The sequence below is a fragment of the Chiloscyllium plagiosum genome, unplaced genomic scaffold (genome assembly GCF_037043375.1).
Source record: "Chiloscyllium plagiosum isolate Xiang-an unplaced genomic scaffold, Cpla_swu_hap1 HiC_scaffold_21, whole genome shotgun sequence".
Lineage (NCBI taxonomy): Eukaryota > Metazoa > Chordata > Chondrichthyes > Orectolobiformes > Hemiscylliidae > Chiloscyllium > Chiloscyllium plagiosum.
This window is the reverse complement of record NW_028270159.1, coordinates 6,216,058-6,334,571: the sequence shown is the minus strand read 5'-3', so window position 1 is coordinate 6,334,571 and position 118,514 is coordinate 6,216,058. Positions and strand designations below refer to the sequence as shown.

At 45.9% G+C, this 118,514-nt stretch overlaps 2 protein-coding genes across 3 annotated transcripts; one reads left to right on the top strand and one right to left on the bottom strand.

Moving 5' to 3' along the window:
• Positions 1-6,044: 6,044 nt before the first annotated feature.
• dolpp1 (dolichyldiphosphatase 1) lies at positions 6,045-50,972 on the top strand. Its single transcript, XM_043720625.2, has 8 exons — positions 6,045-6,159; positions 25,517-25,617; positions 27,499-27,583; positions 36,221-36,320; positions 39,690-39,788; positions 40,927-41,055; positions 41,709-41,798; positions 43,174-50,972. The coding sequence occupies exons 1-8, from the start codon at positions 6,075-6,077 to the stop codon at positions 43,208-43,210; spliced, it is 726 nt and encodes a 241-aa protein (XP_043576560.1). The 5' UTR covers positions 6,045-6,074; the 3' UTR covers positions 43,211-50,972.
• Positions 50,973-51,585: 613 nt separating this feature from the next.
• Positions 51,586-107,515, bottom strand: crata (carnitine O-acetyltransferase a). 2 transcript variants are annotated; one of them, XM_043720627.2, is made up of 15 exons: positions 107,458-107,509; positions 100,146-100,326; positions 96,334-96,612; positions 93,949-94,067; positions 87,219-87,272; positions 85,950-86,112; positions 84,902-85,076; positions 81,804-81,982; positions 76,715-76,815; positions 70,367-70,486; positions 67,152-67,274; positions 56,735-56,870; positions 56,112-56,174; positions 55,615-55,752; positions 51,586-53,743 (listed from the first exon to the last, which is right to left on the bottom strand). In XM_043720627.2, the coding sequence occupies exons 2-15, from the start codon at positions 100,170-100,172 to the stop codon at positions 53,528-53,530; spliced, it is 1,893 nt and encodes a 630-aa protein (XP_043576562.2). In that variant the 5' UTR covers positions 100,173-100,326; positions 107,458-107,509; the 3' UTR covers positions 51,586-53,527. The 2 variants fall into 2 exon arrangements, with proteins under 2 accessions (XP_043576562.2, XP_043576561.2); XM_043720626.2 differs by lacking the exon at positions 100,146-100,326 and having other exon boundaries at positions 107,458-107,515.
• Between the last annotated feature and the right edge of the window lie 10,999 nt (positions 107,516-118,514).

Genomic DNA, 118,514 nt, shown 5'->3' with positions numbered 1-118,514 from the left:
AGTCGAAGTGGCAATCTGATGATGTGGATGCATTGGGCCCAATTTCTAATTTTCTGTACACACGTCCGGTTTCCCTCCAATCAAATCGCTATTTTAATTCTTGTAAAATATGTCACCAGTTGAGTACTGCAAGGTGCTGAAGGCATAAGTAAATGCTTTGACTTGTACATTGTTTGAAGATGCAGCTGAAACAGCAACAGCAACTAAACTGGACTGAACTCACTGGACAAGTAACTGATAGCAAAGCAAGTGCTGTAGTATAGACTAAAACAATTACCATACCAATACTAGGTCTTTCTTTACTAGTAGTCAAGCCCAAGGCCTATCTTGGCTGACTGCATACTTGCCCTCTGAAAAGTGTCATGTCTCAACCACTATAGGCTGATCCAGATATCAGTAGATGCTATACCTTCCTGCCACCATTTCCTGGATTGACTATGAATTTTATAGTTTCTCATCTTTGAGGTTTCTGGTTAGTTTTGTTAAAGATTTAAGGCAAAATTGTTGTATTGTATGAAATTGAATTAAGTTTGTCTTGTATTGAGACTTAGACTGGTTCCATTTCAGTCTGAGTTGTGGATTCAGTCTTTTGTCGCTGCTATTAAAATTTTACAAAAAAGTTGAGGTCTGTAGTAAGTTGGGAGCTAAGAGGAGAAAGAAAAACATCTGAAGTGGTCATTCTTTAATTATATAAATGTGTGTCTCTTTCTATTTGTTTGTGTGAATTATTGCTTTTGATGTAAAACTTCTCACCTTAAGAATTGTTTTTTTTTATTTTTAAAGTAATTGCTGCTGTCCTGTATCCATCAATACATTTCAATAAAAAAAAAAGCAAAGAACAAATATTCTGTAAGTGGATTTGCTTATTAGGCAAGGGTACTGAGTGGTATAGAACCAAGGCAGGTAGATGGAGTTAAAATACAGTTCTGCCATGAACTAATTAATAGACAGTGTTTTGCATAGCTTCTTTAATAAAAGTTCCAGTGGGTGGCACAGTGACTCAGTAGTTAGCACTGCTGCCTCACAGCACCAGGGTCTCAGGTTCGATTCCAGCCTCTGGCGATTGTCTTGTGGGGTTTGTCAATTCTCCCCGTGTCTGCGTGGATTTCCTCTGTGTGGTCCGGTTTCCTCCCACAGTCCAAAGATGTGCAGGTCAGGTGAATTGTCCATGCTAAAGGATACTGATTAAGGATGATCAGCCATGATCATATTGAATGGTGATGCAGGCTCGAAGGGCAGAATGGCCTACTCCTGCACCTATGTGTATTGTCTAAATTGCCCATAGTGTTAGGTGCATTAGTCAGAGGGAAAATGGGACTGGGTGGGTTACTGTTCGGAGGGTCGCTGTGGAATTGTTGGGCTGAAGGGCCTGTTTCCACACTGTAGGTAATCTAATCTAATCAAAGATTATTAACAGGACAAAAAATTACTGGCCCAAATATGGAGATAGTGAAATCTTGCTGAGAGGTATATATTTTATTCATTCTTGGGATGAGGGCATCACTGGTTAGGCAACATTTATTGCCCATCTCTGTGCAGAGGGGAGTTAAGTGTCAGCCACATTGCTGTGGGTCTGGAGTCACATGTAGGCCAGACCAGGTAAGGATAGCAATTTCCTTCCTTAAAGGATGTTATTCAGCCATATGGGTTCACAGTTGACAAATCTTGTCCCAGATTTTTTTAAAAATTCAAATTCCATCATTTACTATGGTGGGATTTAAACTTGGGTCCCCAGAACGTTACATGGGTTTCCAGATTAACAGACATGCAATAAAACACTGGGGAGTCTCCTCCCCTCATTTTTAAGGAGCCTCTTTATAAAGCAAAAAGGGGAGACAGACAGTGAAATTCAGGAGGGATTTCTAAAGTGCAGGAATTCAGCAACCAACTGAAAGCATGGTCATGAATGACAGTTCAAGCCATCCTAAGAGTAGCACCAGTAATCTTGGCTATAGTGTGTTTATAGATATCCAAAATATATTAAACTTACGTAGATGCAAGTTCTTTCTATTTCTAATCGGAAAAAGGCGCTACATTTAAAGCAATATGTTGGCTGGTTTAAACATATGAAGGTTGGACAAAGTAAGAAGAAAATATTTGTATTTAAAGCTGAATTCACAACTTCAGGATTCCCCAAAACACTTTTCAACCAATAATGTACTTCTTAGTCAGTGTTGTAATGTAGGAAATGTGATGGCCATGTTTTGTTGTGCACAAATTGGTTGTTTTGTGAGGTGGGTTGAGCGATAACTTCCCATCCAAAGGGCATATTGGTATAGCTCTCCCTCTTTATGGCCCCTGTGCCAGTGCAGCACTCTTTCACTACTCGGAAGGCCTTATGGGGAGATGGTACCACAGTGGTAATGTAATTGGTAATCCTAAGGTCCAAGATAATCCTCTGTGGCCGTGCAGTCAAATTGAATCATAGTAGCTTATTGAATTTAGTTAATAAATTCAAGAATTAAAAGCTGGCCTCAGTAATAGGGACCTTGAAACTGTCCTAGGTTGCCCTTTTGGGAGCAAACTCTGCTATCCTTATTTGGTCTGGCCTATGTGTGATTTCGGGCTATTTCTGAAATGGCCCACAAAGCCATCCTATTTGAGGGAAACTGGGGATGGGCCATTGACTGGAAGCAGAGTGACTGAGCCCATCAAATGCTATCTATATATGCCTGGACTCTCATTTCTCTTGCATGTGGTGGGGAAGAGATTGTTGCAAAATGTGCCTTTGCAAAGATGGACTGAAGAGAGAAGCTGTAGTCTTTGTCAAGGTTCATTTTGAACTGGGTGGGTGGAAGTGATGGCATTATGGTAATGTCACTAAACAACGTAAAATTAGTCTGTGGTTCTAGATTTTGAGGATTAGGGTTTGAATTCCACCATGTCAGAAGATGAAATTTGAATAATTATAAAACACTAGTTGGCAATATGTAAACACAATTGTGGATGGGAAATAAATACTGGCTGAGCCAGAAATAGCCATTTCCCATCAAAACAATTTTTAAGAAGCGTGGCTGTGTGGCAGCAATTTGCTTTACAGATGGTTACCGGATAGACACACCAAGATAAACATCAAATGAGGCTGGAGGACCATCAACAAAGTGAGATGTACTTTGGTCTGCTTGAAACCTGCTGGTCTTCCAGTGCAAATGGTTGTTCTCACTGAGTATTGCAGACTGCCACATTTCATTGTTCAGGACTATGTGCTAAGAAACTGCTGCTGTAGGGCCTCATTGGAGCAAAGTTACTATCTAAAGCCTTTTGGCCATAGTGCAGTGAGGGCCTGAAAACAGATTGAATCCTTGGAATCCTGTATCCCTGACAAATTGTGTATATTGTAAATAGCAAAAGTACTGAAATTATATTGAGGCTTTGCGCAATGGAACATCGTTTTTTAGATGAAACTTGTGTTCTATTGCACTTTCTATAATTTTCCTTGTGAAACATTTCCCTGTATGCCTGACATGGACTGTATACTTCAAGTGTATTATGATTCTACTGGGGCACCCAAGAATGGAACATGGTTATGGGGACTAGTTAAATTTTATTGCACTTTCTGTAATTTTCAGGTACAAATATTCTGAATACAGTATGTTTCTTCAAAAGTAAAAATGGGATGGATGACCAATACTAGCCTTGCTCAGGATGTCCATATCCCAGGTATAAATGTATTAAAAAAAAAATATGTCCACAGCCTCTGACTCCAGATTACCATAAGTGTACAAGGCTACTGGCCGAATGCTGAAATATGGGAGTAGAATAGATGGATGCTTGATGGTTGGCATTGACATAATGGGCCAAAGAGCCTCTTTCCATGCATTAAAAATTCCATAACTACTCCTCTCTGAGCTAGTGGTAGTGTCCCTATCTCTGAGTCGGTCAAGTTCAAGTCCCACTTGCTCCAGGGATGTGTAATGATACACAAAAACAGAACGTATTAGAGAAACTCAGCAAGTGCAGATTAAAAAAAAACGTTAATGCCTGAAAGGGTTGTAGAAATTTGGAACTCTCATCAACTGCCATTTGTAGAAGTTAGATCAGTTAATTTTAAAACTGAAATTTTTGTTAAGCGAATGTCTTAAGTGATATGTGCCAAAGGTAGATAATGTAGTTAATGATGGATCAGCCATAATGTCATTGAATGGCCTACTATGTTGCGAGGCCAGTGACCCTCCCACCTTGAGAACTCAAATTGTTAACTCTGATTCTCTATCCAAAGGTTCTACCAGACCTGAGTTTCTGCAGCACTTAATTAAAAACCGAATGAAAGAACTGTAGTTGCTGTAAATCAGAAACATACAGAAATTGCTGGAAATGTTCAGCATGTCTGGCAGCATCTGCGAAGAGAAATCAGATTTAACATTTTGGGTCAGGTGACAGTTCCTCAGAACTGATAGCTAGGAAAATGTTGGTTTATATGCAGAAGATAGGGTGGGGGGAGGGGGTAAGGAGTAAATGATAGGTAATTGGGGGTAGACGGAAACTGAGAGAAGAACAGTTGGACAGACAGAAGTGGATAACAACCTCTCGGAGAGTGAATAGCTGTTCATGGAGACTGTCGGTGGTTAACAGTGGGTTGTGTGTAATAGACTGTGATCACAGTCCCAACAGTTTGTTGGGACAGCTAGGACATAGTAGAGTTCAGTGAGTTTTGAGAAGATTTGTAGCTCAGGTTGAAGTCCTGAATGTAGGTTTGCTCGCTGAGTTGGAAGGTTCATTTTCAGACATTTCGTCATCATACAAGGTGACAGCTTCAGTGGTTTTCCAGGCAAAACATTGCTGATACGTCCTGCTTTCTATTTATATGGAAACCCAAACGTATGAATAGGGAGCAGGAATCATCAGCAATGCTTCGTCTGAAGGCTCACTGAAGATGTTACCTAGTGTGGTGACGAAACATCCAGATAGTAGAGTTCAAGCCCGAAACTTATTGAACTTGGTACTGAATCCAGGAGGCTGCAGGATCCCCAAACAGAAAATGAATGTTGTTCTCCCAGCTTACACTGGGTGACCCAGTCGTCACAGAAACCTATGTTCTCCCTGCAAAAATTACCCTGAGCTTCCAGTTGCCTGCCAGTTTAATACACCACTCTGTTCCATGGCTAAAATCTGTCTCAGGTTTGTGGTAGTGCTCCAGCGAAGCACTGGGATGATGTGTGTGGATTGAGCTGCCAGAGAAAGTGGTGGAGGCTGGTACAATTACAACTTTTAAAAGACATCTGGATGAATAGGAATGGGCTGGAGGGATATGGGTCAAGTGCTGGCATATGGGACTAGTTTAGATTAGGATATCTGGTTAGCATGGACTGAGTTGGACTGAAGGCTCTGTTTCCATGCTGTATATCTGTGACGTTAAAAATCACAACACCAGGTTATAGTCCAACAGGTTTAATTGGAAGCACATTAGCTTTCGGAGCGACGCTTCTTCATCAGGTGATAGTGTTGGGCTCGATCGTAACACAGAATTTATAGCAAAAATTTACAGTGTGATGTGACTGACATTATACATTGAAAAATTGATTGTTAAGCCTTTCATGTGTTAGAATACAGTGAAGTGAAACTAACAGATGAAAGGCTTAACAGTCAAGTTTTCAGTCACATCACACTGTAAATGTTTGCTATAAACTGTGTTACGATCGAGCCCAACACTATCACCTGATGAAGGAGCGTCGCTCTGAAAGCTCGTGCTTCCAGTTAAACCTGTTGGACTATAACCTGGTGTTGTGTGATTGTGTGTTGTGTCCACCCTAGGCCAACACCGGCACCTCCACATCATATCTCTGCTGCTGCTGTGACCTGGATGCTGCCCGACCTGCTGAGCTTTACCGCTGGCTCTATTGTGTTACACTGGCGAGGAGGGATGGCAAGTTGCCAGGCCCGTGATTGGACGAGCGGCCGCTCCTCTCGGATTGGCTGGCTGTGCGGTCCAATTGGCGGCGGCCGCCGTCCTGGGGGGGGGGTATTCCTGCTCTGCGCCGTGATTGGCCGAGCACGCCGCCGAGACAGGCCTGCCATTGGCCGGGGGCTGCGGCGGCCGTGATTGGCTGCAACCGGGCGGCCGTGATGCGGTGAAGATGGCGGCGGTGGCACAGTGCTCGGTCGCTGTGGAGAAGGAGCGCTGGCAGCCGCTGTCCTTCACGTACGTCGAGTATCCCCCAGGTACGGCCGCTTCTCCTGCTCGGGTACCGTGGCTAGGATGCTTCCTCAGCCTCCCTCGAGAGTTTGCATTTTTTAAAAAAAAACATATACTTTTATTATTACGAGCGGGGCAAGATTGACTAGCGAGTGGTCGGCTGTAAGGAGAATGCGGTGAGCCTGGCTCGGCAGGCCTTGCGGGGCTAAGAGGTGGCGGCGCCTGGTTGCTGCCAAATAATGCGCCGTTAGATTGCATGCGTCCCCCTTTCAAGTGCGCATGCGGGATGTTGCTGGATGATAGTGCCCTGATCTCCGATCTCTGCGCATGCCTGGCCGGCTCCCGATGCGCAAGCGCGACTTGTGGGTCAGGGTGGGAGAGCTTTTACTGCGCGTGCGTATTGCGCCCACCTTGCACAGTACTGTCATGGTGAAAATATTTATAGCAGTGGCTAATCAGAGATTATACTGAAAGCACTAGTACAGAGTTATTTATTGACTTTAATTCATATGATCCTTTTAAAATTGAAAGGGCAGTATGATTTGCAAGAATTGAAACTAAGATCTTGTTGAAATTTTCTTTTTTCTGTAAGGGCATTTGAGAAAATGCAATTCAGGGGCTTTCTAGAATTTTAAAGGTAAAGTCGCCATAGTCCTACCCTGCCAAAGGGCTACTTTGTCATTACACGTTGTTTAGTCTAAGGGAGACCATGCCTCAGGTCAGGGGAGAGGTTGAAAAGGACAGTGTTTCGAGGTAACCTCAGCCAGGAACTGAACCCATGCTGTTAGCATCACAAACTGCCTATCCAGCCAAATGAGCTAACTGACTCCCAGTAGAATTATAGGGACTGGAGTAAGCCATTCAGCCCCTGTTGTGCCATTCAGTGAGATCATGGCTGATCTTTGTCCTAACTCCATAAAATTGCCTTTGGCCCCTGTCCCTTCTACCCAGTTTGATTTAGCCATGGTAGGTCAATGGAGAATCCCATCACTTGCAGAGCAAATTGGCATAGAAACCAATCAATCATTGAGAAAAGAATGTCGTATTTATCTACCGCTATTTGCAGGATATCTCAAAGCAGTTTACTGCTGACTAAGTATTTTTGACATAAAAATAGTGCTGGAAACACTCAACGAGTCTGTCGGCATTTGTGGAGAGAAAGCTTTTAAGTCAAGTACTATATCTTCAGAACTGTAGGCACTCTTGCATAATAGGAAATGTGGTGGCCAATTCATATAGCCCAAGCTCCAACAAACGGATAACCTGTTTTAGTGATATTGGTTAGGGGACAGATACTGAGCTGGGCACTAGGGGAAGTGTCTATATTGTTATCCAACATTACAGAAAATCACAGAGGAGAGGAGGAGGCTGTTTGGAGAGCTGGTGCAAATACAATGTGCCAATTGAGCAATTTTTTTAGTGTAGATAGGATAGTGAAGAAGGCGTTTGATATGCTTTCCTTTATTAGTCAGAGTATTGAATACAGGAGTTGGGAGGTCATGTTGCGGCTGTACAGGACATTGGTTAAGCCACTGTTGGAATATTGCGTGCAATTCTGGTCTCCTTCCTATTGGAAAGATGTTGTGAAAGTTGAACAGAAAAGATACACAAGGATGTTGCCAGGGTTGGAGGATTTGAGCTATTGGGAGAGGCTGAACAGGTTGGGGCTGTTTTCCCTGGAGTGTCGGAGGCTGAGCGGTGACCTTATAGAGGTTTACAAAATTATGAGGGGCATAGATAGGGTAAATAGGCAAAGTCTTTTCCCTGGGGTGGGGAGTCCAGAACTAGAGGGTATAGGTTTAAAGTGAGAGGGGAAAGATATAAAAGAGACCTAAGGGGCAACTATTTCTCGCAGAGGGTGGTATGTGTGTGGAATGAGCTGCTAGAGAAAGTGGTGGAGGCTGGTACAATTGCGCATTTAAGAGGCATTTGGATGGGTATTTGAATAGGAAAGGTTTGGAGGGATATGGGCTGGGTGCTGGCAGGTGGGTTGGACTGAAGGGTCTGTTTCCGTGCTGTACATCTCTATGACTCTTCTCCTTGCGATCTGCACATGCTTCTTTTTAGATGCAAGGCTAATCCCTTTTTTGAATATTTCAATTGAATCTGCCTCCTCTGCAATCTCGGTCCAAACCTTACAACTAACTGCTTTAAAAACCACTTCATATCTCTCTTGTTGCTTTTGCCAATTATTTTGAATATGTGCTGTCTCATTCTTGATCCTTTCACGGTCAGGAACATTTTTTTTCCTCTCAACTCTGTCCCGACCCCTCGTGACTATGACCATCTCCATTAAATCTCCTCTTAGTTTCTCTTCAAGGTAAACAGCCCTAACGTGTCCAATTTGACTTCATAAACAAAAACAAATTGTTGGAAAAGTTCAGTAGGTCTGGCAGCATCTATGAAGAGAAATCAAAGTTAGCATTTCGGGTCCGGTGATCCTTCCTCACTCTGACCTCCTTACTGAAATTCATTGTCCCTGGAACTATTCTTGTGAATCTTTTCCACACTTTCTCTAATCCTTCACGTTTTTCCTGAACAGGATGCAGTATTCCAGCTGAGGCTAAACTAGTGTCTTGTACTTATTGTTGCTTTTGCTCTCTATATGATAAATCCCAGGAGACAGTATGCTTCAATAACAACAGCTCTCAACTAATCCTGTCTTTCTCAATGAATTATGCATATATACCCCTGATCCTGCACCCCCTTTTAGAGTTATACCCTTTATATTGTCTGTTTGTGTTCTTCCTACCAAAATGAATGATCTCACATTTGTCTGTATTGAACTTCACCTATAATCCGTCCACTCATTTCACCAATTTGTCTGTATTCTGTTGAGGTTGTGCATTACCCCCCTCAGTTTCTACTGCTTCCAAGTATTGTATCATCTGCAAACTTTGAAATTGTAACCTGTACACCAAAGTCTATGCCGTTAATATATACAAAAGCAAGGGTCCCAACATTGGTCCCCTGGGAACTCCATTGCAAATCTTCCACAAGCATTAACCACTCACCTCTCTCTTTTTCTGTCACTTTGCTAATGCAGTGTCCATGTTCTTGCTGTCCTTTTGTTCTGTGAGCTATAACTTTGCCACAGTTCTGTTGTGTGACATTATATCTAATCCATTCTGGAAGTCCGTATCCACTTCGCCAACAGCATTGTCCTGATCAACCCTCTCCAGAAAACTCCAGTAATTTAGTTAAGGCACAGTTTTCCCTTAAATGATTGTCTGTAGAAGTTTCTATACCTCTGAATTTAAATTGGTTTACCTTTATGACAATTTTTGAACATTTGCAATTCTGTAGTTCCAAAACTAGATGGCATAGGTTTAAGGTGAGGGGGGAAAGATTTGAAAGGGACCTAAGGTTCAACTTTTTCATATTGAGGGTGGTGGGTGGTGCATGTATGGAATGAGCTGCCAGAGGAAGTGATGGAGGTTGGTGCAATTGCAACATTTAAAAGACATCTGGATGGATATATGAATAGGAAGGGATGAGAAGGATATGGGCCAAATGCTGGCAAATGGGACTAGATTTATTTAGGATCTCTGGTCAGCATGGATGAGTTGGACCGAAGGGCCTGTTTCCATGCTGTACAGCTCTCTGACTCTGAGTCTACAATCTGAGTCTAAAGAAGTCTGAAAAACAATGACCAGTATGTCTCCAATTTCAACTCTGTGCCTTGGACGGCTCATCCAATCCTGGTGCCTTTATCTACTTTGAAATACAGTCTATCAAATACCACCTCCTTACTGATTTTTCAACCCACTAATTACCTCATCTTTCACCATGACCTGTACAGCAACATCTTCCTGGATCAAGTCAGATGCAAAGTTCAGGTTGTTCTGCTATAATGCAACAATTGTGTTCTTCTGCAACCTCACGCCATAGAAAATTGCAGTATGGAAAACTGCGATAGAAAATCACTCTAGAAGATCGCTAATAGAATATCATTATACCTGTTGGTAGAAAGTTAGCGTTATTCAAACAATGTCCACAATTTGTCAATCACGTTATCGCCAATTTGCGCTGATGAAACACGTGCTTAGCAAACCAACCTGTATTCATTTCGTATTTCACCCGAAGCAGTTCTACAACAGACATATCTGCTCTAAGCCCTAAAGTTCTGCCACATCCAGTCATGAGTGGCGGTGGACAATTAAACAAAGGAGTAGCAAATGGATTTTAATTTAGATAAATGTGAGGTGTTGCATTTGGTAAGGCAAATCAGAGCAGAACTTATAAAGTTAATGGTAGGGTCCTGGGGAGTGTTGCCAAAAAAAGAGATCTACGGGTGTAGGTTCATAGTTCCTTGAAAGTGGAGTTGAGATAGACAGGGTGTTGAAGAAGGCGTTTAGCATGCTTGCCTTTATTGGTCAGTACATTGAGTATAACCATTGGGAGGTCATATTGTGGCTGGATGGCATGTTGGTTAGGCCACTTTTAGAAAACCTATCTTCAATTCTGGTCACCTTGTGATAGGAAGGATGTTGTTAAACTTGAAAAGGGTCAGAAAAAATTTACAAGGAGTTTGCTGGGATTGGAGAGTTTGAGCTATCTGAAGACACTGAAAAGGCTGAGGCTTTTTTTTCTTTAGAATGTCGGAGGCTGAGGGGTGATCTTATAGAAGTTTATAAAGTCATGAGGGGATGGATAGTGTAAATAGCCATGGTCTTTTTCTTTTTCTGAGGGTAGGGGAGTCCAAAACTAGAGGACATTGGTTTAAGGTGAGAGGGGAAAGATTTGCAAGCGACCTAAAGGGTAACATTTTCCACACGGTGCATGTATGAAAAGAGGAGGAAGTGGTGGAGATTGATACAATTACAACATTTAAAAGGCATCTGGATGAGTATATGAATAGTAGGCGTTTAGAGGGATATGGGCCAAATGCTGGCCAACGGGACTAGCTTAATTTAGGATATTTTGTTGGCACTGATGGATTGGACTGAAAGGTCTGCTTCCTTGCTGTATAACTCTATGACTCTAACTCACTGCAGGAGCAGGCCCTTCAGATGTTGCCATTCCTCAACACTGAGGATGAGAACACATCTGCGTAAAAGATAAGGCTGAAGTATTTTTTAAAAAGGTTTCAACCAGAAATGCTGAGGGGATGGTCCATTTCAGCCTTCTCTGGAGGATGCTAGCATCACAGATGCCAGTCTTCAGCCAATTTAATGCACTCCAAATGCTATCAAGAAACCGCTGAAGGCACTGGATGCTGCAGGTGCTCTAACAACATTCCAGTAAAATACTGAAGATGTGTGGTTCAGAACTTGCTGTGTCCCTATTCAATTTGTTCCAGTGCAGCTACGCACTGACATCTGCCTGACAATGTGGATAATTGTTCAAGTATGTCCTGTACACACAAAACAGGACAAATCCAACCTGGCCAGTTATCACCCCATCAGTGTACATTTGGTCATCAGTGAAGTGATTGAAATGGTCATAAACAGTGCAACACTTGCTTAGCAATAACTTGGCCACTGATGCTCAGTATGAGTTCCCTAAACCATCGAGTTAAGCAGAATTAAGCCATCCAGTCTGCTGTGCCATTCAGACATGACTGATATGTTTTTCAACCCGATTCCCCTGCCTTCTCCCCATGATCTTTGATTCCCTTACCAATCAAGAACCTGTCTCTCTGTCTTAAAGACCCTCAATGACTTGGCTTCCATGGTCTTCTGTGGCAATGAGATCCACAGATTCGCCACGCTTTGGCTGAAAAGACTCCTCATCTCCATTCCAAATGGTCATCTCTTCACTCTGAGGCTGTGCCCTTGAGTCCTGGTTTCTTGGACTGGTGGAAACAATGTCTCTCCATCCACTCTATTCAGGGATGTCAGTATTTTATAAGTTTCAGTAAGGGTACTCCCTCTTCCTTCTAAACTCCATCGAGTACAAATCCAGAGCCCTCAACCACTTCTCATATGACACACCTTAGAATCAGAGAGTCATTCAGATGTACAGCATGGAAACAGACCCTTCGGTCCAACCCGACCATGCCGACCAGATATCCCAACCCAATCTAGTCCCACCTGCCAGCACCCGGCCCATATCCATGGTTTAAATGTTGCAATTGTACTAGTCTCCACCACTTCCTCTTGCAGCTTATTTCACACACATACCACCGTCTGTGTGAAAACATTGCCCCTTAGGTCCCTTTTATATCTTTCCCCTCTCCACCCTAAACCTATGCCCTTTAGTTCTGGACTCCCCGACCCCAGAGAAAAGACTTTGTCTATTTACCCTATCTATGCCCCTCATGATTTTATAAACCTCTGAGGTCACTCTTCAGCCTCTGACGACCTAGAGAAAACAGCCCTACTCTGTTCAGCCTCTCCCTGTAGCTCAAATCCTCCAACCCTGGCAATATCCTTGTAAATATTTTCTGAACCCTTTCAAGTTTCGCAACATCTTTCCGATAGGAAGGAAACCAAAATTGCACGTAATATTCCAACAGTGGCCTAACCTAAACTGTTTAAGAAAGGTAGTAAGGACAAGTCAGGGAACTATAGACCAGTGAGCCTGACGTCGGTGGTGGGCAAGTTGTTGGAGGGAATCCTGAGGGACAGGATGTACATGTATTTGGAAAGGCAAGGACTGATTAGGGATAGTCAACATGGCTTTGTCTGTGGGAAATCATGTCTCTCAAACTTGATTGAGTTTTATTTTGAAGAAGTAACAACAAAGAGTATTGATATGGGCAGAGCGGTAGATGTGATCTATATGGACTTCAGTAAAACGTTCGGCAAGGTTCCCCATGGGAGACTGGTTAGCAAGGTTAGATCTCACGGAATACAGGGAGAAGTAGCCATTTGGATACAGAACTGGCTCAAAGGTAGAAGGTTGTTTTTCAGACTGGAGGCCTGTGACCAGTGGAGTGCTACAAGGATCAGTGCTGGGCCCTCTACCTTTTCTCATTTACATAAATGATTTGGATGTGAGCATAAAAGGTACAGTTAGTAAATTTACAGATAACACCAAAATTGGAGGTGTAGTGGACAGTGAAGGTTACCTCCGAGTACAACAGGATCTGGACCAGATGGGCTAATGGGCTGAGAACTGGTGGATGGAGTTTAATTCAGATAAATGCAAGGTGGTACGTTTTGGGAAAGCAAATCTTAGCAGGACTTGCGCGTTTAATGGTAAGGTCCAGGGAGTGTTGCTAAACAAAGAGACCTCGGAGTGCAGGTTCATAGTTCCTTGTAAGTAGAGTCACAGGTAGATAGGATAGTGAAGAAGGCGTTTGGTATACTTTCCTTTATTGGTCAGAGTATTGAATATAGGAGTTGGGAGGTCATGTTGCGGCTGTACAGGACATTGGTTAGGCCCTTTTTTCCATGATCATTCTTGTAGACCTCCTCTGGACCCCCTCCAACGCCAACACATCCACCCTTAGATACGGGGCCTGAAACTGCTCACTGTATTCCAAAAGCGGTCTGACCAGAGCCTTATACAGCCTCAGCAGAACATAGAACAGTACAGCACAGTACAGCCCTTGGTGTTGTGTTGGCCTTTTATCCTACTCTAAGATCAGAGTAAACTACTCAACGTCAGTGTACTGTCTTCCATTTGCCTATCCAAGAGTTGCTTAAATGTCCTGAATGTATCAGACTCTACTGTTGTGTCCTAGCCCTCTTGAAATGAATGCTAACATTACATTTGCACTGCCAAATGAACCTGCATGTTCACCATAAGAATATCCTGTACTAGGTTTTCCAAATTCCTTTGTGCTTCAGATTTCTTTGTCCTCTTGGTATGTTTCTTCCTCCTTGGGAAGAATTTCTGCTGTCAAAAAGGAGAGGATCAGGAGAGTTGACGTTCCTGATGAAGAGCTTATGCTCAAAACGTCAACTCTCCTGCTCCTTGGTTGCTGCCTGACCGGCTGTGCTTTTCCAGCACCACACTCTGATCTCCAGCATCTGCAGTCCTCACTTTCTCCTAGTTGAATTTCTGCTGTGCCTTCTGAATTACTCTCAGAAACTCCTGCCATTGCTGCTCCCCCATCTTCCCTGCTGTCCTCACCTTCCAATCAACTCTGGCCAGCTCCTCCCTCATGACTTTGTAGTTACCTTTACTCAATTGTAATATCATTACATCTGATCCTAGCTTCTCCCTCTCGCACTGCAGGTGAATTCTATCATATTTTGGTCACTGCCCCCTCAGGGTTCCTTCACCTGAAACTCCCTAATGCAGTCTGCCTCATTACAGATCAGCAAATCCAGAATTGACTGTTCCCTAGTGTGCTATATCACAAGTTGATCCAAAAATCCATCTTGTAGACATTCCAAAATTTCCTTTTCTTGAGGTCTGCCATCAGTCTGATTTTCCTAGTCCACCTGTACATTGAAGACCCTAGTTATTATTGCAGTAATGACTTTCTTGCACGCCTTTTTAATCTGTTGATTTACTTGCTTTCCCACATCCTGACTTACCTTGCTAGTAGTAGTGCCTTACTTAATAAAACAATATGCTCATCTGCTGCACATTTATTGTTTATTCTTAATACTTCTATCATTTTAATCTGCCATTTGTTTATATTCAGCCCTGAGCAATGTTAATCACCAGCCAATCAACTAGCAACTCTTGTGTTCGCCATATCTTGATTTTAACTGTCCACAGCCAGCGAATAACACTGAAGCCCTGTCCCAAACTCTGCCCAGTGACCCATCCTAAAACTTGTCCCACCATCAGTGTTGTGGAATCTTTTAATCCCACTTGAGAGAACAGAGGGGGCCTTTGCTGGATTTTTCACCTGAATGATGGCACCTCAAACAGTGCCTTGCTCCCTTGATACTGTGGTGGAGTATTGACCTGAATTTTTGTGCTGTGGCCTGGAATGGGATAAAACTCAGAATCTTCAGACTCCAAGGCAAGGAAGATAGCAACTAAGCTGTTGCTGACACTTGAGCATAATTGTGGGGAAATGTATATTTATAGAGCAACTTCTACGGCCTCAGGAAATCCTAACACACTTTACAGTTGCTTTACCACTTTGGAGATGTGAATTAGTAATGATATAATTAGGAATACCCACAGCTAATTTTCACACGGGTGGCAGCGTAATCATGACAAGCTAATCTGTCCTGGTGGTGCTGGCTGAAGGAATAAATGTTGGCCAGACAGTTCGGGGTTGAGATTCCCTGCTCTTCCCCTTCAGAGGCCATGTAGGATCTTGCAAAAGATGACACCACTGATTCAAACTTCGAATCCTGAGCTGAGTTTAAAGCCTGTGAGCCCAGATATAGACACCTTAGCAATCTAGGTGGAATTGTATTTTGCCAGTGGATCTGAAATATTGGCAGAATCATAGAATCTCTACAGTGTGGAAGCAGGTGATTTGGCCCATCAAGTCCCTACAAATAACACCCCACCCAAACCCATCCCCCACCTACCTGTGACTCTGCATTTCACATGGCTAACCCACCTAGTCTGCACATTTCTGGACACTGTGGGCAATTTAGCACGGCTAGTCCACCTAACCTTCACGTGTTTGGACAGTGGGAGGAAACTGGAGCACCCATAGGAAACCCATGTAGACATGGGGAGAATGTGCAAACTCCACACAGCCAGTTGCCTGAGGCTGTAATCGAACGTTGGTCCCTGGCATTGAGAGGCAGCAGTATTGTCCCGGTCAGAAGTCTGACCAACTATGACACTTGAAGCACAAGCATGAAATGTTAATTTTTGCTGATAAGTTAGTGATTTAGTTGTTGGCCCTTTGTGCTGAAAGTGAGAGTAGTTTTAGTACATTTGAAAGTTGCCCTTTAGTTTTTTTCAGAACAATGGGGCTGTATTATATGCATGAAACTTTATTGCTGGAACAGCACAGCAGGTCAGGCAGCATCTAGGGAACAGAAGATTCGACGTTTCGGGCACATGCCCTTCTTCAGGAATGAGCAGAGAGTGTTCAGCAGGAGAAGATAAAAGGTAGGGAGGAGGGGCGTTGGAAATGTGATAGGTGGAAAGAGGTCAAGGTGAGGGTGATAGGTCGGAGTAGGGTGGAGGCGGAGAGGTCAAGAAGAAGACTGCAGGTCAGGAAGGCGGTGCCGGGCTGGAGGGATTCGGCTGAGACAAGGTGGGGGGAGGGGGGATGAAGAAACTGGTGAAGTCCAAGTTCATCCCCTGTGGTTGGAGGGTTCCCAGTCGGAAGATAAGACGCTCCTCCTCTGACCGTCGCGTTGTTGTGGTTTGGCGGTGGATGAGTCCAATGACCTGCATATCCTCGGTGGAGTGGGAGGGGGAGTTGAAATGCTGTGCTACAGGGTGATTGGGTTGGTTCGTCCGGGTGGCCCAGAGGTGCTCTCTGAATCGCTCCGCAAGTAGGCGGCCTGTCTCCCCAATATAGAGGAGGCCACACCGGCTGCAGCGGATGCAGTAGATGATGTGGGTGGAGGTGCAGGTGAATCTGTGGCGGATATGGAAGTTTCCTTTGGGGCCTTGGAGAGAAGTGAGGGGGGAGGTGTGGGCGCAAGTGTTGCACCTCCTGCGGTTGCAAGGGAAGGTGCCGGGAGTGGAGGTTGGGTTGGTGGGGGGTATGGATCTGACAAGGGAGTCGCGGAGGGAGTGGTCTCTACGGAAAGCTGATAGAGGAGGGGAGGGAAATATATCCTTGGTGGTGGGGTCCGTTTGGAGGTGGCGGAAGTGACGGCGGATGATGCGCTGTACATGGAGATTGGTGGGGTGGTAGGTGAGGACCAGTGGGGTTCTGTCCTGGTGGCGGTTGGAGGGGCGGGGCTCAAGGTTGGAGGAGCGGGAAGTGGAGGAGATGCGGTGGAGGGCATCGTCGATCATGTCGGGGGGGAAATTGCGGTCCTTGAAGAAGGAGGCCGTCTGTGTTGTGCGTATTTTGAACTGGTCCTCCTGGGAGCAGATGCGGCGGAGACGAAGGAATTGGGAGAATGGGATGGCGTTTTTACAGGGGGCGGGGTGGGAGGAGGTGTAGTCCAGGTAGCTGTGGGAGTCGGTCGGTTTGTAGTAGATGTGCTGTGGGAGTCGGTCGGTTTGTAGTAGATGTGCATTACAACTGGGTTTGAAAGGTTTCATCGGTGTATACGTTTGGACCGTTAAGCAGCCATGAGAGGTTAGCTGAAGACATTGGTTGTTACTAAGCATTTTGAGTTTGTGCAATACTTTGAAGAGGGTAGGGGATAGATGCCAAGTGAAAATTAATGTGCAGAGGAGCAGTCTTTTGGGATGAGGCTCTTTTCACAGCTGTGAGTTGGTGCAGAGTATAACGGGTCTGAAAGAGGCAATTAAACAAAATAAAGCATGCTGCAAAAGGCTTATTCAGAGCCTTTAATAATCAATTGAACTGAACTGATCAGGCAGTTATATCCTGGCTGTACATAGTCACAACACCTTGCCATTGTCAGTCTGCTAATCAAATCCAGGTTTCAGGCTTGACTTCGGAATTCTCACTTCCAAGTTGGAAAAGTATGATTTTCACTGAATTGCAGAAACAGACCCTTGGTCAAACTCGCCCATGCCAATCAGACATCCCATCGCAATCTAGTCCCACCTGCCAGCACCCGGCCCATATCCCTCCAAACCCTTCCTATTCATATACCCATCTAGATGCCTTTTAAATGTTGCATTTGTACTAGCCTCCACCACTTCCTCTGGCAGCTCATTCCACACATGCACCATCCTCTGCGTGAAAAGGTTGCCCCTTAGGTCTCTTTTATATCTTTCTCCTCTCATCCTAAACCTATGCCCTCTACTGCAGGACTCCCCCAGCCCAGGGAAAAGACCTTGTTTATTTATTCTATCCATGCATCTCAGACTTTATAAATCTCAATAAGGTCACACCTCAGCCTCCTACGCTCCAGGAAAAACAGCCCCAGCCTATTCAACCTCTCCCTATAGCTCAAAGCCTCCAACCCTGGCAACACCCTTGTAAATCTTTTCTGAACCCTTTCAAGCTTCACAACGTCGTTCTGATAGGAAGGAGACCAGAATTGCACACAGTATTCCAAAAGTGGCCTAACCAATGTCCTGTACAGCCGCAACATGACCTCACAATTCCTGTACTCAGTACTCTGACCAATAAAGACAAGCGTACCAAACACTTTCCTCACTGTCCTATCTACCTGCGACTCCACTTTCAAGGAGCTATGAACCTGCACTCCAAGGTCTCTTTGTTCAGCAACACTTCCTGGACCTTACCATGAAGTGTATAAGTTCTGCCCTGATGTGCTTTCCCAAAATGCAGCACCTCACATTTATCTAAATTAAACTCCATCTGCTACTCCTCAGCCCATTGGCCCATATGAGCAAGATCCCGATGTAATCTGAGGTAACCTTCTTTACTGTCCATTACACCCCTAATTTTGGTGTCATCTGCAAACTTACTAACTATACCTCTACTGCGCACCTCCAAATCATTTATATAAATGATGAAAAGTAATGGACCCAGCACCGATCCTTGTGGCACTCCACTGGTCACAGGCCTCCAGTCTGAAAAACAACCCTCCATCACCACCCTCTGTCTTCTACCTTTGAGCCAGTTCTGTGTCCAAATGGCTATTTGTGTCCAAATGGCTACTTCTCTCTGTATTTCATAAGATCTAACCTTGCTAATCAGTCTCCATGGGGACCCTTGTCGAACACCTTACTGAAGTCCATATAGATCAGGTCTACCACTCTGCCCTCATCAATCCTCTTTGTTACTTCAAAAAACTCAATCAAGTTTATGAGACATGATTTCCCACGTACAAAGCTATGTTGACTATCCCTAATCAGTCCTTGCCTTTCCAAATACATGTGCATCCTGTTCCTCAGGATTCCCTCCAACAACTTGTCCACCACCAACGTCAGGCTCACTGGTCTATATTTCCCTGGTTTGTCCTTACCACTTTTCTTAAACAGTGGCACCACGTTTGCCAACCTCCAGTCATCCAGCACCTCACCTGTGATTATCAATGATACAAATATCTCAGCAAGAGGCCCAGCAATCACCTCCCTAGCTTCCCACAGAGGTCTAGGGTACACCTGATCAGGTCCTGGGGATTTATCCACTTTTATGCGTTTCAAGACATTCAGCACCACCACCTCTGTAATATGGACATTTTTCAAGATGTCGCCATCAATTTCCATACATTCTATATCTTCCATGTCCTTTTCCACAGTAAACACAGATCCAAAATACTTGTTTAGTATCTTCCCCCATCTCCTGCAGCTCCACACAAAGGCCACATGACTGATCTTTGAGGGGCCCTATTCGCTCCCTATTACCCTTTTATCCTTAATATATTTGTAAAAACCCTCTGGATTCTCCTTAATTCTATTTGCCAAAAGCTATCTCATGTCCCCTTTTTGCCTCCTGATTTCCCTCTTAAGTATATTCCTACTGCCTTTATACTCTTATAAGGATTCACTCGATCTATCTTGTCTATACCTGACATATGCTTCCTTCTTTTTCTGAACCAAACCTTCAATTTCTTTAGTCATCCAGCATTCTCTATACCTACCACCCTTCCCTTTCACCCTGACAGGAATATACTTTCTCTGGATTCTTGTCACCTCATTTCTGAAGGCTTCCCAGTTTCCAGCCGTCCCTTTACCTGCGAACATCTGCCCCCAATCAGCTTTTGAAAGTTCTTGCCTAATGCTGCCAAAGTTGGCCTTTCTCCAATTTAGAACTTCAACTGTTAGATCTGGTTTATCCATTTCCATCACTATTTTAAATCTAATAGAATTATAGTTGCTGGCCCCCAAGTGCTCCCCCACTGACACCTCAGTCACCTGCCCTGCCTTATTCCCCAAGAGTAGGTCAAGTTTTGCATCTTCTCTAGTAGCTACATCCACATACTGAATCAGAAAACTCTTCTGTACATGTTTAACAAATTCCATTCCATCTAAACCCTGATCACTATGGCAGTCCCAGTCTATGTTTGGAAAGTTAAAATCCCCTACCATAACCACCCTATTTTTCTTACAGATAACTGAGATCTCCTTACAAGTTTGTTTCTCAATTTCCCATTGAATACTTGGGGCGGGGGGGGGGGGGTTGCGGTGTGGGTCTATAATACAATCCCAATAAGGTGATCATCCCATTTCTATTTCTCAGTTCCATCCAGATAAGTTCCCTGGATGTATTTCGAGGAATATCCTCCCTCAGTACAGCTATAATGCTATCCCTGATCAAAAATGCCACTCCCCCTCCTCTCTTGCCTCCCTTTCTGTCCTTCCTGTAGCATTTGTATCCTGGAACAGTAAGCTGCCAGTCCTGTCCATCTCTGAGTCATGTTTCTGTTATTGCTATGATATCCCAGTCCCATGTTCCTAACCATGCCCTGAGTTCATCTGTCTTCCCTGTTAGGCCTTTTGCATTGAAATAAATGCAGATATTCAAGGCAGGAGGTGTTTCCCTATCTGAGACCCTGTTTTCTTTCTTAAGTCCGTGGCAAAGATTGTATAGAAACATCGAGTTATACAGCATGGGGACATGCATTATTTTCTGCACTGAGTGACTACCCTTCAAAAATGACTTGTTATTTTACATGAGGCATGAGTGTCATTGCTGGGCCAGTATTTATCATCCATTTCAGACTGTCCTTCAGAAGGTAATGTGAGCTGTTGCCTTGAACTTCCATAATCCAGGAGTTTTGGGGATCTACACAGTGTTGTTGGGATGTGGGTTCCAGGATTGTGATCAAGCAATCCTGAAGAAACAGCTGATTTTGTTCCAAGTCAGGATGGTGAGTGAATTGGAGAGGAACTTGAAGATGGTATTCTCATGTATCTGCTGCCCTTGTCTTTCTAGATGGTAACAGTTCATAGAGTCATAGAGATGTATAGCATGGAAACAGACCCTTTGGTCCAACCCGTCCATGCCGACCAGATATCCCAACCCAATCTACTCCCACCTGCCAGCACCCGGCCCATATCCCTCCAAACCCTTCCTATTCATATACCCATCCAAATGCCTTTAAATGTTGTAATTGTACCAGCCTCCACCACTTCCTCTAGCGGCTCAATCCATACACGTACCACCCTCTGTGTGAAAAAGTTGCCCCTTAGATCTCTTTTATATCTTTCTCCTCTCACCCTAAACCTATGCCCTTTTGTTCTGGACTCCCCCACTCCAGGGAAAAGACTTTGTCAATTTACCCAATTCATGCCCCTCATAATTTTGTGAACCTCCAACGCTCCAGGGAAAACGGCCCCAGCCTGTTCATCCTCTCCCTGTAGCTCAAATCCTCCAACCCTGGCAACATCCTCGTAAATCTTTTCTGAACCCTTTCAAGTTTTACAACATAGAAACTATATTTCATTTGCTGTAAAGTGCTTTGGGACGTATGTGTAACATAATGCATATCCTTTGTTTTCCTGACATAGTTCAGTCTTTAGCCTCCTGTTAGGCTGATTCCATTAACTCCCTGGTGTACTGGTACTCAACTTTATAGCGTGCATCCTATTAGCCAGTCACAATCCTCTGGCTGGAACTTGCGTTTTTGGATGCAGGTTACTTTTATCATGACTTCATTGTTTACTCTGCCTTCCCAGCTGATGCCTAACTTGTTGTTTATACAACGTGTTCCAAATGCTTCCAACTTCTGCAATTATCAGTTGATAATAAACAATTCCCATCAGTTGGTTTATCTGATCATCTCATTCCTATATTCATTTGGGATAAATATTTCCAGGTATACAAATTCATCCACAGTTTCTGAGGCCCCACTATTGAAGTCCAGTCACTTATTCAGGTTTTTTTTTTCAATTCATTCATGAGATCTGGGCATCATTGACCAGACCAGTATTTATTACCCATCTCTAATTGCCCAGAGGGCAATTAAGTGTCAACCACTTTGTTATAGGTCTGGACTTACCATGTAGACTAGACCAGGTAAGGGCAGCAGACTCCTTCCCTAAAGGCGGTGAGGAAAGCAAATGGACTGCTGTTCTTTATTTAAAAGGGAATGAAGTGTAAAAGTGGGAGGTTTTGCTAAGTTATATGAGGCATCAGTCTGGTCACAGTCGGAACACTGAACAGTTTTGAGCCCTGATCTGGGGATGGCAATGGAACAGTCCAGAGAAGATTCACTAACTGATACTAGTTCAGAGTCATAGAGATGTATGGCACTGAAACAGACCCTTTGGTCCAACCCGTCCATTCCAACCAGTTATCACAAATTAATCTAGATCCATTTGCTAGCATTTGGTCCATATCCCTCCAAACCCTTCTTATTCATGTACCCATTCAGATTCCTTTTAAATGTTGTAATTGTACCAGCCTCCAGCACTTCCTCTGGCAGCTTGTTCCATACACGTACCACCCTCTGTGTGAAAAAGTTGCCATTTGGGTCCCTTTTAAATCTTTCTCTTCTCACCATAAACATATGCCTGTAGATTTGGAATCCTCTACCTGGGGGAAAAAGACCTTGTCTCTTTACTCTATCCATGCCCCTCATGATTTTATAAACCTCTATAAGGTCACCCCTCAGTCTTCAATGCTCCAGGGACAATAGCCCCAGTCTATTCAGCCTCCCCCTATAGCTCAAACTCTCCAACCCTGGCAACATCCTTGTAAATCTTTTCTGAACCCTTTCAAATTTCACAACATCCTTCCTATAGGAGGGAGACCAGAATTGCACACAATATTCCAACAGTGGTCTAAGTATGAAAGAACTTAATCAGAAAATGGCTTAGTTTGAAAAAAAGGCAAGTCTTCCTTTCGGTGAATTTCCATCAAAGAAAATTGCACTGACTTGCGATCATTTGACTTGTAGCCTTTTGTCTCGGAACAGATCAAACCTGGGTCCTTCTTTGGCTACACCTTTCACCCTTGGCTACAAATTTACCAAATGTGTCATGTTCCCTTTTTTTATGTTCAATATAATTGCACTGTTGAAAATATTGATGTCTTTGAGATTCACAATTGTGTAATTAACATAATGTAATAAACATGAGTAGGAGTAAGACACCGGGTCCTTTAAAATGATTCTACCATTTGGTAAAATAGTAGTTAATGTCCTCCCTCAGCACCACCTCTTGTATGTTTCCATTTTCCTTGATTCTGTTAGTATCCAAAAATTAATTAGTTCCATCCTTTAGCATATCAACGACTGAACGTCCACCAGCTCTCATACTGTAGTGTTAGGTGTTAGAGCCATTGAATCATGTAGTACAGGAGGAGACCATTTTATTTGTCAAGTCCATGTTAACACACTCTCTCTAGAATAGTCTAGTTCCATCCCTGTGCTCTACGTTTAGTTGACTGTAGAAATAAAGAATTCCAAAGATTTGGAACCCTGTGAGTGAAGAAAATTTCCTCATCTCACTCCTAAGTGCACATATATAGTGCACCAGAGTGGAAAGATGAATACTTGATGAACCTCTTTTCCCCCATCCATTCATTTACTTATAGCTGAGTTCCTAATCTCAGTTGTGCTGGTGTATGAAAGGATTGTAAGAGTGCATAATCTGTTTGGGATTGTGATAGAAGGGTTATGGGGTGCAGATAGGAAAGTAGAGTGGAGCTCTCGGGAGAGGCCGAATAGGGCTGGGGCTGTTTTCTCTGGAGCATTGAAGACCTTATAGAGGTTTGTAAAATCATGAGGGACATGGATAGGATAAATAGACAAGGTCTTTTCCCTGAGGTTGGGTAGTCCAGAACTAGAGGGCGTCCGTTTAGGGTGAGCGGGGAAAGATATAAAAGGGACCTAAGGGGCCACTGCACGCAGTGGGTGGTGTGTGTATGGAATGAGTTGTCAAGAGGATATAATGGAGGCTAGTACAATTACAGCATTTAACAGGCATCTAGATGGGTATGTGAATAGGAAGGGTTTAGAGGGGAATGAACCAACTGCTGGGAATGGAACTAGGTCGGATTGGGATGCCTGGTCAGCGTGGATGAGTTGGACCGAAGGGTCTGTTTCTGTGCTGTACATCTCTGTGACTCTAGAGCAAGGCCATAACCAGATCAGCCATGATCTTATTGAATGGCAGAGCAGGCTCAATGAACTGAATGGCTTACTAACCCTCAAGTGTTATGTTCCCATGGAAAAGGCAAAACTCGCATGAACTTAGGGCATTCCAAATGCTTTGCAGCCAATTAAATACTTTAAGTCTAGTTACTGTTTTAATGTAGGAAATGTGACAGTTAATTTGCACTCATCAAACTCCTACAAACAGCTTGTTTTTATGATCACACAAATCTTTGATGTGATGTTTCGGGATAAATATTAGGGTTGGTTATGGGCGAGGGCTTTCTTGGTCTCAGTAAATTGTACTGTTTGATGTTCTGTTTGCACCTGAGAGCAGACAGAGCTCCAGTTTGATGTCTTCTTAGAAAATTGGCTCCTCGGACATCGCAGTGCTCCTTTGGTGCTATACTTGGGAGTGTTGGCCATGCACTCAATCTCACAACCTTCTGACTGACATGAGATGGTTTCCCACTGAGTCACAGCTTGATTGTAGAGAAGCAAGCAACCAAAGTGTTTGTTTCATCAACAATAACTTGCATTTATGAAGTGCATTTAACAAAGTACAATCTCTTAAGGGACTTTGCAGTAGTGAATCAAATGAATTTTGAAACTGAGCGACAAGATATTTAGAGAGATGACTAAATTTTTAATCATAGAGACCATTATATTCAAAAGACAAATAGAGGTGGAGAAGTTTAGGGAAGGAAATAAAGTGAGTTAACTAAAGATCTGGCCTTCAACAGTGGGTGATTAAACTAAAACATAGACAAGAGGCCAGATTGGACGAGTGCAGGAATCTACAGTTGTGTGACTTGTGAAGATCACAGAGAAACGGATAAAACAGTCCATGGGTGAACTGAAATTGAGAATTTTAACACAGATATGTTGGCGCCTGGTTTAGCACTTTTGGCCAGTGAGAAAGGGGAGGGTGATGGGTGAGTAGGATAGGGGGCAAATTGTGAAATGAAAATCAGTGTTTTGGATTAATTCAAGTTTGGGTGAGAGGCTGACTTGGAGTGCATTGAAATAGTTAAGTCTAGAAATAAAAGAAGTTTGGGTGAGGAGTTTGGCAGCAGATGCGCTGAGCTTGGAGAAGTGGGGGTGACAATGTTATCAAGGTGTAAGAGTCTAGTTTTGGTGCTGGAATTTGGCTGGTTATTCGTTCTGGGTCCGATTCGATGCAGAGCTTGAGAATTATCTGGTTTGGCCTCTGTCAGTTACTTGGGAGAGGGATAAAGTTAGTGGCTAGGAAGTACATTTTATAGTGGGGACTAAAAGTGCATTGGCGCTTCCTCCATTTAGTTTCATGTCTAGAGTACTGACTCAGAGATGATCATCTATTCTCTTCATCATGAGACATCTTAGGAACATTAAGGAGGAAATGGCGAGATCAGCTTTTTCTTAAAAATATGTTGCACAAGCCTAAACATTGTCTCCTTTCTCTTGTCTCCAGGTGATCTCACAGGAAAAGTTCTTGCATATTTAAGTCTTGTCCCAGTATTTATCCTATTTGGTTTCATCACACTCATTGTGTTCAAGAGGGAGTTGCACTCTGTAAGTTACGTGTCTATTTCTCACATTGATTCATGAGAATAGTTGTTCTGATCGTTTGTTTCTATGGAATGGTCTCGGTTCTGCTATATTCCCTATCAGAAGTCACCATCTCTTCTCTGGGGAAGATGGAAGTCTGAAGACTGGGCAGGGTGGTTTCTCTACCTGACACTGTAAGACAGGGGAAAAAGACTTGATTGCCATTGTGGATGCACCAAGGTGATGGCATCGTATGTACCTCATTGATGGGTTTCTCAAACGTCCCCACTTAAAAACAATTGAGTTCTGTTTGATTGTGTGCATGAATAATCTCTAATAGAAACTTCGTTATAATTGTTCTGTAATTTAAAAAAAAAAGCACAAAATTAACGTAATTTTCTTCAAACCTGCTTTATTTGGGTGAGGGTAATTATATTGCTGGACTATCCGGAGGCCTGACCAATATCTGGAAATGTGAGTCCACCTTCCACTGTGTGGAATGAAATTCAATTAATGATTTAATTGTAGAATAAAATTCTAGTCTCGGTGACAGTGAACAAAGGAAAAGCTCATTAGAGCAGGTGTTCTGTTGACCTGGCTTAGTCTGGGCCCACAGGTGACTCCAGAACCACAGCAACGTGTTTGATTTCTAACTGGCCTCTGGAATGGTGAGGTAAGTGGCTCCATTGTGTTCAAGAAGGTAGCACACCATCACCTTCTGAAGGTCAGGTACAACTCAACAGTAAACACAGGCCTGGCCAGTGAAACACTCATCCCAAGAATGAATAAATAAAAGGTTGTCCCTGATAGCCCGTCTAGTTGGGCTGTATCTCTGTTGTAAATTCACTTGATTTCTGCATGCAGAGAGTTCCTAAGCTTAAGCACTGGGAGTCGTTTTTGCTTCTGTTTCTAAATGGATGACTCCTCCTTGCACTCGGGGATGGTTTGGTGGCAGGGGGGCCACCTGCACGTATGCTTTAGGTGGAATATATGATGGGACATCCAAAACTGAGAGAAGCGAAAAGTCCATGAATCTCTAATCTGATGTTCAGAGTGAGTGTGACCAGCAGCTGATTCTTTGGCTCAGACAGCTCTTTTGTCCCAAATAAACCCTGTGGAAATTCTTACCAGTCACCTGTTGTAGAACATGTATATGGATTAAGGGTGGCTCTGAAACATTTGTTTGGTGTGCTTTAAATTTGCATGCACTGTACTTTTTCTGGAAAAAAATCATCTTAAGCACAGAAACTTTGAGGTCATTTTCCATTAGAGCACGAAGGGTGTTCCATGCACAAACCACTCGGCAGAACCATTTCACAAAAGAGTGGTTTTATACTTCCTGAAGCTTCTAATACTGTACAGCAGCATTTCCTTTACATTTATTGAGTTGCTACCCAGCATTGTATGAGGAGGTGGGGGGTAGGGAAGTGACTGCATGAGATTGAGGGCAAAGCTTGAAATTCGAAGCTTGTTGAATGAATTTACCGGCCCTGAGATCCACCAACACCACCGTCTTCCTGCAGAGAACAGAGACTGTGAGAACCCACACCATGCACAGAATTAATGTCCACCTTGGAGGAAAAGCATCTTGGTGATTCTTGCATTTGTTATTGCTGGCTTCTGCTTCATGTTTTTTATGTGCAGTGCTGTCATATAAAGCAACTGCTTCAAATGTTAATTTCAGTACCCTGAGTAACCTCTGTATAATATAGTTTGCAAGTTCCCTTGTGAAATATCTTATTCTGTTTTTAGTATTTTGCCTGCAGCAATTGAAGGTCTTTGGTAAGCGTGTCTGTCACATTATGGATTGTGCTGGTGGAGGCTAAGAATTGCAGTGAATCAGTCTGATTTGGTGAATGAAGACTTCCCTAGTTTACAGTTTGCACTCTTTGTTATTTGTTTCAGATTTCATTTCTGTGTGGTTTGGTACTAAATGAAAGCTTCAACTGGGTAATTAAGAATGTTATCAAAGAACCTAGACCTTGCCAAGGTGAGAGTAATTTGCTACACTAAGTGTTTCCATTCTTTCCTTAATAAGGAGTGAGCATGTCTTACTAACAATTCATTGAGAACCAAAATACTGTATTTTATGGTGTACAGGCTGCACCGTCTTGCATATTTAAATGTTCCTTACATATACACGGATTCTGGGTAATTCAAGATGGAGGACGGGAAAAATTTCTAGCTGTAATAGGCTGCTTTTTTGTTTTGAGGTATGTTAAGTGTTAGAGGTGATTTCCTCAAATTCCAGGAGCAGCAATTACTGTTTTATATGCTATTGCATTGTTTTGGAACTTGGGAGAAAAAAAAAGTCAAAATAACGGCACTTTTAAAAGAGACAGGAACAGACAAAGACAGCACATGGTCTGTGCAGGAGAGCATGAGAGAGAGCGAGAGAAACCCACACTGCTAACTCAACAGCAGTGAACCTGCACAGTTATGCCTTTTGCTGTTGAATTCATGTATCACTGGACATTGGAGTGTGTCTGGGAAAATTAACATACAGTGAAATTCACAATTGATGTTGGAGGAACCTGTTTGGGAGAGGTCTCAGCACAGAAACAGATAAAAGAATAGTTTGAAGTGGGACAACACTACTATCATAGGGCAAGCCAGACAGAGAACAGCCAGGGAATTCCTAGAGGCATGGCATTCATCCACAAACTCCATCAACAAACACATCGACCTGGACCCAATATACCAACCACTACAGCGGACAGCTGAAACTGACAACCGGAAGCGGCAGGGACAGACCACTATAAACACCGGAGGAAACATCAAAGAAGCGCTTCGCAGGAGGCTCCCAAGCACTGATGATGTCGCCTAGCCAGGGGACGAAACGTTTGCAACAAAAACTTCCAGCTCGGTGAACAGAACCACAACAACGAGCACCCGAGCTACAAATCTTCGCACAAACTTTTAAAAAGTAGGTTCTTTCTTGATTATATGTTTCATTGAGATATGTCTTGATTAAACTAAAAAAAATAAGCTGTAAGTATTAAATTAGCCTGGAGCAGTGTTTTGTAGAGGAATAAGATGGTGCTGTTTTCTGGGTCTGCAGATTGGAAGAAGCAAAAATAACCCTTAGTAGAGTAGTGTACTCTTGTCGCATGTGGGAGAGTTTACATGTTACTGAGGATTATATCTGCAATAAATGCTATTATTTGCAAATCCTATCAGATCAAATGGATTGGTTGGAGAGACAGAGGCAGTGAGGAATTTACAAGAGCAAGGAGGTGTGATGGAAGGCAGTTATAGGAAGAGAAAAACGTTTCAGATACAGTTACATAGATGGGTTAACTCCAGGAAAGGTAAGAGAGGTAGGCTGCTAGTGCAGGAGTCTTCTGTGTGGCTATCTCCATTTCAAACAGGTATGCTGTTTTGGAAAATGTAGGGGGTGATGGTTTCTCAGGGGATTGTAGCACGAACAGCCAAGTTTCTGGTATCGAGACTGGCTCTAATGTAATGAAGGATACGTCAGGTTCCAAGCGATCGATTGTGTTAGGGGACTGTCTAGTCCTAGGTACAGACAGGCGTTTCTGTGGCCAGCAATGCAAAATCAGAATGATGTGTTGCCTCCGTAGTGCCAGGGTCAAGGATGTCTCCGAGAGGGTGCCAGATGTTCTCAATGGGGAGGGGGGGGGGGGGGGGGCAGCAACGGGGGCCAGCAGGAGGTCATTGTACACATTGGAACCGACGACATTGGAGGGGAAAAGGTTGAGATTCTGAAGGGCGATCACAGAGAGTTAGGCAGGAATTTAAAAGGGAGGTCCTCGAGAAGTAATTTTTGGATTATTCCTGGTGTTATGCGTTAGTGAGGACAGAAATAGGAGGATAGAGCAGATGAATGCATGCCTGAGGAGCTGGTGTATGGGAGAAGAATTCACATTTTTGGATCATTGGAAACTGTTTTGGTGTAGAAGGGACCTGTACAAGAAGGACAGATTGCATCTGAATTGGAAGGGCACTAATATATTGGCAGGGACATCGGCTAGAGCTGCTCGGGAGAATTTAAACTAGTAAGGGGGGGTGGGGGAGAGTGGGCACATTGATCTCTTTCCTCACTCTGAGACTGGTACAGTTGAGAAAAGAAGTGAGTCAAACAATCAGGGCAGGCAGGGACAAAGCAGACAACAACGTAGGACTGATAAATTAAACTGCATTTATTTCAATGCAAGAACAGTGCATTGTTCTTCCCTAACAGGGAAGGCAGATGAACTCAGGGCATGGTTAGGAACATGGGACTGGGATATCATAGCAATTACAGAAACACGATTCGGGGATGGACAGGACTGGCAGCTTAATGTTTCAGGATACAAATGCTACAGGAAGGACAGAAGGGGAGGCAAGAGAGGAGGGGGAGTGGTGTGTTTGATAAGGGATAGCATTACAGCTGTGCTGAGGGAGGATATTCCCAGAAATACATCCAGGGAAATTATTGGGTGGAACTGAGAAATAAGAAAGGGATGATCACCTTATTGGGATTGTGTTATAGACCCCCTAATAGTTGGAAGGAAATTGTGAAACAAATTTGTAAGGAGATCTCGGTTATCTGTAAGAATAATTGGGTGGTTATGGTAGGCAATTTTAACTTTCCAACCGTTGACTGGGACTGCCATAGTGATCAGGGTTTAGATGTAGAGGAATTTGTTAAGCATGTACAGGAAAATTTTCTGATTCAGTATGTGGATGTAGCTACTAGACAAGATGCAAAACTTGACCTACTCTTGGGAAATAAGGCAGGGCAGGTCAGTGGGGGAGCACTTTGGGGCCAATGACCATAATTCTATTCGTTTTAAAATAGTGATGGAAAAGGATAGACCAGATCTAACAGTTGAAGTTCTAAATTGGAGAAAGGCCAACTTTGACAGTATTAGACAAGAACTTTCAAAAGCTGATTGGGGGCAGATGATCACAGGTTCATGGCTGGAAAATGGGAAGCCTTCAGAAATGAGATAACGAGGGTCCAGAGACAGTATATTCAAGTTAGGCAAGTCTGGTAGGGAATGCTGGATGACTAGAGAAATTGAGCGTTTGGTTCAGAAAAAGAAGGAAGCATATGTCAGGTATAGACAGGATAGATTGAATGAATCCTCAGAAGAGTATAAGGGCAGTAGGAGTATACTTAAGAGGGAAATCAGGAGGCAAAAGGAGGACGAGATAGCTTTGGCAAATAGAGTTAAGGAGAATCCAAAGGGATTTTATATACATTCAGGACAAAAGGGTAATGAGGGAGAGAATAGGGCCCATCAAAGATCAGCAAGGTGGCCTTTGTGTGGAGCCACATGAGATTTGGGAGATACTAAAAGTATTTTGCATCAGTGTTTACTGTGGGGAAGGACATGGAAGATATAGAATGTAGGGAAATAGATGGCGACACCTTGAAAAATGTCCATATTACAGAAGAGGAAGTGCTGGATGTCTTGAAATGCATAAAGGTGGATAAATCCCCAGGACTTGACCAGGTTATCCTAGAACTCTGTGATTGCTGGGCCTCTTACTGAGATATTTGTATCATCGATAGTGACAGGTGAGGTGCCGGAAGACTGGAGGTTGGCTAATGTGGTGCCACTGTTTAAGAAAGGTGGTAAGGTCAAGTCAGGGAACTTATAGACCAATGAGCCGGATGTCAGTGGTGGGCAAGTTGTTGGAGGGAATCCTGAGGGACGGGACATGCATGTATTTGGAAAGGCAAGGACTGATTAGGGATAGTCAACATGGCTTTGTGCATGGGAAATCATGTCTCTCAAACTTGATTGAGTTTTTTTGAAGAAGTAACAAAGAGGATTGATGAGGGTAGAGTGGTAGACGTGATCTATATGGACTTCAGTAAGGCGTTTGACAAGGTTCCCCGTGGGAGACTGGTTAGCAAGGTTAGATCTTACAGAATACAGGGAGAAGTAGCCATTTAGATACAGAACTGGTTCAAAGGAAGAAGACAGAGGGTGGTGGTGGAGGGTTGTTTTTCAGGCTGGAGGCCTGCGACCAGTGGAGTGCCACAAGGATTGGTCCTGGGTCCACGACTGTTCATCATTTATACATATGATTTGGATGTGAGCATAAGAGGTATACTTAGTAAGTTTGCATGGCAAAAGTGAGTACTGCAGATGCTGGAGATCAGAATCTAGATTAGATGGTGCTGGAAAAGCACAGCGGGTCAGACAGCATCCGAGGAGCAGCAAAATCGACGTTTTGGGCAAAAGCCCTTCATCAGGCATGAAGGCAGGGAGCCTCCAGAGAGGAGAGATAAATGGGAGGGGAGTGGGGCTGGGGAGAAGGTAGCTGAGAGTGCAATAGGTGGATGGAGGTGGGGATGATAGTGATATGTCAGAGAGGAGGGTGGAGTGGATAGGTGGGAAGGAAGATTGGCAGGAAGCTGCTTAAAAATGTGTTGCTGGAAAAGCGCAGCAGGTCAGGCAGCATCAAAGGAGCAGGAGAATCGATGTTTCGGGCATAAGCCCTTCTTCAGGATTTTAATCTCCAGCATCTGCAGTCCTCACCTTTCTCCTTCCAGATTGGCAGGTAGGACAGGTCATGAGGATGGTTCTGAGCTGGATGGTTGGAACTGGGGTAAGGTGGGGGAGGGGAAATGAGGAAACTGGTGAATTCCACATTGATGCCCTGGGGTTGAAGTGTTCCGAGGCGGAAGGTGAGGTGTTCTTCCTCCAGGCGTTGGGTGGTGAGGGAGCGGTGGTGAAGGAGGCCCAGGACCTCCATGTCCTCGGCAGAGTGGGAAGGGGAGTTGAAATGTTGGGCCACGGGGCAGTGGGGTTGATTGGTGCAGGTGTCTCGGAGATGTTCCCTAAAGTGCTCTGCTAGGAGGCGCCCAGTCTCCCCAATGTAGAGGAGACCGCATCGGGAGCAACGGATACAATAAATGATATTGGTGGATGTGCAGGTAAAACTTTGGATGTGGAAGGCTCCTTTAGGGCCTTGGATGGAGGTGAGGGAGGAGGTGTGGGCGCAGGTTTTGCAATTCCTGCGGTGGCAGGGGAAGGTGCCAGGATGGGAGGGTGGGTTATAGGGGGGGCATGGACCTGACCAGGTAGTCACAGAGGGAACGGTCTTTGTGGAAAGCGGAAAGGATTGGGGAGGGAAATATATTCCTGGTGGTGGGGTCCGTTTGGAGTTGGCGGAAATGGTAGAGGATGTTGTGATGTATATGGAGGTTGGTAGGGTGGAAGGGGTGGTCCAGGGGGGTTCTGTCCTTGTTGCGGTTGGAGGGGTGGGGTTTGAGGGCGGAGGTGTGGGACATGGACGAAATGCATTGGAGGGCATCTTTAACCATGTGGGAAGGGAAATTGCGGTCTTTATAGAAGGAGGCCATCTGGTGTGTTCTGTGGTGGAACTAATCCTCCTGGAAGCAGATACGGTGGAGGCGGAGAAATTGGGAATATGGGATAGCATTTTTGCAGGAGTTAGGATGGGAAGAGGTGTAATTCAGATAGCTTGTAAAAAAAAAAAGTCAGTGTCGAGTCGGTTGTCATTGATGGAGATGGAGAGGTCCAGGAAGGGGAGGGAGGTGTCAGAGATGGTCCAGGTGAATTTAAAGTTGGGGTAGAATGTGTTGGTGAAGCTGATGAACTGCTCAACCTCCTTGCGGAAGCACGAGTGGCGCCGATGCAGTCATCAGTGTAGCGGAGGAAGAAGTGGGGAGTGGTGCCGGTGTAACTACGGAAGATGGACTGTTCTATGTAGCCAACAAAGAGACAGGCACAGCTGGGGTCCATGCTTTAGCCCATGGCTACCCCTTTCATCTGGAAACTTCAGTAAGTTTGCAGATGACACCAAAATTGGAGGTGTAGTGGACAGCAAAGGAGGTTACCTCTGAGTACAACAGGATCTTGATCAGATGGGCCAATGGACTGAGAAGTGGCCGATGGAGTTTAATTTAGATAAATGCGAGGTGCTGCATTTTGGGAAAGCAAATCTTAGCAGGACTTAAACACTTAATGGTAAGGTCCTAGGGAGTGTTGCTGAACAAAGAGACCTTGGAGTGCAGGTTCATAGCTCCTTGAAAGTGGAGTCGCAGGTAGATAGGATAGTGAAGAAGGCGTTTGGTATGCTTTCCTTTATTGGTCAGAGTATTGAGTGCAGGAGTTGGGAGGTCATGTTGTGGCTGTACAGGACATTGGTTAGGCCACTGTTGGAATATTGTGTGCAATTCTGATCTTCCTATCAGAAGGATGTTGTAAAACTTGAAAAGGTTCAGAAAAGATTGACAAGGATGTTGCCGGGGCTGGAGGATTTGAGCTCCAGGGAGAAGCTGCACATGCTGGGGCTGTTTTCCCTGGAGCCTCGGAGGCTGAGGGGTTTACAAAATTATGATGGGCATGGATAGGATAAATAGGCAAAGTCTTTTCCCTGGGGTTGGGGAGTCCAGAACTAGAGGGCATAGGTTTAGGGTGAGATGGGAAAGATATAAAAGAGACCTAAGGGGCAACCTTTTTCACGCAGAGGGTGGTACGTGTATGGAATGAGCTGCCAGAGGAAGAGGTGGAGGCTGGTACAATTGCAACATTTAAGAGGCATTTGGATGGGTATATGAATAGGAAGGGTTTGGAGGGATATGGGCCGGGTGCTGGCAGGTGGGACTAGATTGGGTTGGAATATCTGGGGTCGGCATGGACGGGTTGGACCGAAGGGTCTGTTTCTGTGCTGTACATCTCTATGACTCTTTCCCGATTAAATTGCAGATCAGGATTTATGGTACTTCCAGTTTTCACGTTTTTAATTATGTTTTAAAAACAGCATATATATTGGATCAGAGAACCTCCAGAGATGCAGATGGTATTGGAATAGGATTAATCTGAGACTCATTTCCCTGATAAAGTTTCCCTGTTATCTACTATCTGCTTTAGTTATTCTGTGAACTTTTGCAATCTGTATTTGTTGGTCAAGTAAAAATACATTAGCAAGGTAATGAAACAGGATTTAATCCTCTACTGAGATATTGCCTAATGTCATTTCAGCTTGCAGTAAAGATTTCTTGGTGCTGGTAATTTCCTGGTGGAAGGTGGCTGGCGTGCCTCTTTAGAAGCTGTACTGTTACCATGCTGGCAATAGTGGTAGTATAGCAATGTGATGATGAGATGCTGGATTTCTCTGGGTTTGCTATTACTTCCAGCTGTTGTCAGAGAGACTAGAACTGAAAAATAAAAGGCTAAAGAAACTAAAACAAAAGCCAAGCTGTTTTCTGAACAGAAACCCAATGGAAGTTCAGCACTATTGACAAATGGGCTGTTTCTGTTACAACAGTACATAGAAAATGGAAGATAGGTGCTGGAGTCGGCTAGTACATACACACACCCCCCACACCTACCCGTTTCACCATTTAATATGTTCGTGGCTGATCATCGACTTTAATACCTTAATTGTGCCCTTCCTTGAAAACATACAATGTTTTGGCCTCGACCACATCCTGTGGTAATGAACTGCACAGGCTCACCACTCTGGTGTAGACCTTTCTCCATATCCCAGTTCTGAAAGGTTTACCCCTTATCCTTAAACTATGACACCTTGTGGATTCCCCCACCATTGGGAAAATCCTCCCTGCGTCTAACTTGTGTAGTCCTGCTGGAATTGTATTGATTTCTATGAGATCCCCTCTCATTCTTCTAAACTCCAGTGAATAGAATCCTAACTGACTCAATATCTCCTCAAATGTCAGTTCTGCCATCCCAGGAATCAGTTTGGTAAACTTCAAGCACAGGGAGTTGGCTGCAGTAAATACTTCTTTGATTAATTCTGTAGTACACTTCGGACTTTAGAATGTCTGTCACCTCTTGGAATAATGTATGCAGCTGGAGCTGACTGCCTTCAATCTGACAGCATTCCTGACTCATTGTAAATAGACAATACTGTCAGCAGTCTGCTCCTTGTGGTCAGAATAGCTGTGGTTGGGATTTCATGATGGCGTAATTTCCAATCAAAGTCACTAAACACACTGTGTTCACGTTTAGTAGAGAAAGATAGCTCTATGAATGCCCTGTGTGTTCTCAGGCAGTTGGCAGCTGGGATGTATTTTTTCCGTTATTGCCTGGAATCTGGTGTAGAAGAAGAGGATTCTGTAAAATCAGAATGAAGAGATTGCAGATTGACTTGACCTTTTCATCAAAAGATGATGATTAATCTCTGAAAGATTGCAAATATGAATATACTTCCATCACTCCTCCACAGAAAAGCAAAGTACTGTGAAACTGTAAATAAAACCAAAACTGCTGAAGTACTGACAGAGTCCCCCAGAATTTGTGGAGAGAGAAACTTGGTTAAAGTTTCATGCAGAATTGAAATATTGGGGCCTGAAATGTTATCTTGGGTTTCTCTCTCTCTGCTGCCAAACCTCCTGAGCATTTTCAAGTTCGATCCCTTAAGTACCTCGTTCCCATCAATCACTGTGGAATGGTGGGTTCTTCCCACATTGTCCTGAAGACAAATGGTTGATTTCTCGGAGTGGATGGGAATGAGAGGTTGAAGCAGCAGATCAGCCATGATGATATCGAGTTGCAGATATTGAGTGATTTGTTTGTGTTTCTTATGGATGAACCTGTCTAACCCACGAGGAACTTTCAGCTCATCTGGGAGGTTCTGTTCTCTCAAAATTTGTAAATGTTGCTCTTTCTTGCAGGTGGTCACAGTAACTTGTTTACAGAGTACGGGATGCCCTCAAGCCATTCCCAGTTCATTTGGTTCTTTTCCATCTACTCCCTCCTTTTCCTTTATTTAAGGTATGTATGACTCCTGGGTCTGTTTGTGGTTCACTATTACACTATGTTTGAAGGCTAGAAATACTTGAACTCTTCATTCATGTAAGTTATAAATAGGGGAGATGATCTCCTGCTAGTACTGTTATGGGACTAATAATCCAGAAGCCAGGGCCTTGGGGACATGGTACACAGCCTACCACGTGAGCTGGTGGAATTTAAATACAGCTAATAAAATCTAGATTTGGAAGACTGTCCAGTGAAGGCTACTGGTGACCATGAATCTACCACCGATTGTTGTAAAAAAAAAAAACCCCATCTGGTCCATTACTGATCTTTAGGAAAGGAAATCTGTTGTCCTTAACCAATTGGCCTGCATGTGACTCCAGACTCCCAGCAGTGTGTTTGACCCTTAGCTGCCTCTGAAGTGGTTGAACAAGCCATTCCATTTCAGAACAACATGTGTTGGTCTTGCCAATAATACCCACAACCTAAGAAACAGTGAGTATTAATACAAAGATCCTTTGTATAAAGTGATTCAGAATAGGGGATTGATTAAATAGGGAGAAACTTTCACTGATGGGAGGGTTGGTAACCAGACAACCGAATTGTCAGAGTGCCAGTGGAGCCAGAGGGGAGGTGAGAATTATTTTTCACAAAGTAAGTTAAAGCGACATGGAGTGTACTGCCTGAAGGGAAGGCGGACGTAGACTCGTTAGCAACCTTTACAAGGAAATTGGATAAGTACTTTAGAAAGTAAAAGTGTAAATGTAAAAGGTCATGGTGGAAGAACAGAGAAGTCAAACTAATTAGGTAGCTCTTTGAAAGTGCCAGTGGGGCAGAATGGGCCAAAATGACCTACTGTTCTCTAATATTCAACAAAAATGTAATCCTCTGCTTTGTTTTAACTTAAATCATTGCAGCAGGACATAATAACCCCTGGATGCAAGGGAGTAATTTGTGCTTTGGAATAAGCTCTATGTTGGGGGGTGAAGCCAAAAACTGACAACTCTTGAGGCTATTGGATGGCAAGAGGGGAATAATGGGTCTTAACATTGTGTTTTGGATGCAGCCAGTATTACAAATTCCAATACCGGCTATTATTTGGTCTTGGTGTTGAGAATTTATTGTCCTGCGATGTGTTTTACTTTCAGAGGATTTTATTAAGAGGAAAGAGGCAGATACAGTTACAACACTTAAAAGACGTTTGGGCAAGTACATGCTAGGAATGGTTTAGGGGAATGTGGGCCAAATACAGGCAAATTCAACTAATTTAGTTTGGTGGTTGTGGTTCTGTTCGCCAAGCTGGAAATTGTTGTTGCAAACGTTTCGTCCCCTATCTTGGTGACATCCTCAGTGCTTGGGAGCCTCCTGTGAAGCGCTTCTGTGGTGTTTCCTCTGGCATTTATAGTGGCCTGTCCCTGCCGCTTCCGGTTGTCAGTTTCACCTGTCCGCTGTAGTGGCCGGTATATTGGGTCCAGGTCGATGTGTTTGTTGATGGAGTTTGTGGATGAGTGCCAAGCTTCTAGGAATTCCCTGGCTGTTCTTTGTTTGGCTTGCCCTATAATGGTAGTGTTGTCCCAGTCGAATTCATGTTGCTTGTTGTCTGCGTGTGTGGCTACTAAGGATAGCTGGTCGTGTCGTTTCGTGGCTAGTTGATGTTCGTGGATGCAGATCGTTAGCTGTCTTCCTGTTTGTCCTATATAGTGTTTTGTGCAGTCCTTGCATGGGATTTTGTACACTACATTGGTTTTGTTCATGCTGGGTATCGGGTCCTTCGTTCTGGTACTTCGTACCGGCCACTACAGCGGACAGGTGAAACTGACAACTGGAAGCGGCAGGGACAGGCAACTATAAATGCCGGAGGAAACACCACAGAAGCGCTTCACAGGAGGCTCCCAAGCACTGAGGATGTCACCTAGACAGGGGACGAAACGTCTGCGACACAAATTCCCAGCTCGGCGAACAGATCCACAACAATGAGCACCCGAGCTACAAATCTTCACCCAAACTTTAATTTAGTTTGGGATTATGGTCAGCATGGGTGAGTTGGACCAAAGGGTCTGTTTCCATGGTGTATGACTCTGAGGGAATGCATAAATTTCTAAGGCAAGGAGAGCTAAATGGACTGAATTTCCTCCCTCCTCTGCACTGATATTTATGAACAGTGATACCCTGTGCTTCTATATACAGCAATGGAACTCTTAAGTGTACTTCTCCAATCAGAATGTGCAAGATGTTTGGATCCCTGTGTGCAAACATAATTCAGGTCCCATTTTAAATTTATGCATTCTGTCCTTGGTTTTTAACAGAATACTCTGACAAAACCCGCTGTCGCTTAATGTTGCTTCGAGAGCAGGCATTTTACTTTGCAGTGCAAGCTGGAGTGTTCCTGCATTATTAATGGCGAGAGTGAAGTTACTGCATGATGAGTTTACATGAGCAGTTTCCATTATAAATGTTGGTCTGGCAATTTATAATGGGAAAGTATGACAGGAAGCTCATGCATATGTAGGTTTTTTAATGTAATACTGAATGATTAGTCGTTGCAGTATTTACTAAGTGCCTAATAGGATCATCATTGCCTAGCAGATAAATACTGGTAATGGCATTGATGAGTGATGCACAGAGGTCCTTAACTTTGGTTTCTGGTCTTTGCTGAGTAACTGACCTCATGTTAACATCCCTCAGCTAGGAATGAAGCGATGGTGGGAGTGGGAGCAAACCTGTTGACAGTGAGTGACATCCACTAGATATGGTACTCTACCAATAGGTTTAGAAGGTTATGATTGGGGTAAGCAGTTAGTTTGGTGACATGCCTTACTTTGCCCTCTGTGTGGCATAGGTTCCAGGATGAGATACAGGAGAGTTCCTGGGAATCATGAAGTCAGGGCCAAGTCTCATCTGGTGTGTCAAAAACATGCAGATTGATTGGACAGTGCCTGTGCCCACTGACCTACCTGATCTTCAGAAAATTGTCCTTGTTTTAAAACTTTCTATGACCTCATCTTCACTTATCTCTGGAACTGACCACAGCTCTACAACCCTCCAAAATTTGTGTTCCTCCAATGCTGACCTTTAGAGCATCCCTGATTTTAATGGCTTTACTACTTACAGCTGCCTCAGCCTTGGAATGCTCACCTTAAAACCTCTATCTCACTCTCCTCCATTCAATTCCTCCTCAAAACTCATTTTTTTAATTGAGCCTATGGCCACCAGTCCTAACACATGCTTACGTGACTTGGAGTCAGATTTTCTTAATAGCACTCGCGTGGAGTGATTTGGAATGCTTTCTAACAATGTTGAAGCCACTGTAATACAAGTTGTTTTAAATCTTGGGGCTGAAGAATTTCAACATTTATTTAAAATAAATATGTTTGTTCCTTTTCTCAGAATGCATCAAACGAACAATGCTAGATGTTTAGATCTGTTGTGGAGGCACATTTTATCCATATGTCTGCTGGCTGTGGCCTTCCTTGTCTCATATAGTAGGTAGGTAAATGCTGCTTCTCCTTCAGATTCTTTATGGGGCTGCTCATAATGAGATGGATATTGCACTATTTTCTATGGGGAAAGATTTTAAACCGCATGGTGGTCAATGTATGATTCTGTGGCTATGATGTATTGGCATCTCCTGTAGGCCACAAAGTCTATTGTGAAGTAAGCTCAGCCCTGTGTCGTTCAGAGTTTAATTGCTAACTGAGGGAGCAGGCGAGGAGTTGTGGAGAGTCAGCCTCTCAGTCAGGAGTTCCCAACGTTCTCGCTGTCCTTAGTCTTAAGATTTCTTTTGGCTTAAGTAGCAGAGTGTGCAGTCTGGAGGGTGACAGACCCCACAATGCATTTTAAAATATGCAATTATCAGTAACTTGTGGCTTGCAATCCATGCATTCGGTAGTATCAATATCCCTAGACCAAGGCCCTAGAGGGTTGTTCATGCCTGTGGAATTGTTGATATCTTCAAGATAAAGTTTTGTTATTACCACATGTGACCGTCCTTGATGGCAGAACATTGGCGGGGGGGGGGGGGGGGGTGCAGCGATGAGAGATTTTTGTAAATCATGTCCTCGCCGTCTGAAAAGCTCTGCTTGAAAGGCTGGTGTAAGTAAATTCATTAGGAACTTGCAAAGGACTTGGAGGAATAGTTGATGTGGTAAGATTTGAAGAGGTATGGGGAAAGAGCAAAGCAATGGAACTAATTGTGTAGCTGTTTGAAAGAGACCGTGCAGGTATAATGGGCTGAATGGCCGCCTTTTGTGTTGTGTAAACCTATAAAAGAATAACAGGATGGGACAGGGTAAACACAGGAAAGATATTCCCAATGACCAAGGAATCCAAAAGTAGGTGTCATGGCCGAAGGATACAAGGCAGGCCATTTCAGACTGAGATGAGGAGAGTGGGGAGCCTGTGGAATTCTCTGCCACAGAAAATGGTTGTGGCTAAAACGTTGAATATTTACAAGATAGAGAGATATTCTTAGAGCTGAAGGGATCAAAGGATGTGGGAAAAAGTGGCAATAGGGAACTGAGTTGGGAGAGCTGCCATAATCGTATTGAATAGCAGAGCAGGCTCGAAGGGCCGAATGGCCCACCCCAGCTCCTATATTCTTAATGACGTGTGTTTATTTTTGTAGAGTCTATTTGATGTACCATTCCTGGAGCCAAGTGATATATGGAGTTATAGCAGGTGCCATCATGGGAGCAATCTGGTTTCTCTTTACACAAGAGGTACTAACACCGCTATTCCCCAGGATAGCTTCATGGTGAGTGTCCTACACACCACATTGAAAAGGGGAAATAAACACTTTTAATTTAAGCCATTTGTACTTCATTATAGAGTTGCAGTTCTGAAATCATGATTACATTGGGAAATGTAAACATTTAAAAACATTTTTCAAACATAATCCTTCACTAGCATGTGTTTGTTTAGCTCTTTCTTTGGGAATTTTATAGGGACTGGGTTCAAATTGTTTCTCAATGCTACTGACCTCAAACATTCCACCCCTTCGATTGTGAAACCACTGATCCCATGAAAAATACCTTGATTTTGTTTCAAAAATCTTGGCAGTTTTAGCACCTGAAAGCAAAAGCTGTGTTAGTGTTTTGGGTGCAGGTTTTCATTTGGGACTGACTGCTTCAGTTCTGCTGCACTTTGCACTAATGTTAACCGTGGTGATTTAAGTTAAAAATCACACAACACCACGTTATAGTCCAACAGGTTTACTTGGAAGCACCAGTTTTTGGTGGGCTGCTCCTTCACGTGGTTTCGGAGCAGCACTCTGAAAGCTGGTGCTTCCAGTTAAACCTGTTGGACTATAACCTGGTGGTGTGTGATTTTTTTTTTAACTTTGTACATCCCAGTCTAACATTGGCATCTCCAAGTGGTGATTTAACTACACTTTTTTCATTGATTCAGGCCAGTCTCGGAATTCTTCCTGATACGGGACACAAGTCTGATTCCAAACATCCTGTGGTTTGAGTACACGGTTACAAGGTCAGAAGCACGGTAAGTTGTGTAATTTTAGTTCTGAAATAGAAGCTCCTCCCTTTACTTGCATGTAATTTTTATTTGTTCATGGAGATCACTGACTGGGCCAGCATTTACTCCCTGAAGGGCAGTTAAGAGTAAACCCCATTGCTGTGGGTCTGGAATCACGTGTAGGCCAGACCAGGTAAGATACCCCTCCCTAAAGGGCATTAGAGAACCAGATGGGTTTTTATGACAATCAACAGCAGTTACGTCATCATCTTTAGGCTAACTTTTTTAATTCTAGATTTTAATCAAATTAAAATTTCACCATCCTCCATGGCAAAGAAAGGGTCACTTTTCTTTTGGCTAGCTAGATGTCTAATGGACACTGAAACTGATTGCCACTGTCAGCATTTCTATTTGCCCACCTCAAACTCCACAGGTCTGTTTCGGCAGGATGGTTAAGAATTCTCAACTCTTGAGTCAACCAATTATTATCGAACTCTGTGCTATCCCTGTCCTGGGAGTGTTTGATGGGGATGGTGTAGAGGGAGCTTTACTCTATAACCCTGTGCAGTCCCTACCCTGGGAGTGTTTCATGGGGATAGTGTTTGGGGGGGGCAGGGGGGGGGAGTGCTTTATGTTTGGTATAAAAGTGTCGGGAGAGCTTTGTTTAAAGAGTACATGGAGCTTTTCCTCTTTGTGTTTCATTGTAGTATTGTTGCACCCACTGGGGCTTTGTGCTTCTCCTTGGCTTACCTCACTCACTCGCCTGCCCCACCTCACCGCCACCATTTGAACAGTCTGGGCTCCCAAAACCAATCGTGCATTTCATGTCATGTCTGCTAAATAGGCACATGACTGAACTCTATTCCTTGCTGGGAGTAAAAGGAGAAAGGCTGAATTTGGCTAGTGATTTATCTACAAATTGTGGTAAAACCCAGTTTGTGATACAGCACCTCATTTCCCAGTTTGTGTCACCCCAGCGGTGTCTTCAGCCACTTAGCTTTTGGATGCTGCAATTTGTTCCCTCCTCACTTTCTGATGAAAAATGATCATTGAATCTTGACCAAGATTTTGGTCATCCAACCAAGCACCTAGTGTTGTGGCTTGTTGGTGAAGCCCGTTGTCTTGTTAAACCTCTCTGAAGTGCACTATGTTGAATGTTATTTAAATTCAAGTTATCATTGTTATCCAGTGCTTTTCTACTGGAGTTGGTGGGTGGGGACTGATGGTAAGAAGAATCTATTGTTCCCTTAACGTATTACTTAATTTGCTTGAATTTTTAAGAAAATATAATCTGCTTTATCTCGCTGTCTGAAATCCCCGTCAGTATTGTAACTTTAACAAAATCCGAGTTTCCTCCGCTGGAATGTAAACCTTTCTTTTTGTCCTTTGTCCTTGCCTCCAGAAACAGACAACGGAAGCTGGGGACCAAGATGCAGTGAAGTGAAGTTGGCTGCTTTTACTGGGGGTGGGACAGGACTATGGAGTGAGCCCTGGAAGGAAATGAAACAGAAACCAACAACACGAAGAAACGTTCTTTTTTAAAAAAAAAATAATTGTTATGTTTGCAGACAGTTGAGGCAAGCTGAGGCATACACTGGAAGCCTAGACACCCCCTCCCAACCCCCAAATCCCCCCCCCCCCCACCCCGTGACAGCAGTCAGTGTTGACACATCTTGCTGTTAGCTTTCTACTGCATGTTAGACTTGTGAACGCTGGACTGAACCGGTTTAAACAAAGTCCGTTCACATGGTGCCAGTGAAATGTGATATTATTGCATCTGATTCAGGAATTTGGTTTTCAGTTTAGTAAGAGGTGATAGGAAAGGCAAGGATCAATGGTAGTGGTGTGATATTTTGCAAAAAAAAAAAAGTGGCATTTCTACGCTACTGACTTTTAAACAAATGGTTAGATTGGAGGACAGAGATGTTTGTGAATTGTCAGTCAGGTATCTGACTTGCTAGGATCACATCTGTAGCAGCAAGAGCAAACTATAAGGGATCATGTTGCACTTTAGAAAAAATAAATTAGTTTTTTACATTAAAAAACACTAGTGATGCGAGTGGAAAAACTGGTTTTTATTCTTCTTGTCGGTTACAGTTACAACTAACAACTCGGCTGGTTTAAGAAATCTTTCTAATGAAACAGTTGTTTGATCTATTTGTTTCCGAAAAGAAATAGTTTATTTCATCTTCTGGATCAGTGAGGGTGAGCCATTTTGACATGAGGATTGCCAAACCCTTTTGCGTGTGTGTGCTCTCTCTATTGCTCTGTCAACTTCTTTTTCTGGCCGTTTTTGTTTGAACTTTGTCAAAAAAAACGGCCATTTGTACAAACTGCAAGTCAGGTGATGTGCATTTAGGAAATGGTCCCTTATCTCGAGTCTGGGTGGTTGTTTCGTAAGTCTAGCCAGGTCTTGTGGTAGCAGTGGAGTGTTGGAGACATGTGGGTTCTCTCTGATTCCTCAGTGCTTGATGTTAGATGATCTCACTTCTGCAATTGCCTGAATGGCTGCCTGTGGAAAGGTGGTGGAATTGTTAGAGGTGGGAAAGTTTATTTTGGGCTGGAGGTTGGATGTTTGTATTAGTTCTGAAGTCAGAGTTAAAAACACTGAACTAAAACAAGGTCTTTGGTTGTATATGATGTCCGTTCAGCAGGCTGTACTACCCTGGCATGGAAAGCAGTTGTTCTCCTACCACACAGATGTTGTTAGCTTTTGATCTGAATGCATGTGTGGCCACCTTGAAATAAATCAACCTGGCACCCCTCTTAGCTCCCTCTGTGCTTAGCTATATTCCCAGAATAACAAAGTGACTGACTGTCTTATGTTGTGATATTACAGGAATTAAATTTTTTCTGTGGGTTTAATAAAAGTTTCTGTATTCCATTTAGCCCCTGCGCAACAAAAGCATTGATCACATTGACCAGAATAGCGCGTGATACAAACATGAAACCTGCCTAGATACTCTTGACATTTAAATTGTGAGTTTACCACAAAGCATTATGCTAATCTTAATACCCAAGAGTGACTAATGTAATAATATGTCTGCTCTTGGGTTCTGTTGTGGGAGGCTTGTGTGTGAATGTGTAACATTCACTTGCTAATGCAGTGTGTTAAATTACAGAGAAGAGGAGCTTCTAGTTGTCTCAATGTCTTAATTTTAGTGAGACCTCGAGGGGGATGTCAGGTCCTGCTTTAGTTGTCAGTTTAGTGGAATATTACTGCAGGATACACACCAGGAATAGGATCTGTAAATTGGACCAAATGGCAAGGGCTGCAGTGGGGGAGCTGACCACATTTACAAGATGATTAGGGTTTAGATAGGGTCGACAGTGAGAATCTTTTTCCACGTATGGCGTCAGCTATTACAAGGGGGCATAGCTTTAAATTAAGGGGTGGTAGGTATAGGACAGATGTTAGGGGTAGGTTCTTTACTCAGCGAGTCGTGAGTTCGTGGAATGCCCTGCCAGTAGCAGTGGTGGACTCTCCCTCATTATGGGCATTTAAACGGGCATTGGATAGGCATATGGAGGACAGTGGGCTAGTGTAGGTTAGGTGGGCTTGGATCGGCGCAACATCGAGGGCCGAAGGGCCTGTACTGCGCTGTATTCTTCTATGTTCTATTCCTGTTCCCACCGTATTGTAACACAGTGCTGTGCTTCCCTGAGCCCTTTGCACGTTTGGATTGACTCCGGTTGTGAAGCCCCAGTATTATAGAGGATGCAAATTGTTTTGAGGTGGTTGTACTGAGCATGAGCATTCCGAGAGAATGTTGCAGTGACTGAAATTACAGGGAAATTACCTGATTGTCCTGCTCATTACAAGTGAATGTTCTTTTTTTTAAACCCAAGGCAGGTTATTGATGCTTTATTTGTTGTATTTGGACACAATCACAATTTTTAGTTTTTACATTCCATACATGACTATAAAATGACTCCTGATTTTTGATTTTAGATTTAATTACTTGTAACATTTCTTGTTTTAAATAAATATTTGGAATTGAAGGTGCCTGAAATTGTTTAAAACAGAAACCATGCTATATAACAGGGTGGTTTTGCTTGTGTGGATAGAGCATAGACTTCAGTTCTAGAAAGCTGTGTTTGTTTTTTCTTCAGTTGTATAGGCATAACAGTTGGATTTTGTATGCAAGCCCTTAGTTTTGTGCACTGTTTCATTGGTTGCCAGTGAAGGTGGTGAGCTTAAACTTGCCAAAATTATCACACCACAAGCTAAAGTTTTAGTTTTAAATTTCAAAACAGTTTGAGGTTTTGTTTAGGATTAACAAAGCTCTTCAGATTGGAGAAATGTCTTCCCCTATCTACATGCAGTATTGGCTTCCCGGTTTACTTTACTTTATTGTTTATATATATTGGTGCTTCTCTGCTTGCTAACCAATAAGCTCAAGTACATTAATTTCACACTAAGATCAGAGGAATAAATCTAAACCTAATGTCTAATAGTTTTATTTCATGTGGAAGGTGGGGGAATGATGTTTCTGTACGTAAAACCCCAATGAATCATATGATTGCCTGGTTGTGATGCGACAAACTGGCTTTGTGCTGCAATCATGGACTCAAAACATGGATCTGTGTCTGATGTGAATGCCTGGATGCAGCCTGAGATTGTTGGTCCTGCACAGAGGGTACAGGGAGAGTCCTGGGTCCAGTGCTGAGTTGGTCACTGGGAAATAGGACAATGATTTCTACAGTTCTTGAATTGAGAGTGGGAGGCAGAGATAAGATTTATCAAGGTGCCATTCCTTGGTCAGTGACTGCTTTAGAAAAGAGCATGTGAATGTTGGTTGAGGATTGGGTCCAGCTGTGATGCTCCCAAAGCTGAAAAGCCTGATGGCAATTGGTCTTCAGAGTATGGAGCTGTATCTGTGTAATTGTTCAGAGTATGGCACTGGGCAGCGGTGAAGCTGTGTCTGTAATTGTTCAGGGTTAAGCCCATGACTGGATGTTGGAATGGGGAAATAAGAATGTTTAGTTGTGGAAACTGCCACTCAGTGGAAATGTGTTTTTATGCAATACACATTTTTCAATTTAATTTGTAGTGACATTAAGAGTCAGACTCTCCTGAAATCTGTCACTAGTGCTCCTGCTCTTACATCCAGCATGTATTAATTCAGTATGGCAATATGCTGTTAATATTGATTGCATGTAACTCAAAATCCAATTGAGTGTTGACACATTGGGGAAAATATACCTGTTCTCTTTAGCTTCACCCTCTTGACTGACAGTTGCTTTTCAGCGTTATGTGATGAACGTGGTGTCTGATCATATTCCTGTGTGTAGTTAGTACGTTGAAAGTTTAAGTACTAGTCGAGTGTCTGTGGACCCTGCATTGCTTCTGGTGGTTTCTTTTTACAGTTAGTGTCCTGATCCTTTTCCTTTTGTGAGTTTGTAGCAGTAATTATTTTGTATTTGGAAATAATAGGACTGGAATCATGTCTGTCACCAAAATAATAAGTGCAGCCAAAGTATGGCAATCCAAATAGTTTGAAATGTATCCACAATCATGTAGATGTTGGCTGACCTACAGTACAGGGTGGTAATCAGTGCTTTACAGAAAATAACCACTAGTGTCTGATGCTACTAACTGGGTGCTGAGTGCTGTTTTCTGTACATCACTGGTCCTCGTTAACAGGAAGTTTATCTATAAATTGGGTTTGCAAGCTCGCTCAGCTTTATTGCAAAAAAGATACGATTGTAGGGAAATACTGGAATGAGAACAGAAAATGCTGGTAATTCCAGTATGTCTGTCAGCATCTGACAGAGTAGCAACAGGCTGGTCTTGCAGCTTGGTGCATATTCTGCCTTTTCTCCTTTCAGATTTCTAGCAGTTTCAGTATAGAAATTGTATCTTGTCAATATTTATTGAAGTGAGACAATACTGAAACCTTTAGATTGCTGCTTTTTTTTTTAAACCTTGCAACCCTTGCTGCTGGTTAGTGGCACAGTGCTGTCCCACCCTAGACAGACTGGCTCCACGTCCCGTGGAATATTCCCGCTGTTCATAGGTGTAGGATCAGTATTAAAACTGTGTTTCTCCACAGCCCAATCAAAGTGCAGCTTTTTTTTTGTTTCCATGAAACCATTTAATTTTAAATGCAGGCAAATTATTTCATGTTTGGGAGTTCAACTCAGAGCAAATAATATCCAGGACACTATTGGGTAGGTTTTACGAATTATGTATTGTGGGGATTAATCCCACTAGCTCACTGAGCAGTACTTCAGGAGCACAAATGGGGAAGTGGAAAGGAAGAGGATGATGGGGCCCCATCAAATTTTTCTTTTTAAAAAGATTTGTAAAATCTATCCTGGTCTGATGTGACTTTTTTTTAAAGCTGTGATCATTCGAGATTGGTTGACTAATCAACTCTTCTCACTGCATAGTGAGGAATGTGTCTGCTATCTGTAAATGTTCCTTTTTTTTGTCTCAACTTCAACAACGTAGATCTAAAAGTAATTGCTATTCAGGTACACAATGAAGGGCTATTCTGAAAAGTGCTTCCTCTAGATGTAGCACGGTTTTGTAGACTGGCTTCTTGTATTCTGTTAGTGTGGTGTTCACTATGTGATTGCCTTATATGGTGCACAGTATCTTTTAATGCTGTTTCTTGCTATTTGTAAACTTTCTTTGAACTCTGGTGTTGTGGGAGATGGAGTTTGGAAAAGAGGCCGTGGGTCGATGACTGACTGTTTCATCTCTCTGTTTCGTGTCCAAGACTACTTTGTTTCTGCTGTTTGACTGCTTCATCCCAGGATCTGTACACATTCAAACTGTTTATATTTACTTTAGAACCCAGTTGGAAACCGATCAGCTGATACTTGGAGCTTGGGAAAGTAGTTTCTCACTTTAGTGGGGTGCTGAGCTCTTTGTGCTGCCAACACTGTGATCTTGTCTTGAATGGGTATTTCTTTAAGGCATCTGCCATGACTCAGATGGTAGCATTCTTGCCACTTGAGTCAGAAAGCCATGGGTTGAAGTCTCACCGCAGAAACGTGAATGCAGACTCTTAGTCGACTCTCTGGGCAATATAGAGGGGATGTCTTTCAGATGAGACGTTAAACCGAGTTCCACTTTTCATTCTGAAGTAATTTGTTGGCTGTGAAGAGTAAAGGTGTCCTAATGTTGTGATATAAAAATGCCTTTCATTTTAATTTTTGTATGTTTGTTTCAATGTCTGATGTTAAAAGATTATTCAGTTGTGAAGGGTGGTCGAATCTAAAGTGAACCACTCACCGTATGGTACATATATTTTCCAACCTTCTACGATAATGAGATTATCCTGGCTGAATACCACAGCCACGAGGTGCCTATCTGTGCTAAGTTGCCAGAGCAGTTTTCACACTCTCTGTAATAAGCAGATAAGTACTGACCATTTCTGTGAGAACAGTTGGCTGTTTATTTGTCCAAACTCTACCTGTGCCATGTAATTTTAAGCCTTGGTGCCTGTTTTCTATTGCATACTTCAGACTGACTTTTAAATGTGTGAATTTTGCAACCAGTAGATATCAATGGTTTAGTCGCACATAATTCGCATCCCAGTTGTGGCAAAACCAATTAATATTCCATCTCCATAGTGTGCAAGTGTTTCTAAATGAGTGGCCTCTCTGCTGTGAATACATTGGAGAGTGAGAGTCCTACCTGCATGCCTATGTTTGGGGTCTGGTGTCCTATATTTGCACACGGGTCTTAGATAAACTGGTCCAGGGGAGCAGTTTGGTTTTACAGCAAGTCACTGGAGTCTGTGTGTAATCTACATCGAATGAAATAGTTCATCTTTTAAGCAGAGGAGAATAGCTCTGCACGACAAGGTGTTATGCAGAATCAATACAGTTTGATCTTCAAATTACAGACACCAGTCATTCTTGAATCTTCCTGTAGCTTTGAGCTGCTGCAGTATATATCCCACGCCCTTCCTCTGAGAGAGGCTGATGTTTGTTTTGGCCAACGGTTAGTGCATGATTTTGGCCTAAACTGTTGTGGAAAATGAATTGAGGAGATGGGCACTAAGCTTTTGCCCACCTGGTTTGTTCTACTGGCTGAAGGAGTAGGACAGACTGACGTGATGCTACATTTGTGCAACTGTCAAAGGACCTCTAATCAGTGCCAACAGTGCTCTAGTTAAAGGGAACTGGGTGAATTAGTTACTCAGAATCTTACAGCATATAAATGCATTCTGCCCTTTACTATTTTTTATTTGTGGTGTCACTGGCTAGGCTAACAGTTATTGCCCAGAGGGCAGATTGGAATCAATCACATATAGGCCAAACCAGGTCAGGATAGCAGATTTCCTCCGCTGAAGGACTTTAGTTATAAAAATATAACTGGTTTGCTACTTACATACTCACACTTTGTCCACCTTTTCATTCAAGAATTTTATTGAATTTAGATTTCACCATTTGCTGTAGTGGGATTCAAACCATGTGCCTAGAACCTGGATTTGTCCTTTGGTGACTACCCCCAATTTTAAACATCAGTTCTTAACTTCTCTCTCTCATTCTGACATCTTTCCTAATGATAGACCTTCATCCTTGCTACAATTCTAATAGACTTTCACACCACCTCCAAACGACCCAGTTCAACTGATTCAGCTACAATCAAGCACAGAGTCTGTGCTCTTTGTCTCTCTGACTTCTCATATGTAAATCAGCTCTAAGCACCAACAATGAGAAGGTTGACTTGTTTGGGAAATGAAGGTGTCACATTGAACCATTTAGATTAAGGCACACTTGGTCAGAATGAAAGAGATTTTGCTATGTTTCCTGAAGACATTGTTATCTCATTAGGAAGTGCTTGAGCAGCTAAGTGCTGATAAACTATCTTCCCATTCCCAAGACGTAATATGCCTCATCACAAAAACCATTTGAACGCTAGAGACGTGAGCTCGGTCTTCAAAACTACACTTAAGAACTTTGATCACTAAGATGGTTCATGCTCCGAAACAGATTCTTAAAATTTTTTTATGTAGAACAATTTGCTTCAAACTTTCTCAGTAGGGAGGAAGTGGGCCAACTGTACAATCCCTCTGAACCCTGGGCTTAACAGTAAGCTGTTGTCTAGTTGAGAATTTGGTGGTTTTAAACTGTGTAAAGCTGGCTGAATACATCTCTGTAAGGAATTAACAAAGGAAATGTGCATCAATGTTCTAATTGTATTTTACTGGAAATATAATGCTTGCCTACCATACAGTTTCCCTTGCTGTGGTCTCTGCATTCTTCTGTGATCACAGGGCGATGGGCAAAATGTGAAGTGACCCACGCGTGAACATCCAAACTAGTATTGGGCTCAGACTTCTTGTCCTCGTCCCTATATCTCGGGTTTGTTTCCTGTCTTTCTCCTGTGAGTTGGGCCTAATCATAATCCCTTCATTTAAGAAAAAGTCACATTGCAGTGTGTAGGAGTGTGCCACATTTCCTTGTTACAACGATTCAGAATGATACTGGCTGTAAATGCTTTGGAACATCTTGAATTTCTGAAAGATTCTATATAAATACAACCTTTATCCAGAAAAGTGCAATGAAGAGAGGGCTGGAAATCAGAGTTCTTAAAGTAATTGGGTAAATAAATGTCTCAAACCTCTTTCTGCACCTGCTAGAAGATGAAAACAGTAGTGGTTTGTCAAATCCTTTGTGACTGTTGCTCCAAATTTATACGCGTGCCACAGCGATGTGAGGTATGGAAGCAGCACCAGTACAGGTCTTTGTAGTTCCCACCATAATGTGGCATGAAACTTACTGATTGGTGTTACTTCACAGTAGTGAGAGATTAATTAATGTACCACCAATTCACTGCAGCAAAAGTAAGCAAGTTGTATATGTAAAGTTTTTATTGTAGTCATATTCACAAAAATTATACAGTGTGTAAATATTTACATTCATAATTATCCATACCAGGTTGGCAAATTAAAACACTATTATAAATGGACCAGCTGCAATGATCAGTCCCAGGCACAAGTCTGAAATAATTCCTCTCCAGTCTAAAATTATTTTGTCATAAAGATTATCACAAAGGTCCTTTTGAGAACTCTGCATATTTCAGTCAATCACTGGGAAGTGGGGGGCATTCTTTTAAACGACTTCAGAAAAAGGTGGGGTAACGGTTGCTGTTATTGTGGGAATGAGTAAACTGACACTTCTGTAAACATTGCTGAAGAAATTTTAAGACCGTTATCCCACGTGTTAAAATTTAACAGCACGGTTCCTAGACTATACATTTAGCAAATGCCTAATGTAAGGTTCCACAATTTATACAAATCTTTTGTTTAGGCACACAGTCCAGTTCCCTCTACACTGCCTCATATTAATATGCAAGTTTCTATCCCACAAACATCATTCCAGCACCGATTCAGAACAATTTACACTGTTTGCTTCAATATATGTATTAGTCCTCATCTGGAAATGCACCTTATCTTAATGTGTAATTTTAACAAACCTTGCACATATCAGAATTGTTTTCAAATGTGTTGAGGTGATATTATTATTCATGGGGTGTAGAGGAGTTCGAGGATTTTGACCCAGCAACTGAAGGAACAGTGATTTTAAATCAGGGTGGCGTGCGGAAGGTGATCAATCTAATGGATTCCACTCTTCCCTACAGCTCTGCAAATATTTCATTTTTCAAGTGTATATTTCCAGCAACCTCTAGGGAAAGCCACACAGCAGCTGCTATAACCACAATAATTTCACACCATTTCGAAAGGACCCATGTAGTTCCTGTTTGACTGCATACTTGCACCAGTAATGGTTCACAGCTCTCTGTTTGCAGAGTACAAGTATTCACATCCTGCCTAGGTTCGTAACAGCTGAGTGCGACTTATAGATCTATTTAAGTTTCTTGGCTGACAGGCCAGCTGTTACTCTTAACGGTGGTGAAGGTTTGGGGGTAAATTCTGTACAAAATAAAAACCTTGCTCAATACGGAGCAATTGATTCCATTTAAAATATGTGTTCAATGATGACTCTTAATTTACTGGCGCATTTATACCATTCAGCTCTGAACGTTTAGTCTGTTAAAACTAATTTTTAGCTAAAAGTGGAAAGCTTTTTGGCTTCTCTTTGCAGAACCAACATAATGACACATGGCCTCCCTGAATACAGGTTCTAAAGAGCTATTACAGTATTTTGAATAATTTGCTCTCCTTTCTCCATTATAGAATTTTTAAAAATCAGGCTGTTGGGTGTCCCAGCTCTCCAATTACTTTAAATAACGTAGGCAAGTTGATGCTTGAAGATTGGAAAAACAGCAAGAAGATTATGCAGATCTCTGCACCTTGTTAAAATGTAAAGAGTGGGTTACAGTGTAGTAACCAATCCCAAAGTCTGGAAGGGAGAGTGCGAGAGATTAATAAAAAAATCAGCTAAACTTTGATTATCATTATCCAGTAACTCATGGTGTTCAACTGATCAGCTCAAGAGTGGGTTTGACTCCTGTTAAAGATGGGTGCGAGGCCTCCTCTGGATAAAGCTCAGACACTATGGTTACCTGGTATGTTCTTTGGGATAGAGGAAGCAAGTCCCCTCCATATAACTGAATCATTCACCATTTGAACAAACGCTTTTTCCAAAATGTATAATGTTTGTTAAGTGTCTCTAAAATACATAAACGGTAACGTCCTGTGGACAATATGTTCACACTGACATTTGGCAATCCTTTCCCCTCTCACACACAGGTGCTGGGATTAGTCAACTGAGTGCAACAATTCTTTGGTTGTTAACTCCAATCTGTCCTGCTCCATTACCTGGCTGTTTCAGAGCTTTGAGTTGGGTGTCTGTATAAGCAGCTCCCTCATGTCGATCAAGGCCTGTTCCAGGAAATGAGCCAGTTTTGCTGCGTTGGTCTCTGCACAGCTGTTGAAAGCAGACACAGCGAAGTTGATGTGGTCTTCCATGGGGTTGTAACACACACCATAGCCATCTGGTACAACAGGCCCGAAGCACATGAGACAGTCTATTTTAGCAGGTACCTAGGCAAACAGGAAAGATCTGTGTTACAACCTTACTCTTCTATTTGCCCCTCTTCAAAGCCAAGATAGTTGGCACAGACCATTGGGAGCTCTAGGAACTTTCACCTCTCACACTTCTCCAGTGCATTCCACCTGCAAATTTCTTCCCCCCCCCCCCCCCCAAATTCCCAAATCCTTTCCAGTTTCTGCAACATAGCTAGGGTTAAAGACCAAAACTAGACATTTACCATCTTCCCCCACCTGCAGTTCTGTGTACTCCATATGGCCGAATGCAGAAGACCAGTTTCAGACCCTGAGTACCAGTGGGTGCTCCATATTTGCCAACACTCATGTCTGTAGCTCACGCTTATGTTTGTGAACAGTTTTTTTAAACCTTTATGGTCCACCAACACTGACTTGAAACATTTTGTGGTCCAGACCCCTCAGTAGTGTTGACTCTTCTTCAATTTGAAAATCCTTGTCTTCATTGTTAATTGCCTTGGTCTTATTCTGCCTAACTGCATATCAAAATTACCTTTATGACTCATCATCACCAACTCGAGGCAATTGCAGTGGGGATATACTAGCCTCACTTGTGAAACCCACATCATGTGAATTAATAACAAATACATGATGTGGGGGCAAGAAAAATGGCTATCACTCTCATTAGAGTTGGTAATAGGTCAGAGCGAAATATTCTGTCACCTCTAAGTCATGTGTTTGTGAGCATTCATGTCCCACTTTTGATTTGAAACTGCAAACTGATAGAAGCATTGGAACATGAGTAAGCCATTCAGCCCGTTTATCCACTGCACCCATCGCTGTGATCCTGACTGATCATCCAGCTCTGTCCCCTTTGATTCCTTTAGCCCCAAGAATAAATAACTTCTTGAAAATATTCAACAATTTGGCCTCAACTGCTTTGTGTAGCAGAGAATTTTACAGGTTGACCACTCTGGGTGAAGACATTTCTCCTTATCCCAGTGCCACATGGTTTACTCCATATCCTTAGTTTGTGATCCCTGGTTATTGGGAATATCCAGCACTTACCCTGTTTGAATTCTATAGCTGTTTAAAAGACTTCCCACCCCAGTGAATATAGTCCTAATCCATCCAGTCTCTCTTCATACATCAGTCTGGAAGACCTTTGTTGAATTCCCTCTATAGTGGGAACGATCTTCCTCGGATAAGGAGAACAAAATTGCATATAATACTTCAGTTGTGGAATTACCAAGTCTTGGTATAATTGAGTACTAGACAGGGGATGTCCTCATGCAAACCCTCTTGCTATGAAGGCCAACATACCATTTGCCCTCTCCACCACCTGCCATTGCTGCTGCTCCTGGGCACCACGATGGAGTGCTGCACTGTCAGGGGACATCTTTCACTGAATTACAGAATGTTTCAGTTGAGAGATTAAGGGGATGTCATACCTGCTCCCTTGTGTAGGCCCAAAGGATTCCAGGGCCCTACTGACTAACAAAGTTCTTTGTAGAGTCCTGGGAATAACATTGATTCCTTAAACAGCATAATTAAAATGGATTATTATCACATCACAGTTTGTGGGATCTTCCTGTGTGCAAACATCTCCACCCCTCCATTGCCCCCTTCCCTCCATTAGGAATTACATTTTAATTCAAAAGTCCGTCACTGGCTGTAAAGCACCTTGGGATGTCTTCTGCAAGGCACTATATAAATGTAGTCGTTTTCATTTCCCATTGAGCTGATAGAAAGTCAGTGTGAAAATTCAAACTCAAGCGAGTGAGGGGAAGATCACTTTTCAATTCTCCGGCAGTGACTGGGCATGGCTGTGATTAACGACTCATCAGCTCGAAAAAGTAACCTCTGAGGGCCCTCGGTTGACTGGACGATGAGGGAACGGAGTGTCTCACCTGACTGGTCGATAGATTGAAATGAAAGGCAACAGCGTACGAAGTATCCATGAAGATCTCCGGGATTCGAACCAGATCTTCGATAGCCTGAAGTTTAAGACCCAGCAGGTGGCGATCGATAGCTTGGCCTCTGATTGCCTGAAGGTAAAATTCGATCAGCACAGTGTCACCTTGTAGCCCTCTATACCACCATAGCCAAATCTGAACCCCACCAATCCCATCATTAACCCCTGCCCCAAACATAATTAATCACTAGTTTCCTGTACCACAGCGAGTAGCAAGTCACAATGGTCATTTTAAACACACTGTATATTTTTAGAAAGATTTATTGATAGGATGTGGGTATGGCTGGCTGGGTCAGTCGTTACTGCCCATCCCTAATTGCTTTCAAGGAGAAGAAATGCTGGCTCAGCTAGCAGCACCCACAACCAGAGAATGAATACAGAGAGACAAAGATGCAATGAGCAGTATCCCAGACCAATAACCGCCCCCCTTACCATGTCCGTGTAGGCTCTGTGCACCTGAACAGCTTTCTTCAGCAATGCCACCTTCTCCTGGCTCTAAACACAAAACCAAAATAAAACTACTTACAGTTAGAAGTGAGTGTGTGAACTAAGCTTGACTTCACAAACCCTAAAGTCAAGGGAATAGGCAATCGGCAGCCAGAGAGCAGGAACAACTTCATATTGGAAGTGGCAGTTCCTGACTGACCTCTGCTGCTACAACACCTTGTACATTTGTAGCAACTTAACATAATCTGGGTGCATCAGGGCTGTGGAAGCAAAAGAGACAGCAAGATCACAGTAAAACAACTTTGGGTGACTGATAGAAAGAGGCTAAATTATGAGAAAAAGCACCTATTAAATCTGTATCCACTACAGTGTGCTCCAGACTGAAAATACCATCATTGCCCTATGGTGTTTCATTTCCATTTCAAATTGGCGTTTCTTTTTGGTACCTGATCTTTCAGATGTTTTATCCCCAGCTGAACCTTACCAGATCACGTCATGACATCCTCATTGTGATCCGGCCGCGTTTCCAAGTTAACACAAAGTTATCCCCCAGAAGAGATTTCCTTTAGGTGGAGCAGATGAAGGTGATATTTTGGAGATTTGTGTACCTGGAGCTGTGGATTATTCATGGCCCTGACAAAGACGGATGATTCAACAGTCGCTGAGCGGATTGTGTCAGTTCGCCCGAGGTGAAACATTCGCAGGGACGCACTTTCATAAGTCGCACATGGCTCCCCGTAAATCCTGACGGGAAAAACAAGCACAGCAAGATGGTGAAGGAGGGTGGAGTCTTGTTGGTAAGGGGAGACTGGGGAGTGGGGCTGAAATGGACAGTCACTGGGGACTCAGCAGACTGTTTGAGAAGCATTTGCAGTAATGGTACCTTCGCTTGTATAACTCGGTGTAGTTCCCCCTCCTGAAAGTGAGGGCTTGTTGGGGACATGGCTCTCACTGTGCTCTGATTCCTGAAGGTTAACGCAGGGCCTTATATCTTTGAACACTTGGTCAAACAGTAACACAGCTGGACTGGGTCTGTTTTAGACGCATCCATGAAGATGGATCAATAACTGCATTCCTTCTGGATCAACCACCAGAATGGCAGAAGCAAATCCAATGGGTTTTTGAAACTTGCTTCATGGGATGTGGGCGTCACTGACTAAGCCAGTGCTTGTTCTCCATCCCTAACTGCCCCTGGAACTGAGTGTTTCACTTGGCCACTTCAGGGGGTAAATTGAGTTACCCACAATGCTGTGGGTCTGGAGTCACATGCATGGCCAGAGCAAGTGTTTCCTTCCCTGGGCATGGAGATGTACAGCATGGAAACACACCCAGTGGTCCAACACGTCCATGCCGACCAGATATCCGAGGTAAATCTGGACCTACTTGCCAGCACTGGGCCCATATCCCACTAAATCCTACACTATTCATATACCCATCCAGGGGCCATTTAACTGTTGTAATTGTACCAGCCTCTACTACTTCCTCTGGCAGCTCATTCCATGCCATCCACTAGACTACCCATGAGCAGGGGGCAGTGATAAGCGGGTCGGTATTTAGCAGGGAGCGGTGATAAGCAGATCGGTATTTAGCAGGAAGCTGTGATCAGCGGGTCGGTATCTCGCAGGGAGCTGTGATCAGTGGATCGGTATTTACCAGGGAGCGGTGATAAGCGGGTCGGTATTTAGTAGGGAGCGGTGATAAGCGGGTTGGTATATAGCAGGGAGCGGTGATAAGCGGATCGGTATTTAGCAGGGAGCTGTGATAAGCGGATCGGTATATAGCAGGGAGCGGTGATCAGCAGATCGGTATATAGCAGGGAGCGGTGATAAGCGGGTCGGTATTTAGCAGGGAGCTGTGATAAGCGGATCGGTATATAGCAGGGAGCGGTGATAAGCGGGTCGGTATTTAGCAGGGAGCTGTGATCAGCGGGTCGGTATATAGCAGGGAGCGGTGATAAGCAGGTCGGTATTTAGCAGGGAGCTGTGATCAGCAGATCGGTATATAGCAGGGAGCGGTGATAAGCGGATCGGTATTTAGCAGGGAGCGGTGATAAGCGGGTCGGTATATAGCAGGGAGCGGTGATAAGCGGGTCGGTATTTAGCAGGGAGCGGTGATAAGTGGATCGGTATATAGCTGGGAGCGGTGATAAGCGGGTCGGTATTTAGCAGGGAGCTGTGATCAGCAGATCGGTATTTAGCAGGGAGCGGTGATAAGCGGATCGGTATATAGCAGGGAGCTGTGATAAGCGGGTCGGTATATAGCAGGGAGCGGTGATAAGTGGATCGGTATTTAACAGGGAGCTGTGATCAGCGGATCGGTACTTAGCAGGGAGCTGTGATCAGCAGATCGGTATTTAGCAGGGAGCGGTGATAAGCGGATCGGTATATAGCTGGGAGCGGTGATAAGCGGGTCGGTATTTAGCAGGGAGCTGTGATCAGCAGATCGGTATTTAGCAGGGAGCGGTGATAAGCGGATCGGTATATAGCAGGGAGCTGTGATAAGCGGATCGGTATTTAGCAGGGAGCGGTGATAAGCGGGTCGGTATTTAGCAGGGAGCGGTGATAAGCGGGTCGGTATTTAGCAGGGAGCGGTGATAAGCGGATCGGTATATAGCAGGGAGCTGTGATAAGCGGATCGGTATTTAGCAGGGAGCGGTGATAAGCGGGTCGGTATTTAGCAGGGAGCGGTGATAAGCGGGTCGGTATTTAGCAGGGAGCTGTGATAAGCGGATCGGTATATAGCAGGGAGCTGTGATCAGCGGATCGGTATTTAGCAGGGAGCGGTGATAAGCGGATCGGTATATAGCAGGGAGCGGTGATAAGCGGGTCGGTATATAGCGGGGAGCTGTGATAAGCGGGTCGGTATATAGCAGGGAGCGGTGATAAGCGGGTCGGTATTTAGCAGGGAGCTGTGATCAGCAGATCGGTATATAGCAGGGAGCGGTGATAAGCGGGTCGGTATTTAGCAGGGAGCTGTGATAAGCGGATCGGTATATAGCAGGGAGCGGTGATAAGCGCGTCGGTATTTAGCAGGGAGCTGTGATCAGCGGGTCGGTATCTCGCAGAGAGCTGTGATAAGCGGGTCGGTATTTAGCAGGGAGCTGTGATAAGCGGATCGGTATATAGCAGGGAGCGGTGATAAGCGGTTCGGTATTTAGCAGGGAGCTGTGATCAGCGGGTCGGTATCTCGCAGAGAGCTGTGATAAGCGGGTCGGTATTTAGCAGAGAGCTGTGATCAGCAGATCGGTATCTCGCAGAGAGCTGTGATAAGCGGATCGGTATTTAGCAGGGAGCTGTGATCAGCAGATCGGTATATAGCATGGAAGTGGTGATAAGCGGGTCGGTATATAGCTGGGAGCGGTGATAAGCGGGTCGGTATTTAGCAGGGAGCTGTGATCAGCAGATCGGTATTTAGCAGGGAGCGGTGATAAGCGGATCGGTATATAGCAGGGAGCTGTGATAAGCGAATCGGTATTTAGCAGGGAGCGGTGATAAGCGGGTCGGTATTTAGCAGGGAGCGGTGATAAGCGGGTCGGTATTTAGCAGGGAGCTGTGATAAGCGGATCGGTATATAGCAGGGAGCTGTGATCAGCGGATCGGTATTTAGCAGGGAGCGGTGATAAGCGGATCGGTATATAGCAGGGAGCTGTGATAAGCGGATCGGTATTTAGCAGGGAGCGGTGATAAGCGGGTCGGTATATAGCGGGGAGCTGTGATAAGCGGGTCGGTATATAGCAGGGAGCGGTGATAAGCGGGTCGGTATTTAGCAGGGAGCTGTGATCAGCAGATCGGTATATAGCAGGGAGCGGTGATAAGCGGGTCGGTATTTAGCAGGGAGCTGTGATAAGCGGATCGGTATATAGCAGGGAGCGGTGATAAGCGGGTCGGTATTTAGCACGGAGCTGTGATCAGCGGGTTGGTATCTCGCAGAGAGCTGTGATAAGCAGATCGGTATATAGCTGGGAGCTGTGATAAGCGGTTCGGTATTTAGCAGGGAGCTGTGATCAGCGGGTCGGTATCTCGCAGAGAGCTGTGATAAGCGGGTCGGTATTTAGCAGAGAGCTGTGATCAGCAGATCGGTATCTCGCAGAGAGCTGTGATAAGCGGATCGGTATTTAGCAGGGAGCTGTGATCAGCAGATCGGTATATAGCATGGAAGTGGTGATAAGCGGGTCGGTATTTAGCAGGGAGCTGTGATAAGCGGATCGGTATATAGCAGGGAGCGGTGATAAGCGGGTCGGTATTTAGCACGGAGCTGTGATCAGCGGGTTGGTATCTCGCAGAGAGCTGTGATAAGCAGATCGGTATATAGCTGGGAGCTGTGATCAGCGGATCGATATATAGCTGGGAGCTGTGATAAGCGGATCGGTATTTAGCAGGGAGCTGTGATAAGCGGATCGGTATATAGCAGGGAGCGGTAATAAGCGGATCGGTATTTAGCAGGGAGCTTTGATCAGCGGGTCGGTATAGAGCAGGGAGCGGTGATAAGCGGGTCGGTATTTAGCAGGGAGCTGTGATCAGCGGGTCGGTATCTCGCAGAGAGCTGTGATAAGCGGATCGGTATATAGCAGGGAGCTGTGATAAGCGGGTCGGTATATAGCAGGGAGCGGTGATAAGCAGGTCGGTATTTAGCAGGGAGCTGTGATAAGCGGATCGGTATATAGCAGGGAGCGGTGATAAGCGGGTCGGTATTTAGCAGGGAGCTGTGATCAGCGGGTCGGTATCTCGCAGAGAGCTGTGATAAGCAGATCGGTATTTAGCAGGGAGCGGTGATAAGCAGATCGGTATATAGCTGGGAGCTGTGATAAGCAGATCGGTATATAGCAGGGAGCGGTGATAAGCGGGTCGGTATTTAGCAGGGAGCGGTGATAAGCGGGTCGGTATTTAGCAGGGAGCGGTGATAAGCGGATCGGTATATAGCTGGGAGCTGTGATCAGCGGATCGGTATTTAGCAGGGAGCGGTAATAAGCGGATCGGTATTTAGCAGGGAGCTGTGATAAGCGGATCGGTATATAGCAGGGAGCTGTGATAAGCGGATCGGTATATAGCAGGGAGCGGTAATAAGCGGATCGGTATTTAGCAGGGAGCTGTGATAAGCGGGTCGGTATATAGCAGGGAGCGGTGATTAGCGGGTCGGTATTTAGCTGGAAGCTGTGATCAGCGGGTCGGTATCTCGCAGAGAGCTGGGATAAGCGGATCGGTATATAGCAGGGAGCGGTGATAAGCAGATCGGTATATAGCTGGGAGCTGTGATAAGCGGGTCGGTATATAGCAGGGAGCTGTGATAAGTGGGTCGGTATTTAGCAGGGAGCTGTAATAAGCGGGTCGGTATATCGCAGAGACCTGTGATAAGCGGGTCGGTATTTAGCAGGGAGCGGTGATAAGCGGATCGGTATATAGCTGGGAGCTGTGATCAGCGGATCGGTATTTAGCAGGGAGCGGTAATAAGCGGATCGGTATTTAGCAGGGAGCAGTGATAAGCGGATCGGTATATAGCAGGGAGCTGTGATAAGCGGATCGGTATTTAGCAGGGAGCTGTGATAAGCGGGTCGGTATATAGCAGGGAGCGGTGATAAGCGGATCGGTATATAGCTGGAAGCTGTGATCAGCGGATCGGTATTTAGCAGGGAGCGGTAATAAGCGGATCGGTATATAGCAGGGAGCTGTGATAAGCGGATCGGTATTTAGCAGGGAGCTGTGATAAGCGGGTCGGTATATAGCAGGGAGCTGTGATCAGCGGGTCGGTATCTCGCAGAGAGCTGTGATAAGCGGATCGGTATATAGCAGGGAGCGGTGATAAGCAGATCGGTATATAGCTGGGAGCTGTGATAAGCGGGTCGGTATTTAGCAGGGAGCTGTGATCAGCGGGTCGGTATTTAGCAGGGAGCGGTGATAAGCAGATCGGTATATAGCTGGGAGCTGTGATAAGCAGATCGGTATTTAGCAGGGAGCGGTGATAAGCGGGTCGGTATTTAGCAGGGAGCGGTGATAAGCGGATCGGTATTTAGCAGGGAGCTGTGATCAGCAGATCGGTATTTAGCAGGGAGCGGTAATAAGCGGATCGGTATTTAGCAGGGAGCTGTGATAAGCGGATCGGTATTTAGCAGGGAGCTGTGATAAGCGGGTCGGTATATAGCAGGGAGCGGTGATAAGCGGATCGGTATATAGCTGGGAGCTGTGATCAGCGGATCGGTATTTAGCAGGGAGCGGTAATAAGCGGATCGGTATTTAGCAGGGAGCTGTGATAAGCGGATCGGTATTTAGCAGGGAGCTGTGATAAGCGGGTCGGTATATAGCAGGGAGCGGTGATTAGCGGGTCGGTATTTAGCAGGAAGCTGTGAACAGCGGGTCGGTATCTCACAGAGAGCTGTGATAAGCGGATCGGTATATAGCAGGGAGCGGTGATAAGCAGATCGGTATATAGCTGGGAGCGGTGATAAGCAGATCGGTATATAGCAGGGAGCTGTGATAAGCGGGTCGGTATATAGCAGGGAGCTGTGATAAGCGGGTCGGTATCTCGCAGAGAGCTGTGATAAGCGGATCGGTATATAGCAGGGAGCGGTGATTAGCGGGTCGGTATTTAGCAGGGAGCTGTGATCAGCGGGTCGGTATCTCGCAGAGAGCTGTGATAAGCGGATCGGTATATAGCAGGGAGCGGTGATAAGCAGATCGGTATATAGCTGGGAGCTGTGATAAGCGGGTCGGTATTTAGCAGGGAGCTGTGATAAGTGGGTCGGTATTTAGCAGGGAGCGGTGATAAGCGGATCGGTATATAGCAGGGAGCGGTGATAAGCGGATCGGTATATAGCTGGGAGCTGTGATAAGCGGGTCGGTATTTAGCAGGGAGCTGTGATCAGCGGGTCGGTATCTCGCAGAGAGCTGTGATAAGCGGATCGGTATATAGCAGGGAGCGGTGATAAGCGGATCGGTATTTAGCAGGGAGCTGTGATAAGCGGATCGGTATGTAGCAGGGAGCGGTGATCAGCAGATCGGTATGTAGCAGGGAGCTGTGATAAGCGGATCGGTATATAGCAGGGAGCGGTGATAAGCAGATCGGTATATAGCAGGGAGCGGTGATAAGCGGGTCGGTATATAGCAGGGAGCTGTGATAAGCGGATCGGTATTTAGCATGGAGCTGTGATAAGCAGATCGGTATATAGCAGGGAGCGGTGATAAGCGGGTCGGTATATAGCAGGGAGCTGTGATAAGCGGATCGGTATTTAGCATGGAGCTGTGATAAGCGGATCGGTATATAGCAGGGAGCTGTGATAAGCAGATCGGTATATAGCAGGGAGCTGTGATAAGCAGATCGGTATATAGCAGGGAGCGGTGATAAGCGGGTCGGTATATAGCAGGGAGCTGTGATAAGCAGATCGGTATTTAGCAGGGAGCTGTGATAAGCGGATCGGTATATAGCAGGGAGCTGTGATAAGCGGGTCGGTATTTATCAGAGAGCTGTGTTAAGCGGATCGGTATTTAGCAGGGAGCTGTGATAAGCGGATCGGTATATAGCAGGGAGCTGTGATAAGCGGATCGGTATTTATCAGAGAGCTGTGATAAGCGGATCGGTATTTATCAGAGAGCTGTGATAAGCGGATCGGTATGTAGCAGGGAGCTGTGGTAAGAGGGTTGGTATTTTGCAGGGAGATGTGTTAAGCGGGTCGGAATTTCGCAGAGAGCTGTGATTAGCGGGTTGGTATTTAGCAAGGAGCTGTGATTAGCGGATCGGTATTTAGCAGAGAGCTGTGAGAAGCGGGACGCTTATAGCAAGGAGCTGTGATTAGCGGGTCAGTATCTTGCAGAGAGCTGTGATAAGTGGGTCAGTACTGAGTAGGCAGCTGTGATAAGCGGATCGGTATTTAGCAGAGAGCTGTGATAAGCGGGTCGGTATCTCGCAGAGAGCTGTGATATGCGGTTCGGTATTTAGCAGACAGCTGACATAACAGGGTCGGTATTTAGCAGGGAGCTGTGATAAACAGGTCGGTATTTAGCAGTGAGTGGTGATAAGCGGGTCGGTATTTAGCAGGGAGCGGTGATAAGCAGATCGGTATTTAGCAGGAAGCTGTGATCAGCGGGTCGGTATCTCGCAGGGAGCTGTGATCAGCGGATCGGTATTTAGCAGGGAGCTGTGATAAGCGGATCGGTATATAGCAGGGAGCGGTGATAAGCGGGTCGGTATATAGCAGGGAGCGGTGATAAGCGGGTCGGTATTTAGCAGGGAGCTGTGATAAGCGGGTCGGTATATAGCAGGGAGCGGTGATAAGCGGGTCGGTATTTAGCAGGGAGCTGTGATAAGCGGATCGGTATATAGCAGGGAGCTGTGATCAGCAGATCGGTATTTAGCAGGGAGCTGTGATAAGCGGATCGGTATATAGCAGGGAGCGGTGATAAGCGGGTCGGTATATAGCAGGGAGCGGTGATAAGCGGGTCGGTATTTAGCAGGGAGCTGTGATCAGCGGATCGGTATTTAGCAGGGAGCTGTGATCAGCGGATCGGTATATAGCAGGGAGCTGTGATCAGCGGATCGGTATATAGCAGGGAGCGGTGATAAGCGGGTCGGTATTTAGCAGGGAGCTGTGATCAGCGGATCGGTATATAGCAGGGAGCTGTGATCAGCAGATCGGTATATAGCAGGGAGCTGTGATCAGCGGATCGGTATATAGCAGGGAGCTGTGTTAAGCGGGTCGGTATATAGCAGGGAGCGGTGATAAGCGGATCGGTATTTAGCAGGGAGCTGTGATCAGCGGATCGGTATATAGCAGGGAGTGGTGATAAGCGGATCGGTATATAGCAGGGAGCTGTGATCAGCGGATCGGTATATAGCAGGGAGCTGTGATAAGCGGATCGGTATATAGCAGGGAGCGGTGATCAGCAGATCGGTATATAGCAGGGAGCTGTGATAAGCGGGTCGGTATTTAGCAGGGAGCTGTGATAAGCGGATCGGTATATAGCAGGGAGCGGTGATAAGCGGATCGGTATTTAGCAGGGAGCTGTGATAAGCGGATCGGTATATAGCAGGGAGCGGTGATAAGCGGGTCGGTATTTAGCAGTGAGCTGTGATAAGCGGATCGGTATATAGCAGGGAGCGGTGATAAGCGGATCGGTATATAGCAGGGAGCGGTGATAAGCGGGTCGGTATTTAGCAGGGAGCTTTGATCAGCAGATCGGTATATAGCACGGAGCTGTGATAAGCGGATCGGTATATAGCAGGGAGCGGTGATAAGCGGGTCGGTATTTAGCAGGGAGCTTTGATCAGCAGGTCGGTATCTCGCAGAGAGCTGTGATAAGCAGATCGGTATATAGCAGGGAGCTGTGATCAGCGGATCGGTATTTAGCAGGGAGCTGTGATAAGCGGATCGGTATATAGCAGGGAGCGGTGATAAGCGGGTCGGTATTTAGCAGGGAGCGGTGATAAGCGGGTCGGTATTTAGCATGGAGCTTTGATCAGCGGGTCGGTATCTCGCAGAGAGCTGTGATAAGCAGATCGGTATGTAGCAGGGAGCTGTGATAAGCAGGTCGGTATCTCGCAGAGAGCCGTGAGAAGCGGGACGCTTTATAGCAAGGAGCTGTGATTAGCGGGTCGGTATCTTGCAGAGAGCTGTGATAAGGGTCAAGTACTGAGTAGGCAGCTGTGATAAGTGGATCGGTATTTAGCAGGGAGCTGTGATAAGCGGGTCGGTACCTCGCAGGGAGCTGTGTTAAGCGGGTCGGTATTTAGCAGAGGGCTGTGATAAGAGGGTTGGTTATTTTGCAGGGAGCTGTGTTAAGCGGGTCGGAATTTAGCAGAGAGCTGTGATAAGCAGGTCGGTATCTCGCAGAGAGCGGTGAGAAGCGTGACGCTTTATAGCAAGGAGCTGTGATTAGCGGGTCAGTACTGAGTAGGCAGCTGTGATAAGCGGATCGGTATATAGCAGGGAGCTGTGATAAGCGGGTCGGTATTTAGCAGAGAGCTGTGATAAGCGGGTCGGTATTTAGCAGGGAGCTGTGAAAAGCGGGTCGGTATTTAGCAGAGAGCTGTGATAAGCGGGTCGGTATTTAGCAGAGAGCTGTGATAAGTGGGTCTATCTCGCCAATAGCGGTGATAAGCGGATCCATATTTAGCAGAGATCTGTGATAAGCGGTTCACTATTTAGCAGGCAGCGGCGATAAGCGGGTCGGTATTTAGCAGAGAGCTGTGATAAGCGGATCGGTATTTAGCAGAGAGCTGTGATAAGCGGGTCGGTATTTAGCAGAGAGCTGTGATAAGCGGGTCAGTATTTAGCAGGGAGCTGTGAAAAGCAGGTTGGTATTTAGCAGAGAACTGTGATAAGCGGTTCGGTATTTAGCAGAGAGCTGTGATAAGCGGTTCGGTATTTAGCAGAGAGCTGTGATAAGTGGATCGGTATTTAGCAGGGAGCTGTGAATAGCGGGTCGGTATCTCGCAGGGAGCTGTGATAAGCGGGTTGGTATCTCACAGGGAGCTGTGAATAGCGGGTCGGTATTTAGCAGGGAGCTGTGATAAGCGGGTCTATCTTGCAGAGAGCTGTGATATGTGGGTCGGTATTTGACAGAGACCTGTGATAAGCGGGTCGGTATTTGACAGAGAGCTGTGATAAGCGGGTCGGTATCTCGCAGAGAGCTGTGATAAGCGGGTCGGTATTTGACAGAGAGCTGTGATTAGCGGGTCGGTATCTGGCAGAGAGCTGTGATATGCGGGTCGGTATCTCGCAGAGAGCTGTGATAAGTGGGTGTATCTCGCAGGGAGTTGTGATAAACGGGTCGGTATCTCGCAGAGAGCTGTGATAAGCAGGTTGGTATTTAGCAGAGAGCTGTGATAAGCGGGTCGGTATTGAGCAGGGAGCGGTGATAAGCGGGTCAGTATCTCGCAGAGAGTTGTGATAAGCGGGTCGCTATTTAGCAGGGACTTGTGATAAGCGGGTCGGTATCTCTCAGGGAGCTGTGATAACTGGCTCGGTATTTAGCAGGGAGCTGTGATAAGCGGCTCGGTATTTATTAGAGAGCTGGCACTGCTTTGGAGATTGCATACCTGTAATAAGCTAGCTGCAGGGCCACCTGGATTAAAGCATCTGGGCTCATTTTCTGGGACTTCACAAAGTCTTTTCCAAAGTGCTGGAACACGAAGCACTTTATATCCACATCACGCACCATCCTAGTGAGAAAGATAGAGAAGTATTAAAATCGTCACCATCGCTGACCTCAGGGCCCCTCAGTGCGAAGCTCCCTGGCTCCTGTCCGGATATAATTTCACACTCATTCCGGCAAGGCATGTTAAATAGCAATACGAGACTGGCCTGCAGATGATGTTATTTTCTCTCTGCAGCCCCCTACTCAACTGCCCATTAACTACAGTGACCCCACTCCCACCCCTAACCCCCTTGTTGGTTTTTTGGGGGGAAATGTGAAGGGCAGTGGAACAGAGCATTAAACTGTGGTACAACAGGCAGCACGGTGACTGTCTGCTGTCTCACAGAGCCATGGAGCCAGGTTCGATTCCAGCCTCAGGCTACTGTCTGTGGAGTTTGCGCATTCTCCCCGTATCTGCGGGGGTTTCTTCCGAGTGCTCCGGTTTCCTCCCACATTCCAAAGATGTGCAGGTCAGGTAGATTGGCAATGGAAAATTGATCAGATCAGATTCCCTACAGTGTGGTAACAGGCCCTTCGGCCCAACAAGTCCACACTGACCCTCTGAAGAACAACCCATACAGACCCATTCCCCTGTATTTACCCCTGACTAAGGTACCTAACACTATGGGCAGTTTAGCATGGCCAATTCACCAAACCTGCACATCTTTGGATTGTGGGAGGAAACCGGAGCACCCGGAGGAAAGCCACGCAGGCACGGGGAGAATGTGCAAACTCCACACACACAGTTGCCCACGGCTGGAATCGAACCCTGGCGCTGTGATGCAGCAGTGCTAACCACTGAGCCACCCCAAAATTGCCCATAGTATCCAGGGAAGTGCGGGTAGGTGGGTTAGCCGGGGGAATGCAGGGTTATGGGGATAGGCTAGGGGGTGTTGGTCTGGGCGGGATGTACTTTGGAGGGTGGGTGTGGACTCAATGGGCCCAATGGCTTGCTCCCACACTTTAGGGATTCTGTGATACTTAGTCACCTGGGGAAGCTGTTGCATATTATTTTGAAGGATTTATTTTCTTATTACTATCAGAAACTCTCCAAGCTAAGCAGAAAAAGCAGGAGTAGGTCATTTTGCTCCTTCAGCTCACTCCGCTATTCAACAGGACCCTGTTAGAAACACATTTTTATAGATGATGAGAATTGGAAAATTGCTGGGGTGCAAAGTATTTGCTCTGTGACTTCTTGGAACTCAAACAGAAATGAGACTTTTTTCCTGTTTACTGGAAAACCCCTAGTTAATTTGAGAGGATATATCCCAAGGGGTAAGAGACTGTGCTTGTGACCTTAATTTGTAGACAAATAGGAGGAGGTTCAGAAGAAGCCTTGGCTGAAAGTGCCTAGCAAACGCCTCTGAACTGAAGTGACTGTGTTTGTCAGGATACCTTTGCCACGTCTATTAGAAAATGACCTCCACGTTAGAAATTGTAAACTCTGTCTCATCTGAAAGCTGGGGGTTTAAAGAATGCAGACAGAGGGAAGTCTCACTCTGTGATTAAAAGATAACCTTTAAAATAAAACCAGCTGAAGAAATCTCAATGAAATACTTTTAGGGAACCTGAGAATTTTCCAATAACCAATATCTCTCATCTTTTCAAATTTTGAACGCTGAATTGTTAAACCAATTCAAAGCCCTAGGTCTAACTGGCCTTCCAACCAGATAGTCTTCATTGGCTCTGTGACTGACAGCAATCTGATCTGGTCAGTAGGAAATCAAAGGAATCAATTCTATGTTCTATGCTCAAACCCTTGACTTAGAAGCGAGTGTGTTCCTTTTTTTCTGAATTCCTAATAACTCTGCAGAGTTGTGTTTCCTCCTGTTTCTGTGCAGTAAGTATATGTTAGAATAAAGTAGAAATATAGTTCAAGGCTGTAAAATAGCTACTTCAACTGATTTTGCCAGAATAAACAAGTGGCTTTGAGATAACTGGTGAAAGTTTATTTTGTTCAGTAAGAGTGTGAAACAATCCACCATTTTGCTGATAAAATAAACCACTGACCCGTTGGAGCAGTGGGGTTTGACCACCAGCATCCTCCTCCAGCCACAGTCGTAACAATTCCATCTCCACCTCATTTTCTGACTCTATCACCATGTTCCGTATTTGGAGTTGCCGATATTGGGCTAGAGTTGACCAAGTTACAAATCACAACACCAGGTTGTAGACCAACAGGTTTATTTGGAAGCACTAGCTTTCGGAGCACTGCTCCTTCATCAGGTGGTTGGACAAACCTGTTGGATTCTTACCTGGTGTTGTGTGATATCTAACCACGTTCCTTAATACACAAATATCCAGAACTGCATCAATCTTGGTCTTGAATCTACTCAATGACTGAGTATTCACCCCTCTGTGGGGCAGAGAGTTCTGTAAATCCACCCTCAGTACTTAATCCTGAAACAGTGCCCCACCTTCAGTGAAGCAGCCATTTAGCATCCTCCCTGTCCAATCTTGTCGGAGGGCTCAACAAAATCACCTCTCATTCTTCTAAACTCCAGAGCAGACATACCTGTTCTAATCAATCCCACCTCCCAAAGGAATCTCCCCAGTTCAGCATCCAAGGTAAACATCACTGTACATCCATCATAGCAAGAATCTCTTTCTTCAGGTAAGGTAACAAAAACTGTAAATTACACTCCAGCTGTGATTGGATGAACATACAAGCTATGACCTGGAGTCGGCCATTTGACCCCTTGAGCATGTTTCACATACCCACCTACTCCCCCGAGAACCTCTCACATCCTTCCTCATCAAGGATCTATCTATCTCTCTCTACCTTAAAAATATTTGAACACTGCTTCAACCACCTTTTCAGTTGCTCTGTGGGGAAAATATCCCTCTTGTTTTCTTCCCTTCTGGGGTGTGGGCGTAGCTAGCTCAGTCTCACCAAAGCCCCGAATAAGCTGCACACCAATGGAAAATGGAAGGATATCACCAAGCCCTCACCGTGGCTGCGTCCAAATTTGGAAACTCCCTTGCCAATGCACAGAGGGTGGCCCCACTCCACACAGACTGCAGTGGTTGAAGATAGCAGGACCCCACCACAAACCCATGGCAATAACCGACTAGCAATGCTCACAGTCTGAGCACCAACATTAGGAGAAAACTCACATGTTGAGGTTCTGTTTTGCTTTCTCAATGTCTCTCTTTATATCGGGCGTGATGTTGAACCGGAGTTTCCGAGGCATGGCCAGTGGAATCATTGGAGAACGAACCGTTGCTGAGGTGTTGCTGAAATAGAAGACAACAATTGTTCACTTCTTTACAAATATTACAGATCCTGCAGAACAGCAATAAGCCATTCAAGCGATCTGCTCTGGACTGGTGTTTCTGCTCCAATCCCCACTGCATCCTTCCATTCCTTTCTCCCACGTATTTATCCAACTCCCCATAAATACATCTATACCATTCCCCTCGACCATACCCTGTAGGAGCAAGTTCCACAATCTAATGATTTTGAATAGAGGTTGCTTCTGAATTCCTGATTCGGATTTACTGCTGTGACAGCATTGCAAATTGAAAAGGCTGGTTTGCACTGTGGTGGTGAACTTCTCAAGAGCCCCACTCTCGCATGGCAGTGTCCACCATCCTAGCTGCTGAGGAAGGCAGTGGGCTGAGAAGGAGCACGATTCATTGACCTCAGGTTTTCTCCAACACCTTTTCTGAACTAGTTGGGGTTTTTCTGCTCACATCTTCCAAAGCCCTTCGAAACAAAGTCACCCATCCAGTGCCTGTCTTATAGCTGTCGATATATATACCCACCACACGTCCTTATACTGGAAAAGCAATGTCACAGAGTCAGCGCTGAGGGAGCGCCGCACTGTCGGAGGGTCAGCGTTGAGGGAGCGCCGCACTGTCGGAGGGTCAGCGTTGAGGGAGCGCCGCACTGTCGGAGGGTCAGCGCTGAGGGAGCGCCGCACTGTCGGAGGGTCAGCGCTGAGGGAGCGCCGCACTGTCGGAGGGTCAGCGCTGAGGGAGCGCCGCACTGTCGGAGGGTCAGCGCTGAGGGAGCGCCGCACTGTCGGAGGGTCAGCGCTGAGGGAGCGCCGCACTGTCGGAGGGTCAGCGCTGAGGGAGCGCCGCACTGTCGGAGGGTCAGCGCTGAGGGAGCGCCGCACTGTCGGAGGGTCAGCGCTGAGGGAGCGCCGCACTGTCGGAGGGTCAGCGCTGAGGGAGCGCCGCACTGTCGGAAGGTCAGCGCTGAGGGAGCGCCGCACTGTTGGAGGGTCAGCGCTGAGGGAGCGCCGCACTGTCGGAGGGTCAGCGCTGAGGGAGCGCCACACTGTCGGAGGGTCAGCGCTGAGGGAGCACCGCACTGTTGGAAGGTCAGCAGAGTGCTGCATTGCTGAAGTTGTCTGCCTTTTGGATGAGACATTAAACTGAGGCCCCAACTGCCTCTCAGCTGAATACAAAACATCCTTCAGCCACCAATCTGAAGAGGAGCTGGCAAATTCTACCTTGTGGCTTGATCAATATTTATCATTCAACCAAGGCAGTTAAAACAAACGGCATTGTAATTATCACGTGTCTATTTGTGGGAACCTGCCAGGCATGTACATAGAACATCGAACAATACAGCGCAGACAGGCCCTTTGGCCCTCGATGTTGCGCCGACCTGTGAACTATTCTCAGCCTGTCCCCCTACACTATCCCATCATCATCTATGTGCTTATCCAAGGATTGTTTAAATCTCCCTAATGTTGCTGAGTTAACTACATTGGCAGGTAGGGCATTCCATACCCTTATCACTCTGAGTAAAGAACCTGCCTCTGACGTCTGTCTTAAATCTATCACCCCTCAATTTGTAGTTATGTCCCCTCATACAAGCTGACGTCATCAACCTAGGAAAAAGACTTTCATTGTCTACCCTATCTAATCCTCTGATAATCTTGTATGTCTCTATCAAATCCTCTCTTAGCCTTCTTGCCAATGAGAACAGGTTCAAGTCTCTCAGCCTTTCCTCATAAGACCTTCCCTCCAGACCAGGCAACATCCTGGTAAATCTCCTCTGCACCTTTTCCAATGCTTCCACATCCATCCTGAAATATGGGGACCAGAACCGTACACAATATTCCAAGTGTGGCCACACCAGCGTTTTGTACAGTTGCAGCATGATATTGCGGCTCCGGAACTCAATCCCTCTACCAATGAAACCTAACACCTTGACCTTCTTAACATCACTATCCACCTGGGTGGCAACTTTCAGGGATCTATGTACATGGACTCCAAGATCCCTCTGCACATCCACACTACCAAGCATCTTTCCATTGACCCAGTACTCTGCCTTCCTGTTATTCTTCCCAAAGTGAATCACCTCACATTTAGCTGCATTGAACTCCATTTGCCATCTCTGAACCCAATTCTGCAGTTTATCCAAGTCCCCCTGCAACCTGCAACGTTCTTCCACACTGTCCACTACTCCACCGACTTTAGTGTCATCTGCAAATTTACTAATCCATCCACCTATGCCTGCGTCTAAGTCATTTATAAAAATGATAAACATCAGTGGTCCCAAAACAGATCCTTGTGGCACACCACTAGTAACCGGATTCCAGGCTGAATATTTTCCATCAACCACCACTCGCTGCCTTCTTTCAGAAAGCCAGTTTCTAATCCAAACTGCTAAATCACCCTCAATCCCATGCCTCTGCATTTTCTCCAATAGCCTATCATGTGGATCCTTATCAAAGGTTTTACTGAAGTCCATGCAGTCATTGTTTTTACCTCGTTGATTTTAACCCTACTGCGAATCCTCTTGCAAGGATGCCTGCCTTGAAGAAGTTTTCCTCCTCTCTCTACAAGGCTTTATTCCGGATGAAGGGCTTTTGCCCGAAACGTCGATTTTGCCTGTCCTCGGATGCTGCCTGAATTGCTGTGCTCTTCCAGCACCACTGATCCAGAATCTGGTTTCCAGCATCTGCAGTCATTGTTTTTACCATGTACACCACGTCAACTGCCCTACCCTCATCTACATGCTCGGTCACCTTCTCAAAAAACTCAATGAGGTTCGTGAGACACGACCTGCCCTTGACGAAACCACGTTGACTATCTGAAATCAAATTGTTGCTTGCTAGATGATTATAAATCTTATCTCTTATAATCCTTTCCAAAACCTTTCCTACAATAGAAGTAAGGCTCACTGGTCTATAATTACCTGGGTTATCTCTACTGCCCTTCTTGAACAAGGGCACAACGTTTGCAATCCTCCAGTCCTCTGGTACTAAACCTGTAGACAATGATGACTCTAATATCAAAGCCAAAGGCTCTGTTATCTCCTCCTTAGCTTCCCAGAGAAACCTCGGATAACTCCCATCCGGCCCAGGGGACTTGTCTACTTTCACTCCTTCTAGAATTGATAACACCTGCTCGTAACTAACCTCAATTCTTTCTAGTCTAATATCTCATACCTCATTCTTCTCCTCTACAATATTCTCCGTTTCCTGAGTGAAAACCAATGAGAAATGGTCGTTTAGCACCTCTCCAATCTCCACAGGGTCCACACTCAACTTCCCACTTCTGTCTTTGACTGGCCCTATTCCTACCCTCGTCATCCTTTTATTCGTCACATACCTACAGAAAGCTTTAGGGTTCTCCTTTATTCTATTTGCTAAAGACTGCTCGTGTTCTCTCTTTGCTCTTCTTAACTCTCTCTTTAAATCTTTCCTAGTTAATCTGTAACTCTCTATCGCCTCATCTTGCCTCATCAACACATAAGCCACCTCCTTCTGCTTAACAAGAGATGCAATTTCTGTAGTAAAACAAGTTCCCTTACCTTATCACTTCCTCCCTGCCTGACAGGGACATACCTATCAAGGACACGCAATATCTGTTCTTTCAACCAGCTCCACATTTCCATTGTCTGCATCCCCTGCATTTTGCTACCCCATTCTATGCATCCTAATTCTGGCCTAATTCACATTATAATTGCCCTTTCCCCATTGATAACTCTTGACCTGTGGCATGTATCTATCCCTTTCCATTGCTAAACTAAATGTAACTGAATTATGATCACTCTCTCCAAAGTACTCACCCACAACTAAATCAAACACCTGGCTTGGTTCATTACCAAGCACCAAATCCAGTGCAGCCTCCCTCTTGTCGGCCCCTCAACACAGTGTCAGGAAACCCTCCTGTACACATCGGACAAAAACTGATCCATCTGACGTAGTAGAGTTATAGCATTTCCAGTCAATGTTGGGAAAGTTAAAGACCATCATAATGACCACTCTGTTCCTTTCACTCCTACCCAGAATAATTTTGCTAATCCTCTCTTCCACCTCCCAGGAACTCTGTGGAGGTCTATAAAAAAAACTCCAAGCACTGTGACCTCTCCTCTCCTGTTTCTAACCTCCACCCACACTACCTCAGTAGACGAGTCCTCATCAAAAGTTCTCTCAGTCACCGTTATCCTATCCTTGACTAACAAGGCCACACCTCCCCCTCTTTTACCACCTTGCCTGTTCTTAATGAAAGATCAAAACCCTGGAACCTGCAACATCCATTCCTCACCCTGCTCTATCCATGTCTCTGAAATGGCCACAACATCGAAGTCCCATGCTGCAAGCTCACCTACCTTATTTTGGATACTTCTGGCGTTGAAGTAGATACACTTCAAACCACTTTGCTGTCTGCCAGCACATTCCTGTGACCCTAAAATCCTGTCCCTGTCCTTCCTACTCTCATCCTCCTGTGCACTGCAGCTACACCTCCGGTTCCCATCCCCCTGCTGAGCTAGTTTAAACCCACCTGAATAGCACCAGCAAATTTCCCACCCAGGATATTAGTACCCCTCTGGTTCAAGTCAAGACGTCCTGTTTGTCCAAGTCCCACCTTCCCCAGAATGAGTCCCAGTTATCCAAGAACCTGAAGCCCTCCCTCCTGCACCATCCTTGCAGCCACGTGGTCAGCTGATATCACTCCCTATTCCTTGCCTCAAGTATTTCCTACTTTATTAACAATGAGCAAACCTCAAGAACTCTTAATGGACTGAAGTGCTTTTGGATGTCCTGAGATTATAAAATCACCCAGGTTTGAGGTGCTGCACTAATTGGACAGTGAGCTGGCATTAACAGATTGGGCTGCATCATTTTTATTATGATCTCGACTCCAAAGCAGTCACCCTAATCCAGACTGAGCTAATTACTGAAATCATAAAGCCACAACATTCCATGACTTTAAACAAAGGAACTTTTTACTTTACAAGAGCCAAACACAAACACAACCTGAATGTTACTTTAAGTAGCAGTAATTGAAAGAATGCTTCAATTAATAGGCCCAGTTTGGTGAATTCTAAACTTTCAATGACACAATCATGACAGATCTTATGAATTGGCTTGGCAATCCAGTCAAAGTTTGTCATCCGACTCAATATCAGAATCCTTTAAAACCATGTCTCCCCCACAAAGAATTTCAGCTGCTGTTCTTGTATGATTTGGCCTGATCCTCATCAACAGCATGACACAACCAAGCCAGTTTCCACACGCCCAGCTTTCACTCAGCTGGCACATGTCTGCCCAACTTTGTCAATTCTGCTAACAATATTCTGGATAGGTAGATCCTTGAAGCGGCAGAGCAGCTAGTTCCTAACCTTGGATTCAGTCTTCATTTCCTCAGAAATGAAAAGGTTTGGTTTCCTTTCTCAGTTTACAGTTTTTCTGCCTCGGAAAATGTAAATTTTAAAGACCTTGAATTCCAGCACGCCACTTTTCTGGCCTGTAGGATTTTTACCAGTCAGCTCCTGAGCACCATGAGGTACCTGACTGGCTGTGGGATTTGGCTTCATTCAGACAGAATGGTCAGAAACAAGGAACACACTAGGGATGAGGGAAAATGTGTACTCTGACCAGATCCTCTACATTGCAGGAACCCACCACCAATCTCCCTATGGAAATCATTATTTATATGGTAAATATGACAAACATGGCTATCAACAGAGGCTGGGAACTCTGTGCCAAATGACTAATCTCCTATCTGCCCAAAGCCTGATCATCTACAAGACGCATGTCAGGAGTGTGATGGAATACTCCCCCACTTGCTTGGATGGGGGCAGCACCAACTTGACTTGAAACAAAGCAGCCCACAACATTGGCACCACAGCCATGAACACCCACTCCCTCCACCACCGACGCTCAGTAGCAGCAGGGTGTACCATCAGCAAGATGCACTGCAGATTTTCACCAAAGATCCTCAGACAGCACCTTCCAGACCCATGACCATTATAAACCACATAGCAGCCTGACTAGGAAACCTAGCATTGTTCTTTCACTGTTGCTGTGTCAAAATCCTGCAAGTCCTTCCCTGTCAGTACTGAGTGCCCCTATCCCATGTGGACTGCAGCAGTTCAAGAAGGATGTGAACCAACCCCCCCATCTTCAGGGCAATGAGGGATTGCAATGAGATGCTGACCTACTGTGCAACACCCATATCCCATGAGAAACAAAAATAAATCCAGATTCTTACCAATACTCAAAGACATGATCCAGCAAAGCAACAATGGGTGGTCCTTCTGCTGGAGAATGCTCATAAACCAAACCACAAGATCCGTCCTCTCCGACAATAAACTGCAAAAAGAAATCCCAACATGGAGTAAGTTGAAGCAGCAAATGACTGCAGATGCTGGAATGTGTACTGAAAACAAATACTGGAGATCACAGCTCGTTCAGCACAATCCATGGAGAGAAAGCAAGCTAACATTTCCAGTCTAGATGACTCTCCATTAGAGCTGAAGCTCTGATAAAGAGTCATTTAGAATTGAAACATTAGCTTGCTTTCTCTCCATGGATGTTGCCTGACCCAAGGAATAAGTTGGGTCAATTGCTTGAAGTTGCAGCTGTGATACCAGCGATTCTGTGATTAGCCCAGAGATATACTGGCTCGGTAGGTTTTGTGTGTGTGTATGTGTGTGCGTGCGTCTGTGTCAGTGTGTGTGGGATGTGTGTCAGTGTGTGTGGGATGTGTGTCAGTGTGTGTGGGATGTGTGTCAGTGTGGGTGGGATGTGTGTCAGTGTGGGTGGGATGTGTGTCAGTGTGGGTGGGATGTGTGTCAGTGTGGGTGGGATGTGTGTCAGTGTGGGTGGGATGTGTGTCAGTGTGGGTGGGATGTGTGTCAGTGTGGGTGGGATGTGTGTCTGTGTGGGTGGGATGTGTGTCTGTGTGGGTGGGATGTGTGTCTGTGTGGGTGGGATGTGTGTCTGTGTGTGGGATGTGTGTCTGTGTGTGGGATGTGTGTCTGTGTGTGGGATGTGGGTATCCATGTTGGGGTGTGTGTCGGTGTCGGTGTGGGTGTCTGTGTCAATGCGGGTGTGGGTGTCTGTGGGTCGGTGTGGGTGTCTGTGTGAGGGTGAGTGTGTGTGAGGGGGTGTGGGTGAGGGTGAGGGTGAGGGTGTGGGAGAGAGTGAGAGTGAGAGTGTGAGTGAGGGGGTGGGTGAGAGTGAGGGTGTGGGTGAGGGTGTGGGTGAGGGTGTGGGTGAGGGTGTGGGTGAGGGTGTGGGTGAGGGTGTGGGTGAGGGTGAGGGTGTGGGTGAGGGTGTGGGTGAGGGTGTGGGTGAGGGTGTGGGTGAGGGTGTGGGTGAGGGTGTGGGTGAGGGTGAGGGTGAGGGTGAGGGTGTGGGTGAGGGTGTGGGTGAGGGTGTGGGTGAGGGTGTGGGTGAGGGTGTGGGTGAGGGTGTGGGTGAGGGTGTGGGTGAGGGTGTGGGTGAGGGTGAGGGTGTGGGTGAGGGTGTGGGTGAGGGTGTGGGTGAGGGTGTGGGTGAGGGTGTGGGTGAGGGTGTGGGTGAGGGTGAGGGTGAGGGTGTGGGTGAGAGTGAGAGTGAGGGTGAGGGTGAGGGTGAGAGTGAGGGTGAGAGTGAGAGTGTGGGTGTGGGTGTGGGTGTGGGTGAGGGTGAGGGTGTGGGTGAGGGTGGGGGTGAGGGTGGGGGTGAGGGTGGGGGTGAGGGTGGGGGTGAGGGTGGGGGTGTGGGTGGGGGTGTGGGTGAGGGTGGGGGTGGGGGTGGGGGTGAGGGTGGGGGTGGGGGTGGGGGTGAGAGTGAGAGTCAGACTGAGGGGGTGGGTGAGAGTGAGGGTGTGAGTGATGGTGAGGGTGAGGGTGAGGGTGAGGGTGTGGGTGAGGGTGTGGGTGAGGGTGAGGGTGTGGGTGAGGGTGTGGGTGTGGGAGAGAGTGAGAGTGAGGGTGAGGGTGAGGGTGAGGGTGAGGGTGAGGGTGAGGGTGAGATTGAGGGTGAGATTGAGGGTGAGATTGAGGGTGAGATTGAGGGTGAGATTGAGGGTGGGGGTGAGGGTGGGGGTGAGGGTGGGGGTGAGGGTGGGGGTGAGGGTGGGGGTGGGGGTGAGAGTGAGAGTCAGAGTGAGGGTGTGAGTGATGGTGAGGTTGTGGGTGTGGGTGTGGGTGAGGGTGTGGGTGAGGGTGAGGGTGTGGGTGAGGGTGAGGGTGTGGGTGAGGGTGAGGGTGAGGGTGAGGGTGAGGGTGTGGGTGAGGGTGAGGGTGAGGGTGAGGGTGTGGGTGAGGGTGAGGGTGAGGGTCAGACTGAGGGGGTGGGTGTGAGTGAGGGTGTGAGTGAGGGTGTGGGTGAGGGTGTGGGTGAGGGTGTGGGTGAGGGTGTGGGTGAGGGTGTGGGTGAGGGTGTGGGTGAGGGTGTGGGTGAGGGTGTGGGTGAGGGTGTGGGTGTGGGTGTGGGTGTGGGTGAGGGTGAGGGTGAGGGTGAGAGTGAGGGTGTGGGTGAGAGTGAGGGTGTGGGTGTGGGTGTGGGTGTGGGTGTGGGTGTGGGTGTGGGTGAGGGTGTGGGTGAGGGTGTGGGTGAGGGTGTGGGTGAGGGTGAGTGAGGGTGTGGGTGTGGGTGAGGGTGAGGGTGTGGGTGAGGGTGTGGGTGTGGGTGTGGGTGAGGGTGAGTGAGGGTGTGGGTGAGGGTGTGGGTGAGGGTGTGGGTGAGGGTGAGGGTGTGGGTGAGGGTGTGGGTGTGGGTGTGGGTGAGGGTGAGGGTGAGTGAGGGTGTGGGTGAGGGTGTGGGTGAGGGTGTGGGTGAGGGTGAGGGTGTGGGTGAGGGTGTGGGTGAGGGTGTGGGTGTGGGTGAGGGTGTGGGTGAGGGTGAGGGTGAGGGTGTGAGTGAGGGTGAGAGTGAGGGTGAGAGGGTGTGGGTGAGGGTGTGGGTGAGGGTGTGGGTGAGGGTGTGGGTGAGGGTGTGGGTGAGGGTGGGGGTGTGGGTGTGGGTGAGGGTGAGGGTGAGGGTGTGGGTGAGGGTGTGGGTGAGGGTGAGGGTGAGGGTGTGGGTGTGGGTTAGAGTGAGAGTGAGAGTGAGGTTGGGAGTGAGGAATAGGGTGTGGGTGAGAGAGTGAGGGTGGGTGAGGGTGTGGGTGAGGGTGTGGGTGAGGGTGTGGGTGAGGGTGTGGGTGAGGGTGCGGGTGAGGGTGCGGGTGAGGGTGCGGGTGAGGGTGAGGGTGAGGGTGCGGGTGAGGGTGTGGGTGAGGGGGTGGGTGAGGGGGTGGGTGAGGGGGTGGGTGAGGGGGTGGGTGAGGGGGTGGGTGAGGGTGCGGGTGAGGGGGCGGGTGAGGGGGTGGGTGAGGGTGTGGGTGAGGGTGTGGGTGAGGGTGTGGGTGAGGGTGTGGGTGAGGGTGTGGGTGAGGGTGCGGGTGAGGGGGTGGGTGAGGGTGTGGGTGAGGGTGTGGGTGAGGGTGAGGGTGAGGGTGTGGGTGTGGGTGAGGGTGTGTGTGTGGGTTAGTGAGAGTGAGGTTGGGAGTGAGGAATAGGGTGTGGGTGAGAGAGTGAAGGTGGGTGAGAGAGTGAGGGTGAGAGAGTGAGGGTGGGTGGGTGTGGGTGAGGGTGTGGGTGAGGGTGTGGGTGAGGGTGCGGGTGAGGGTGCGGGTGAGGGTGAGGGTGAGGGTGAGGGTGAGGGTGAGGGTGAGGGTGAGGGTGCGGATGCGGGTGAGGATGCGGGTGAGGATGCGGGTGAGGATGCGGGTGGGAGTGAGAATGTGAGTGAGAGTGAGGGTGTTGGTGTGTGACGGTGAGGGTGTGGGTGAGGGTGTGGGTGAGGGCGAGAGAGGGTGCGGGTGAGGGTGCGGGTGAGGGTGCGGATGCGGGTGAGGATGCGGGTGAGGATGCGGGTGAGGATGCGGGTGAGGATGCGGGTGAGGATGCGGGTGAGGATGCGGGTGAGGATGCGGGTGGGAGTGAGAATGTGAGTGAGAGTGAGGGTGTTGGTGTGTGACGGTGAGGGTGTGGGTGAGGGTGTGGGTGAGGGTAAGAGTGTGAGAGTGAGGGGGTGTGGGTGAGGGTGTGGGTGAGGGTGTGGGTGAGGGTGTGGGTGAGGGTGCGGGTGAGGGTGCGGGTGAGGGTGTGGGTGAGGGTGTGGGTGAGGGTGTGGGTGAGGTTGAGGGCGAGGATGAGAGAGAGTGTGGGTGAGAGTGAGAGGGCGTGAGTGTGGGCGTGAGTGTGGGCGTCTGTCTCAGTGTGGGTGTGAGTGGGTGTCGGAGTGGGTTGGTGTGGGTGTGGGTGTCGATGTGGGTGTGAGCGTGGGTGTTGATGTCGGTGTGAGTGTCGGGGTGGGTGTGGGTGTCTGTGTGGGTGTGGGTGTGGGCGTGAGTGTGGGCGTGAGTGTGGGCGTGAGTGTGGGCGTGAGTGTGGGCGTGAGTGTGGGCGTGAGTGTGGGCGTGAGTGTGGGCGTGAGTGTGGGCGTGAGTGTGGGCGTGAGTGTGGGCGTGAGTGTGGGCGTGGGTGTGTGGGGGTCTCGGAGTGGATGTGGGTGTCGGTGTGGGCGTGGGTGTGGGCGTGGGCGTGGGTGTCGGAGTGGGTGTCGGAGTGGGTGTCGGAGTGGGTGTCGGAGTGGGTGTCGGAGTGGGTGTCGGAGTGGGTGTCGGAGTGGGTGTCGGAGTGGGTGTCGGAGTGGGTGTGGGTGTCGATGTGGGTGAGAGCGTGGGTGTAGGCGTGGGTGAGGGTGAGGGTGAGGGTGTGGGTGTGGGTGTGGGTGTGAGTGTGAGTGTGAGTGTGGGCGTCTGTGTCGTGGTGGGTGTGGGGGTCTGTGTGGATGTGGGTGTGGGTGAGGGCGTCGATGTGGGTGTGGGTGGGTGTGGGTGTCGGTGTGTGAGTGGGTGTCGGTGTAGGTATGGGTGTGGGTGTGTGTGGGTGTCGGTGTGGGTGTGGGTTTCGGTGTGGGTGTCGATGTGGGTGTGGGTTTCGGTGTGGGTGTGGGTTTGGGTGTCGGTGTGGGAGTCGGTGTCGATGTGGGTGTGGGTTTGGGTGTCAGTGTGGGTGTCTGTGTCGGTGTGGGTGTCGGTGTGGGTGTGGTGCAGGTTAGGTGAATTGGCCATGCTAAATTGCCCGTAGTGTTAGGTGCATTAGTTGGAGGGAAATAGGACTGGGTGGGTTACTCATCGGAAGGTCTTGTTGGGCCAGAGGGTCTGTTTCCACACTGAAGGGGAAACTAATCTAATTTAATCCCACACATTACTGCAAAAATCAAAACCACACAGACTTGTTGCCAGAGAGGAAAGGCTGTAAGACTTGGGTTTGGAGATGTTTGTTTGGATTGGTCAGTGCCTTTCCCCAACGCTCACTCACCTGCAGGGTTTTATCGAACCACCGGTTTCCACTGTTCCACCGACTGCCGCCCCCATGCAGCATCTGCGCTGCCACGTGGCTCATGTACAGATCGTCGGACACCCTTGGCACTGGGGCATCCAGGCAGACTGTGAAGATACTTTTCTGGATGCATTTCACAGACTCTTTGTTAACCTTATCTGCAGATGTTTTTGTTTGGAGGTGTTGGACAAGAGAAACAAGGATACTCTCAAACTTGCTGCTTTTCATTAATGTAGCCACCTCAAATAATTACCAATAACTATTCAATGACTCTAAGGTATGACAGTAAACAATCACTGCTGTAAGGACAGGACCATTTTACTGCACAGTTACAACCATGTTCACCCGATCATGTGTTAAAGTTTAATTGACAAGTGAATATTGCCCTGAATACTGCTAGAACTCCCCCCTGCTTTGCTCCCAACAGGGAGATATTTCGTATCTCTCTGAGCGGGCACATGGGACCATTTAATGGCTCAGCTGAATAGTAGGACAGGCCAATGGTGCTGCGCTCCCTCAGCGCTGACCCTCCGACAGTGCGGCGCTCCCTCAGCGCTGACCCTCCGACAGTGCGGCGCTCCCTCAGCGCTGACCCTCCGACAGTGCGGCGCTCCCTCAGCGCTGACCCTCCGACAGTGCGGCGCTCCCTCAGCGCTGACCCTCCGACAGTGCGGCGCTCCCTCAGCGCTGACCCTCCGACAGTGCGGCGCTCCCTCAGCGCTGACCCTCCGACAGTGCGGCGCTCCCTCAGCGCTGACCCTCCGACAGTGCGGCGCTCCCTCAGCGCTGACCCTCCGACAGTGCGGCGCTCCCTCAGCGCTGACCCTCCGACAGTGCGGCGCTCCCTCAGCGCTGACCCTCCGACAGTGCGGCGCTCCCTCAGCGCTGACCCTCCGACAGTGCGGCGCTCCCTCAGCGCTGACCCTCCGACAGTGCGGCGCTCCCTCAGCGCTGACCCTCCGACAGTGCGGCGCTCCCTCAGCGCTGACCCTCCGACAGTGCGGCGCTCCCTCAGCGCTGACCCTCCGACAGTGCGGCGCTCCCTCAGCGCTGACCCTCCGACAGTGCGGCGCTCCCTCAGCGCTGACCCTCCGACAGTGCGGCGCTCCCTCAGCGCTGACCCTCCGACAGTGCGGCGCTCCCTCAGCGCTGACCCTCCGACAGTGCGGCGCTCCCTCAGCGCTGACCCTCCGACAGTGCGGCGCTCCCTCAGCGCTGACCCTCCGACAGTGCGGCGCTCCCTCAGCGCTGACCCTCCGACAGTGCGGCGCTCCCTCAGCGCTGACCCTCCGACAGTGCGGCGCTCCCTCAGCGCTGACCCTCCGACAGTGCGGCGCTCCCTCAGCGCTGACCCTCCGACAGTGCGGCGCTCCCTCAGCGCTGACCCTCCGACAGTGCGGCGCTCCCTCAGCGCTGACCCTCCGACAGTGCGGCGCTCCCTCAGCGCTGACCCTCCGACAGTGCGGCGCTCCCTCAGCGCTGACCCTCCGACAGTGCGGCGCTCCCTCAGCGCTGACCCTCCGACAGTGCGGCGCTCCCTCAGCGCTGACCCTCCGACAGTGCGGCGCTCCCTCAGCGCTGACCCTCCGACAGTGCGGCGCTCCCTCAGCGCTGACCCTCCGACAGTGCGGCGCTCCCTCAGCGCTGACCCTCCGACAGTGCGGCGCTCCCTCAGCGCTGACCCTCCGACAGTGCGGCGCTCCCTCAGCGCTGACCCTCCGACAGTGCGGCGCTCCCTCAGCGCTGACCCTCCGACAGTGCGGCGCTCCCTCAGCGCTGACCCTCCGACAGTGCGGCGCTCCCTCAGCGCTGACCCTCCGACAGTGCGGCGCTCCCTCAGCGCTGACCCTCCGACAGTGCGGCGCTCCCTCAGCGCTGACCCTCCGACAGTGCGGCGCTCCCTCAGCGCTGACCCTCCGACAGTGCGGCGCTCCCTCAGCGCTGACCCTCCGACAGTGCGGCGCTCCCTCAGCGCTGACCCTCCGACAGTGCGGCGCTCCCTCAGCGCTGACCCTCCGACAGTGCGGCGCTCCCTCAGCGCTGACCCTCCGACAGTGCGGCGCTCCCTCAGCGCTGACCCTCCGACAGTGCGGCGCTCCCTCAGCGCTGACCCTCCGACAGTGCGGCGCTCCCTCAGCGCTGACCCTCCGACAGTGCGGCGCTCCCTCAGCGCTGACCTTCCGACAGTGCGGCGCTCCCTCAGCGCTGACCTTCCGACAGTGCGGCGCTCCCTCAGCGCTGACCTTCCGACAGTGCGGCGCTCCCTCAGCGCTGACCTTCCGACAGTGCGGCGCTCCCTCAGCGCTGACCTTCCGACAGTGCGGCGCTCCCTCAGCGCTGACCTTCCGACAGTGCGGCGCTCCCTCAGCACTGACCTTCCGACAGTGCGGCGCTCCCTCAGCACTGACCTTCCGACAGTGCAGCGCTCCCTCAGCGCTGACCCTCCGACAGTGCAGCGCTCCCTCAGCGCTGACCTTCCGACAGTGCAGCGCTCCCTCAGTGCTGACCCTCCGACAGTGCAGCCCTCCCTCAGCGCTGACCTTCTGACAGTGCGGTGCTCCCTCAGCACGGACCTTCTGACAGTGCGGTGCTCCCTCAGCACGGACCTTCCGACAGTGTGGTGCTCCCTCAGTGCTGGATTGGAAGTGCCAGTGTAGATCATCTTCTAATGTCTCTGGAATGGGGTCTAAACTGATGGAGGTCATTTCCACTGAGCAATGGCTGACTCCTGAACATGCTCATTTATGATAAAATGCCACTGCAGATAAGCTGCTGAGGAGCTGGTGCCTATGGACTCAAGATAGCAGGGGAGTCAGGAGGAGAAATCGAGTGTGACAGCGACTGTTCCAAGGATCAAATGCAACATCAGTAATTGAGGATAATTGTAAACAAACCAGCTGCACCCCTCACCTTTATCAGTTGTCACCCTAGACCGGTGATACCAATGCTCAGGAACTGTTACAATTCTATGTGAAAGTTATTGCTGGCTCCCTCCAACTCGGTCACTCACCCTCACACTGGTATGATGGGGTTGAGTGATTCCTCCCATCACGTACTGCTGTTTTCAGGAGACTTACCTTTAATGAGATTGTTATAAGCATTGGCCCAGCTATTCCGATGGCCAGTAGTAAGGATCCCGATTGGCTCCTTGTTGGTCTGTAGTGATGAGTGCCAGATCTTCTCCAGCTGCATGTAGATCTGGTCGACAGTCAGGGGAGTCCCATCACTGTTATATACAAACAGCTCAAAGAACTGCAAAACACAGACAGCAATTGTTCACTCAGCTGTGCAACTGAAGGGAACAGAACTGGGTGGTCCAAAGCTAACAATTAGCCAACCGCCTCCATCCTGGTTACCACTGACCTGCCTGTTTGAAGCATCTACATGCTGTGACTCGGCTGAGTCTTTGTTTTGGTGCCCACTACCATCGAATGGACTACCAGTTCCCTTCAGCACTCACTTTCTCAGGTCAGTGAGGGATGGCCTATTGAGAGAGATACTGGAAAGCAATTGTCTATTGAGCTGCCCAACCCCATCCTGAGGCATCATTATTTGGATGGTCTGGATAGAAAACATGCTTGGCCATACCCTGTGACTAACTGAAAAAATGCTAAGCAGCGAACCAGAGTAGGTGGGGGAGGAACAAGTCGGTTTGGAACCACAGCTCCGAGAGACGGAGGTCAGAAGAAGCTTTTTCCTTGAGAGTTGTTAGTTTGTGGAATTCCCTTCCCCAGCGAACACTGGAGGCTGAATCACTGAACTCAGGACTGCGGTAGATAAATTCTTGACACACAAGGGAGTCACAAGTTATGGGAAACGGAGGAAAGTGGAGTTGAGACCAGTAGCAGCTCAGCCATGATCTTATTGAAGGCAGCCTCCTGATCCTCTCAATCATGGGGTGGGGTTCCTCCCATTGTATCTGGGTTACTATAGATTTGGCAAGGGAGATCAACCACTGTGATTGAATAATATTGTTGGATCAAGGGACAACCAGGAAGGGAGGGGAATGGGTTGGACCTTGGGCATTGTTCATCCAGTAATTCCTCAGATCGTTCAAAACAGGGGAGGAGCAGAGTTAAAGAAACATCAAGGCAGCAGCTTTGTGAACACTGGGAAGAAACCCACCTGGAAGTTGTGCACCACTGTTATGTGCGTTGGCTTTTTAGTCTGGCTGTAGTTGACAACAGAGTCACTTTTGGAGCCCGGGATGCGACAGGAGGAGAGAATCTGGTAATACTGGTTCATACAGAGTGGGTTCCCTCCCAGACTCTCCACAGGTAGGGTCTCACTGTGGAGAACAACAGAAAGGAGATCATCTAATCAATCTGTTACATAGTGCAGAGGGGCAAAAGCAAGCTCATTATAATCAGAATTCCCAACCTTATGTTCAAGGTTGCTGTCTGGTCTTGCCCCGTCCACCATCCCTGTCCCTCCTCCAGCCCAACAATCCTCAGAGATCTCGATAGTCCTCCAACCTTGGCCCGCTCAGAACACCCATTTATAATCACCGCAGTACTGGCTATTGAGGTCCAAAAATCCTGGGGAACTCTCTCAACCTTACTTTCTTTCTTTAAGACATAAAAGGAAACCTCCATATTTCTGACCAAGCTTTTGGTCATTGCTGTTATGATATTAAATTATTACTCGGCAGTGCTGAACTGAAAAACTGCTGAAAAGAGACAAGCTTTTCTCCAGGACAAAGATGCTGGTATGTTTCTTTCATCTGATTCCTGATGAGACCAAAAATAAAAAGTTTCATCTTCTTGAATCATGTTGAAATCCTAATCCGTGCTCATAAGGCTCTGTCAAATTTGTTAATCACACCTTGGCATGTTTAACTACACTGAAGGTGCTAAATAAATGCAAGTTGTTGATATTTTAAAGGCACTTGGAGGAAATGTTTTGTACAGCTGGCAGTGATCCTGCAGCAAATGGAGGGAACTACATCTGTGTGTGCAATCCCTCATTTACAATGCACCACCTCCTTTTAAAATATTGTTTGTGGGGCCAGCATTTATTGCCCATTCCTACTTGGCCTGCAGGTGGCAGTGGTGAGCTGTCTTTTTTGCTGCAGTACTTGGGCTATAGGGACACCCACAGTGCTGTTAGGGAGAGGGTTCCAGGATTCAGACGCAGTGACACTGAAGGAACGGTGATATATTTCCAAGTGCCCGGCCGATAGAGGAATTTGCAGGTGCTGGTGTGCCCATGTATTTACTGCCCTTCACCTTCCAAGTGGTTGCAGGTTTGGAAGATGCTGCTGAAGGAGTTTTGACGAGTTGCTGTAAACAGTGTTGCTAATTTAACATCACCATTAACTGTGTAATTTATATTACACAACATCACGCCTCACATGAATTATTCCCATTTATTTATTTGTCATCTCACACTCACTTGTCAATCATGGTCTTAAAATCCAGAACACCAGAGATCAGCTTGGCTGCAAACCTAGAAGAGAGCAGGGACATCTGCATTAAATACCGGCCAACACACAACTGCTGCTTTTCACTGTCTACAACGGTGTTACTCATTACATTTAATAAACAAAATCAACAACAGAAAGGACAATTTAACACCTTTCTCTATCTTAGACATCCCAATATGCTTCACAGTCCATGAAGTGCTTTCGGTGTGCAATTGCTGTTCTAGGGTAAGACATGATGCAGCCAATGTGCCCCCACTACGAGCACTATGGTCACTGTTTTATTGCTGTTAGTTGCAGGATAAAGATTGACGCCAGGCAGAACTCCTGTTCTTCTTTCAAACAGTGGTTGCTAGATCCCACACTCCCTCCAGGTTTTCTGCTGCTACCCATGGGATCAGCACTTGAATTGGAAGTCAGGAGATTCTATGGCTAGACGCTTCGAGAGAAAACTGATGGGCTCTTATAGATAGGGAAGTCACGTTGTGGCTGTATAGAACTTTGGTTAGGCCACTACTGGAATACTGTGTGCAAATCTGGACTCCCTGCTTTAGGAGGGACATTGTGAAACTTGAAAGGTTCAGAAAAGATTTATAAGGATGTTGGCACGGTTGGAGGGCTTGAGCTATAGGGAGAGGCTGAACAGGCTGGGACTGTTTTCCCTGGAGCGTCGGATGTTGAGGGGTGATCTTTTAGATGTTTATAAAATCATGAGACATGGATATGATAAACAGACATGATCTTTTCCTTGGGGTGGGGCAGTCCAAAACTAGACTGGCACGGGTTTAAGATGAAAGGGGCAAGATTTATAAGGGACCTAAGGGGCAACTTTGTTCACGCAGAGGATGGGGCGCGTAGGGGATGGGCTGGCAGAGGAAGTGGTGGGGGCTGGTACAATTGCAACATTTAAAAGGCATCTGGATGGGTATATGAATAGGAAGGGTTTAGAGGGATATGGGCTAAATGCTGGCAAATGGGACTAGATCGATTTAGGATATCTGGTCAGTATGGATGAGATAGACTGAGGGGTCTGTTTCCGTGCTGAAGAGCTCTAACTTAAGACCATCAGTCCGACTCAAAGAGTCTTGCACTTGCACATGTTAGGAGCTACATAAATACTCAGAATCCTGTTAGCAAAAGGAATTTGTATATACATTGCACAATTTTCAATAAAAAGGGGTCATGGAGACTATCAAACTTAGCTGCATTCCTACTGCAAAACCCTGAGTGATCAGAATCTACATTCTTGGTCTGGAAATGAAGATAGACAGTTAACTGTCTATGCCATGATGGTCCAACCCAACAACACCCTGTTCTCATAAAACGGCATCAATCCCTTCCTCATTCTGACGAGTGCAAGGTGAGGATCTTCAAACTCTAGTCTCCTTTTAGCAATGGTTAGACTTTGTATCAGTGGGTTGATCACGAGTTGGGCTGTGCTGTTTGATTTTTATCTCAATTCATTCATGGGATGCAGGTGTCACTGGTTGGGCCAGCATTTATGCTCATCCCTAGTTGCCCTTAAGAAGATGAGCTGCCTTCTTGAACTGCTGCAGTCCATGTGCTGTCATAGTCCAACAAAGCCCTTAGGGAGGGAATTCCAGGACTTTGACCCAGTGACAGTGAAGAAACGTTGATATATTTCCAAGTCAGGATGGTGAGGGGCTTGGAGGGGAACTTGCAGGGGGTGGTGTTCCCATTTATCTGCTGCCTTCTAGAAGAAAGTGGTGATTAGCTTAGAACATCGAACATAGAAAAGTACAGCACAGAACAGGCCCTTTGGCCCATAATATTGTGCCGAGGATTAATCCTAATGTAAAATAAATCTATGCACTCCTCAATTAACTGCTGTCCATGTGCATGTCCAGCAGTCGCTTAAATGTCCCTAATGACTCTGCTTCTACCACCACAGCTGGCAACGCATTCCATGCATTCACAACTCTGTGTAAAGAACCTACCTCTGACGTCTCCTCTATACTATCCTTCTAACACCTTAAAACTGACCCTTCGTGGCAGTCAATCCTGCCCTGGGGAAAAGTCTCTGGCTATTGACACTATCCATGCCTCTCATTACCTCAATCAGGTCACCTCTCTTCCTCCTTCACTCCAGAGAGAAAATTATGAGCTCAGTCAACCTCTCCTCATAAGACAAGCCCTCCAGTCCAGGCAGCATCCTGGTAAACCTTCTTTGCACCCTCTCCAAAGCCTCTGTATCTTTCCTATAATAGGGCGACCTGAACTGGACACAATATTCCAAGTGTGGTCTCACCAGGGACTTGTAGAGCTGCAGCAAAACCTTGTGGCTCCCAAACTCGATCCCCCTGTTAATGAAAGCCAAAATACCAGATGCTTTCTTAACAACCCTATCCACCTGGTTGGCAACTTTGAGGGATCTATGCACTTGAACACCAAGGTTCCTCTGTTCCTCCACACTGCCAAGAATCCTGTCTTTAATCCTATATTCAGCATTCGAGTTCGATCTTCCAAAATGCATCACTTCGCATTTATCCAGGTTGAACTCCATCTGCCATTTCTCCGCCCAGCTCTGCGTCCTGTCTATGTCGCACTGCAGCCTGCAATAGTTCTCAATATTATCAACAGTTCCTCCAACCTTCAGGTCATTGGCAAATTTACTAACACACCCCCCAACCTCCTCATCCAAGTCATTTATAAAAACTACAAAGAGCAGAGAACAGAGCCCTGCGGGACCCCACTCAACACTGACCTCCAGGCAGAATACTTTCCATCCACAACCACTCTCTGCCTTCTGTCAGCCAACCAATTCTTAATTCCAGATAGCCAAATCTCCCTGTATCCCATACCTCCTGACTTTGAATGAGCCTACCATGGGGAACCTTATCAAATGCTTTGCTGAAGTCCATATACACTACATCCACTGCCAGATCTATGTCAGCCTGTATCGTCACCTCCTCAAAGAAGTCAATACAATTTTTGAGGCATGACCTGCCCCTCACTAAGCCGTGCTGCCTTTAATCACGCTTTGCTTTGCCAAATAGTCATAAATCCTCTCCCTCAAAATTCTTTCCAAAACTTTGCTGAGCACAGACGTAAGACTGACTGGTCTGTAATTGCCTGGGATTTCCCTATTACCCTTTGGTTTGGAAGGTGCTGTGCCAGAAACCTTGTTGAATCTCTGCGTCTTGTCAATCACGCACATTGCTGTTACTAAGTAACAGTGGTAGATGTTTAAGGATATGATGTCAATCTCGCAGGCTGCTGTGTCCTAAACAGTGTCAACCTTCTTGCGTGTTGTTGGGCTGCCTCCACCCAGGCAAGTGGGGAGTATTCCATCACACTCCTGACTTGTGCCTTGTAGATGGTGGAAAGGTTTTGGGGAGTCAGGAGGTGGCGGGGGGTTACTCACTACAAGATTCCTAGCCTCTGACCTATTCTTGTAGCCGCTGTATTTATGTGGAGAATGTAGTTAGGATTCCTCCCCCCCCCCCCCCAAGATGTTGATAGTGGGGGAAATCAGTGAATGAATTATTAAAAAGTTACTTGGAGAATTAAGGCATCAGGAATTGAACCAAGTGAGAGAGGGTTTGAAGTTGTATGGCTTGTTGGTGTTAACTATATCCAGGGATCTCAAATGGAATAATGTTGCTGGTTAATGTGATTCGAGGGCTGGCTTGATTGAAGAGAGGAATGAGAACTCTGACATTTTAAAGAACTTAGAAAACTCTAAAACAGCATGTGGTGTGCACCCAGAGGCCTGAGTGTGATAGTCGTGCTCCTGGTGTTGAAAGTGTATTATTTTGTTGCACTGATGATTAAAAACGTGATCTATCTTTCCAGTGAAAATATTACTCGCCATTTTACATATTTAATTTATTGTGGTTATAACAAAGTAAAAATAAAGCAGAAGTTACAAGCAGTGAGATCCTGTCGGTAATCAGGTCAATAGGATAGTGAAGGAGGCGTTTGGTATGCTTTCCTTTATTGGTCAGAGTATTGAGTACAGGAGTTGGGAAGTCATGTTGTGGCTGTACAGGACATTGGTTCGGCCACTGTTGGAATATTGCATGCAATTCTGGTCTTCTTTCTATCAGAAGGATGTTGTGAAACTTGAAAGGGTTCAGAAAAGATTTACAAGGATGTTGCTAGGTTTGGAGATCTGAGCTATAGGGAGAGGCTGAACAGGCTGGGGCTGCTTTCCCTGGAGCGTCGGAGGCTGAGGGGTGACCTTACAGGAGGTTTATAAAATCATGAGGGGTATGGATAGGATAAATAGACAAAGTCTTTTCCCTGGGGTGGGGAGTCCAGAACTAGAGGTTTAGGGTGAGAGGGGAAAGATATAAATGAGACCTAAGGGGCAACTTTTTCACAAAGAAGGTGATGCATGTATGGAACGAGCTGCCAGAGGATGTGGTGGAGGCTGATACAATTGCAACATTTAAGAGGCATTTGGATGGGTATATGAACAGGGAAGGGTTTAGAGAATATGGGCCGGGTGCTGACAAGTGGAGCTAGATTGGGTTGGGATATCTGGTCAGCATGGACGAGTTACAGCAAAGGTAAAAACAATGACTGCAGATGCTGGAAACCAGATTCTGGATTAGTGGTGTTGGAAGAGCACAGCAGTTCAGGCAGCATCCGAGGAGCAGGAAAATCGACGTTTCGGGCAAAAGCTTCCAGCACCACTAATCCAGAGTTAGACGGAAGGGTCTGTTTCCGTGCAGTACATGTCTCTGACTCTATAATTTCTTCCTTTTTTTTGTGTGCGTGTGTGTGTGTGTGTGTGTGGGGGAGGAGGAGTTATCGTTCAGTAATCTGATTATTTTCATGTGATGTATTCACTAGAAATTAACAATGAGTTCCATTCTCTCAAGAACTTTTCCCAATTTTAGTTTCCTATATTCTTTATAGTTTTAGAACACTATATTCTTTATTTTTTTTCAACTTAATCTTTGAAGTGCTCTTGCACCTGTTTCACCAGAGCTGCTCTCAGTAGTGTCCCGGAGATTAATCCATTCATCCTGGTTACAAGAGGAGAACTAGCAATTTGAGAGAAGGAAAGAGTGGTGTAGGTCAGAGCTGAGATGGTGTTAGGGATGCTGACAGTTGCTGCATTTCTGTATTCATAAACCCTTCACATGCAACTCACTGACAAAGGAGAAGGTAACAGGGTTGGAGACACAGTGACAGCAATCTGATCAAGAGGGAGGACTTATGGGATGTCTTTGCCCTGGAACAGAAGGGAAATTTCACCTACAGAGAGGAAAATACAGTGAAGGGTCAAAGAGTGAGAAAGGTAGCTCCAAATAATCTAAGATTAAGCTAGTACCAAAAGCAGCTGTCTGGCATTGTTCGCATTTCTGAGGTAAAGTTTACCCTGTACAAAGGTTGGGCTGAAAATTGAGCAACAGGAGGAGTGGAACAGATTATTGAGCCACAGCAAGATAAGGAAGCAGAATGAGAAGTACTGCACAGCAGAGGAGAAGGAAAGAGGACTAGCAAGATAGAGGGAGGACGACAATAAAGTATGGCCAAAGAGGCAGTGGAACGGGAAGAAAGAGCAACAGCAGACGCAAATGGTGTAGAAGAGAGTGCACAACATGTGATGTTCCCTAAAACCGACCCTTTTTCCTGGAGGTTTGGCCATTGCTATCGTATGATGCCAAATGTTGCATTATTGGGATGTTTAACTATGGCAGAGCTGCTATATAAAGCAAACTGTTATTGTTCAAGGGTTGGGAGTGGACGGGGAATTCTTCAACCAAAACCAGAAGCTGTTGTTTCTTTCTCCCAGTCCAATGTGGAGAATGGAGGATAGCTGCAGATTTTCTACTTCGGGTGAGATCCGTGTCCTCGACACCTTCAACACTTTACCAATGAGCTCCAGTGAACATATCAATAGGAAACACAAGGAGCTGATACAATCTAGAACTCAGGCTTGGAAAATCTCATCTGCCGAAAACAGGACAGAGCTGAACAGAAGAAAAAGTGATGTCAGGGCTAGTCTGATATGTCCCAACCTCTCCCTCACTACTTTCACTAGTGGGCAGGTTAGTTCTCAGAAAGCACAGATTTATCATAACTGGTAATAGAACCAGAGGCAGCAAGAAAACCAATACACAGAATGTTGTGGTGATGTGGAACATGCTGCCTCAGTGGCAGCTGATTCTTTCCCAAGGGTTTGGTGAAATATTTTTAAGTGGCTCAGTGGTTAGCACTGCCGCCTCACAGCACCAGGGTGTCAGGTTCGATTCCAGCCTCGGGTGACTGTCTGTGTGGAGTTTGCACATTCTCCCAGTGTCTGCGTGGGTTTCCTCCGGGTGCTCCGGTTTCCTCCCACAGTCCAAAGGTGTGCAGGTTAGGTGAATTGGCCATGCTAAATTGCCATAGTGTTAGGTGCATTAGTCAGGGGGTGGGTTGCTCTTCGGAGGGTCGTTGTGGACTTGTTGGGCCGAAGGGCCTGTTTCCACTCTGTAGGGAATCTAATCTAATGAAAAAAAGGATTTTCAGGCCAAGCGAAAGAGGGGAGGAGTGGGACTAACTGGACAGTTCTTTCAGAGAACCAGCATACGTTAAATGAGCTGAATAGCCTCTTTCTAGGTGCGTTATTCTACAGACACATTCCAGTAGAGAATGTGGAAAACAATAATGACTGGAGTTATATCTTTTTCTGTTAGCTCCAGCCCCGGCTAATTTAAGATGAATTTTGTACTGCCTGACCATTACCTGAGCTGCCCCTGACGGTCATAGTAATCTTGCTTCGGCAGCACCACACCAGGACTGGAATGGATTACCACGGGAAGTCTGTATTCCAGATAGGCCGTCCTCAACCACCAGTCAGAGAGCTGGACAAGGCAGACAAGAGATAATGTGAGCTTTGAGAAACAATGATCACATGAGAATCCAGACAGGAAATAGGGATTAGCGAAGGCAACCTGTGCAGAGTTGCTGCTAAGTGCTGCCTGATGCACACATACAAGTTTTGCAATAGAAGGCAGTCAAGTGGAGAGGCCCAGAGTGATATTAGGTTCCATCTCTAGCCTTGGGTGGCCACATTCTCAAAAATGAATCTGGGGGAAGACAGCCTTAACACTCACCCACACTATTAAACAGCCTGAACCAATTCTCAGGATCCAAAGTTTCCCTGCTCCAGCCATTGCTCATTAACCCCTTTACTCTCAGCCCCCATTACTCAGACATTTAGCTTTGGTGTTATTTTCAACTGATTTCACGGGAAAACTGTGGGGATTTGGGTTCTATTGGGAGGGGTGGAGGAGCAGGAGTGTGAAGAGCAAATGAACATACAAATTAGGAACAGTTGGCCCTTTGAGTAATGTGCATCTGCAAAATAAAAAGCTGATTTTAAAGAAGTGTGTGTGTAAAAGGTTAGCTCCACTTCCATCCTTTACTGCATGGCTTTCCAAGGGGAATAGAGACACCTCTGTCCTCTGTGGATTGAAGCACTGGGACTACCACGACAGAGAGAGATGGAATGAGAATGAGGAGAATGCGTCATTGCATCCGTCCTGTGCCAGAGACCAGAAGGACATATTCCAATACGGCTTTTGGAGCTTGGATTAAATGGCTAGCACACTGAGCACAGCACAACCACACACTGATACAGTAATGCCTACATTTTAAAAAAAATTCATTCACAGGATGTGGGCCTCAATGGCTAGGCTAGTATCCATTACCCATCCCATCATCTGCCATGGCAGGATTTGAATCCAGGTTCACGAATGACCAGCCCTGTGTCAAAACCATTGGTCTACTGTAGTCTTCTGACTGCTGCATCAAACACTGGTCTCTGACATCCCGACTGACAACTCACCTTGCTCTAAAAAGCCCATCCCATAATAAGCAGACCTCCCTAGTTGACCATTTATGAGGAACGTGTACTTGTTACTGCCTCCTTCCCTGAATCAGTGTGGGGGTTCCTTGCTCACACACATTACTGAAGCCCATTTGATTTATTACAGCTGTAGAGGGTACCAATGATATCAGGAACTCAGCCCACTGCCAGTCCATTCATTCTGGGACGTGTTCAATGAGCAGAACTGTTGGCACAGACAACCACGGTGAGGCATTTCTTCCAACATGACAACCCAGTCATATTGTGGCGTAGAAGAAATTTCCTGAACCGTGGGCAAAAATGTGACGAGCGGAGCTGGGGATTAATATGAATATTTTCTAAAAGCCAGCACAGGTATAATGGGCCAAATGGCCTCCTTTCTGCTGTATGATTTAGAGATGATAGTGCAATTAGCTTTACACCACCACGGATATTTGGCTACACTCAACTAATATTTCAAAAAGTTCATTCATGGGAGGTGGGCATTGCTGACTGGGCCAATATTTATTGCCCGTCTCCTGCTGTCGTAGAGTCATAGAATCAGATGTACAGCACGGAAAGAAACCCTTCGGTCCAACTTGTCCATGCCGACCAGTTATCCCAAACCAATCTAGTTCCACCTGCCAGCAACTGGCCCATATCCCTCCAAACCCTTCCTATTCATTAACCCATCCAGATGCCTTTTAAATGTTGCAATTGAACCAGCCTCCACTATTTCCCTCTGACAGCTTGATCCATACATGCACCACCCTCTGCGTGAAAAAGTTGCCCCTTAGATCTCTTTTATATCTTTCCCCTCTCACCCTAAACCTATGCCCTCTAGTTCTGGACTCCCCCCACCCCAGGGAAAAGACTTTGTCTATTTACCCTATCCATGCCCCTCATGATTTTATAAACCCCTATAAGGTCACCCCTCAGCCTCCGACGCTCCAGGGAAAACAGCCCCAGCCTGTTCAACCCGATAGCTGAAATCCTTCAACCGTGGCAACATCCCCGTACTATCTTTTCTGAACCCTTTCAAGTTTCACAACATCCTTCCGATAGGAAGGAGACGAGAACTGCACGCAATATTCCAAAAGTGGCCTAACCCATGACCTGTACAGCCCCTGTCCTGGAGGCGGTCATGGTGAGATGCTTTCTTGAATTGTTGAGATGTTTGTCTCAAATCTTGTGAGCAATAGCTCACTCTGTCCCCACCATTTGGACATACCAGTCAGTCAAAAATCAAAGCAACATCAGCCAGGAAACCAGAATTATACCCAGTTTTCAGTCTTCCTTGCTCTTCTTTCCAAGCTTGCTTGAAGCCTCTCTCCTACTCCACTCTTTTGGCCAAATTCTTTGACAATCTGCTTGGTGTTTTCTAACTCCTCTTGGCTGACGATGGGCTCCAAGGCCAGCAGGTAACGCTCGAGAGTCTGCTGGAGAGGAGGAACTGGCAGCCGAGGCAAAGATTTCTGATGGGCAAGATACCGTCCAGGAAGCTTTGTGGGAGCTACGGGCCTCACTAAACATCCAGGCTTCAATGCGGTGAACCGGAGCTAAATATAATAAAAAGAATTGTTTATGAACAGGTAGCAAATTAACAACAATGTGCATGGGCCTTTAGTGCAGAAAAATGTCAAGGCTTTACACTGCAGTGTCAACAAATCTTAACATCAAGCTACACAGGGGATATTAAGACAGATCAATGATTTAGATTTTGGGTATTATCTTAAAAGAGGAAGGAGAGGCAGAAATTTATTGAGGGAATTCCAGAACTTAAGGCCCAGGCAGCTGAAGGCCTGGCTCCCAATAATGGAGTGATTAAAATCAGCACAAAGGGCCAGAATTGGCCAGCCACAAAGATCACAGAGTTGTAGATCTTGGTTAACAGTCATAATGGGATAGGATGTGTCCATAGCTCAGGTTCACAAAGATCTTACAACAAACTTCAGCCCAGGGTCCTTTTTACAATATACACTTGCCAAGATGTGTATTTTTTATTTGAATGTTTGCATATTAGCTCTTTGTTATTGGTAATGGCCATCGCAATGACTGGCTTCTACCATTGAATCATAAAAGCCAAGTCAGCAAGATGGCCAGTTTCATTTTATTACAATTTCAGTAAATATTATACCTCATAACTCGCATGATAACACATAATAAACACCTATAGGAGAACAGAAAACAGGAAAGATAAAATAAAGAATTAAAGAAATGTACTAAAACCTTGCCTTTTTTAAGGAAACCTCTTAACTGATGGCATTGCTAACATCTTCCACAAGGTTATATCTGTTACAACACAGACAATTCAGGTGAAGTGGTAACAGAGTGGTAATGTATTAACAATCCAGAATTCCAGGTCAATGTGCTTGGTTCATGGGCTTGAATCCTAAACTATTGAATTTGATAAGAATCTGGTTTAAAATGCCAGCCGAATTAGGCTCATGTTAACCACCACTGATTGTTGTAAACACACACCTGATTCACTAAGGTCCTTTAAAAGGAGGAAATGTGCTGCTTTTCTCTGGCCTAGCCGTCACATGACTCCAAACTCATAGCAAATGTGGTTGACTCTGAACTGTCAGCAACTGTTGGAGGGCAACAACTGCTGGCCTAGCCAATGATGCTCACATTCAATCAATAAATTAAAAATTATACACAACAAATCCCCTGTGGCAATAGGAGGGCTGCATGTATACTCTGATCCTGCATTGGAAGGCTGTAGTCAATCAGCAGCTCCTCTGACTGACATTCTAGGACAGTGATGTGCCTTACTGGATTATAACTCTGTTATTTCAAACATCTCCCAGATAAACAGAAGGGCAGCTTGCACGTTGTTTGCTGACCTCCTCAGGGGTACTGATGTGCTGGTGAGGATTGAGCGAAGGGGCAGAAGTAACTATTAGCTCATTGAAAGAGCCTACAGTCACCAGGGACTAAATGAAGGAAAGCCAAGTTGATCTTAGGCCACCTCCACTGAGCTCTCACCAGGATTCAGTCTCGATGGCAAAGCAGACATTGCTGATTACTCTATAATGTGAACCATTATGAGTCAGCAATTATAAAAATAACAAAATTGCCTAATTTCTCCCCCCACAGACTCATCCACGTGGCTATCCTTCACTTGAATCTAGATGCTGATTATTGTTGAGTAATTCAACAGTTGTGGCATTATAGCTAAATCCAAATCATCTTTACCGTCACCTTGCAAACCTGCAACCTTTATTACCCAGAAAGACAAGGGCAGCAGAAACATGGGAACACCACTATGTACAAGCTCCCCTCCAAGGCCTGCACCATCACCATTCGGAAATATTTTGGCCCTCCTACCTTGAAGCTCCCTTCTGTCACTGTGGGTGTCCCTACACCACATGGTGCCAGCTCACCACCACCTTTTCTAAAGCAACCAAGGATGTACAATAAATGTTGGCCTTGCCCACATCTCAAGAACAGATACATAAAAAAGATCCACCCAATTGTTTTCCAACAAAGGTTACTGCAGTGATTGAGAGTGGATTCCCCAAGTGAGCTCAGGACACTAACACTGCACAAAAACCTTAATTCCTGAGCCCTACTATCTTCAGCTACTTCAATGCCTTTCTCACCATGAGGTCAGAAGTGTGAATATTCACTGAATGTACAATATTCAGTACCATTCATGTCTTCTCAATTACTGAAGCAGTTGGTGTTAAAATGTACTAAGACATGGACAACATCCAGACCTGTGCTGACAAGTAACAATCACGCCACACAAGTACTGGACAATGACCACATCCAATATGACAGAATTTGACCATTACCCCTTGACATTCAATGGTATTAAGCTCACTGAATCCCCCACTATCAACATAATCAAGGGTTACCATTGACCAGAAACTGATTTGGACTAGCCATACAAATAACCAAATTGGAAATTGCTAGAGAAATGCAGCAGGTTTGGCAGCATCTGTGGACAAGAAGGGTCACTGGACTGGAAGCATTAACTCTGCTTTCTTTCCATAGATGATGCAGATCTGCTGAGTTTCTCCAGGATTTTCTGTTTTTGTTTCATATTTCCAGCATCTGCAGGTCTTTATTTTATTTTAACCATTTAAGTACAGTTGCTGCAAGAGTAGGTCAGAGATTATGGATTCTGAGGTGAGTATCTCACTTCCTAAATCCTCAGAATATGTCCACCATTTACAAGGCATAATTCAGGAGTGTGATGGAACACACCCCACTTGCCTGGATGGATGCAGCTCCAATAACACTCAAGAAACTGGACATACTTCACGACAATGAAAATGATCTTTGTTCAGCTCCCCATTTGATACCTTCAATGTTCACTCCCTCCACCATGAAGGTACAGTAGCAGCAGTGTGTACCATCTCCAAAATGCAATGCAGCAACTCACCAACGGTCTTTCAACAGCACCCTTGAAACCCAGTGACCAATAACATTGGGAAGGTCAAGGACAGCAGATACAGGTGAACACCACTACCTTCAAAGTCCCCTCTAATTCATTCACCATCCTGACTTAAAGTCATAGAGACATACAGCATGGAAACAGACCCTTCGGTCCAACGTCTCCATGCCAACCAGATGTCCTAAATTAATCTAGTCCCATTTGCCGCTGTTGCTTCACTGCTATTGGGTTCAAAAACCTGGAACTTCCTTCCTGACAGCACATTGCCTATCCCAAGGACTGCAGTGACTCAAAACAACAGCTCCATGCCATCTTCTCAAACTCAATTATGAATGAGTTATAAATTCTGGCCTAGCCAGCAAAACCCTCATCACAAGAAATTCTGGAGGTTGGTTGACTGTGGATGGAAGCTAGGTTGGTCCTGGGGCATCCTTCTTGATGTTTACAGTTCTGTTTGAGCGTGGACAGAGTACCTCCTTGCCTTTTCTTACCTAACACAGCAGAACTGCCAGAATACAGACCTTGGCTTTGCTAACCCTGCCCACTTAGATAGCAGATCAGAGTGGTTAGAGCTTTAAAGCAGGCATCATGTTAGAGGAAAAGGAGTGTTAGTTTTGTGTTAGTGGAAGGAGCTGACTGCTGCTTTGTTCAATAGATTTTCATTTGTAAATATTCATACTGTACCTTCAGGAAATCCTTCTTTCTATCCATCGTGGAAACATAAACATAAAAGCCAAAAGCACAGCCCCTCCTTTAATTCTGCCCTGCTTGTTTACCACTCCAGAGCAGTTAATCTGAGGTTGAAATGATACACACATGTAATGAGGGCTGTGTCTTAACAGCCTTCTCCTCCCTCGTTCTAAATCTGTCAAAAACAAAACATAAAATAAAATAAAAGGAAAAAGGCCAGATATTTCACTGCTGATATCAATACAATCCAGATGTTTAGAAGAAACTGCTGAAAATTCCCATTCCCGGGCTGTTTCTTCAAAATGGTCTTTGCAGATTCCGAAATGTCGAGGTACGCAGGAACCGAATAACCTTATAGCAGCCACTCGTGTCAATGTGGCTGTGCTACCTGGGAACATGGGCTGAGAATGTTCATGAGAAATTCCTGGCTTTGTACCCTCAACCAGGCCAATAGCAGAATGGCTGGAACAATGTCAGATGATGTGGAGAAGACCAGTTCAGACAAGAGGAGATATTAACCAAGCCAGGCTCTCAATAGACACTGACTTACTTGCTGAATATTTTTAGCATTGTCTGTTATAAAAACATAAAATGATCTAAGCCAGTTTCCTGCTCCTGATTAGGAGTGATACGAATGGCAAAAGATTGGGGTCGGCTGTGATGCCCTAATTATTGAATATCTGCCTCTCTCCCCACAACACCGTGCTGTTGTATCACATGTTGTTCGAAATGAGGCCCTGGTGGTGGCCGATGCCTGTGGAGCAGTACTTTGCTCGACACCAACTCCAACAACAGTGGAAGCTGCTAGGAGCATGTGTTAACTCAACTCATACATTTTATTCAGAGTTACATTACAGGTTAAATTCAAAGTTACATAAAGTATATTGCAGTATAATGTAAATTACTTTCAATAAGAGGCTCACTACACACAATTACAGATTATATTAAATATTTATGGAAAACATACAGTGCAGGGGTTTGACACTGTGTCCAGCCCCTTGGTGTGCTATGGTGGAAGAACCTTTAAGCTCTGTCCTTTCCCCTATAAATTTCAGTGGCAGCTGCCCCAAGCTTTACAGTGCTCCACAACACGTATTCCTGAACTTCGGAACCTGTCAGTTTCCTGGACATGCTGACAAGTTTCAACCAGACCCAAAGATCATCGATTACTGAGGTGACAGCCCTCACTGCATCCCCGGGAAAAGCCCAAACAGCACAGAGTCCTGCATCACAGAGCTTTTGGGAGGAACCCTCACAGAAATCATCCTTCTTTGCAAAGACACACTCCGTAAGGTGGTGAGTGACTGTGTCTTCCCTACCACAGCCACCTACAGGACAGTGAATGGTATTGGGTGACATCTGGAGCTACAGGAACAATCTGACAGGAGGGGCCTCCTTGCCACTGAACAAGCTACATCTTGGTGAAAACAAAGGGCTCTGATGAAGAGTCATCGAGTCTTGAAGCGTTAACCTGCTCTCTTTCCACAGATGCAGCCTGACCCACTGTGATTTCCAGCATTTTTTGTTTTCAATAAAGAATCCAACAACTGCAGTAATTTACTCCGGCCTAAGCTACATCCTGGTGTTTGTTTGAAAGTTACAGGTAAAGATATGATGGATGAGCAGGACTTGGTTATCAGACCGTTTAAGCTGCTCTGCCACTCAGTAAGAACATAACAGATTTGATTATTCCACATTCCTATCTACCTCAAATAACCTTTCACACACAGATTCTTGACAAACAACCTACTCTGGCCTAAAAATATTCAAAATCTATTTCCACAGCCTTTTGACAAAGAGAGTCCCTGAAACTCACGACCCTCTGAGAAAAGAAATCTCCTTACCCGGTCTTAAATGGACAACTCCTGATTTTCAAACAGTGATCCTCTTTCTAGAATCTCCCTCAAATGGAAACATTTTTCTGCATGCACCCTGTCAAGTCTTTTAACTTTAAAGGATACAAGCCTAGTCTAAGGGCTTATGGTGCAGTGGTAATGTCCCTACCACCATGCCAGGAGGCCCAGGTTCAAGTTCCTTGTGCTCCAAAGGTGTGTAACAGCATTGCTGGACAAGTTGATTAGAAAATTTCTCCCTAGCCTGTCTATCCTTTCCTCACAAGACACTCCACCCATTGCAGACATTAGTCCAGTGACCCTTCTCTGAACTGCTTCCAGAGTATTTACATCCTTTCTTTAATAAGGAAACAACACTACACAGAACACTTCAGATGAGGTTTCAATGTCCTCTGTAACTCCCTACTTTCGTATTTAATTCCCTTTGCAATGAATGAAGACATTAGCTTTTCTAATTACTTGCTGTATCTGCACTGACCTTTTGTGGTTCATTTACCAGGAGACTCAGGTGCTGCTGGATCTCAGTGCTAGGCAACTTTTCACCATTTAGATTAAATGGTTGTCATTTTTCTTGCCAAAGTGTCATTTTTCTTGCCAATTCCACACAATACACTAGGAGGGTAATGAATCTTTGGAATTCTCTGCTCCAGAAGACTGTGGAAGCTTAATAACTGAGCATATCCAGGACAGAAATTAGACTGAGAGAGACTAATGACAAAGGGATTATGGAGATAATGTTGGAAAATGTTGGATGACCACATATAACAACATAACTGTTTTTTGTCTTGTACTTATCAGGACAATTTGCAAGAATACCAATTCAAGGGGAAACCATCATTTATGTTGTATGACTGTTCTGTCAAAATGGTGTTGACAGCAATCTAGGTTTATTCAATATCTTGTTTCAGGTGCATGACACTGTAATCTTTTGCTATAAATTCTGTGTCTTATGATCCTGCTCCATAGCTACTTGATGAGGGAGCAGCACTCCAAAAGCTAGTGCTTCCAAATAAACCTGTTGGACTATAACTTGGTGTTGCGTGATTTTTAACTTTGTTCTGACAAAACCAAGTTTATAAAATCAGGAAGGGCGTAGATAAGGTGAATAGCAAAGTTCTTTTCCCTAGGGTTGGGGAGTTCAAAACTAGAGGCCATACTTTTAAGGTGAGAGGACAACGATTTCAAAGGGAACTGAGGCACAAAGTTTTCACACACAGGGTGGTTCAGATGTGGAATGAACTGCCAGAGAAGGTGGTAGGTACAGGTACGACATTTAAAACACATTTGAACTGGTACATGAAAGGTTTAAAGTGATATGGGCTAAATGCAGGAAAATGGGATGAGTTAAATTTTGGAAACCTAGTCAGCATGGATGAGTTGGTCTGAAGGGTCTGTTTTGTGCTGTACGATTCTATGACTCTTAGAGAGGTGCTCAGAGAATTGTCTTTCCTCTGGTCCAGGCACAACAAAGCAAATGGGAGAGTCAAGTGTCAATGATCTTAACAAGTGATGGAAAGTCAGGAATCAAACCTGGGAGATGATATTTTTGTATTTAACCTCAGTTTAAGCAGTCAGTAAAGACAGACATGTTGCTCAGATGCAGCTGTTCCTGGGGAAATAAGGCAAGTTGGAAGTCAATGTCACACCACTCAGTCTACAATGCACAGTTACACAGAGAGCTATATCTGGATAGAATCCGCTATTAATATAACACCATGCCCTTTATAACTAAGCCAGTAGAATGGTGCACTAGGCAGAATTGTTTGGTCATTATTTCATTCTAAATGGTAGGTTTGCTTCTTTATCAGGCTGGGAAACAACATCATCCTCACTAAAACTGAAAATAAGCAAACATTTCATTCCACTATGCACATTGGCATAAATGTTCAGTAGAAATGTTCAATTGGAGTTTTGTACATATAATTCTGCATGGTATATATTTACACAGACACAGACATGGACCATTTGGCCTGAGGGGCAATTTGATTGAAACATATAAAATCTCGGGGAGGTCTTGACGGAGATGAATTTGGAGAGGATTCTCTGATGGAAGAATCTAGCACTAGGGTCACTTTTTAAAGATCGGGGCTACCCATCAAAAACAGATATTAAGGATTATTTTTCCTCTCAGGAGGACCATGCGTCTATGGAGCTCTCTTCGTAAAGAAAGGTGGTGGAAGCAGAGTTTGGAATATTTTTAAGGCACAGGTAGGTAGGTTCTTGTTAAGCAAGGGAATAATAGGTTAGTGGGGTAGACAGGAATGTGAATTGAAGGTACAATCAGATGAACTATGATTTTAGTCAAAAGGAGAATAGGCTTGAGAGGTGAAACAGCCTGCTTCTGATTTGTATTCAAGTTGGAGCTCAACAGAATCTTGCATATTAAAGAATCAACAGATAGGAATAGTGAGTGGGAAAGAGGAGTTGAGATAGATGATCAGCCATGATTCTACTAAATGGCAGAGTGGGTTCAAAAGGCTGAATGGCCTACTACTCTCTGATTTATATCCTTACAAAATTTTTCACTCATCCCTAGGACATCATCTTCAGCAATAAGAGTGGAGAGGTGAAAAATAAAACTTCTCAGATTGCATGCTTCGGATAAAGCCTATCACTTGCAAACCCTGACAAACTCTGTCAGCCTATCTGAACTCGCTGCCTTGGGAAAGCAGCCAAAATAATTGAAGATCCCACCCAAGTTATACTCTCTTCCAACAGGCAGAAGACACAAACATTTGAAAACATGTACCAACAGATTCAAGAACAGCTTCTTCCCTGTTGTTATCAGACTTAGGAACAGATCTCTCATATTAGAGCTGATCTTTCTTGGCACCTTCTCTGTAGCTGTAACACCACATTCTGTATGCTGTTCTATTATCCTGTGTTCTTATGTAAGGTATGATTTTTCTAGACAGCATGCAAACAATACTTTTCACAATATCTCGTACATGTGATGATAATAAATCGAATCAACTTTCAAAGCCATTCTGTAATTTAGCTGTTAGTTTGCTTACACTGTCACACAAAACAAGCATTGGCTACGCATATAATGGAAGACAGCTTTTGAATTTGCGGAAAATATTTGAAGTTAAATATACAAATGCTCTGATCATCTGTTAGGGATGGGAGTGGAGCTATTTAATACATCATGCCCTTTGTAATCAAACCTTTGTAACCAAATAAATCCGGAGTTAGATTTATAGCCTCTGCTGAAGTGACTTCAGATCAGGAAGCTTGCAGTATATGCCACAGCCCTTTCTGCACCTTGGCTTTGTTTCACCGAGAATTATTAACCATCCATTACTGTTGTGTTTAGCTTCTTATTTTAGTTTGGAGGCAAGCAAGTGTGCCACTAGAGTCAGAGAGATGTATAGCATGTAAACAGACTCTTCGGTCCAACTTGTCCATGCTGACTAGATCCCAACCTAATCTAGTCCCACCTGACAGCATCTGGCCCATATCCCTCCAAACCCTTCCTATTCATATACCCATCCAGATGCCTTTTTAAATGTTGCAATTGTACCAGCCTCCACCACATCCTCTGGCAGCTCATTCCATACATGTACCATCCTGCGTGAAAAAGTTCCCCCTTAGGACTCTTTTATATCTTTCCCCTCTCACCTTAAACCTATGCCCTCTAGTTCTGGACTCCCCCACCCCAGGGAAAATACTTTGTCTATTTACCCCATCCATGCCCCTCATAATTTTGTAAACCTCCATGAGGTCACCCTTCAGCCTCCGACATTCCAGGGAAAACAGCCCCAGCCTATTCAGCCTCTCCCTGTAGCTCAAATCCTCCAACCCTGGCAACATCCTTGTAATTCTTTTCTGAACCCTTTCAAGTTTCACAACATCCTTCCGATAGGAGGGAGACCAGAATTGCACGCAATATTCCAAAACTGGCCTAACCAATGTCCTATACAGCCACAAAATGACCTCCCAACTCCTGTACTCAATACTCTGACCAATAAAGGAAAGCATACCAAACGTCTTTTTCTGGGAAAAACTAGAAACCGATGGCATAGTCTCAGAATTAAAGGGTGCCTATTTAAGGCTGAGATGAAGAGGAATTTCTTCTCTCAGAGGTTTGTATATATCTTTGAACTCAATGCCACAGAGAACTATGGGACCATGACCTCGTATATTTTTAGGGTAAGGTCAAAGGTCATATGACACCAGGTTATAGTTCAACACGTTTATTTGAAATCACGAGCTTTCAAAGCGCTGGTCCTTCATCAGGAGAAGGAACAGCACTCCAAAAGCTTGTGATTTTGAATAAAACAGTTGGACTACAACCTAATGTTGTGTGACTTCTGACCTTGTCCACCCCAGTCCAACACTGGCACCTCCATGTTATATTTAAGACCTTGGTTGGTTGGAGGATCAAAGGTTGTGGGAGTAAAGGTCGGGGAAGCATACGTGTGGAATGTCGGATCAGCCGTGATCATGTTGAATGACAGAATAGGTTCGTGAGGTCGAACAGCCTTCTCCTGTTTCTGGTTCCCTCCCCACCCTGACCAGGAGTACAGTAACCAGAACAGGACTGCTTTCAGGCCTCAATCTCACACTGAATGGTTTTACAGCTTGAACTCTTACCTCAGTGCACTTTAGGTCCTGTCATGACGTGGGCTCCTTTCAGCACAGCTAACCCATTTTCATCCCTCTCAGACCCTGCCCCACCTCCACCCCTTTTAGCTGCACCCCCTTACATCCCCCCACCCCCAGTCCTGAAGAAGGATTACAACCAAAACATTGACTTTCTTCACCTCCTGATGCTGCCAGGCTTGGTGTGTTCTTCCTGCCTCCTGCTTGTCTACCCATTATCACCTCGCGAGCCTGTCTTCTTCCCTGGCTCACCATCCACAATCCCTTTGCCTAACGTTAACTCTCTCCCTCTGGACTCCATGACGTGGACGTGCCGGTTGTTGGACTGGGGTGTACAAAGCTAAAAATAAAATCACACAACGCTAGGTTATAGTCCAATGGGTTTATCTGGAAGCAGTAGCTACTGCTCCTTCACCAGGTGTAAATTCTGCATCTTATAATCCTGCTCCACAGCTACCTGATGAAGAAGCAGCGCTCTGAAACCCAGTACTTGCAAATAAGCCTGTTGGACGATAATCTGGCGTTGGGTGATTTTTAACCTCTGAACATCTACCACCTGCTCCCCATTTCCACCCCCCACGCCCACCATCATCAAGATAAATACCACTTTTTCCTAGAGACTGTCAGTTCCGAAGAAAGGTCAACGGACTGGTGAACATTTAACACTTGCCCTTCTATCTCTCTCCTCCCATATACTGCCAGACCTGCTGAGTTTCTCCAGTAATTTGTGTTTTTATTGCAGTGACAGAGGGACAGGCCCACCCCCCCCCCAAAAAGGAGCTGAGACACACAAACTCTGCAAATGCCACATCTGAGATATATAAGAGAGTCAGATATGGTTCACTTACCGCAGAACGCCCTAAAAGCGCCAACATTGTCGGTGTTGACCTCCAAACACACCCTTGTCCCGCCCCCTCAGGGACCCAGAAACTTCCAGCACCACCCACCCCCCACCCCCCAGGGCATAGGCGGGGCTTACGGCCTGACTGACAGCGCCGCCGCCCAGTCACTGTCCTCGCCTTTGACGTCAATGGCACGCCTCGCCCAATCTGCGACGGCCTCGAGGGGGGGGGGGGGGGGGGCGCGCGCTCGGACCCAAACCTGTCCTGCCCGTGCCGCCATGTTTGTGCGGGGCACACGGCCCGTCACACGAAACAAAACCCACCCGTTATCTTGGCCCAGCCTTGTTAAGGGGAGATTAAAACCCGTCTTTCACTCACACACAAAAACGTTGCCCAAGTCCGGGAAAGGTGGGCGAGAATACTAGTCCGGGGGGGGGGGGCGGTGGAATGACCGTTTGCCCCTCACAATCATGGAGACCTGCCCCTTCACGGTGTGTGCGCGGGGGAAACGGGCGCAAATAAAGTTCCTTTCAGTCTGTTGGCCGACACGTTGAATGAATGTTTCCCTGGCTTTTTGACGCAGCCACGGAATGTTGGTTTGTGGGGGAGAAAGGGGTAATTAACTGGGCTGGAGTCAAAGGTGAGAGGTCGGGGGTGGGGGTTCGGAGTGTGGTTCCGGGTCGGATGTTGTGAGGGAGTTACCTGGAGCTGAATATGGCAGGTTCCAGTGAGTCAGGTCAGTCTCTGAGCAACAGACCACCTTCATTCATTCATTCATTCAATCAATGTGCTAATCTTTCAGAAGTTGCATGTGCAGGTGTTTGACTTGATGTGTGCAATTGTTTATCTTTTAAATTTGGTGTCCTCCCAGTGTTACCAGGAGTTACCCTTCATTGTGGTGAGGCTGTGCCTCACACCTCACACTGAAAGGATCCCCTTTCGTCTCTAAGTGCAGCAAGTGCTGAATGCAGTGAATTTCTGAATCAGCACGCGGTTGGGCTGCTGCCACCAGAAGTAGGAGAAGGCTGTTCAGCCCTTTCCAGCTCGTCCTGTCATAAGATGGACAGCATGGTCTCTATCTTCACATTATTTTGCTCCATCTCTATCAGTGTCCTTGTCAATACCACATTGCTTGCTGGGCCAGCTTGGGCATAGATGTGGCAAAGAGTCACTGGGTACCTCCGGGCCTAAAGCACTGATTAGTAAGTTTGTGGATGATGCTGAAGTTGGTGGTATAGTTGACACTGATGAAGGTTACCTAAGATGACAAAGGGATCTTAATCAATTGACCCAATGAGCTGAGGAGTGGCAGATGGAGTTTAATTTGGATAGATGTGATGTATTACATTTTGGTTAAATGAGCAAGACTTATACAGTTAATGGTAGGGCCTGTGTATTGTTTTAAAAGAGGGGGATCTAGGGGTTCAGGTGCATTCTCTGAAAGTTGCATCACAGGTAGACAGGATGGTAAAGAAGGTATTTAGCAGGCTTTCCTTCATTGCTCAGACCATTGAGTATGAGTTGGGTGTCATATTGAAGTTGTATAGGACATTGGTAAGGCCACTTCTGGTCCTGATCATCCTGCTATAGGAAGGATATTACTAAATTGGAGATGTTTCCAAAAAGGTTTGTGAGGATGTTGGTGGGACTGGAGAGTTTAAATTATAAGGATAGGCTGGGACATTTTTTTCACTGGAGTGTAGGAAGTTGAGGGGTGACCTTTATAGAGCTCTATGAAGTCATGAGAGGCAAAGATAAAGCGAGCAGCAAACATCTTTTCTCTAGGGTGGGTGAGTTCAAAACTAGGGGTATGTTTTTAAGGTGAGAGGAGAAAGATCCTGAGGAGCAACCTTTTCCCACACAGATGTTTATATATGGAATGAACTGTCAGCGGAAGTGGTAGATGCAGGTACAGTTACAACATTTAAAAGACATTTGGAAAGGTACATGAATACAAAAGGTTTGGAGGGGTATGGGCCAAATGCAGGCAAGTTTGGTTTGGGAAACTTTGTCGGCAGGGAAGGGTTGGACTGGAGACCAACCCCTCCCCATTACTCAAATAAAAAGTCCTGGTGGAGCCTAGAAACCATTTTTGGTGGTAATGTCAAGGTTGTTTGGAGGAAGATTCTGGTTACGTTGAAAAGATCAAAGCCTGAGATGGTGTAATAGATACAGCAAAATTGATTTTTAAAAAAAAAATAATTTTCTTCTCTCTTTCCCTGAAGGTATTGACTCTAATTTTGGTACAGTGCCAATAAGTATGCAGAGACAGTGTATGTCTGTAAATTGTGCAGTGATTGGGGGGTTGGGGTGGAGGGCACATTACACTGGAGCCCAAGTACCTGTCCTCCCCTGATCCCTGTGAGTGACCCCCAGCTGATCAAGAGCAGGAGCACTGGCTGATTTTCCTCTCAGGCTCTTGGCTGGAGCTGACTGTTGTAATTTCACAGGAGCACAAGTTTATTAATTGGACCTAGAGCCATTGGTTTGTGACGCCAGCATTGCACCACTGTGGGACGGGAAACTTGCACAGTTCAGTTTAAAAAAAAACAGGAAAGCTTGATTGCATGACTCACAAGGAACCTCACGATGGGCGTCCTTTTAGCTTGTTCATCAGGTCTTAAAACTTCGATTTGCAAACCCTAGTGCAGCATGAGTGATTCCTATCTCTGAAATGCTCCCAGGCGCTGACTGATCTTTACGATGAAGTTGTGCTCCTTTTGTAATGAGCTTTTCACCAGCTTTAATTGATTTCCCTCTTCTGCAGCATTTTGATATCTTGATTTGGTGTAATGTTTCCCATTTTCAAGTTCTTAACTTAGTTATCATCAGTATAAAGGTGACCTGTTCGTTATAATTTTGCTGTTTGTGGGAGCTTGCTGTGCACAAATTGGTTGCCATGCTTTGAACATACGAGCAAGTGAATTCAGAGCAGGCGTAGGCCACTTGGCCCCTCCTGCCTGTTCCATCATTCGGTAGAATCGTGGTTACTTTGATTGTTCCCTCAACTCCACACACCCATCTACCCCAGATGCACTCTGACTCTCTTGTTAGTGAAGAATCCAACTACTGTTGCCTTTTTTAAAAAAAAAGTTATATGATCCTGTCTTGTTCTGGTGAAGAGTTTCAAAGGTTCCTGACTCTAGGAAAAAGGCCCTCATCTCCATTTTTAAACAGGAGACAATAGTCTCTGCTGGTTTCCTGTAAGAAGACAGTGACAATACATTTTAATAAAGAAAGTGTTCTCACCTCTATTAAAAAGAAATTCGAAATTTCCTTTTAAAGTATTGGAACATTATCTGACATGCACCATCACAACATCCTGCTCCTTGGATGTGTCAGGCTGTATGTGACATGCGATGTTTGGTGAGATTGTCCTATTGGATTGTTGGGAATGGCTGAACAAAAAAAAGACAGTTCCATTGAATTCCCCCTCACCCCTGCTGGTGGCTGCTTCATGCCATGATAGCGGGATTTTGATTGATCACTGACCACTCTCTTTACTGAGACCCTGACACAAGTTGATGAAGCCCTCAGTGAGGGAGAATTTTCAGGAGCCAGAGCTATAAAACCACCCAGTCCTCCCAAATGCTGTCCACCTATTACCCTCCACATCATAAGTTGCTAGCATGCTCTGTCCCAAAGTAATCATTTCTGCACGTTCATTCAAAGTTATAAATTTGGTCAAGTAAATAAGATGTTTCCCTGTGATAGGCTGGTCAGTCACCAGAGGGACCCAGGTTGAAGGCAGTTTGTAAAAAAACCAGGAGGAAGGCTGAGGAAAGTGCTGCCTGAAGGGGTGGTGGAAGCAGAAGGGGAGAGGTTTGCAAGACTGTGGGGAAAGAGCAAGGTTGTGTTAGATCAAAGCAACAGTACAGATGTAATAGCTGTGTTGCACTGTTTTATGACAGAAATCTCTCAGATTTGCACTTTTACGCCTATAAACCCGCACCAATCACAGTCTGAGGAGGACACCCCAACGCAGGGTTGGTGAGTGCTGGGTGTGCAATCTCTCTGCGGGTTCGGACTGAGGGAACACACTAGCTGTAATATCCAGGGCTTGCCTCTGCACTGGAGCCTATTCTTCATTCAGTAAAATAACACGAGAGACCCATCAATGACTCTTAACTTCACATGACCCCACTGTCTTCCCACAGTTCTGCAATCCTTTTCCTTGTTGGGTCTTTCAGGAGAAGGGATGACATACTGGTAATGTCACTCGATTAGTAATCTAAAACCCCAGGCTAATCTTCTGGAACATGGGTTTGAATCCCACCATGTCAGATGGTGAAATTTGAATTCAATAAAAAGAGCAGAATCTCACAGCAGCCGCTTAATTGTGGTTAAATCCCATCTGGTTCACTAATGCCCTTCAGGGAAGGAAATCTGCCATCCTTACCTGGTCTGGCCTCCGTGTGGCTCCAGACCCATAGTAATGTGGTTGACTCTGAGCTGCCCTAGGAATGGCTGGCTGGCCTGGCCTGGCCTGGCCAGGCCAGTGATGCCCATATCATGTGTACGAATGAAGAAAGAATCCAGTTCCCTTTAGTTCCTATTGAATCTAGTTGCAATGCCGTTTCAGGCTGCACGTCCCAGATTGCAACTTTTTTTTTCTGTGGAATTCTTCTTTTAAGTCTCTCTTTCTAAAGGTTTACTGGGTAAATAGGCCTCCTACAATTGTGCTGCGGTGTAGAGAGGCAAGGATGTGCAATGTTTGAAAGCTATCCCAGGCTATGGGTGGTCCAATTGGCTTCAGCACTGCTAGGTTAGAGGTGGTGGAACCACGCAGCAGGAGTTATAGAGCCCGGTGATGAGGCTACAGGCCTAATAGTCCAGGGACCATATGCTCAGATTCCTTTTGTGTGCATTTTCAGAACCTGAATCTGAGAAAACATCTGATTGTAAAAGACTCCTCTCAGTAAAAGTGACCATGTAGCCATCAGATTGTCATAAAATCCCATTTGGGTCACTAATAACCTCACTGTCCTTACTCAGTCTGGTCCTGCACATGACTGCAGACCCGCACGGTTGCCCTCTGAAGAGACCTGACAAGTTATTTTGTTCAAGAAACCCATCCACCCATCATCTTGAGGGCAGCCAGGAGATAGCTAGTAAATGCCCATGTCCTGAGAATGAATTGAGAAACGATAACCTCCTCTTGGAAGTTGTGAGCCAGTGTGTACGGGGAGACTCGCTGTTCAGAAACCTGCCAATCTTCATCGACTGGCCTTGCACCTCACCTGTTTGATAAAGTGAGCCTGCATTGACCAGACTCCGGTTAAACTCCCGCAACCCTATCAGGTCGGGAACGCGTTTGCGATTTTGGAGATTTGTAGCGTATCTTGTTGCAGGTTCCTGATGTGTTCCCGTATTGTTCAGTGGCAGCTACCTGTCCTGTTTGAAAGGGCTGAATGGGGATCTCACTTACATTTTTAATGGGCAGCCCAGCTGTCAGTGTCACAGTAGCTGCTGCCTATTGTTCAGATAGGCCTCTGTACCCTGCGCTGTTAGGGTGAGACAGGTCAGGAGTAATCTTAGATTCAGGCCTGTCCTCCAAGATTCAAAATCATTCTGCAATTTCTCTGCTGTGTTACTGATTGTCCTGAGCTCTCACATACCACACGCTGTTTTACCTGGAGCTTGAATGTGGCAATGCTGGAAATTAAAAGTGATGTGCATTCTTCTTTCCTTTACACTTCTTCTAGCTCTTTATTTTGGCTGGTTTTTTTTGCCGTCTGTGATTAGCTTCTCTGCTGTTTCTGTTTTCTTTTCTATATTCTCAGTCAGCTGTTATTGGCAAACATTAAGATTGTTAAGTCCCCAGGGCCAGACTAGATTTATCTTAGGCTGCTCCGGGAAGCAAGAAAGGAGAGTGCTCAGCCACTGGCAAAGATCTTTGCCTCCTCACTCTCCATGGGAGTCGTACCGGAGGATTGGGAGGAGGCGAATTTTGTTCCTCTTTTCAAGAAGGGCAATAGGGAAATCCCTGGCAATTACAGACCAGCCAATCTTTCTTCTGTGCTCAGCAAAGTTTTGGAAAGAATTCTGAGAGATAGGATTTATGACTATTTGGAAAAGCATAGCGTGATTAAAGGCAGTCAGCATGGCTTTGTGAGGGGCAGGTCATGCCTCACAAATCTTATTGAGTTCTTTGAGGAGGTGATGAGACAGGTTGAGCAGTGGATGTGGTGTATATGAACTTCAGCAAGGCATTTGATAAGGTTCCCCACGGTAGGCTCATCCATAATGATGATTCCTGCTGAAGGGCCTTTGTTCAAAATGTCGATTTTCCTGCTCCTCGGATGCTACCTGACCTGCTGTGCTTTTCTTCCCTAATCTTGACTCATTCATAAAGTCAGAATATAGGGAGATTTGTCTCTCTGGATTCAGAATTGGCTGGCTGACAGAAGGCAGAGAGTGGTTGTAGATGGAAAGTATTCTGCCTGGAGGTCAGTGTTGAGTGGGGTCCCGCAGGGCTCAGTACTTGGGCCTCTGCTCTTTGTGTCATCAAATTTATGTTAGCAAATTTACTAACCCGCCCCTCAACCCCCTCATCCAAGTCATTTATAAAAACTACAAAGGTTAGAGGTGCGATTGATAATATCGAGGGCTATTGCAGGCTGCAGTGCGACATAGACAGGATGCAGAGCTGGGCTGTGAAATGGCAGATGGAGTTCAACCTGGACAAACGCGACGTGGTGCATTTTGGAAGGTCGAACTCGAATGCTGAATATAGGATTAAAGACAGGATTCTTGGCAGTGTGGAGGAACAGAGGAACCTTGGTGTTCAAGTGCATAGATCCCTCAAAGTTGCCAACCAGGTGGATAGGGTTGTTAAGAAAGCATCTGGTATTTTGGCTTTCATTAACAGGGGGATCGAGTTTGAGAGCCGCGAGGTTTTGCTGCAGCTCTACAAGGCCCTGGTGAGTCCACACTTGGAATATTAGGTCCGGTTCTGGTCATCCTACTATAGGAAAGATGTGGAGGCTTTAGAGAGGGTGCAAAGAAGGTTTACCAGGATGCTGCCTGGACTGGAGGGCTTGCCGTATGAAGAAAGGTTGAATAAGCTTGGACTTTTCTCTCTGGAGAGAAGGAGGAAGAGAGGAGACCTGATCGAGGTATACAAGATAATGAGAGCAATAGATAGAGTCAATAGCCAGAGACTTTTCCCCAGGGCAGGATTGACTGCCACGAGGGGTCATAGTTTTAAGATATTAGGAGGAAGGTATAGAGGGGACGTCAGAGGTAGGTTCTTTATGTAGATTGTGAATGCATGGAATGTGTTGCCAGTGATTGTGGTGGAAGCAAAGTCATTAGGGACATTTAAGTGACTGCTAGATATGCACATGGACAGCAGTGAGTTGAGAGGTGTGTGTGTAGGTTATTTTATTTTAAATTAGGAATAATCCTCGGCACAACACTGTGGACCGAGGGGCCTGTTCTGTGCTGTACCTTTCTATGGTGTGTCCAATCCACTCCTAAGGACAAAGACAAATGGGAATGATTTTTGGTTAGTGTATCTTTCCTTCCCCCTCCCCTTGGTGTCAGCCAAGTCTTGATATGTTGCAAATTTGCCTCCCAGACTTGAGCTCAAGTCCTGCTCCTCTGGGTTTAGCACAATCCAGACTGAATCTTGCAGTCCCGAGGGAATCTCGCAGTCCCGAGGGAGTGCGGTACTGTTGGAGGTGCCATCATTTGGATGAAATTTTCAGCTGAAAAGAAGAGATCCCGTGATGCTATTTCTCTTTTAAAAAGGAGGGTCATAGAGTCCTGCAGCACGGAAACAGACCCTTCGGTCCAACTCGTCCATGCCAGCCATCTTTCCCAAACCAAACTAGTCCCACTAGCCTGTGTTTGGCCCATACCTTTCTAAACCTTTCCTATCCATATACCTGTCCAAATGTCTTTTAAATGTACCTGTCCCTGCATCTACCACTTCCTGTGGCAGTTCAATCCACATTTGAACCACCCTCTGTGGAGGAAGTTACCCCTCAGGACCCCTTTTTAAATCCTTCCCCTGTGTCAAAAACACCAATGTGATAATGATTAGATATTTTAATTTTCTGATGTTGATTGAGGGATAAAGGAGAGGACTCTGCTCAATTTGATGACCATTGTGATAATGGACTTCACCATCTGAAAGATGGCAGGTTTGTTTAGGAAGCTTCAAAGTCAATTGTGAAGAGGCCAAAGTGGAGTGAGATTTGGGAGCTCAGCCCTGGAATTGCCAAATTGGGAAGAAAAGGGGCCATTTAGGAAAACCTAAACTGGATAATGTGCATCTTTTAGCCAAGTACAGATGTCAGTTAACACGCACACACACACACACCACAGCAGAAGTTACCAGAGAGCAATACGCAGCAGCAGGAAAGCTTTGGATGACTTGTTCCTCCTAACTAATGGCTACTGGATCTAACGTATCACCCATAATGCCAGCCATACAGCATCAGATACCTTGTTGTAGACTTTTTATACTCCCAGTTTCTCAGTGTTTTTACCAGTTGAGCTAGCTTTAATAGCATTGCTGATAGGAAGTCTTCCTCCCTGGGTCTATTCGAAGCTTGTTCAAGTGTGGATCTTGAACCCTCCCCCACCCCATTTCCAGAGGGTTTCAAGGCAGTATTGAAGCCGCTGTATAAACCATCTTTCTGATGTTCCAGTCGGCACTTATTCCTGAACCAACACCACTCTTTAAAACAAACTGCAGGGTTGACATTTCTGTTTGTGGGATCTTGCTGTGTGTAACTTAGTTGCCTGCATCACAACAATGACCACAGTTCATTCAGTGTTTTGTTGGTTGTAACGGACTTTGGGATGTCATTAGCGATAGGTGCCGTAGGAAAGCAGGGTTATTTTTCTAATGCTGTTATGTGTGTGCGCGCAGGCTCATCCCCGGAAGAGGAGATGCAAATTTCGTTCGCCAATCACAACTTTGTTGTACCAAAGAAAGAGATCAACATGTTCCCGGACATGAGCAAGTGGAAACGTTCCAAGGTGCTGAACTGTCGGGGTGACGTGTGACTGGGGGCTCGGGTGAACAGCTTGTATGACCAGCCTCTGGGTGAGGGGGACGTGGCAGCCCAGTGATAGGTTCTGGATTATGATCCCAGTGACACTATGGGCGGTGCTCCAAGGACCTGGGTCCGAATCCAGAAAATGGAAAAGCTAGCCTTGGGACAATGATTTCAATTATCCTAAAAACCCATGTGGTTCACTGATCCCCTTTTTAGGGAAGGAAATCTGCCGTGCCCCGCTGGTCTGGCTGACATGGGAGTCCAGGTCCACAGCAATGTGGTTGACTCTTAACATTTTAAGGATGGACAATAAATATTGGCTTAACCAGTGACCCTGTGAACAAATGAAAAATACTTGATTCTCACTGCGTTAATTATTCATTTTAAAATAAAGCAAATGGCCTCCCTTCCCCTCTGAGCTGCTGATAGGTTACAAGAGCATCACTCTCTGCAATGGCAACTGTGGCTCAGTGGGTAGCACTCATATCTCAGAGTTAGACTGTGGAGGGTTCAATCCCTGCTCCCCTGGGATTAAATCTAGCCTGTCACTCTTGGCTCTGTGCTGAGACAGATACTGTGTTTCAGGTGAGATGTTAAACTGAGGCCCCTCAGTACTGACATCCTGGGTGGATGTAAAGGATCCCAGAAGCTGGACAGGGTTCCGGGTGTTGCTGGGTATGGAAAGGTATTATAAAGAAAGGCTGGATAGCCTGGGACTTTATTCACTGGAGGGGAGGAGGTAGAGAGGTGACCTGACAGCAGCAGTTTATAAAATGATGGGTATAGATAGAATGAATGCTAGGTGCCTTTTCTCGAGGATGGAGGATTTCAAGACTGAAGGGCATATTTTTAAGGAGAGAGGTTTAAAAAAGACATTAGGGTCAAATTGTTTACATAGAGGGTGGTTCATGTGTGGAATGAGCTTCCTGAGCAAGTGGTGGATATGGGTACAATCACAAGGTTTAACGACATTTGGATAACTACATGAACAGGAAGAGTTTGGAGGGATATAGGCTGGGAGCAGGCAGGTTTAGTTTGGGACTATATTTAGTATGGTCTCGCTGGGGCGAAGGGTCTGTTTCCATCCTCTATGACTCTGCCTGTATAAGAGCAGGGAGGGATTTCCCCAATGTACTGGCCAATGTTTATGCCTCCAACAATCACAGTTAAACGGGTTACTTTGGTCATTACAGCCCCAACTGCAAATGGGCATCACAAGCAAGACCAACATTAGTTGCTCAGTCCCTAATGCCCTTGACTCAGAGCCATTCCAGAGGGCAGTTAAGAGTCAGCCACATTGCTGTGTGACTGGAGTCACATGTAGGGCCAGACCAGGTACAGATGACAGATTTCCTTCCCTAAAAGACATTTTAGTGAACATGATGGACTTTTACTGCAATTGATGGTGGTTTCATGTTTGCCATCACTTTATCTTCCAGATTTATCCATTGAATGTAAATGCCCTGGTGGGGTTTGAACCCCATCCTGTGCATATTAGTGTGGGCCTCTGGATCAGTAATCCTGTAAAAGTTACCACTGTATCACCGTATCCCCCCCAAGGCTGTTTGTATATCTTGCTGTATATACATTGGCTGATGATGTTTGCCACAAAACAGCAGCAATTGCTCTTCAATAACTAACATCATTGGCTTTTTTCACTGAGACATCCCATATCTCTGTATTGTTGTGGTGCTCTGACTGCTGACCTTTGTTATTCATTCATGGGTATGGGCATTGCTAGCTGCGTTAGTACTTACTGTCCATCCCTAATTGCCCCATGGATGTGGTGGTGAGCTGTCGTGAGTTGCTGCAGTCAGTGTGGTGTCGTACAGGAGGGGGGGGATTTCTGGAATTGACCCAGGAACAGTCAAGGATTAGGTTGTAAATCCAAATCCATATAGTCAGGGTTCAGAGGGGAGTTTACAGGGGGTGGTGTTCCCATGCGTCTGCTGCCCTTGTCCTTCAGGGTGATGAGATCTGGGTTTAGAAGGGCACTGGTCGAACGAGTCTTGGTGATAATATTTAGAAATGATATTAAAAACAGAGTGC

What these genes read in the sequence shown, in the direction of transcription:
- dolpp1 (XM_043720625.2), top strand. Translation starts at nt 6,075, where the DNA reads ATGGCGGCGGTGGCACAGTGCTCGGTCGCTGTGGAGAAGGAGCGCTGG. An exon ending in GTACGTCGAGTATCCCCCAG is followed by an intron (nt 6,160 to 25,516) that starts GTACGGCCGCTT and finishes TCTTGTCTCCAG; the next exon opens with GTGATCTCACAGGAAAAGTT. An exon ending in GTTACAAGGTCAGAAGCACG is followed by an intron (nt 41,799 to 43,173) that starts GTAAGTTGTGTA and finishes CCTTGCCTCCAG; the next exon opens with AAACAGACAACGGAAGCTGG.
- crata (XM_043720626.2), bottom strand. Translation starts at nt 107,484, where the DNA reads ATGTTGGCGCTTTTAGGGCGTTCTGCG. An exon ending in CAAGGAAGACTGAAAACTGG is followed by an intron (nt 94,068 to 96,333) that starts GTATAATTCTGG and finishes TGCCTTGTCCAG; the next exon opens with CTCTCTGACTGGTGGTTGAG. An exon ending in GCAAAACAGAACCTCAACAT is followed by an intron (nt 67,275 to 70,366) that starts GTGAGTTTTCTC and finishes CTTTCTCACTAG; the next exon opens with GATGGTGCGTGATGTGGATA.